The following is a 121896-nucleotide window of genomic DNA, read 5'->3' on the forward strand; positions in this document are numbered from 1 at the left end:
AACAAGTGAAGGATAGAAGAGCTTCCTAAAGGAGGTGTGACAGTTCTGTGAGGAACACAGTTCTTGCTTGTTTGCAGGTGCAAAAAAGTCATTTCTCACCTGGTGGGGTACAAATGATCAAGAGAACTATTGGGGGGGGGACTGGTCAATGACCTGAGGAGAGCTGGGACAACAGTAACAAAAGTTACTGTTGGCAACACACTCTGTCATTGTGGATTAAAAATCCTGCAGGGCTTCGAAAGTCCCCTGCTTAAGCCAGCACATGTGCAGTCTTGTCTAAGGTTTGCAAAAGACCCTATGGATCAGTGGCGATTTTATACTAACTTACTACCCAGGCGAGTAACATCCCCACCCCACCCCCTGCACACAAAATTTGATGACATCCCTTTGTGTTCCCTTTTTTTCATTTGCCCATTTTACACAAAAAAATGCATGAATTTTATATAATCGTATTACAGGGGTGTCAAACTCAGTTGCACATGGGCCCCAATTCCAAAACACGCTTTAGGGTGTAGGCCGAACAAGATTAAATGAATGAATGAATGAATGAATGAATGAATGAATGAATGAATGAATGAATGAATGAATGAATGAATAAATGAAGCTATATGTGTATGGAAGCGATTGTGTAGCATAAATAAAAGGTACCAGAGTGCTTCACAATGAGAGGAAGACAGAAGAAAGTTTAAAATTTGGCAAATAAAAGAAATGAATGCAAACAATTAAAAACAGCAATAAAACACATAAAAGATACATAAGAATGCAATAAAAAAACAAGTAAAAGAAAAAAAATGCCACCTACTACTGAGAATTTAATTGACATTTAAAGCAAGGAAGGTCAGATATCATGTGCAGTTCTGCAGGAAGGTTATTCCATAACTGAGGGCTGCCAATGGAAAAAGCACGGTCACCCCATTTTTTCTGTGGTGACCTGGGCACATGAAGCAGATATTATTTAGCAGACCTAGAATGGCTGTGCACAGTTAAAAGTTCAGTTAAGTAAATTGGTGCGAGACCATGAAGAGCTCTAAAAACAAACAAACAAATATTAGTTTAAAAAAATGTAAAGGGAACCAGTAAAGTAAACCAGAGTGATGTGTTCTCATCTGGATTCCAATTCATGCTGTTGCATTTAGGGACTAACTGGAAATGAACGCAGTGATCATTGGGTGACACCGAAGTTCAGAGAGTTGCAATAATCTATGCGATAGGCGAGATATACGAGAGGTCTGGATGGCTATTTCTAGATCACTGCGACTTAGGGAAGGTTCAGCTCTAGCTAAAAGGTGAGGTGATAAAAGCTAATTTTGACAACATTAACAATCTTTTTGTCAAATTAATACAGTTGTTAAAGATATCTACAGCAGTAGATTCCGCTGTAGAGGTTTCACTAAAAACAATTCTCTTTGTTTTTGACTTGTTCAAGTACAGAAAATTCTGCCTCAGCCACTGCTTTATGTCTTCATTGCACTCCATTAAAATGTTTCAGTTCTTTTTTTTCGCAAACTGAGGGGTAGATATATCTGCAGATCATTGGCGTAACACTGAAAAGAGACATGATGCTGTGCAATGGCAGAACCAAGAGGCAGAAGACATAAAGAAAAAAGAGCTGGACCAAGGATAGAACTTTGGTACCCCACAAGACAGAGGTCAAAAGCTACTGCAGAACACATATCTACTTGCCTACTTGCCTGCCTATCCATCTATTTAGGAGAGAAAGAGACTAGAGCACACCCTGGCATCTGAAAAAGTCTTGTTTGCAAAGATCTAAAAAGCAAAGGGATCCCTGATTTAACTTGGAACTGGCCTTCTCTTGTTTTCTCTTCATCTTAACCAAATTCAACAAACAACAGATATTTTACAGCCTTACATTAACAGACAATTTTCTTACTTCAACTAAAAACATTCTAAGAAATGTGCCCTTTCCTTGACCCTTTGCTTTGTAAGTGAATTTGTCGTTGGACTTTTATTGAGGAACAGTTGGTGTAAGCATGCCCTAAACACTTTCATGCATCACCTGTTGTATAATTGAAGAGGCTGGGTGGCTGTTAATGATCATCTGCTGAACTCTGGGCAAGTATTTGCATTGTTTTTAGCTTAGCACATGGCTAATAGCGAGCCTGAAGGGATGTCAGCCTGCTAAGGATCGAACACCAATTTCCTCAGTGCCAAGGGCAAACTCACCACATCATTAGGAACATAAGAGAAAAGATGCAGGCCACCCGTCCTCTACACAAGCTACTGCACCTCAGATTGCTGCACTGTATAACTGAGTCCATACTGCCTTAGGGGTGTATTAAATAGAAGCAATGACAGCAGCTGTTTATTTGGCTGATGAGATTGAACCTGTTAGTAAAGTGCAGGGGTGTGGAGGAGAGTTACCAACTCCCCTTAGGTACAGGCCTTTTAAAGATGTCACAGAAGGTGATGCTCGAATACCGTGTTAGACAAAGATCATCGAGCCTACCTAAAATGCACAAACATTGATATATTTTTTACACCCTCCGTTTTTTTCTGAATATAACTCCAAGTTGTAAAAGTCTGTCTTTGTGGCTTCCGTGAAATTTCCGTCTGCTGCCAGGAGCAGTGAACAACAGAGCAAGTGATAAAAGCGAACAAATAAATTGTGTTGCTCCATTTCTTTTCTGATCACAGACAGCATTGAGGAATAAATACAAAGCAAAAACAAACAAAAAAACAGCTGTTGTCAAATTTTACATCTTAATATGTGTACATGTCATTATCAGAAAGAAACAGAAGGAGATGCCATAAGAAAGCAAGCAACATTTGTTGTTGGTGCTCGTGACAATAGCTTGAGTCCATTAATCAATCGGAATGTCAATTGGAATGCCATCGCCACCGTCATGTCTGCATCTGACATTTGGCCCTCCAGAACGCAACTCAAGCTTTTTCGCAGGAGTTCAATTTTCAGTCCAGTCCTGGAAAAATGGGGAACAGGTCCAGGTTTCAAAATAAAAACTTCCGCTGTACTTTCAAAATAAGGTGACGTGTCAAGCGAAAATGCACCATGGCACTCCCGCCAAAAGTAAAATTTTGAAAATACAAAAGCATCAATTATGGTACAAAATGCATTTTACAAGAAATTAGTGAGGAAGAAGAGGCCATGAGGCCTGACTGCCAAAGTTTTGTTGCTGACATGGAGGTGGCAGGAGAAACCACTCTTCTGGAGACATAACAAAGATGATGTAAACTAACTGTTGGTCGTGAGACAGACTCGCAATGCAAGGGAGACCCAGCACAAACAGACCAGTGTAAGCTCTATATTAGCCACAATGGCATTTTACTAGATATAAACAGTGTTACAGCCTCCTCCGAACACCCCTCTACTGCACTTATGCAGTCTCTGTACTTCTCTATCTTTATGGCACTTATTATTGCAAAGTCAATGTGTGTAAAAGACTGAACAGAAACTTAGCCAATGTTTTAGAGTGTGACTTGGGAGGTTAGGTGAATATGGTGTTATTGGAGGGACACCAAAACTCCTTGAAACCACAAAAAAAAACAACTATGGTGGTCTGTTTTACTCCAAGTCTTTACATTTTCTATAGGCTCTGTTGCTTTAATTGAAAGCGAAAGAGAGACAAGAAAACAGAGGGGAAGAGAGAAAGGCTGTTACAAACAAGAACATGATTTATGAAAGCCATCCCTCTGTTCGTCCAAGCGGGCTCATTATGTATGCACGTCAGAGAAAGAAGGAGAGTGAGAAGACGAATGAGGCGTTCCGGTGGTAGAGGAAGAGGGATGGTGGCGCTAAACTCAGCCGGTAATCAACTGGTGAAATTAAACATAAAAAAGCAGGAATGATTGTGTGCGGCAAAGCGATTTGTCTGCAATTAGCGACCAGTCGCATAACTCACTCACGAGCACACATAAACACATTCATGCCTAATGGAACAAGACATGTCGCAGGGGGTGTATTCATGTGTGCATGCACAAGCACAGTGTGGGATACCTATAAAAGCAGTAAGTTAATAAACCAAACAACATCCAGAGCAATTGGCAAACTGCCTCTTCAGTTGTCGGCAGCTCTTATTGAAAGTTGTCTGAAGGGCAGCTGTTTTTAAAGACGTAATTCTCTGTAGTAGTTCAACGTACTTTTTGGAATATACAGTGGGGCAAAAAAGTATATAGTTAGCCACCAATTGTGCCAGTTCTCCCACTTAAGATATAAATTCTGGTAGAAAATAAGTATTTGGTCACCTACAAACAAGCAAGATATCTGGCTCTCACAGACATGTGACTTATTCTGTAAGAGGATCATCTGTCCTCCACTCGTTACCTGTATTAATGGCACCACTTTGAACTGGTTATCTCTATAAAAGACACCTGTCCACAACCACTAACAGTCACTCTCCAAACTCCACTATGGCCAAGACTAAAGTGGTCTCTAAGGACACCAGAAACCAAATTGTTGACCTGCACCAGGCTAGAAAGACTGAATCTACAATAGGTAGGCAGTTTGGTGTGAAGAAATCAACTGTGGGAGCAATTATTAGCAAATGGAAGACATACAAGACCACTGCAGTACTCAATTCCTGCAGTTCCAGACATGTCCCCCTGCTAAAGCTAGTTTATGTGAAGGCCTGTATGAAGTTTGCTAGAGAGCATTTGGATGATCCAGAAGAGGATTGGGAGAATGTCCTATGGTCAGATGTAACCAAAATAGAACTTTTTGGTGAGAACTCTACTCGTCGTGTTTGGAGGAGAAAGAATGCCAAGTTGCATCCAAAGAACACCATACCTACTGTAAAGCATAGCGGTGGAAACATCATGCTTTGGGACTGTTTGTTCAGGAAAGTGACCAGGATGACAGATCTGTGTAATGGAAAGAATGAATGGGGGCCATGTATCGTCAGATTTGGAGTAAAAACCTCCTTCCTTCAGCAAGGCAACGTGCCAGGGTCTTTTAACATAACAACAATCACACAGACACTTCCCTGGTAACAAAGGAGTGGCTTTGTAGGAAGCATTTCAAGGTCCTGGAATGGCCTAGCCAGTCTCCAGATCTCAACCCCATAGAAAATCTCTGCAGGGAGTAGAAAGTCCGTGTTGCCCAATGACAGCCCCAAAACATCACTGCTCTAGAGAAGATCTGCATGGAGGAATGGACCAAAATACCAGCAACAGTTTGTGAAAACCTTGTGGAAACTTACAGAAAACAAGTGCCAACAAAGGGCATATCACAAAATATTGAGTTGAACTTTTGTTATTGACGAAATGCTTATTTTCCACCATAATTTGCAAAAGAATTCTTTAAAAATCACACAATGTGATTTTTAGGTTTTCTTTTTTTCATTTTCTTTCTCAAAGTTAAAGCATGCCTACGTAAGTATACCTCATCTTCTTAAGTGGGAGAATTTGCATAATTGGTGGCTGACTAAATACTTTTTTGCCCCACTGTAAGTGGAGTAGAAGTTGTAGCGTGGCTGCCAAAAAAATGCATAATAAAGTAGAAAAATCACATATGTCACACTTTTGCCAGATAATGGACATTTCATCTTCAAAGGCAAATCATAATAAAGGAATAGATAATATAGTGGATATATAAACATTAACACATTGATGCTTATTTAGCTTCAGAAAACTTAGAAGGAATCAAGTATACTGTATTAGGGCAACATATGAACAAATATTCATATAATTATAGCTTGAAGAACATGCTAACAAATCAACTAAACTCTTTAATATCCTTTTAAAGCACCAAATTCACTAAGTTTTTTATCCTCTGTCGCTTTTGACCAACATCACCAAGCCCGGCCTTAAGATTGAGCAACGCTTCTTCTTCTTTTGCGTTGCTAACAGTAGATACACACACCTATAATGCCCTCTAGTGGTTGTTGCTATTTCTTTTTTTTTAAATCCCATATAAGTTGCAACTGAGTATGTTGCAAACCCCCAGCCAAACTATGAAAACATAGGTTGTGCTTGCACTCCTAGAAAATATGGTAAATTGGAAAAACATTTTTTTTAAAAACTCGACCCGTAAAAAGAAGAAAAAAGAGGTTTATTAGGCTCTACTGTGAGCCAAGATCTAGGATCTCTGTTTTTTTTAATTTGTTTTCTGTTATTGTGTTACCTAACCTTGGTGTTTTCTTGTTCTTTAACTTTAAAAAATTGGGCTTTGTTTGGCCCATATTCTAATGATAAGTAAATGTTTTGTTCTTCTTTTTTGTCACCATTCTTATACATTTAGATAACTATTCCTGGATTATTCATTTGAAGAAAAAACTTCAAAACCCAACATATTATGCACACTTTGTTTTTATTTTAAATTTATCTCATGTTGTAGCTCACTGCCATAAATCACTCTTTATTTAGGTGCAGGCCAACTGTCCAGTGTGTGTCATAACCTGAACAGTTTCTTAAAACTGTATTCTAGTCTCCACCATCCATTCTTGCATTTGGTGCAAACCAGGAAGTTTCAATTGTTGCAGTCCCACCAAACACCACTGGAAGAAGGTGGCAGAAGGGAGCAATTTCTCTTTGACTCTCATGTTGAATAGTCAGATTTTGCACCAAAAATAAACATATTTACAGTGTAATTTCAATGATCTTTTGACGTTTTTTTAATCATAGTAATTATGGGGAGGGAGGATTAAATCAGACATTTTGATTATATTAGATCCAATTTGCACCATTTTAGGGGGGTATTATTTTTAGATGCCATTAAAACTTAATTTTCTATTTTACTTAACACAACCAACTGTTGTACTTGTTACATGTTTTAAGCATATTTTTGTTGTTTGAATTTATTTCAGCTTTGTGGGGCCACAGTCTAACTTGGCACTGGTCAAGTTTTTCTTTTTCTTTTTTTTTTTTCCTTTTTGCTCTGATCAGAAAATTGCTTCAATGTAACTCACAGGGGTCACTCTGCCAAAGGCTGCTTCAGATGATTTGTGTGAATTGTTCACACATCCTATGTTAGCCCTTCAACTCATACCACAAAGCAGGTGAAATAGAGTTGACCCAAACACTGCTTTTCTACAGCATGCCACAAAAAAGGAATCTAATAGGGTTCATCAGATCAAACAAACTTTGTGGCCAAATAAAAAAAAATCTACAGCTAACAGGCCTGATTTTTTTGGACAATTTCTTGCCCCTCTCAGTCTCAACTTACCCCCGCTGTCTTTAATCTAGCTTCCTCTTTACCACTGACCTTTTCACTTTTGAGTTTCCCCATAACAGTCGGCCCTCTCATCCCATCGTCTGTTCTGTTTCTCCCTTGCCACATGATTGACCTTTCAGTTTCATTCTCCCTGCATTTCTCTACCTCTCCTCTCCTTCTGGTCTAGGCTGTAATTCAGCTTGTTTCAGGGCCAGTTAGGCAGCCGGTAGAGTTAATCTGTCTTTTCAGGTCATAAATCACAGCTTGCCATGTCTGTTTCTTTGGTTATCTCTTTCTCTCTCTTGCATCCTTGCACTTCAAAGCTGCATGGATGTAGAGCACGCTTTGAGATGATTGAGACCGACAGTCAATACTGCTGCTGTTTCCATGCATGTTTACTTGCACATTTACAAGTTTTCGCTCTAGCAACCACTTTACCATTCAGCAGATAAAAATACAAACAGAAGACGCTTGCTGCGTCCAATAAGAAAAGGCTGCAGCGGTGTCGGGGCCAGTCAGATGTGATGCCTTTCTCAAAGGTTTAGTTTGGGTGCATCTTTGTGAATCTGCCTTTTTTTTTTGCAGACACAACAAAGTTGGATATCAACTCCTGTAACAAATGAACTGAGATGAAATGTTCGGGAAATAATGAAAGGCCATCTCTGATGAAAATTGTGTTTTTATCATGGTCTTGTGGCATTTTATGATGATGGAAGACAAATATAAAGAAAATTAAACTTAAAATTGCATTTCTGAGTATTTTTTAATCAAATTTTGTGAATCAGGAGCAGATGAAAAAAAAAAGTTGTTTGAAAATGATTGTTCTTGTGATGTAGAAAATACGCTAGGTGGGCCACTGGTTCTAATCTGTACGACTGGATAGCTCCAATATTCCTCGCTATTTTTGTGCACCAGTAATGTTAAGGCTTGTTCACACCGGGACGAATTTCGCGCGCGATACCCGCCGACGTTTAACGCCGCGTGACTAAACAAAGGGCGCCAATGTGAGCGTGGAGACCGACGCTAAAAACGCCATGCGTAAAAGCGTCAATTTTTAAAAAACGCCTTGGGTTCATTTTTTTGGTTTGACGTACCACGTCAAAAACTATACGACCAATGAGAATGGCACAACGGAACAATAATTTCTTCATCGCTGGAACTGGATCTGGAGCTACTGGTGCTTGAAATGTTCATGTTTTCTTTGTATGATTCTGACAAGCGCCTTCATACTTGCTCTCTTCTTCTGAGTGAAAAGCGAGTTTAAGAAGCGTAAAGTTGCGCAGCGCCACCTTGTGTATAGGGGTATTTCTGTTTTACATTAAGCGCCATCTAATGTCAGGGAATGAATTTGCATGTTCACTCGGCTCATCGTCAGCGAAAATTGCCTTGGTGTGAACACAAAAAACGTGGCGAAAAACGCTGGTGAATAACGTGCGGCGATATTCGTCCCGGTGTGTACGGCCCTTTAGTCTGGGGGGTGAGAGGGCCTGAAAGCTAGGGGGAGAGTGGATGACGGGAAATGGGTGGCAGGCTTACTCCACGCCAACAGTCCCACCCACAACTCAGAGGCAAATTTCTAATGAATTTCTGTCTCTCTGCAGAACCTTAAAAACGGCCTAATCATAATTGAAAGACCACTGAGAACACTTTTAAAATAGATCAAAAGATGATCGGAGTGGGACTTTAAGGCCATGTTTACGTTTGTGTCTGTAAAGGCCTATTTGTGGCTAGTGACATATCTCAGACCAAACAGGTGCTTGAGAATCTGTTGGCCCCATCTGCAAAACAAAAAAAAAAAACAGGAAACAAAACCACATCAAGAACTATAGAGGGAGAATTGATGGAGGGAGAAATGCAGAAGAATGCAGAAACGAGAAAACTGATTAGCATAGCAGGAGGGAGGAAAGAGCAGTTGGATGGGAATGCAAGAAGAGACCAAAGTTGAATGGCTGGAAGGCGGGAGCAGGAGAGCGAGTGAATGAATGTGTTGTAAATCTATTGTTCTCAGTTTTTGAATGGAGTGTTAGTAAGCTAAGTAGTAGTTAGTGATTTACAGCGCCAAGGCCATATCAGCTCAAGTGGGAAAACAATACTCTTTCAGAGGAAACACTCAGACATGAGAAAAAAAATGCTGGACTGTGATCTGGAGCTGAATTGGTGCAAAGTGTCTCTGAAATTGGTGGTTAGGTGCAAGAAAACACCTCCGACTCAGCAGACAGGAAAAGGTGGGTTGCAGACTGTGAGAAAGAAAGAGTGAAAGCTGAAAAACCACAACGATGTGTCCTATTTGACAAAAAAAAAAAAAAAAAAATCCATCCAGAATTGTCTACCCAAATAGCATCAATGAAATGTTACTTTACCAAATTTACTAGAAGGGTTGGCACTTCTATTGTGATCTTATCTTTCTAAGCATGCATATTTAGCCGCTCAAGTGAAGAATCTCTTTCTTCTGCCAATTATTTCCTCCTTGGTGAGTAACATATACAACATCAACCTTTCATTCACACTCTCATTTGAGACTCTTGATTATGCTAATTAAGTTATCGCCTATTTTCAGCAAGCTCTTACTTTCCCCACACTCGGCAAGAAACCTTGAGACACCGTATATCATAAAAGTAAACCCGAACAGCATGAGGACCCAGACCTATCTGTGGCATTAGAACAACAAGCCCTGTGACGAATGGGAGAAAATAGAGGCCCAGCAATGTGTTTGTGTAAAGCTGTGTGTGTTAGTGTGTGTGTGTGTGTGTGTGTGTGTTTGTATCCATTGCTGCACGTCTGCCATTCTGATTTACTGAGAAAGAGAGGAGAAAAAAATTCAGAGGGCCATCCTATCTCTGTTGCACTGCAGAATTGTGATAAGGCCTACGGACACTAAATCATTCACCTAATCAGCAACTTCATTCCATACTGCAGTGCTCATTCTCCTCTGCATATAGATAGCAAGGAGGATAATCTGCAATAAGGTTCGCTGGATGGAACGTAAAGGTAAGACATTCCCTTTAACAAAACCCCACTTTTGCGGGAGCAACAGTTGGTTTTAGCTTGTTCATCTAGTTTCAGGAACATTTCTGTTTGACGAACAAGATGGCGTCGGACATTGTTGGCTGGAAGCGAAAATAATTAAAAAAACTTACCATAAATCCAACCCAAGAGTGTTCAGAATTGTAGAAAAATAAACTTCTATTAAAGCTTAAAAGTGGGGAGGGTAACTGTTAGGGTCGCCAGTTAAAATAAAATAAAAATTGAGCGAGATGCTGTGCTTTAAGTGAACAACAACAAGTGACAGTACTCTCTTTCATGGAAGTCACAACACAAAATGCAGAGAATTTTGAATGTAAATATTAATCAATAAAAAGAAGTCCTTTTTTCTACGTGTAATAATATGAAATAAGAAAGTCAGGCACCCGGGTCAAGTCTATAAATACATTTAGTCATACATTGACAGTTACAAAATAAAAGGCTGCATTGTTCTTTATTAAACAGTTTTCCTTGATTGTGCTTTCCTGTGCCCGATTTTTAAATAATTACATGTTTCTGTGCACCAAATTAAAATCAGTTGAAAAATCTGTTTTTATTTTATTTTATAATTTTGAAATCTGTTGACAAAGTTATAAGGCTTTACAGCAGATTTGTAGTAAAAAAACAAATAAAAAACAAAAAAAATAGTTTATTTGGAGACTTAGGACGGTTTGTTTTTGCCTCCCATCGGTAATTTGTCTTATATCAGGAAAAAATGGAAACGCAAATTTCGAAGGATTTAGAACATCCCAGAACGCCAGAACAGGGTTTTTACATCACGGTCAAAAGCAACATTTGGGTGTGTTTTTTGTTCGCGCAATGTAGCAAAATCAGCAGCAAAAACTTTTAAAATATATGCAATGAGGCATTGATAAATTCAAAGCTTCTACCGAGGTCATTCTTTTTCTGTCACCACTGTGTGTCTTAAAATAATCAACATTTAAAAAATGTCTCCACAAAATGTTATTATTATTAAATATTATTATCACTTCGTCAGCAACACTGGGCAAATTGTGATTAAGAGTTGTGATGAACTATGCAATTTTTTTTCTAAATCAGGCTTGTAAAAAGAGACACAAAGTGTGAGTCGGTCGGCAATGAAACCACAGCGTGTGGTGTGAAACACGGTTCCCTCGGAATACGACTGTATCCTGTCACTGCTCCCCATCAACTGTAAACTGGGCTCCATTTAAACAAGTTTCTCTTTAAGAGTGTTTCTCATGTTGTCACGTATGTCAGACCTATAGGCCTTATATGTGTAGACATATATTCAACAAATCTTTTAATGGGGAGAGTGAAAATGTGGACGCAGAGCATCAGAATTTTAACACTCTCAGAACAAAAGACATTCTTTTTGTCTCTCTGTACAGGTGGTACACACAAAATGTTCAGATCGTAGAGCACTCCATGAGCCCAAAGAGTGAAAATGTTCATGCACTTTTTTTTGTATGGGCATGCTGCAGTTGACAGGATTTAGCCAACACCTAAACAACACGTCATGGTAAGTGAGGGTGAAATAGGTGAGACGCAGCACATCATACAAATTTTTCATTTCTTCTACTGCCTCGAACTCTGCACTGCACCAGGGCCAGTTTTTCCTGTTGAAGGGATAAGTGCATGCTCCTTGCAGCCCCTTACAGCCTTACTGTTAGACATGAGGAAATTAGAGTGTTGTTTGCATGGGGATCACACAGGCACTTAGGTATTATGTGTACAGCCCATGCAAGCAGCAATTGCGCAGTCAGTGAGGAGCCCGTACGTGCACCATACTGACAATTGCAGTGCATTGTAAAGGGACCGTAACGGCATCATCCATCCATCATGCGTGAGTGTAACTTACATTATCCTACAAATAAGATACATTTACCACATGCAAAGCAATGCTACATTCAATTTTTCAAGATGTCCCTTAAAGTGGCCCCGCAAACCTCAAGGAACTCTTGCACTCCCTTTAATAAGCAGAACGGCCCGGACAACCCAAAAACCTGCAGCACCTGTAAGGAATTAACAAATGTAGCAGTTAAGTTCATGTCTCTTTACTTTTATCTAGTTTACATTTGAAACTTTAGAAGCAAACAATAATTTTAGACTCTATGTACTTCTACTGCCTTTTAAAATACTCCAAAAATGGAACTTTTAGACATATTTTTTTATACTCATCTCCATTCTCTGCACAACAGGTAGACCCACTAATTGTGACTAAGATAGATTAAAAGTTGATATGTTTTCTTTATTTAGTTATGAAGTATGAACTAATATCATTATGTTTTGTTTTTATTAACCTTTTTGTGGTTAGAGATTCTTTTATATTTCATCATTAACTTCATTTTTTTGTTCTTTTATTTTGTAGCATGAATTATAATCAAACTCTTCCAGTAAACACCTTGTTATTTAGGCTCTCTGGTTTTTAATTTTATTGAAATCTTTTTGTTAATTAGCACAATGCCTTCCAAAATTCCCTGCATATAAATTGTGCTCAACAATTACTAACCATTCAAGAGTTTGCTCTAAATAACATGAGTTTGTTTTGATAATTATTGAGAAGAATAATGTGAAAAAGTGCAAACACATTATTCAAATATCCTTCATGTAAATCATTTGTCTTTTAGTTTAATGAGGTTAACTGAGAAACTTGCATTTTCCTTTTCTCTGACTCACTTGCTGAATGTTAAATGAAAACTTTCAATTTAATGGAAAGAAACCTAACCAGTATGGGTCATTTTCTAGCTAATAATGTTTTTAGTAAAACTAAAAGCCTTTGACCATTTACAAATGATAGAAGTTCAAGAAAGGCAGGTCAGCAAAAATTTCACCTATTGGAGTCCCACGTTGGGCCTTCTTGGCGTGGTGGTGGTGGGGGGGCTTCTCTTCTGGTTAGGCTGGAGCTTGCACTCTCTGTTCCCCTATGCCTCCTCGTTCTACCGCTTTGGGAGCCCCTGTGGCGTTCCTGCTGGCCCTGTCCTGAGTGGCGGACGCCATTGCCCAGAGGGCAGCTGTTCTCTTTCTGCTACCGTGCGGGTGTTGGGTGGTTTCTGGCTGCCGCTGCGGCGGGGGTCTTGGTGTGGGGATGACTGGGCACTCTCCCTCTTTCTTTTTACATTCCATCATCCACCTTAGAAGAACATGAACACTCACTCAAGCACAGGTTAGCTCACCTTTGCACAAATAGTTTGCATGACTGATTGAAATGTTTCACATGTGTTGGTCTGAAGGCAACAGTGTGTGAACAATAGAACAATAGTTATATTATGTCCATGTTTACCTGTTTGTATGTGAACATTATGGGAGCCAACAGGTATGTTTGTAACATTTGAGTGCGTGTGTGGACAGACCCCGCTCCTTTTAAAATTGTTCTACATCTAAACCTAACAGTAATAATTATAAACGTCCAACAACATGTTGCTTTATAAATTTACTCCCCTCCCCTCTAAAATACCCCCCCCCCAACATCCCTCTGTCTTCTACCCTCCTTTTCTTTTCCGTCCTGTCCAACAAAAAAACTGTTACAAATATAATGGAAAAAAAACATAAAGTTTAGAATCAATTTAAAAAGGAGTTTGTTCAAATAAACATCTGGTTTGTCAGAAGATTCATAACTCCTGTTGTAAAAGTAAAATATGTCCAGCTCTCATCTGTTTGCTCAGCTGTTGGAAAGGACCAGTTAAAAAAAAAAAAGAAAGTCACAAACCAGACATGAAAATACAAAAGCTGAAGAAATGTGATCATGGCTCCAACACATCATGGCTTTTAAGACAAAAACTAAACCAAGAAACAAAAACTAAAAAGCCAATTACAACCAAAAGATAAAAGATCAAATTACTTAACTAGAAAAAAAAGAGAAAAAAAAATCTACTCAGGGATCACCTTGAGCTTAACCCTTTAACTCCAGAGATATCACCAGTATCACATGAATATCACGCTATTTGAAATACCGTAGCTTTTCAACATCTTCTTCGTGCGCGATCAGAGTGAATCGACTGATTCTGGCGCAGAGAAAAGTGGCTCACTTTATGTTAAATGCACTGATATGCAATACTTTGTACTAAATGAACCAATATGCATCACTTTAGATTAATAAATGCTCCAATGTACAACTATTTATGTTAAATACACCAATATGCAACACTTTAGATTAATAAATGCTCCAATATACAACTATTTATGTTAAATGCACCATTATGCAACACTTTACATAAAATGCTCCAATATACAACTATTTATGTTAAATACACCAATGTGCAACACTTTACGTTAAATGTACCGATACGCAATACTTTGTTAAGTCCACTAATTTGCAACACTTAATGTTAAATTCACCACTATGCAACTCTTTGTTTTAGTAAAAGCAGCAATACTCAACTCTTCAGTGTTGCATATCAGCACAAAGCTGCTGTTCTCCACTTCAGAATCTGCTGGAATTACATTAATTGCATAAACAGTTGAAGAGTTTAGGCATAGTTGAATGAATGTAAACACTGGAGTTGAAGCTCTGATGTTAAAGGGTTAAACTGTATTTGTTTCTGAGGACAGACATTTGAAATCCTAATCTTGAACGGAGTGACTCACCCATGTATGGAGGCAGCATCAAAAGATTAAATCTGTGTCTCGAACTTTTCCGACTGATTAGAAATATGGCTGACATCAATGGGGGAATGGTTTTAAATTAAAGGCTATTTTTGAAGATGAAAAAGGTCAAAAGAATTGAAACAGTTAAGATCTAACTTTATTCTATCACGACTATGGACATGTGCTGTAAATAAATGCGTACCTTTATGTACCTTTAACTATACGTTGATAAACTTTTTTCCTTGCCTCCACATCAGGTGTCACTTTAAGAGCAGGTATGTGTGACTCAAGTCAACAGTTCTGAAGTGTGAAAATTGCTATGCAAGGTATTTTTAATTTCCCATAGAGCACACAGCATACTGCCCTCGCATGTATGCATTCCTTCTATCTGTCAAAGACAAACTTACCAAGTTCACACTGTTTGGCTGACCATCTGATTCCCATCTTTGTCCTCACTTTAATTAGATATGGGGCCTTGTGATCTATTCTGGGAGAGAACGGTAACTCTTCAGCGTTTCCTCAGCCAAAGAGACGTCTCCAATAGCAACTGAGACCTATGGCCTCCCCCTGTGGCGTCCAAGTCTCATATTCATTGCGACCGTCCAACTCAGTTTGTGTACTTGGATCTGTCTCTGCGTGTGCAGCCCTTAAGTGAGAACCTGTGCTTCCCGTGTATGTTTGCGCGTACAGGGACGAAACAGGATGCCGTCTAATGCTTATAGATCTATAAAAGTGCCGCACAGCGAGAGATGAACATGTTAGTGTCAGTTGCAACCAGGGAGACGAGCAGGAGGGAGGATTGATGTGACTGTTATTGATCCTGCCTGGTAATTACAGCACAATTTATTACAAGCGAAACAGGGGAGAAGACGAGGAGACATAATGCGGAGGTATCATATTTAGTTTGGGGTTGTAAGGCAGGTTTTTTGGTGAGAGTGAACAAGGTCAGAGCGAGACAGAGATGGATCACTTTACCCTTCTTTCCCTTGAGTGCCGGGTGATTTGATCACTGTAGTGCTTTCTGACATCCTACCCTGTGTTCTTTCTCTCCACCTTTTCCTGTTTTATATTTTTTCAATCATCGTCTGACCATATGGCGCTGATATGCAAGTAGACTCCCACTCCAGCATGCTTTTATCCTGCTGCGTTCCCTTTTTGTCCATCAGAGGCATCACTTGCAATCAGTGCTGAGATGAAGTGTTGATATGATATTAAATGAAGGTGCACTTCCTCACTGTACAAGCAACAAGCCAACTAGTGTTTTGTGGCTTGTGAAAGTGTAGGAGCGTAGGGTTGTTTACAGACATGTGTGGGTGTTTTGCATGATCTTGCGGGGTATGTGTGCGCATTTATGTGTGTTTCTGTTTGTGTGAAGGCGATATTGTTCTAGAATATGTCAAAAAAAACAACAACGATGTTCTTATAGGCGTACCGCATCCTGTCTTGCAATGAGTCACAAAGCTGAAGATGCTGGAGCTAAAATACCGGTATGCTGCTGTGACCTTACTCGTGTGTGTCTGAATGCACTGTGGTTACGCTGAGAGTTTTCTTCCTGTGACCATTAACTCTTTTGAAGTTCTGGTCCTGAAACTCCTCAGTGTGAAAAGTGTGGACGTTTTGACAGTAAATGTGTCGCTGTGGGAGTTTGGCATGTACTCTTGATCAGAAAACGCAAAGACATACAGGAAGATCTGGAATTCAAACCCTTCTTGAAATCTTTTTATTTCACACCTTGATCACATTAAAGTTACCATTATTAGGCTTTAATAAGAAAAAAAGCCATCTAATATTATTTTTAGCAGACTATAGTTTGTCGGTGTACGTTGCCATGGTAATCCTGCCACTGGCAGCACTCCAGAAATAGATTGATTTGGGTCTGGACCCAAAGATGGAAGAAGACTTCTTTAGTTTTTATTTTTGTTGTTGTTGATTTCTCTTTGCAGCTTTTACTATTGTGCATTGTTGAACTTATCAATCTGCCAGTGCTCTATTGATTGGATAAAGTGTATTGTATCTAATGCAGTTAGGAAGGGTGTGTGTGTGTGGGGGGGGGGGGGGGGGGGTTAGGAGTGCTGGGTGGAGTGGAGTTAAATGGAGGAGTAAGGGCCTTCTTTCACTTTGCTTTCAAACTCTTAAGAGCAAACGCCTAGTGTCTATGAGCAGTCTGGAAAGGGTAAGAGATGGAGTGGATGGTTTGATCTCATGTTGGATCACACGCAAAAAGAACAGCAAGAGTTGAGCAGCCAAAATGCCAGTTAAAAAGAAAGCTGTTGTTTGCTACCACAGCGGGGGGGGGACAGATAGTTTCTATGTTTTGTTTTTTGTGGAAACAGCAGAGAGGAACGTGTCACTCCACAAGTGTTCACAGGACATGTGCTTTAGAGTCTGTCAAGCACAAATATTCAGGAAAACTTTTTTTTTTTTTTTTTTTATGTTAGAGGGGCATGGATGTTGCTGTCACACCACCCTGCCATGATGTGATGTGCTGCCATGATAATGTCTTATCCTGTTTTTACTCTCCAGATCCATTTGCTCTCTTCAGGCCTCACACAGGAGCAGACACTCACAGAGCCACCATTTAGCTCTCAGCAGAGAGAGAAGAGGGGGGGAATCATCTGCTTCTCTTCTCTTATCTCTCACTTAAAAAAAAAAAAAAAAAAACATCTGATGAAGAGAACAAGTGCTCTTCTCCCGCTCTCGTGCTCCCTCTCATTTATCTCTGTGCTCCCCTCTGTTTAACAGTTAGAGTGCTAGTTGAACATGGCAGCTCTGACACTTTCCACATAGCCCTTTGTTGTGTCTGCTCTCACATGCATCTGTGCAAGTCACTGCTTGCTTGTGTTGTTAGTTAGTGGGGCCATATGCTTACACGTGTGTGGTCATGCTTCCTCAGATCTTTCATCAGTTATCATTGTGTGGTTTGTGGCGATGAAGGTCTCTGTGATTACAGTTTGCATGAACCTGCATGCATGCAAACACAATACTCACACTGCACCCCGTGTGCAGCTGTCTCCTTTTCATTTCTGCTTTATTGTCTTGGACTAGCACGATAGCTGGAGTAGTTCTCCCCTTGTCATGCAGAGGAAATGGGTGAACAACCTCTCTAATTACACTTCACCCACTGACACTAATTTACATGCGAACACAATCACACTGAAATCCAAACCTTCATTATTATGGGATTTTATTACCCGGCGCATGATATTTTGGCAGTTGTATTTCATTGAAGTTATGTTTCTTACCTCCACGGCTATAGATAGATTTCAGGTGTGACCCAAGAAAAAAGCAGAACTTTCATCGAGTAAGAAATCTTAAAACAACAGAAACAATTCAAAGCAACGGCAATTAAGTAACACATTAAAATAATGCTACTTTTTCAACACAATTTAGTATCTTAGATTTGTAGTTCTTCAATCAAAACAAAGGAGCAATGTTCAGAGTTTTTACCCCTTGACGTCTGAATTTTTTTCCAACTCTATTTAGATAATAAAAAAAAAATTGACTCATGTTTCACTTTCAAATAGATGCTAAATTAAGGTAATTTTGAAGCCAAAGTGGTTTGATACATATCAATAGTTCAAAGGGTTAGGAAATTGGTCAAATCTTTTGTCACCTTTAACACTGTTATGACTTGTGGAGATTATTCTTAGAAAATAAAAGGTAAATAATGGATTTGAAAAGATTTTTTATAATAGTCCGAGTCTGATACAAACCATTGCTTTGCAACATGTCTTTTCTAAAAAAAACACTCTCTGTTTAATAACACAATTACAAAAATAAAAATGAAAAAACAGGGGAAAATGACATATGTTCATAAATTCGGGGGCATTGAGTTGGCATTACACTATGCAATGCCTTTAATTGAAAGAATAATACACCTTTGCATTAATACACATATTAAATGCTTATTCAGTTGATTTCCCTACATTGAGAAAAGAACTTTGAAAAACAAATCTGAACTTAAATTGGTGTTTTATTTTCAAAAATGTTTTGTGTGTGAATGATTTTTTACCCTGTCATTTAAACTGTCGTGACGTTGAAATAAACCAAAACAAAACAAAAAACAAACAAAACACATCCAAGATACTTTTGTCTCATTTTAGACAATAATAATCACTCTACATTAAAGATGTGCAAACTTTTTAAAAAATAAACTGTAGATCTTTTAGATTCTTTGTGTGTGGATTTTAAAATAACATTGAAAATTTACAGTAAAAGGTGTCTAAAAATATGTTGTTTCATAGCCTTAACACTTAATGACACTAACGGAACATGGATAAGCAGCAAAACATCTTAATAAACCTTCAAGTACAGCATGCCATTAGAAAATGATTTTAAAGTGATAAGAAGAAAAGAATAAATATTTTTTTCCAATTTTTAATTTTATTTCATATAGTTTACTATACCTGGAAATAATATTTTCCACACATTAATCTTTATTTATTTTTCCCTGCAGGTGACAATCAGTTCCATATTTCTAATTACTGAGTTCCCTGCAGGAGCTCTGTAGTCTTTAAGTTCATCCATTTCCCCCCACACCCGTGTCTTGCTCTAAAATCCCGTGCACTTTTGCGCGTGCACACTAAATAAGCTCCATTGTAGGGCCATTATAATGTGAATGAGGGGCCCACCAGCTCAACTGAGGCTTGTGTGAGTGAGAGTGTGTCAGTGCAAATAGGTTAGAGAGATGGATGAACTTGCAAAGAAAAGGAACACCTAATCAAATTAAAACGGGATGACTGGCAAGCTGCCGCGCGTTGGAGCAGGACTCACGTGGGCCAAAAAAAATCCTCCAAAATTATTTTCCTTATTCTTCCAATTTATAATGCGTTAAAGCTGATTCTCTTCCCGTTACACCTTTTCTCCTCTCATTTGATTTTTTTGTAATACAACTTAAAGAAGCATCAAGGCGCGCCTTCAACGGTGCATGTCTGCGCGACACACGCGCATCCAGCACCAGGACTAACGGGCCGTGAGCTTTTTACTCGTGATAGCTGATGCGCGAAAAAAAAGACTGTTTGCGTCAATCAAGCCAATCCCCCTCCCCTTCTCTCGCTCCAGCCCCCCTCCCCAGTCTCCCTCGATCGCCTCCACTTGTGTAGGCGCTCTTAAAGCGCAGCGTTTACGCGCGCCTCTCAGTCTTTAACGGGCAGCCCGGTGGATCGGAGTTCTCCGGTCATAAGGCTGCCTAATCTCTGCGATAACAAACTGCCATCAGGGAATAAGTGGCCATTCCCGGGATTCGGGAAAGATAGCGGGGAGACGAGGGGAAGAAGAAAGGAGGAGGGATGACAGAGGGAAGAGGAGTGGAGGATTCTCCACAGCCACCGCCGCTGCTGTTGTTCCCGTAGAGAGTGGAGTGGGAGATGGCACAGCGCCTCAGTATCCTCCACATTCAGGAGTGCACCACCGAGACCACAGCTCTGGACGTTCGCGCATCTGTGGCATCAGTCCCGAAACGCTGCCGCCTCACCACGGCCGGTCAGGCAGCGCCTCAACCCGGGTTACAGGTAAGCTGGAACCGCTGTTAATAAGTTTGTCATTTACCAAACTTCTTCATAATCTTACAGTATTTTTATCTAGGAGTTTTGGTTAAATGACAGATTGAATAGACAAGCAAACTACAATGTCTCTCATTATACTAACTTCAAAAATAATTAGTTCAGATTGGTTAAGAAAAATAAACTCTGCGAACAATTATTATAAGTCAAAATAACTTCATTTATTCAGTTTTCTTAAACAAATAAAATAAAAATAAACTATTATTGTTGTTGACATGAAGGGCTAAAACTTTCCCGTCAAGTGTCTGTGATGATCCAGGATCAGCGCCCCCTTTTGGCCTCTATAGTATTGAAGCGGATTAACAGGTTGGACCGGCTTCACACATCTTTAAGACTTCCCGCCATCAGTTCTGAATGAAACACCTCCAGATCAGAGAGCATGTCAGGCTTTGAAAGTTTGAAAGTTGTCTGTGTCAGTGGTTCATCTTCCCTTATCGCTTTTTAATAGAGGTCATTTTCTCCTCTCCTTCACTCTCTAATCACATCTGTATACACACACACACACACACACACACACATATATATATATATATATATATATATATGTGTGTGTGTGTGTGTGTGCGCATATATATATGTGTGTGTGTGTATATATATATATATATATATATATATGTATATATATATATGTGTGTGTGTATATATATATATATATGTGTGTGTATGTATATATATATGAATGAACTCCTCCTCCATGACCTTCTCTCTGTGTTCACTAAAGGCAGGGAATAAGGAAAGCTAGATGGGGAGAGAAGTCCATTGATATTCAAACTTGACAGAAGAAGAGAGTTACAGAAAAACAAACTACGGAAAAAGAAGTGGGGGATGAAGAGGAGATTCTCCTGGATCTTTTATCTTATATTGAGATGCTAATCCTCATTTTTTTTGGGGTCTGTTTCTATTATTCATTGCATTATATTCTTCTCTTCTCCTTTTCTCTATGTCTCATATTCTTGCACTTCATTTCCTCTTTACAGTCATGGACTCCTCTCAGATTAGTGCACTAGGCAGAGGGATTCCAACTCTAATTTTGTGGTATTTCAGATGATTAGGTTCAGAAATAGGACAGAGGTGCACAGAGTTTGGCACTATTAGAGGAATTCCCAGGGTGGCTTTGCAGGACTGATTAGTCGAGCTCCATCCACCTCTCCACATTGCCATATTAACACACAACCAGCTGTTGTTTGTTTGGAAGGATTGACTTTTGTGCTGTGTTTTAACTGGGATGTCATTTCGTCTGTGTGTGCACGAGTGTGTGCATGTGTCAGAGATTGGCTAAGCCCTATGGATGCGAGTTGTTTTCAATCAGCTCTGTAGTTACCAGCTGTGCCCTTACATTCCCCAGGGCTGCAAAACCTGGGTACATGCTCCCTCGCAAGCGCACACAAAACTCATGCATACTATTCAACCTTCCCCAACCAACTCACTCTTTCTTCTTTTCTCCTTGTTCCCGTTTTCCACAGATATTAATCATCGCCTGCTCCGTCTGTGCGTGTGATTCCTCCATGAGGGTTTGAAGGAGACCACCTCCACAGCATTTCCTCTGCTAAAGACCTTTCTTCCCTGAGATCCGTTGCTGCACCCCTCCTTACCTGCCATGGTGACATGATATGGCCCTGAGTGGATTTGATCCTGCCTCCCACAAATAGACAATCTCTCGGGGAGGTTTTAAAAACCTCTAGACACCTGCAAAATAAAAGAGACATCAATTCCTCTGACGCTCAGTATTTCCCCAGTCCCGCGATGACAGTGGCCGTGCGGTTCCGTCGGCATTTGCGCAGGCTTCTGTTCTTACTCGCCTCCTGCTGCCTCCTGTCCCTTCTCCTTTCTGCCTACTTTCTCTTTGCAAACTCTTCCCCTTCCATGCAACTAGGACAGTCTGTTGAGCCCGCCTGCTCCCGGTCTCTGTCTATGTCTCCATACCGGAACCTGCCATACCCGTATCCCCCAAACCCCCCTCACATACATGTCCACACCGACCCGGTGGTGCTGGTGCTGGTGGAGTCACAGTACTCTCAGTTGGGTCAGGACATTGTCGCAATACTAGAATCAGCCCATTTTCAGTTCCGCATGGAGATTGTCTCAGGAAAGGGCGACCTTCCACCGCTGACAGAAAATGGCCGCGGCAGATATTCTCTCATCATTTATGAGAACCTTTTAAAGTATGCACATGCAGATACATGGAACAGGCAGCTGTTGCATCAATATTGTACTGAGTACAGAGTCGGCATAATAGGCTTCTATCGGTCTACTGAGAACTCTCCGTCTGTCCTCAAACTCCGGGGCCTGCCGTTGATGCTCAGGACCAACCAGGCACTTTGGGACTGTTGCGTAGTATCTAGCTCGCCTCTCCTCCACATGACCAAACCTGGTACAGATCGAGGAGCCTTACCTGGAGAGGACTGGACTTCATTCTCTTCTAATCACTCTTCATACCAGGCTGTGCTGCACGCACGGGCTAAGGAGGGAGCAGGGGCAGGCAGTGGAGATAATCCAGGACCAGGTTTCAGTCTCGGCCTTCAGGCTACTGTGGTACAGGACCTGGGGCTTTATGACGGGGTGAGACGAGTGATGTTTGGACAGGGATTGGGCTACTGGCTCCACAGACTCATCCTGGTGGATGCCATTTCCTACCTCACAGACAGGAAGCTTACTTTGGGTCTGGATCGCCACATGCTGGTGGATATTGACGACATTTTCGTCGGCAAAGAGGGGACACGCATGAACGCCAAGGATGTAAAGGTATTTGGCACAAGTACGCAAAAAGTTTGACACAAAGTAACAAATGATTTGTTTTTTAAAGTTTGAATTACACTCCAGATACTTTTACACACAAATTCAACTTTTGACTGATTTGTGATCAGACGAAAGAATTTGGCTCACTTTTGGAAAACGTTTGAGATTTGTGAATCAAGAATCCTTCTATGTGTGCTCATATGCACAAGTCTAATCCCTCTTTGTGTTCACACCAAGTGACTATGTGTTGGGGGGGGGGGGGTAAGACTGAAGGGCATTTCAGAATGGAGGTCTAGCAAGAAGCAGCCATTTAAGTGAACAAAGATGTGTGAAAGAGGGGAAGAGGAGGGGTAAGAGCAAGAAAGAGAGGTATTGAAGAGGCAGTGAAAAGATGAATGGCGCGCGTTCCTCTTTTCCCACGTTTCTGCTCTTAGGGAAACTAAAGGAGAGTCAGCCCTGCCGCCTGCCTCTAAAGAGTGCTGTTGTTTCAACATACTTTTAGAAGCACAAGCACACAGATGTAGGCAGATGTGCCTCTGCACTCCTGTTTACATACAAAAGTACAACATTTGCACGCACACAAAATGAAAACTTGTGAGAGAAATCTCATATTTATAAGAGGGAAATAAACATGATCATGTTGCTGGGAATGGAGTGGGGCAAAGTGGCCAAAAAGTATCCTTAAAACGAAGAAAAGAAAGATTTTCTCTCTTGAACTAAAATGTGTCTTTTACATTCATTCACCTGTCCCGTGAAGCATGAAGAAAAAGAAGAGCCTCATGTTCACTGCTGGGGGTTGAAACAGGAAAAATGGAAGGAATAAAAAGGGTTTCACACTGCGGGTGGTGACATTAGGAGAAACTTCACACCTAAGAATAAAAAAAAAAGTTATATCTTAAAAGGGTGCACATTTCCTCAGCGCAGCCACACATCACAGTGCACGTACGCATTCACAAAATGAGCACACAAGAGCTCTCTAGTTGGAGTTTTCATTTTAAGTCTGCCTGACTCTTCAGCTTTGTACCATAAATATACATGAGGATGAACCAGTTCCATAACAGAAGGGATGAGATTGAAGAGACGGACTTGGAGAGGGTCAGGAAAAGGAAGGAACAATGACATTTGAAACTGATCTTCTTCATCTAAGGCGAGTTTGGCAGTCAAGAAAGGAAGGAGAGAACATTTAAGAGATGAGAAGAGTGGGGTGTAATGCCTCAGGGGCAGTCGTTGCCTAATTTGCAGAGAAAAATTGGTGATGAGGAAAGGGAGAGTAGAAGTGTTTATTTGATAGATATGTAGCTCTAGGTTGAGTTGATTGATTGAGGCTTGATCTGGGAGTCAATCAGCCATAATAAATTAAATACTCAGTGAAATAATTATTTATTCAGGATTTTGTATTTATTCTTTATATCTGATAGGTTAGAGGAACAAAATCCTATCAGTTTGCAGAAGGACTAAAAAATGAAAGTCTTCTCCTTCTGGTGCTGAAAGCTGTTGAAGAGATGACTCATATTAGACGACCACAAGTCAAATATACAGCACATGTAGCTCTGGGTGAGAAGAACAGCTGAATGATGTGTCACCATTGTGGAATTTGTTTTTTTGTTTTGCTCTTTATTTCTCGTCTTTTAAATGTAACCATGAAAGCAAGATGTTTGCTCGCCGACATCAGCATGCGACAATATTTGGTTTTGGTGTAAAGTGAAACCTATAAACCTGCAGAGATCAGTTGAAGTGGGCGAGGGTTTAGTTTGACAGACAGGATGAAAGAAACCCAAAATAAGGAGGATTTTTATTTGACAAAAATCCTTATTCTACTTTGAAGAGATTTTGCTTGAGGGCCTTTTTTTTGCGTCTATCTTTTCCTGTTAAACAATAATAACTTTCAAAAATCTCTTTTTTTAATTTCTAAATAATCAAAGTCCACCTTAACTTACTATAATTTACAGAGAAACATGCTTAAATGTTTCTTCATATATTGCATTTTGGTTTTAAATAGGGAATTTGTTGGCATTTTACTTTATCTTTAAAAAAAATAAATCTACAAAAACAGAAATATTGATAAGTTGTTAATTTTTTACAATATTTCAGTCCTTATGTAATAAAGTATTCCTAATTTTTCATATTTCGTATCCCAAACGAATATCTGCTCCCCATCAGCAAAATGGAACGTAATTAAAGAAGCTTTTCAAGCAGCCCTATTAAATTCCCTAAATTTGCTTTCATTAAAGTGATAATATTATCTTGTGTCCTCCTGCTGTGAAAGTGATACTTATCTAATGTGTAAGACCCCTGCAGCTGCATTTCTGTGAAGAATTAATCCTACTCTATTAAAAAAAAGAAAAAAATTGAGATGGGAAACAGTAAACAAATTAATTATTACACCAATTAAAAATAAATGTAAGATCACAAAATAGGTCAACCTGTGTTGAAAAATTTTAACAGTAAAGATAACAGATGTGCCAAAGAAACGTGTCAATGTAAAACTGGGGGGCTCAACAGCTGGTGATTGAGCGCACTATAATAATACATTAGAAGTCTTCTCTTACCTCTGCCAAGATAAGATTCAATCTCCTGCGACTCCCTATAAGAGGAGGCAGAGACAGAAAAGAGAGGGTCCAATTAAAATGCCACCCTCCTTCTCCCTGCACTCTTCATTAGTCTCACCCCACGAGTTCATCTGGTGACAAACAATACCTACACCCCCCTCTGTCTGCGAGCACACTCACCCACACAGCTGTATATCCTCTATTAAAATGATTCACAGGGAGGCACCCCACAGATGACATTTCTCAAAATGAGGGATGATGCCAGTCAAAAACCCCCATCGGTGATACTTGTGCCTGCACTTTTTTTCTTCTTCTCTTTTTGAAATTTCATTCGCATAGGTTTCTCCTCTGTTCTCAGAGTGGTCGTTAGCGGGGTGTCAAATCTTCGTCTTTGGATTCCTCTTTATCACCTCCTTTTCTCTCCTCCACTCGGCTTCCTCCTCTCTCCCTCCTCACTTGAGTCATTGATCGCTATCTCCGGCCTGTTTGTATTCCTCTCCAAATCTCTCTCTCAACTCGTTCCCGCTGTTTTCCTCCCAAAGGTGTTTTCTGCAGAGGTGTAATCTAAGTTTAGACAACACATGCATGCAAACACGCAGGCTGCAACAAAGATCCAGAAGCTGAGTTCTGCTCCTCTCTCGTTAGGATACATAAGGTTGCAGTCGGTAAAGGCAAGCAGGCTCAGTGATTTACACAGCTAATAACAACTCAAAACTTTTTGTGTTCTACACCTTCCTCATGTGCAGTGGAGACTGTCATCCTGCTGATGAAGTGTCCTACATTTTCCCCAATTTTCCCATGGTCTGGACTGTCCATATCTCACCCCTTGTGAAAATTAACAGTTTTTGCCATTTTACTTGGTATAATTTAGCAGCTGAAGTAATTATAACTTCCTTGTGGTCTAATATGCAGCAGTTCTTTTTTGGCCTGTAGCAATAAACAGAAAGTTTGTTACTTATCCTCCATTTAATTGTATTTTTTACATTGAATTCAAGCACACATTGTTAGAACAGCTGGAATGATAGCAAAGGATGGCCATCAAAATGCCATGGCTCCAGTGTTCCTGTGGTTTTATCTAACCCAAAAACTAAACAAAAACGGTATTACACCAAATAAATGTCGTTCCAATTTCTTTGAAGGATTTCAGCTTAGCAGCCTTTCATTTATTGTGCAGCTCTATTTAGAGTTAATCTTTAGAACTAATTAAATCAATCAAACTAAGCTCTAACTCTCCATATCGGTTTGCCTCATTGCCAAACGCTATTACATAAGTAATGAAGAAAGGCGTAAACACTGGATGGAAGATTTAGGAATCAGAAGAGAGAACGGCAAATGTGAAAAGAATGAGATTGATTTGAGTAGTTTGCTACAAGTAGCACAGATGCCTTCCTGTAATTTGTGTGCTGATGATCATTTCATATTGATAGTGTTGGATTTACACACTTTTTAACCCAGAAAAGCATGACAGTTGGCAAATCTGCTTCTCATTAATCTTACCAATTAAAAAAATACATAACTAGAAATGTTTTACTTTATTAAAAGTGTAAAAAGTGTAAAGTAAAAACCTCATTTTCTAGGACATAGAAATTCTCCTCCAAGTTGTGGGCCGGACTGTAGGCGCAGAGCAACCCTGCCCCCACTTCCCATCCTCCATCTGTTTACAATTTCTCCCACCAGCTTACATCCCCTCACAACCTCAACCAAACATTACAAATGCAACAATAACGGCGAGCAATATTGGCGCTATCTAACCGTACAGTTTTGAGCAAGATGCCAGCTCAAAAAAGGAAAAAAAAGACGCACATGGATCTATTTGTTTGCAAGAGGATGCATCAGAATGGAGCAGAGCAAAGAGCTTGTGCGATTGTAGCGCCTACGTAACAGCTACAAACTTTTTACAACGGTATTTTTTTTGTTGGTTCCTGATTTACAACAAGTAGAAATCTATCATCAGAAAAATGCCACAAGAACATACTAAAAACACACAAAAAAATAGTAATAAGAGTGGGTCTTTAAATAACAGGTTTTTTTTCAACTCACCCCCCCCAAAACTGAAAGGAAACCCTGCGAGTGTGGCTGTGTGCCATGAATTTTCCTCCACACAATGAGGTGGGTTTTGCAGTCACAGCAATCACTGAAACTTAAAATCCATGCGGGCCTGCCAAGTAGAATTTAGCGTAAGGGTAGCAATGCCAAAGCTCTCCCAAGTGCCTCACATAAATGCAAGTGAATAGATGAATTTGTAAAATGCTCACATATGAAAAGCTACACTGACTTGAATCTGACAAGGGAGACTGGAAGTGATATGCAGGCAGGAGAAGCAAGTGAACGGGAAGACGTCAACATTAACTGGTTAAGCGCTCTTTCTGGTCATCAATTAGAGATGCCTGACCCAGTTAAAATTGTGCTGGTCCAGCATTTACATCTCATGCACAGATACACACACAATGGCGGGAAGCGTTCACAAGAGACGAAAGTGACGGCTTGCTTTTACTCAGGAATTAAACCCCATTAACGACTGCAATTTTTTTCGTGCCCTCCCCTCTGATTCTCACTGTCTAATCTGTTGATGCGTAAAATCCCACTTTTATAATTACTTTTATTATTTTACATCTTGCAGTCAAGCTTGAAGCTTAAAAAAAAGGATAGCGGGGGAATGAAAAAAAAGTGCAAGATGACAGAATGGGGATATGGTGAAGAGGTGGTTGGCATAAAGGGTTTTTGAAAGGCAGGGAATGTCAGCTGTCCAGATGCCTGTCTCCCATCTGTTTGAACCCCAACATCTATCTGCCATCTCTTCAAGGGCTTACCGCACACATGCAAGAAAATGCACCACAAAACAATCGTCCATCGTCTCTGCCATTGGAAGTGGATGAAAGGTGGGCGCTCTGTGCCAGTGAAATGTTAATCCAAGGATGCTTTTGCTTTGCCTCAGTTTTTCTGTGGATCGCCTTCCGCAGTCCCGCCTTCTTCCGCTTCCCTCCTATCAGTAGCTTTAATGGCCGATTTCAAAAATCCTTCTCTGCTTTGAGTCCAGGTATCCTCTCGACCTCATTGCTTAGAGTTTTTCTCCCAAACTGCATTACAGCCTTCAGATAAAAATCAGGATGAAACTTCCAAGCCCTGTTAGAACCGACTTACAGACTGGTAATTTATCTAGGGGAGAGTTGTTTCGTCTGACATATTTGTCTTTCATCTACTGGCCTTAGTGTCTTCAAAGTTCCCTTCTGGTCATCATTTTGTAGTCAAATTTCTAAGGAATTTAAGGAAAGGACGATATAAAAATGCAGCTTTTGAAACACCAGTGCCTAAGTTCCAGTGTTGACACTCTTTAGACTACTGTAACTCTTCAACCTTTTACGCAATCAATCAGCCGATTCTGATGCGAGGAAAAGCAGCTTTGCATCTTGACGAAAAAACAATTTTCTCTGCAATAGAAGGTTCAAAGACTCCAAATTATATTTCTGACTATTTCTCTATACAAATCATTGTGAATCAGGAGCAGATCAAAAAACGCAAACTCCTTGCTACGCTCCATTCTGATGCATCCACTTGCCGACAAATAGATCCATGTATGTATTAATTTTCCTCATCCAAGCTGGCATTTGGGTTAAAACAATACGGCTGGATAGGTCCGATATTGCTCGCCATATTTGTTGCACCGCTATGGTTGGGTTGGTGTTGTGAAGAGCTGTAAGCTAGCGAGAGAGCCAATAGTAGGCAGATTTCTAATGAACTCCGGTCGCTATGTAGAAACTATATAAAAAAAAAGGCACAGCTTTGTTTTTTTTATTTGACTAAAAACGAAACACATTACGGTGTTTCCTTGTTATGATCCATTTTCACACTAGTCTCTCTTGTTTAGACTCTCTGATCACACTGAAGATTTACGTTAATGTGGCCAGCTGCACATGCCACATCTCTGTACAGAAGACACTGCACAAAAGAGAGTGATTGACAAGATCAATAGCCAATCAAGACACAGAACACAATGTGCTGTTAAAAAATAAAAAAAATACAAATAAAGCATGCAAAGTTCTTGCTGAAAATATTCTGCAGAACAGCAAGATTGCAAAAGGTCAACATAGCGAGGGAACACTGTAATCATAATTTAAAGACTACTCGGAATGCTTTTACAAAGGATGAAAAGATGATCGAAGTGAGACTTTAACAAGTAAAAACTGACTGGTGACCTTTTTTTTAATAAACTTTTTATCATTACTTATTGTGTACTTGCATATTTTTACATAAATATTTTTCTTTTACTCCACCAATGTGAATTATTGCTAAATTGACCGCAGAGCAAAACTCTTTTTGTTCAGACAAACACATTCTTTTTGTCCTTTTCAAGGAGATCCATAATCCCTTTTTTATTGGGTAGTTTTATACGTTGTCATCAACTCAGCTTGTTAGTGCAATCAAATTAAAAACATCTTCAATCTTAGCCACAATTCTCTACTCAAAATGATATTACTGTGCAAAAAAATAAAATAAACACAACGTTGACAAGTCAAAAATGTGAATAGCTGAATGTCACAGTTAAGAAAAACAAAACAAAGAAAAATAAATACAAACGCAGCCATTCTTGCTGTTAGTGGTTCTGATTCCCGCCGATACAACACAAACATTTCCTGTGTGGCTCTGCAGATCTGCGTTATAAATGTTTGTCAGCGGAATACAAATGAGATGTTTGAACTAATACTCTGCACACTTGGACACTCACCTCCACTAATTCTTAAGTATGCCAGCACATACTTTAATATTACATTTCAGCCAATTGCATCATGAAGTGTTTATTAAGTTATAATGCAAAACACCCAGCTGCAAACTTGATTGAATTCTCAAGTCTTTGTGTCCCAACATTTGGCTGTGTGTTTGCACGCCTGTAAGACATAGAAGATGTCATAGTAGAGGAGACAGGGGATCAGATTAGGGAATTGTGCACATCTGTCAGCAGCCAGCCATCTTCTGCACCATTAGATTAAGGCTAATGAAGACACTCCAAGCATGTGTCTGTATATTTGGTATTTTGGGAGACTCACATTCAATTGAGATGGTGAGAAGGAAAGAGCAGGAGCTCCAGCAACCAATCTTTTGCTGTGGCTCCAGCTGCTCAGCTGTCATAAATAAAGCAGGGTTTCTGGGGATCGATTAAAAGCAGTGAAACCGAGTTGTTGTTGGGGCGTGACACAGGGAACAAAGACCCAGCTGAACACATTTTTGAGAGAAAATTCACAACTTGGTTGATAAAAAAAATATTTGCAGAAGTGCAGCAATAGCAGGGGGACATGGTCAAAGAATTTGCAAGGGTATAGAGTCGTAGAGGGGCGGTGGGAGCGATCTTTCCTCGTTGCTGCTTCAGCCTTCTTTTCAAATTAATACTGCCTTGTCTCCTGAGAATGTGACATTTTCTTGGAGCAAGCGAAGGAGAGAGGTTCAGAGGTGGGTGGGAAGTGTGGAAGACAAATGCGGTAGGGCTGGGGTTGGGTAGGGGCGGCAGGGCAGAGAGGAATCTGCAGGTTCTTGGCAAGAAGACGGAGAACCGGAGCAGTAGGACGAAACTGTAGAGAGCTGAGGGGACTGGGATCCACGGGTTTCACCAGGTGATGTTAGGGATGAATGGAGGAAACCATGAAATGGATGGAAAGATTGTTTCTGTGCACATAGGGGTGGGTGTGGGTGTTATTAGTCCACCCTCTGGAGGCCAGTAATGCACTGACCTTCATTAACTTGCGTTACTGTCGGTGTGTGTGTGCGTGCATGGTGTGTTCAACTCTCTTTAGTTGACACTCATTACCGAGTCTTTGTTTAAAGGCCAGCAAACTAATGAAGTCATTAAATAAGTGAAGAAAATCCTGATGGCAGCATTGAAACCAGAGATTGAGGCGACAAAAAAAAAATCTACGGCTGGAGTTGTGCACTGACAAAACTGAAAAAAATATATATATAAAAAAAACAAGACATAACAGTGTGATTTTAGCAGGAATCACTATGAGGGGATAAAGTGACCTCTGAAGTAAACTTAAAAAAATGATAAATTACCCATCAATATTCAAATCCCTTTTGAGACAAACAGAGACTCTGAAAACAAGAATCTACAGTTGTTAATCCATATTCTTATAAAAATGTTAAGATACTGGGAATTTAGATGGCATTTAGGCCATAATTATATATGAAGGTCTACAACAATATAGATTTGCTTGTCATTTACTTCTCATAATTCCTCTTATATTCTATAAAAAAGATGAGTTAAGTCATCAAATAAACCAGGACCTCATTTCCTTACGTACCACACACTTCAAAACTTCTATAGAATTTTGCCTAAATTTAGAATCTGCCTAAATCTGTGTATTTAACAGGAACACACTGGATGATGATTTGCTAAGTGGTACAAAATTTAGTTAAGTCTTAAGGCCAGTACACACCGGGACGAATATTCGCCAGGCGTTATTCGCCAGCGTTTTTCGCCACGTTTTTTGTGTTCACACCCAGGCGATTTTCGCTGACGATGAGTGGAGTGAACATGCAATTTCATTCCCTGACATTAGATGGCGCTTAATGTAAAACAGAAATACTCCTGTACACAAGGTGGCGCTGCGCAACTTTACGCTTCTTAAAGTCGCTTTTCACTCAGAAGAAGAGAGCAAGTATTTACACGCTTGTCAGAATCAAACAAAGAAAACATGAATATTTCAAGCACCAGTAGCTCCAACTGGTGCTTGGTTCGGGGATATTTTTGAATGTCCGTCATTATTGCTTCGCGGCTGTGTGTAGACGCTACTTGGCGTCTATCTTCTTCGCTGGTATGTGTGCTCAGCAAGGCAGTTTTGTGTTTGAGCGCCCCCAAGTTGTGTTTTACTGTAACTTCAGAAGCTCCAGACACGTGAGCAAAAGCGCCATTCTCATTGGTCGAGTAGATTTCGACGCCACGCGTCGGAAAAAAAACGAACCCGAGGCGTTTTTTTTTTTTTTGACGCTTTAACGTGTGGCGTTTTTTCGCGTCGGTGTGCACACTCTCGTTGGTGCCCTTTGTTTAGTCACGAGGCGTTAAACGTCGGCGAAAATCGCCGGCGAAATTCGTCCCGGTGTGAACAGGCCTTTAGTATTTGATCTGATGTGACATGATTTTGCGTCATATCTAGTGAAATTTATCATCAAATACATATATATATATAATATATATATATATTATATATATATATATTAGGGCTGCACGATATGAGGAAAACTTGCGATATGCGATATTAGTGATCAATATTGCGATAACGATAAATTTGCGGTAAATAAACAAATAGAAAAATAAACAAAAACATCATTCCCATTTCATTGCAACAGTTTAAAAATTATACTCCAAATGACCCTCATCGACATGGGGGACAAACGTCAGGGTGGCTAACCCTGGTCCTCAAGAGCCTCAACCCTGTCTGTTTTCCAATTCTCCCTAGACTGCTCGATAATGATAACCAAAATCAGGTGTGTTCAGTCAATCAGGATGTGAAATCACTTGAGTCAGCCAATCAACAGCAAGCTGGTTAAGGAGAGCTGGAAAACAGGCAGGGTTGAGGCTCTTCAGGACCAGGGTTAACATAATAGGCCTCCATCTGATTGGTCAACAATGGGAAGGCGTCCATCTGATTGGTCAAAGCATAAAGGGATTTATTTGATTCGTTAAATGCTTCAAGCTGCTAGAAGATTGTTTTAACACATTTTGGGTTTGCGATTTATTGCGATATTCGCCGTCTTTTGCGATATGCATATTGCAGAGCTGGATATTGCGATAACGATAAATTTGCGGTATATTGTGCAGGCCTAATATATATATATGTGTATTATTTAAATGTTGACAGATCTGAAGGATGCATTTTGATTCCAACGGTGCAGTTTAGAAGAATGAAATAAGATAAAAATATGTGTTGTTTTTCTACATTTTCCTGTTATTTGAAAGTCAGAAACATTTGGAAAAGATCAAAACCATTAAAGTGAAAGTTTTATCTGAGCTTAATTCATTCTTCCTGTTGGTTTAGCTTTAAAAAACCTGCTGCACAGAGAGTGACACATCACTTGATATTCCTTTCAGATTTTGGAGTGCGCCCTTCACAGCTTTTGTCTAAGTCATGGAAAACACTGGAACAATGACCAGAGTGTGAATAGAAGTATGAATGAAGCATCAGTGAAATAAACTAACCAGACAGAAGGAGAAATGGTCAATGGGAGACAGTGTGAGACACCAAAGGATGGAAAAAAAGTGATTGTTTTTTAAAAACCTTGCTTTTTTTGTCCCCAGGCTCTCCTTGATACCCAGAAGCAGCTCCGGTCTTACATCACTAACTTCACTTTTAATCTGGGTTTCTCAGGGAAGTTCTACCACACAGGTGGGTTCATTTACATGTTTCATCTTTAAATGCTCAAAGCCAATTTCAGTATAGTAACTATAATTCTAATGAAAACCACCCTTGTTAATAGTTTGTTGGATTTTCCTCAAACGTTTCTGTTTATTTTTAAACTCAATTTCAACCGCATTAGAAGCACCACTCTGCTTTTGCAGTCTGACTGTTTTTATTTGGACAAGCTATCCATCTGTTAGCTTCAATGTAAATAAAAAAAAAACAATCTTTACAGTTTTATTAGACGTCTTTTGTTGCCAAAGACCGATACATAAGCGAACATTAACCGCTTTTACACAACAGTTGCATGGCTGCAAGGTCCACTGCACCTCCACTAACCTCATGTAAGCAGCAGTCTGCAGTCAGAATGAACCTCCAGTTATTATTTTGTTTTGTTTTTGTACCTTATGCCTCATCACGTGACCCACCAAGCTGAAACACACCGATCCACATCAGTGTCGCAGTCTCATCTGTTCCTGCAGCATCGCAAGGCTGTTCGGTCTGACTCTAACAAAACAGCAAACATTTGCGACCAGGTTTACGGTTCCACAGAAATGAAATGAAATATTACACCGCTGCAAGGAAGAACAAAGATGCCTTCAAAGGCCGAATAAAGTCAAATTAGATAAATGCACTACAACTAATTTCTGCCACAAATTCTCACATACCACATTGTGGTTTATGGTAAAAAGCAGATTAGTTTGTATAATTGAGGTTTTTACTGCTTACTTTTATATAGAGATGTAAAATAAATGTTGACAGCATTATTTATAGTTATATAGTTATATATTTAATATTATTACATTTGGTTGCACTGTATATTATTTGATGTTAAGTGAGGCAGAGGCTGTACCGTACTAGTCATCTGGTTTTAGAATGAAATAGAAAGAAGTTGATAAGTGTGACACAAAAAACAAAGGACAAAAAAATCCAAATCAACGAAAGCATTTTGTTTTTGACTATCTTGGTATCAGTTATTTTATTAGTAAGAGGTTATTTTTTGACCTTATACCAGCAAAAGTTAGGTTGATCGTTGGTTTGAAAACATTTGTTTTGTGTGTTCTTCCCTCTCCATCCGTCCGTCCTTGTCAACGCTGGTGTTCCCACGCGTTCAGGCACGCCAGAGGAGGACGAGGGAGACGATCTGCTGCTCAAGTATGTGGATGAGTTCTGGTGGTTCCCGCACATGTGGAGCCACATGCAGCCTCACCTCTTCCACAACGAGTCCTCGCTGCTGGAGCAGATGGTCCTCAACAAGGAGTTTGCTCTGGTGAGATGGATGCGCAGGCACATATCCATCGTTCATGCAACTGTCTGTTTTTCTTCCTCCTTTTTTTTTTTTCAAATGTGTCTCTTTAAATTATACTGTTTCCTCCAGCGACACACGTCACTACAGACACTTGTCATTTACTCCATCACACCATAAAAATGTTGTCAGGTCAATCTGTTTTAGCCAATATGGTGCTTTGATTAAAAAAAAAAAAAAGTAAAACAGCAACAATTTTCATACTCATTTAAAAGCTTTTTTAATCTTTGAAAATTTAAAAGATTTATTCTGAGGGAATATGAAGCCAGATACCAGGTTGTGTGTTTTTTAGGGCTGAACTCTCAATTTCCACCAGTCAGTAACATGGGTAAAGCACATCAAAGATGTAGACATTGTTCTGGTTGGGTGAGGGATAATCCTCCAAAGAGGTGTTCATTATCTGGAATTAATGTATAGAAAAGTCCTTTTAATTCTGATTCCTGACATTTGTGAAGGGCATTATTGTGGTCGCTTGTCAAAAAGAACAAGTTGACACCATTAGTGTGGTTTTTAGTAAGGTTTAAACCTGTCTTTCTGATATTCCATCTTAGGCCTTTACCCAAATTCTTATGTAAATATCCCCTGAAGGGTTGTCAGGTGGTGGAAAAATTAGTTACTTTTGTAGGGTAACATGTATTTTGCAGAAAGAAATTATATGCAGAGTTTGAATGCTTTATCAAAGATTTTAAGATGTTCATCTATCCATCTATCTTCAGAACCTGCTGAATCCTTTTTGGGGTCACAGACGTCTGGAGCCCATCCATTTACTGTCAGACGAAGGCAGGGTACACCCTAAACAGGTCATCAGTCAGTTGCAGGCCCACACATTTTTATGCAAATGTAAGGACATTTTGGAGACAACAATTAACCTATGCAACATGTTTTTAGACTGTAGGAGGAAGCCGGAGTTCCCGGAAAATACCCATGCATGCATGAGGAGAACATGTAAACTCCACGTAGGAAGGTTACGGCTAGGATTTGAACCTGGGCATCCTCGCTATGAAGAAAGACTGCTAGCCACTGAAAACCATGTGCTACTCAGAAAACCACTAGTGAGCTGCTATGTATGTTTAAGCGACCACTTCCAATGAAAAGTCTATGTAAACGCCCATAAATGCATGTTTCTGGCTTTTGCGTTCAAGACTCTTGCATTAATGCGTTTTTGGGCTCTTAAAATAGTTGAACTTTGACCAATCAGGGACTCGGATTTGGTAGTGACGTATAGATGGCGTCCCTTTTTTATTTTGTACCAAGCCTCTTCTAACTATAGATGCCGGATATGCGCTAGTAAACAGTAGCAATAGAAAGGAGGTAGATGCCCCTTCCTGCTTGTCCTCCGTGAACAGCATGGGCTAAACGCGCATTCAAAAACATGCATCACATGCCTGGTGTGAACATTATATTACAGTGCCTCAGGGTTGGTGTAGTTTTTGTAGCCTCGTTGTCTCTGGGCACTTTTACACTATGCGTTTTGATCTGGACAAGTGTTTGTTTGTGTTCAACTGCTTTTTGAAGTCATTTGCTGAAGTCATCCCTTTTTATTTAGCATGATAATCCATTTCAGATGGGCAGTTTAAACATATTTCAATTTAAAAGCTTCTCATGGGTTTCATAGGGTGTGAGTTGTACATTGGTGTGTGCGTGAAACTGATTCCTTTGACCTCTTTGGCCTAAAGTGTCACACACATGATGTGGCATAAAAGAGGCTGGTTCTTGCTGTTGAAGGTGAGCCGGACTATAAAGTGTGATCACCAACCTCAGTAGAATGCATGTGCACATGCTCAGTCCTCCATCCCCCTGACCATTGATGCTTGGCTTTGACAATGTGAGTAGGTGTGTGTTAGACCAAAGGACAACACCATCAGTCTTGTCAGTGCACCCAGAAAACATCCACCCTCCAGTTCTCTCTCACACGCACACATTTCGTACACACACACACACACACACATCTTCATGAGAACCCGTATTTTTTCTAATTTCTGACCCCCAAGGCCAGCACCATAACAAACACGACTCCAACCACGTGCTTTTACTGCAAGGTCAACTGTGCGGCTCTCTGTGTTTATGTGTGACAAAGTCCTTTGTGTGTGATCTGTAATTGGGCCATTATTTCTGTTTATTAATATAACCTTCATGTACTAACTGTGTAATACTTCTCATCCAGGAGCACAACATCCCAGTGGACATGGGTTACGCCGTGGCTCCTCACCACTCGGGCGTCTACCCGGTGCACATGCAGCTGTACGAGGCATGGAGGCGTGTCTGGAACATCCGGGTCACCAGCACTGAAGAATACCCCCACCTCAAACCTGCTCGATACCGCAAAGGCTTCATCCACAACAGCATATTGGTGAGTGCCAGCACAACCATTGTGAAACACAAGAACTTTCATTTATTTATGAAAAGCTTCAGGGCTGCATCTGCTTCACACCAGGCTAATAAATATGTCCATTCTCATGAGTCATGTACATCCATAAATGCACTTTGATCAGCTGACATGTTTTTGTAGAGACTTTTTTGATGTTGGATACTCATGAATGACTATATATATATATATATATATATATATATATATAAAAAAAATATATATATATATATATATATATATATATAATATATATATATATATATATATATATATATAGGCAAAATACTGTCTATATATATACATATACAATTTTAGCTGGCAACTCATTTGAAATGATAGTATTTTAATAAAGTTGTAATTTTTCCCCATTTTCTTTTCATCTCCTGACAAAATCCAAATAGAACAATTTCTCAACAGATGCTTCTTCTGAGTATAAGTTGTGTTCATTCATGTTTAAAAAAAATTTCTGACACGCAGTAGACGAAGCACAGATGTGTCATTTGACTAAATGAGGTGTGTATAAGGAGCAACATCGGGCAGAAGTCCAGAATCAAATGCAAAACTCACGCACCATCTGATGAAAAAACAAAAAACATAAACAATGATGCTACGTACACACCGGGTGCAAAACAGACATTCTTGAATGCACTTTTAGCATATGGTTCACACTGGAGTGTCGCTACCTTGTACAAGCCAATTTACCTACATATGGAGGAGACTTAGTGCAAAATGTAGAACCAGTGCAAATTTCACGAATCTTGCTCCAGGCTTTTTTTTTTTACAACCCTATTCCGATGTATGAATGACATGGTGTCATAGAATTCACGCCGGGGACAAAACGTAATGATTAAAAAGGATGCCACCCATACGTCACTAGCGAATCCCAGTCTCTGATTGGTCAAAGTTCAACTGGTTTAACTTTCAACGTGCATTCAATTGCAATAAATTTATAGCCCATAAACAGACTTAAAAACCTGCGTGGTGACGTGTGAATGCGAGAATGCAAGAAGCCTGAAGCGCATATAAGCTTGTGTTTACATTCATCTTTTACATCAGAAGTGGTCGCTCAAACGTACATTTCAAAATGAAAATTAAATTAATTAAAAATTTAAATTTGTAAATTTGTGGACCATCTCAACTCAAGTTAGCTCTGTCTTTGGAGCTTTTATTGCTGCAGACATCTTTTATATTGCAGTGAAAAGTTAAATAAGTCATGGGTGGATTGTAAATTGTGTGTTGATTGTTTTTTCGGATCCACAACAGAAAATCAATGATGCTATGGGTGGTTTGTTACCTCCCTGTGTATTCTTATGGGTGTGGCATATTTGACCTTCTCTCACCGCGGTGCGTTCAGCTCATTTAATTCAATATTTAATCCCTTCCCACTGCTGCCACAGCGGCAAACTTTTCCGAGTTTGTGTGTCTGTCAGTGCACTTAATTTATACTGTGGAATGAACGCAAGGCTAAACACAAAAGCGATATTTTTGTGCTTTTGCGCTTGTATAGATAATCACCCATCACAGTTTGAGAGAGCGGTAGAACACAACTTTTGTCAGCCATTTCACATAAGCAATTGTCATCAACTCTTTCCTGGTCTCTCGTCCTCCGCCTCCTCTCCATTCACTTGCCAGTCAGGCTCTTCCTCAGCATGCGCAACGGTTTCTTTCCTGACAAAAGAGCCAATCACATCTGACACCAAAATTATCAGTGCATGTTTTTTCTGCCATATTTGGTTTTCCAGCAAATAATGTGAAGAGACAGCTGTATCAATTTTCTAATCAGTCCTGGAAGTCTGCCTTTTATTCTGTTTTGTCGTGCCGCTGCGTCATAAAAGCCAACCGATCAATCGCACATCCTCTGTGCACAAAGGCAGACTCATTTTTTGACAGGCTGTAATGTGTCATTATACTTTATTCATTGTACTGTATTCAGAACCTTTACTGAATTGCTGAAGTCAATAAAATAACAAGTCAGTAACTTATAGGATGCTCTGAAATGGACATAAGCAGATAACACAAATGTTGTAGCTTTGCAAGGAGAACAGTGAACACAATTTCTTAGATAAGGTAAGATTCCTTTTTCTTTAACAGTTTATTCCAGGGTTTTAATGTTCTTTTTTTTACTTTTTTGTCTAGTTGGGAGGAGATTTCCCTATAATAGACACATACAAATCATATTATATGAGTTGAGCTTCCCTGGCTTCTTTGCTTTGCATTGAAATGAAGGGTCTTCAAATGTAAGTTGCTGATTGTGCTTCTTTGGGCTAGTCTGCAGGCTGTGGGAAACACCCTGCACTGCAGGCTAAATACAGTCTAGACAGACTGGCCTGCCTAACTGAAAGCTACATGTTCGGGAAAATGCTATAAAAAAATGCCTGTAATGAAAATCCCGTCTGGAAAGCTTCCCCAGACCTGAGGTGTCTGAAGCAAAATTAGGTGCCCCTAGTGCTCTTGTAGGTTTTCTTGTATTTTGCTGCACTGAGCTGTCTTCCTCTTAGGAGAACAGCTATTCAAGCCATGTAAGCAGAAAATGTTGACAGGACAGCAGGTTTGACTTTATTTTCCTTAATTTTTTAGGCCAATGATGAATGTAACAGTATGTTTGGGACGTTAATAGAAACTCACCAGTGCGGGATGTTGTCCAGGATCAAAGACAATCATCATATGGACATTTGGACACAACATACAATTTTAGAAAGAACTAAATATTAAAAAACAACCCAAAAATAAGTTAATTCAGTTGAGGATCTTAAATAAAAATCTTAGTCCAAAGTTTGGATGCCATTTCCTATTTGTGTGGAAATGCATGCATGAACTCTATCCGTAGTGTCATTTCACTTTCTCTCATTCTGAAAAATGATCCTGCTTTATGACCCAGAGTAATGTTACGTTGGGACCATATCAATCACACATTTCCTTTTTGTTTTTTCTACCTTTGGCATGCTTCATGTCCACTTTTATCCTCCAATCTTTCTATCCTGCTGCGTGCTCCGTCTTCGTTTGCACACAGGAGGACAGGAAGTTGTCTTTAGATGGTAAAAATTGGTGTTTGTGTGTCTCTGTCAGCAGATTGAGAGCGACCCACTGGGCCCACAGTATCAGAACAAATCAGACTGAGATATGGGTTTGTGCCATGTGAGTGTGTGTATGCGCTGCACATACTTGTATGTGTACGTGTGTATTTCTTTTTAAAATGCACTATATCAGTTTGAGCTATAGCTCTGTGGATAATTGGTTTGGTGAAATAGTGCTGAGTGTCTGTGGCTATGGTGGCCTTCTCTCACACTCCCTTTTGAGTGTGTCTGTGTGGGCGTTGGTGTGTGTGTGTGTGAATGAGTCTGCAATGTTTTATAGATAAGCCAATATCTGCGCTTCCAGCTTTTACTCTCTATTTCACACAGTGAGGTGCTCCACTAGGAATTCACTATAAAGATGTTATTCTTCCTTACTGCTTTTCCTTTCTTTTCAATTCTCTTCTTTTCATTAAATTACATGCGTTTGCACACAGTGCTTTTTGCAATTGTCGGAATATTGCTTTTTTTTTTTACATGTTTATTAATAACGCAGGTTTACATTTTTGAATAATTGCAACACCCATCACTTCTATTTTAGACATAAACCTAAGTGGCTGTTGTAATCTATGGTGCAACAGTTGATAAAACCAAGAGGCAGAGTATGCAACCAGTGTTTTTAGCTTTGGGTCATTTTTTTGCAGTTGTTGTTTCCGAGGGAAAACTAATCACGGTCAAGATTGGATTTAAAAACGATAAGCTCCTCCCCTTTGGTAAACAGCGAGTAACCACATGCATCAAACAAGTGTAAGTGAGGAGGGGGGAAATAGCACTGCAGCAGGAGAGAAGATAATCTTCTGTACAAATACAAGACTTACATTGGTGCAGGCTTTTATTGTGTCGGGTAATTAACTAAAGTTGTATCACTATCAGGAACCAAACCGATCTAGAGGTATGTATCCTTTTTTGCTTTCAGAAAATAAATGCACGTGCCCATTGCTTTGGGATTTAGTTCATCTCTGTCACTTTTGGTGTTGTGTGTGCTGTCACACTTCCTGTCAACAGCTAATCAGAAGGTGCATCCAGTAAGCCTCAGATTATTTTGAGACATGTCATTGGATGTTAGCCGTGTCACTTTATTAGTTGCTTAAACTGCTGGTCAGCAATTTGACAGAAAGCACTGGTTAAAATTAGGTACGCTTGAAAAATGGATTTAAACCTTGACAGAAACATGAAAAGTGTTACATCTTTTTCTTTTGAAAATGTGCCTTTACCATCTCAGCAATGACTGAAGAGCGCTCAAAGGCTGCTTCAGTGAAGGCAGATGGATGTCTTGGCTGAGATTACAAGACATGGCCACCATTCAGGACGGAGCAGACGAGCCTTCTCTGCTTCCACAGCTTCCTTTGTTAGTTAGCATTCCAGGATGACTTGTATCAATTTGTTCCAATGAAAGCAGGATTTGACCTGTGAGAGCTGCAGAGGCACGTGACCAAAGCTTGAACGGTAAACTGTATTCATAAAGCTTTATTGAGTATTTGGTACTTGTCAAAAAATTAATCTTTAGCCAAACAACTGCAAGATAATCCAAAACCTATATAAAAGAAATAAAAAAAGAAAATAAAAAATACAAATTCAAGATTAATTTACATTTTGTGTTGTTATTCTCAAATGTGCAATATACACTATATTACCAAAAGTATTGGCTCACCTGCCTTGACTCACATGAACTGTAGTTCAATATTGATTTCACTTTTTGCAGCTATTACTGCTTCAACTCTTCTGGGAAGCCTGTCCACTAGGTTGAGGAGTGGGAATTCAGCAATTTTTGACCATTCTTCCAAAACCGCATTGGTGAAGTCATACACTGATGTTGGTGGAGAAGGCCTGGCTCTCTGTCTCTCCTCTAATTCATCCCAAAGGTGTTCTGTCAGGTTCAGGTCAGGACTTTGTGCAGGCCAGTCAAGTTCATCCACACAAGACTCATCCATGTCTTTATTGACCTTCCTTTGCTTACTGGTGCACAGTCAAGGTTGGAAGAGGAATGGGTCCGCTCCAAATTGTTTCCACAAGGTTGGGGGCATGGAATCGTCCAAAATGTAAGAAAATTTCACTACAACATTTGTTGCACAGGTGACATCCCATGACAGTTCCACGTTGGATTTCACTGAGCTACTGAGAGTAACCCGTTCTTTCACATGTGTTTGTAAAAAGAGTCTGCATGCCTGAGTGCTTGATTTTATACACTTGTGGCCAGACCAAGTGATTAGGACACCTGATTCTGATCTTTTGGATGGGTGAGCGAATACGTTTGGTAAAATAGTGTATATTGAACATACAGCACTAATGCAATTACTATCCTCCCAAACCCTGCTGTACAAATGAAAAAAGTAAAAATACTCGAGCATGCAAATATTAAAAATAGATGAAAATAGTACTGGTATTTAATGTATATAAAATGCAGCTAATTATATAAATGTTTGATACATTTTAGACTACAAACTGGCGACCAGCAGGGTGGAAGGCCATTACAAATGAAAGTATCAAAACTATATATTTCAAACTGTTTTACTGTTTTTTTTTAATTGTTAATGATATGAAAACAGCAGCTGAGAAGCTATTACTAATGCTTAAAGAAGCTTTTACTGAGGATTTCTCAATCTTTGTCAATAACGATAATTTTTGACTCCTAAATTGAAGAGGGGAAGTGGGTGGTGGAGCATTTTGCTGGGCACCTGGATGGATGGATTAATATTGAAAATATATTTGTATGACAGTTTTTAGATAATGCAATTTATATTTTACATATACTTTTTTTTACCAACACACAGGAGATTTAGTTAGTATGACATTTTCCTTTTTTTCATTTTTACATTTTAACATTTATCTAATCTATTTTCCAAAGGCTAAGGACCTATTTTCTTCTTTTGTTTTTTTAGACCTCTTAAATGTTAATGTATTATTATAGGGAAAGCCCATGTAATGACATTTAATAATGACATTTTCTGCTTAAGTGACAGCAGGTCAGCCTGTTTTAAATCCAGATGGTGAACTTGGACCTCTAAAATGTAAAAGAGACGTCACTGCTTGCACTTCGGCCATATGGTGTAAAACACGACCAGAATATCCTCAACCATTTAAGTAAAGTGGACCGAACATCTAACCATAACTCTATCTCTTTTTTTATCCATTATCTGATGGTGTAGTTACTTTTGTGAGCTATATTTGTACTTTCTTGTTTGCGCTTCAAGTGAACAGCAATCTCACGTCCTCACACAACCATCTGTTGTAGTTTAATCTCAAATTCTTGCATCGCGGGGCTTTTCTTATGACACTTAAGGGGGAAACTCTGGTGATTTAACATAAGAAAGTGTTTTTACAGGTCTTGTGGAGTACTGATGCATATGTGGAAAGCAATATAAGCACTAAGCTTCTGTGTTTCCTGTGGGAGTAATATGGGTTTCCATAAAACTGACTGATTTCATCTAAAGACGTTAAGCTTGAAAACTGAAATATTGCTGTGAGTACTTTATAAAAAAAAATCAAAAGTACTTTTCCATTTTCCATGACTACTTCTCCTAATGATACTTCTACACTGTGTATGGTTGACTGCATGGCGGAAAATGCGTTGAATTCATAAACTGGCATTGGTTTTAAAACTGTAGTATCCAGCACAGGTCTGCTATGTTGGCACCTTCCCGGCATGCTTTGCTTGGCTGAACTTTTTGTTTATTCAAACAAATTAACAGCTCTTCATCTCGCCTTTTGTTTGTATCTGTAGGTGCTGCCTCGTCAGACGTGTGGCCTGTTTACTCACACCATCTACTATAAGGAATACCCTGGTGGACCGAAAGAACTGGACAAGAGCATCCATGGGGGAGAGCTGTTTCTCACTGTGCTACTTAACCCAGTGAGTCAGAGAGCTGTGAGAAACCACTTGCATGAGCTAACTGATAAAAGGAGTGAGGAAGATTCACATTTTTTGGCACTTCAGAGAGGTATTATTAAAGTTCACTGTAAAGGAAATATCATCTCTATCCTTTTTTATTTTTATTTTTTGTGCATGTGTCTGTCTCTTTTCCTGTCAGGGATAGCGTCTCGCGGTGGAGCACTGCTCATCTCCGCTCTTTAAATTAGTTCTTACCACAAGGGGGTTGCTGTCACATACAAACACACACATTTCCCCTCCCGTCTAACTTACCTCTGCGGCGGCATGTCAATTCGTCTCCACTCCAAGCTGAATTGAGCAACGCGATTAGGTTTTGCGGTTGAAAAGGCTCGTCCATGGGCACACGTGTTTGGGGCCACACACTCGACTCAGTTAAAGACAGTGATTCACATATACATTCACAGTAATTGTCTACAAACAAACTCTTCTGCTCTGGCTCTCTGTGACTGGAAACAGCACACTTGCATGTGCACAAACACACACAGGGATGCTCGCAGACAGACAGTAAGCTGTATTGAAGTGTCAGGTAAGGGGAGCGCTGAACCTGAGGAGCTGTCAGAACTCAGCCAACATCACGGAGCAAAGTGCAGCTTTGTACAATAACCTAATCTGGCTCTTTCTTCTGCCTATTCTCCTCTTTATATCTTCTTTTTCTTCTTCTTTTGTCTCATTTACTTGACATTTAACTTTATTATCGACTCCTTGTTTCTGAGCTACTTCTTAATGTATTTCCGTTCTATACTCTTTTGTTTATGCAGAAGCCTTTCTTTTTCATTCTCCTCTCTGTATCACTTTTGTTCCCATAATTAGTTATTTTCAGAATAGGGTTTCACTCAAAATACTGTACAAAGATGTTTTCTTTTCAGAAAAATACAGCTTTTTTCCTATCTATATTTGTTTAAAGAGAAAAAAAAAAGAAATACTTGGTGTACAACATAAATACAAGTAAGTTTCAAATGTTGAAATATTTAAGGTAAGTCTTATATTCTCCTAAAAACACGATATAAGACAAGTCATATTATACAAATTTGTTTAATTCATGAAATATTATAACAATAACAACATATTTGTGGTTATATAAGTCAATGTTCTTAAACAAAGTTGTAATAATATACAATCTTTAAAAAAAAACTACCTGAGAAAGCTAAAACAAAAAGCCATTTATAGGCAAATTCATTTATTTCTTTTTAGGGGAACTTGCTTAAAAGTAATGTTGATGTTACTAACCAAGTTAAAATGAAGATCTGAAAACGTCTTCTAGATCAACCTGATATCTACTTGCCCTGCAGATCAGGCTCTGACCTGAAATCTTCACAGAAACACTCAAAACAAGCATCTTTTTGTGACATCCCTTTTGTTTTTATTTGCTGCCTGTACCACAAATTGCCCCTGTGGGATTTTAAAGTTTACCTTACCTTTACAATCCCAGTGAAAGAGTTTGGTGTGTTCAAATACGGACAGCAAGGGAAGAGATATGATGCAGAAGGTCAGGAAACTAGCTACATGGTGTGATGGTTAACACTGTACCTTCACACTTCAAATACACACACATAAAAAAAGGACAAATCAAACTTTAGCTCACAGGTGATGTCATTACAGCCAACCTCAAGTGACACATCCGCACACGCTTTTTCCTGTCTGTCTCTCATTGGCTGGCTTCCTGTTTGTTCTCATCTCCTTTTCACTGTCACAGGTAATAAAGCTCTCCTCTTGTCGCATCATATATTTAGAAGATCCTCAGACAATGCTCGCACACAGAGTCACTGCTGATTCATGTTAGCGCCTCGCTGCTATGTTTCAATTTGCAGATACAAAAGCTTAATTAGTGTGCACACTTGGTGCCTAATCAATAGTGCCTTGTAACTTGCCGCCTAAGTCCCCCGGGCCTATCCTTTTGTTTGATGATCTGCACCTCTGCATCTCTGTTCAGTGGCTCTAAAACACATCTGACATGCAGTGGCACTTTGCCAGAGACAGTCAACTTGTTGGGTGCGTGCGCATGGAAGATTTTTGCATCATTCAGAGGTGCTTCCGTGATTATTCAGCATACAGTGCACCCCGAGAATTGATTGGACTTTGCAAACAGCCAATAGGGCACCAAGAGATTCCTCAATAAATGGCTGGAGAGATGGTGTAAGAAAAGGGAGAGGAGGACGAGGTGAGGGTGGGGGAACGGGGTGAGGAGGTGGCAGACAGATTGAGATTTAATTTTCGGGTCACGGCATCTTGTGTCACTTGAAAATCTAGACACATACAGAGAGGAGTGATGCACACGTATGCCCTCCCAGACACAAACACAAACTATATGTTTGTGAGACTTAATCATCTGCGTATGTATATTTTAAATGAATGTGTGTAGGGCTGACATAAGCAGAGCTTGAGACATATATCAGGGCTGACATTTAGCTCTTAGCTCTGCCACTAAGCTTATTAGCCAAACACCAAATATCAGCACAATCTCCCCGCGCTCTGTTTTACCCACCTCTCCCCCCTGACATGCCTCACTTCTGCTGTCCCTGCTGCGGAGGCCTTCAATTTCTCTCCATCTTTTCTTGCAATTCTCCACCCCAGTCTGTTGACTTTGCTCACACATGTAAATCTCTCTACACCTTTTTCATTCTCATTTCCGTTCCCTCCCCATACCCTTCTCTGGATTCCTGCTGATTGCAACTGAAGGTTTTGGCAGTTCATCAACACATGCAAGCTTTCAAACAGTACACACGCTTGCACACACAATAAACCACAAATCAAATGGGAGGAGAAATTACAAAGGGAGAGGGAAGCTATGAAAGATGCATAACAGAAAAGGCCAGTAGATGTTGACAGGAGCGGGCAGAGTAAATTGAATTGAAATCTTTTGCTGTACTGATGCTCAGCTTTCAATTATCCACAGAAATGGTGAGATTGTGTTTGAGGAGGAAATAAGCAACCACTGCAAGAGGAAAGGGTTGAGGACAATGATGGAAAAGTAGAGAGAATGATAGGTGGCGTCAGCGTGACAATAATCTTTTTAGTAGCAGTCAGATAGAAATGTTGAAATGTGGAAATAAGTAGTCTGTAATGGGAAAAGGGCTTTTTAGAGAATTGGCTGATGGAAGCAGAAGGAGAGCAGGCAAAATGACCTGCAGGATGACAAAGCATTAAAATGTCATTAAAAAAAAGAATTTTTACATTTAAAATAAAATGAAAATTGTGATTTGGGATTGAAACAAAAAAGAAATCTACCCCACAGCATGTTCATGGCATCTCTGCAACACTTTTCCCCCACTTTTTATGTCAAAAAATTCTAAAAGAAACAATGGGAGCACTGTGTGAATTGCTTAGGCTATCACTATAAGGTAACAGACAGGTCAGCTAACAGTAGTACAACTAACTGCAGCAACTTTGATGCCATATTTCTTGCTTTACTTTTTCTTTGTGGCCTTTGACAGCTTGTGACTAGTTCAATACCAAACGTTGGCCCAAAAATATGCACCAGAACGGCTATTTCCATGGAGCTCATATTGCTGTTGCACAAATGCCAATGGGGCAGCAGTGGCTCAGATGGTTGAGCGGGTCAGCCAGTGATTGAAAGGTTGGTGGTTTGATCCCTGCTCCCCCCAGTGAACTGTTGTTGTGGCCAAGACACTTCACCTTCCATGCCTCCAGTGTGGTGCCACGGGTGTGTGAATGTGTATGAATGTCCTGATGATGGTCAGAGGTCAGTGGTGGCCACTGCCAGTCTGCCTAAGGGCAGCTGTGGCTACATCAGTAGTTTACCATCACCAAGTATGAATAAGGAGTGAACAAATAATGAGTACACATTGTAAGCGCTTTGAGCGTCTGAAAAGTGCAAAAAAATCCAATCCATCAATAGTATTATTATCATATGCATCCCATCTGAGCCTGCCAGGAGTTAGCATACATGCTGTGAAACTTATCTTTGCCTCCAAATATTTACAACGTAGTTTAGCTATATTTAGCTTTACAACCCCAAATAAAGTTGTTTTGCCTTTTCTTCCTTGTTGACTTTTATCAGTCAGATACTCAGATACTGGACCAAGAAAGCACTAAATACAAAGGTAGAGCGGTCAACCTTTGAATGGTAGATTGCCAATTTGAGTCCCACCTTGCTTTGCTCATGTATCCATGTTTCCCTGGGCAAGACACTAAACCCTACATTGCTGCTGGTGGGTACAGGTTAGCGCCAGTGTTTGGCTGTGAAGTGTATTAATGCTTGTGCATAGGTGAATGGGACTGTGACTCTAAAGCACTTTGGGCCTTCTAAGAAAGTATTAAAGCGCTATATAAATACACAACTGTGCAAGCACATGACAGAGTTGCACTATTTTCTTGAGTCTGTATTCAGAAGACAAATTCGGTAACCAAATTGAAGAATCTTTTATGTTAGTGCACTTTTGAAAAATATCGCTTCATTAGAAAGTTGACAAAAATGACAAAGAAACATGAAACAAAAGTGATAGTCTTTTTTCTGTTATATAGAAAAGTTATAGAAAATGTATGTAGCTTGTATATATGTATATTTTTCAGTCAAACACTATTTTTTTTTATCTTAACATCTTTTCATCCTTTTTTATCTTATCTTATCTTTAGAAGATTACTTAGCACCGGAAATTTCGTTGTCACGAGTTTCTTGTGTAACAATGACAATAAAGGCTTTCTGATTCTGTTGGTAGTAAGTTATAAATCAGGAACTTTATAACAGAAACTATTAACAGAAAAAATGACTTTGTATTTTTGTATTTAAAAGCATTTTTTTTTTCTTCTCTCAAAGCTTTGGTCAGTTTAAATGAAGTTAATTGCTGCATTTTGATACAATTGTTTCTTAAATGATGCCAGAAAAGCACTCGAACTTAAATGTGTGTCTAAACCTATAAAATATTTTGGATAGAAATTGTTCCCTCTGCAGTTTATCAGCTTTTACTGAGATTGGTATTTCTAAAATGTAAACTTAAACCATACTAAAGTATGTTTTTTTTTTTTTTTTTCTTCAGATAAATTCAGTGTTTTCAAAACACTTTAGATTACTAGATACTATCTTGTATTTTAAGTTAGTCAGGACTGCGACTGGCCCTGTGCAAATAACTTTCTCAGAATCATCTCCAGGTTTGCAACTTTTTTGGAGCATTAACCAGTAAAAAGTAAAATTATACAAAAATTGCAAGAAATTTCTTTTCTTTTTTTTTGTTTGCTTTCATTCAGCCAAAAACCAGAAATCTAAACATAATTATTTTACCAGTAAATTCTAGAATGTGCAAAACAGCGAAAGAGCTTATAGATGCTTTGGCCCAATATCTGATAAAACTGTCAACTGTCTTGACTCCCTTTCCCATTCAGTTAAATATTGCCTCCATGCAAACAGATTTTCATGTGGGAGTGTGTTCAGTTTGCCTGAAGCAGTCACTGAAGAGCAACAGCATTCAGTGGAATGTAGCTTTGTCAATTTAGGTCGACTCAGAAGCGAGGCAGTTCCAGCCTTCTTTGGATTGCCAGGGTTATGGATGTTTCATACATGTTTAAAAATGTTTGCTTCCTGAAGTGATATGCTAACACCTGAACAATTGGCTAAATTTTCTATATGTACGTCAATTTTTTTTCAATATTGATAAAACAGACAAACTGGCAAAGTGAAAGATTAGGCAGCCAAAGGGCAGCACACAAGTTTTTTTTTCCTCTTTAAACATGCAGTCATGTTAGAGGGGATTAAAACATGTCATAAACCTCAAATACATGTCTGAGTATTCTTCTAATCTCAGAAGACATGACATTTGTGTTTCTGTGTGCCTGTGTGGGTTTCTGCATGTTTGTATCTTGAAGAACATGATGTGATGTTGCTTTGACATGCCTCATCAGAGCTTTTAGGTCAACACGAGATCAGAGCAAGAGAGGAAAGGAACACGAAGTTACTTTTAAGAGCAGATGAGAGACTCAGAGCAAAGACGTTAAACAGATGAAAGAAGAGGAAAGATATTAAGCTACAAGAGGAATGATGGGGAAAAATTAAAAGAGGAAGTGATCATCTTCACACTCGCAGTTCAAGTTTAAGTATATGATTTGAGTCCAACTTCAGGGCTAAATTATATATAAGTATGGTATGTTTTTATTAAAGGCACAAATGGGACTCTGAGCAATTCAATATTCAAGAAATGAGATGTGAAAGGTTTTAAATGGTTCGGTTAATTGAATTCTTAGGCACAGAGAGCCTTTCCACTAAAAAGGCTGGGACTTTGCTCTGTGTTTGGAGATTAGCATTCTCTCAAGGGGCTTTTTGCTTTTTAATTCAAACTCACCTGTCAAGGTTACTTTCTGTCTTTTGCTTTGTTAACCTGCTCTATGTGCATTTCTCCTTTTTTCCTTCTTTTTCTGCAGCTCTCCAATTACAAACACAAATCATCTTCTTCCCTCCCCTGTGTTTAATTTGGCCACCGCAGCCTAATCCCCACTATGAATGTTACCCTTTTTAGTCATACTTAGACTACCTCTCTCTTCCTCTTTCTCTCGTTACCTGCAGAAATACCACACACACATGAATACAGTGCAGCATGCTTTCTTTCAGCCTGAGCCAGACATCACAGGCTGTTGTGGGGTTTGAAGGGAACATAAATCACTTTTTGATCACCTTGTTTGCTCTGAAAAAAAAAAAAGAACAAACAAACACAGAGAGGAAAACTTTACAATTGTTTTTATTCACCCCGGGTCAGATATTTCTGTACACAGCTTACACTCTCATTTTGCTCCTCTTTACAGCCGTCTGCTGTGCTAAATGTCTCGACTCGGTTTTAATTTTCAATGGATATCTCTTGGGATGGCGGAGAGCTTTGCCTTCCCGTTTTTCTTTTCATTCATTCTTCAAAGAGGGAACACCAACATTACACTTCATCGAAGGGGAGGGGCAACTAAACAGTTTATTTTTGCATAATGCATTTCTAATTTCCCACACTGAGTTCTGGGAGGCGCCTTGACAGTGGTTCCACATTGCTACTCCCACACACATCAGCTAGATTGATACAAGGCAAGCAAGCCGGAACGCTACACCGCTGGTTTGCTTAGTGAGCACAAGATAAAAAAGACAATGGCAGACGCACAAAACTTTGATGGCAGACACGGATGCACAAATGTATAAATATTTATGTTGACATAGGCAGACACTCATGCACATTAAAATGATTCTGACATGCAACCCCTCTCCTCTCTTTTTTTTGTTTTTTTGCACTTTCTCTCACAAAAAAAACTCTTTTCATTTGTATCCGATTCAGCTTTCCACAATGTCTCTCAGCCTCACACACCTACACACTCTTCTGATCAGTATTCTCAACAGCTTTCCAGGTCAGCCGGACACTGATCCATCAAACCCTGACATTGTGTCGCTGTGTATTTACACCAACCTTCCCTGTTAGAGAGCAGAAGCGGCAGCCCTTTGTCACCAGAAAAAACAGCCCCTGAATATTTGAATCCTAATATTTTTACCTGTACTACCTGTACCAAAATCTGCACTTTTTCTAACGTGCAACATCTGACTTTTTTAAATGTCAGCTCAAATCTTTTGATCACCTGTCAAATCCCAGTGGTCTTTTAATTATGATTCAGCAAACTTGTGTTGTTTACTGGAACACACTCTCTGCAGAAAAGCAGAAATGTATTAAAACATTCATTTCTGAGTTAGAAACTGGGTTATTGCTGCAAAGTAAGCCCGTCCCTATTTCCCATCATCCATCTGTTTAAGTGCATTCCTTTCCCACTAGCTTACAGCACCTCACAACCCCAACCTAAAATTACCAGTGCAACAAAAATGGCAAGCAATATTGGAGCTATCCAATATAGTCCTATAGAGTTTTGAGCTAGATGCCACCTCGGACGAGGGAAATGAAGACGTACATGGATCTATCTGCCTATAAGCAGATACATCCGAATAAGCGGAGCAGGGAGCTTGTAACATGCATAGTAGCTTTATTTTTGTATCTGTCCCTGATTCTGAATAAAGAAATACTCAGGAAAGCACTTTTAATCTTTATTTTTTTTATATATGTCCTCCCCTATGAGAAAAATGTCACAAGAACATGTTAAAAACATAAATCTCATTGGAGTGGGCCCTAAAGCTAAAGCCATGCATGCTTGTTTCTTTTAGGTTTGTGCAGAAATCAAAATTAATGGAAATGAACATAGCATCCTCCAATCTAAGGCCAGCATGTGTTTGTGTAGGTGTGTTCACATTCATAAACATCACCCACAGACAGACTTGCAATCACCTATGCAAAAACAGACACATGCTCAAATTCAACAAATAATTCATATCTTAATGGTTGATGTTACCGTTTTATCAGGACACATTCCCATAGCTCTGTGCAATCAAAAAACTGTAGGTGCACATGTGTGTTTGAGTTGTGTGTGTGTGAGTGTGCACACACAGCAGCTATCTTAGCTTGTCTCTTCGATCAGCCTATAAAAGCACTGAGGCGTGGACAGATAGCCTCCACCGACACACTATTGCTCCTTCTCTCTTTTGAGTGTCTCCTTTTTCCTCACACACATTAACCATTACGAACACACTCCGACACACTCTGCAAACACACTCTGCGGTGTGCAGCCTCATCTCCCTCCCCCCCATCAGTGCCTCTTAGGAGTACTGTGCTGCCTCTTTGGCTTTATCTACCAGGACTGGTGAATGAATGCATCACTTTTAGTTTATCTGTTTACCTTTTTGTGCTTGAAATCGTCTTGGGATGAAAGTAAATACACAATTTTCCTTAACAAAAGTAGCTGATGGTAAATATTGATACCCACTGTTCACACTCACACATAATCGCGCCTTTCAGTGAAGTCACGTCAACAACGACGACAGCTTTTGAAGTGAAAATTTGACTTTTTTTGGAAAAAGATTTCTCTCTGTTGTTGTTATATCTATTCTCATCTTTATTCCCTGTTCCGTTTTGTCTCCTTTCCACTCCAGATAAGCATATTCATGACCCACCTGTCCAACTACGGGAATGATCGACTGGGTCTTTACACGTTTGTCCACTTGGCCTCTTTCCTTCGCTCGTGGACAAACCTGAGACTCCACACGCTTCCACCTCTGCAGCTTGCGCACAAGTACTTTCAGCTTTTTCCCGAACAAAAGAACCCACTTTGGCAGGTGTGTTTGCAAGAGAATAAACCCATTCTGATGTATTTCTGTCCTGATGTTTTTATAATGTGGATTAAAGCATTTTAGGGTGAGAAGAAAAAAAAGCTGCAGCATTTTTGCACAAAATTCTTTAAAAATTTGTAACAACAGTTTAATCCTTCAGGTTTCAAACTGCTCCTCATCAATAACTCTCAGAAAGAGTCAAATTAGTAAGGATTGCTGAGTGTTTTCTTTAACAACAACTTTGAAGCATTTCGCTCTTTTTGTGAAGGAATTTAGTTATGTCAAAACCAATATTGGTTATGAACTAAATTCCCCAAAAATTAAAGCTCAATTCTTCATCTCTGTGTGGAAAATCCTCCATGACATGAATTTGTGAGCATGCTTTCATGCCGCATGTACGCGATGGCTTTAGTCCCTAAGCCTTCTTCCCACCTTTTCAGAACCCGTGTGATGATAAACGGCACAAAGACATCTGGTCTAAAGAGAAAACCTGTGACAGATTACCCAAATTCATGGTGGTGGGACCACAGAAAACAGGTAAGGCACACTCAAAAATCACGCTCCGTCATGCACGAGCAACACAGAAACCAGCTCTGTGTGCACAGGTGTCTAGATCAGAGCCTTGTCATGTAATCCCCCTCCCACCTTTACCCCATCAGGGAGACAAAGGAAGAGGCTCCTGCCTCTTTTCTTCCACCCACATGCTGTCTGCTTTAGAAGCACAGAGATTCAGCTCAGTGAAACCAATGTGCCTGCCTTTTTTGTTTCTTTTACTCTGTCTCCATCAAAGAGGCTGAATAGAAGGAGCCTGTCTGAGTTGTGTACACATTATTCCAGTGTTGAGACTTGCCACCATGTGATTTCTGCAGCTCTAATTGCTGGTGTTTTGGGTGTGAGGTGAGGAGGTTTGATATAACTGCTAATTAACTGGGCGATAATCTCCCAAATGGAAGGAGAGTTCATTATAGAAACATTAGCAACCCAGCCACAATTAGATTACTATAAATTTTCATTTTATTAGAGGGGATGTCGGGAGGTCTGAAGGTGAAATGAGAGGTGTCGAGGATGTGGCATGGGGCAGGGCCAAAGCCCCACTTCTGATTGGTGTCAAATGATTTTGAATCATTTGATGTGAGAGGCCGCTGAACTTTACAGACACACACATACACACAAACGTAATGAGTTCTCAGCAACATAAATCTGGAAAAGGGGAGATTGTCCAGTATGGATCAGTGGTTGAAAGCTCTTACACACATTCAGACTCACATGCTTTTTACACACACACACACACACATACACACACTGCATTCTGCTGAATTAACTAGCCGGTAATGAATTATGCCTTTTTCTTCCAGGAACGACAGCACTTTATCTTTTCCTGCTCATGCACCCCTCCATATCCAGTAACTTTCCCAGTCCAAAGACTTACGAGGAGGTCCAGTTCTTCAACACCAACAACTACCACAAAGGGATCGACTGGTAATAACGCTCGGCACCACGCTTTCATTCTTTGTCTTTTACAAGCCAGAGCCAGAGGTGAAATAAAAGATAAAAAACAACCGTTTTTCATTTTCCTTTTTGCAAGGTTGTTCTGCTCCGTGTTTGTCGCGCGTCAGGCAGATTTCAATGATACTTTAGGCATCTCAAAACAGCACAACAGCTTCCTCAAAGTGATCCTTTAATCTGGTAAATTTAAGCCCACAGACATATGGTTCCTAAATTGACCCATAAGTGGGTTACTTGGCTGACAGCAAGGCAGCTGGTGTATTCTCCAAAGTCATCCAAAAAACTTGTATTTTAAAAAAAAAACCTTCATTAAACATGGTTTAAACTATGTCATCAAGATTATATCAAGCTTGGTTAAGCACAGATATAGCTCAGAACAAGGTGACTTTAGGAAACACATTTGTCTTTGAAAAACACCAAACAGTGCTGTTAAAGTTGATGTTTGATGTTTTAGATGACTGTGTTTGAGCTGTGGCTCTTAAGCATGCAGGTTTTTTTTTTCCTTCAGGTACATGGAGTTTTTCCCTGTTCCCTCCAATGTTAGCACAGATTTCCTGTTTGAGAAGAGCGCCAACTATTTCCCTTCAGAGGAGACTCCACAGCGAGCCGCTGCTCTGCTGCCAAAGGCCAAGATCATCACCCTGCTTATCAACCCCTCAGACAGAGCCTACAGCTGGTATCAGGCAAGTAAACTAAGTGTATGTACTGCTCATCTTTTGGTTTTGACTTTTTATACTTTTTATTTAACAAAAGTTTTCAATTACTGAACAGATTATAATTGTATGTATCCAAATAAGGGTGCTTGATGTCACTTTTATGGAACAATTGTGTAACTGCATATCCATTATGAGAAAAATGACACAACAGCCTATTATTAAATTGTCTTAAATTAGAAAGGAAAGTTGTTAACATGCCATCCTAAATGGTATCTCACTTTTTTTCAAAATAGTTTTTTTCAGTATGTGATTTAAAGCCTCCTTCAATATTGTGCACCTTCAGCATCAAAGGGCCCACGAAGACCCCGCAGCCCTGCAGTACACCTTTTATGATGTCATTAGTGGCAGAAAAGGTGCGCCCGCAGAGCTGCGCTCCCTGCAGAACCGCTGTCTCATCCCCGGTCTCTATGCCAAACACCTCGAAAGGTGGTTGACGTTCTATCCTGCTAATCAGGTATGCATGCTCACCGATACAAGCCTATCCTCATGCAGACATGCAAGCAGCAGATCTCTCTCACATTGTAATTGAGAAAAGAAATCGCTATTGGTTTGTTTAATATGTGAGCTGTTGTTCCGAGTTTCTTAGGAAACAAAGGAAATGAGGGTAAATTAAAACGAAAATAATTAAACACATTTAAGAGAATTGTGTTTAGCTGCTTGTTGCTAAAATGATACAAGAGAAACAATGTTTTTTAACCAGTCTACCCTGATAATACACTGATTTATCCATGTAGGTGATGATCATCGATGGTCATCAGTTAAGAACTGACCCTGCAGCTGTGATGGATGAAGTCCAAAAGTTCTTGGGTGTCACACCTCACATCAACTACTCGCAGGCCCTAACGTGAGTGTTCCACTCTCAAATGTTCCACCTGCTCAAATGTTATTCCACATGTAGAGCTATAAGCAAAACTGTTAAAAGTCTGACATCTACTGGTTTACTACTGTTGTCTTTTTTTAGGCCTTTATTGCATTCTGCTGTATTTTATAAATACTGTAAACATTTTATTTCTATTGCCAAAAACATTCATTTAATGAAAAAACAAAGGTATACCGGTACTTTTTTTTTTTAAAGAAAAACTAAGAAACTATATAACACATTAGATTTTATTCTTTATTTTGGAGTTTATGTGTTTGATTTAGTGCAGAGCCATTTATTAAGCTTCAGGCAATCCAGGCTGACGTTAATGACTGAATATGTCACACTGACATGACATGTTGCTTATGACAGTTTCTCCCATATACCGTTTGCAAATAGCCCGGGAAAATTATCTCTTTCTCTTCATGCCCCGTTTCAATTCCTTCTTTATTAGAGTTGTTACGTGTGACCTTTATGGTTTGTAGGAGTAGGGAAACTGTTTATTTCTCAAGCATCACTCAGCAGAATGCAATCACTTTGCAAGCCCTCCAGCCTCCAGACAGGGACATCCTGAATTTTTCAGCTGTGATTGGAATCGGGTTCACCTCTGTTTTGAGTCTCAAAGCCTCATTGAGACAAATAATTTGCAAAAAATAAAAAAAAGATAGACTATTAAGGATGCTGTTTATGTTGTTGCTGTTGCTCAAGTAAAACACAAAAGGCAACATGTTTATGCCATGCGGTTGAGGACTAACAGATCCTCCTGTTCATTAAAAGTTGACCCCCTTTTTTCCCCTGTATGAATTAAATAGGAATGCATAAGTTCTTCTGTTTTTGTACGGAATAAAATTAAAAGTCTGTTTCCTTAAAGGGTGTCATCAGTTAAATAGAAGAACAAAACAAATACTATTTATCTCAAAGAAAATTAAACTCTAACAGTATACTGTATGTCTTAATCTGCAGATAGACTAACATGCACACATGTACACTAGAAGCAACATTATGTACCATAATGAACAAAGACACCCACGGTCACTGCCTGTGACAGGTTTTCTCATAATGTGCTCTGGGGTGCAGCTGTTCTCCATTCTGGTCATTACATCAGGGGTTTTTAAATGCACAAGAAGTGTTCAAAGAGAAATAAAGAGGATATCATGGAGGAATCTTTTCCATTCGTGTGAAATATGGAGTGCATTTTAAAAGGTGCTTGAGACTGAATTACAGATCTTTTCTTCCTGTACTTGTGTGGGAATTTCAGACGCCTATACATTACTTGAATTTATAGTTTTTCTGGTGACTATTTTTTTTGTTTTCCGCCAAGTTATTACCATTTTCTTACTTCAGTGTTTGTGCACTTGAGGAGAATAATCTGTGAATCCATGCATCAATGTGCATGATTCCAAAATCAACATTACTTATGTCGGATATTAATATTTATAATCCTTTTGGTGCATCTTTTTTCAAGATGTTTTATGGTTCATTTTGATAACGATTTGATTTTTATCATAATAAGTGGTTGCTGCTACAATTCATTGTCCATATTGGTTAGTTTTAAATGATCCGATTTAATGACCTAAAATCGATCCAGGACATCTTTAGCCAAAAATTCCACCAGTTTGACTCAAAGAAAAATAACTGGATACTGAACAGTGCAGGTGAAGTTTCCCAGATTACTTGTATTTCTTACAATATAATCAAGTGTAAATTAAATATGTTTACAAACAAACAAGCAAGAATTAATGGCAAATCCATTCACTATTTAGTTCCATAAAGTTCAGCCCACTGTTGTTTTTGCACATTAAAATAATTCAAACAGAACGTTATTAGAATATTCTACCTCACTGTATGGTCACATTCATTCATTCAGTCATTCATCTTCTAATCCGTTTTATCTCATTCGGGGTCAGGGGGCTGCCGGACCCTATCTTGGCCACTTACAGGCGAAGGCAGGGGACACCCTGGACAGGTCGCCAGTATGTCGCAGTGTATTATCACATGTATTTGCTAAATGCAAAGCGTTTCCACACATTGGACTTGAATGATGTACTGATCAGTTTTTACAGCCATCACATGTGTGTTGTCCACTGTGATGCACTTGATTGTTTTTATGCTATAGTAAAATAAACCAACTGTATGATCATAGAAATATATATAAATTCATCGATTAAGTCGATTAATTGGTACACCCCTACTTTTTTTTTACATAGCAACAGGATGATGTTAAAAATGCAGCACTGGAGAATCAAGTTTGTAGAACTGAATTGTATGTAACTGAACTGAAGAGAAAAGTTGTAATTTCTCTGTTTTTTTATATATATATATATAATTTAGTGAAGGCTTTTAAAAGTTGTAGACTTGGAGTTCAGTTAAATGTATTCTTTTGGTGTTGTCACTACCTTTTTTTCGTAAATATTATTTAAATATAGAGGACATATTCTGTTAGTTTATAGGAATTAGCTGATGGATCCTGCTTTAAATCATTCCATGCTGCAATGCAAGATTAAAACAAATCACAAAAAACTAATACAAAATAAATCCAGCAAATTGAAAAGAACCTCTTTGGTAAACAACGAAAGGCCAATGATTGGACTCATGAAAAACAAAGCTTAATAGGATTAGACTCACAACAACTGACAGCAAATAGGAACAAGATTAAAAACAAAAAAATGATCTCACTTTTTTTTTTTACATTTAGTTTTTGCTGTTAAAAAAAGCTACTTCACCATCCTATCAGAGTGCCGCCTAATAGCCAACAAGTGTACTCGAACTGACTGTTCCACTAAAAGGGAGAGGAGATAGCACGGCTGACAGGGAGATGCTGATAACTAAAGAGGAAAAGTCAAACGGAGTGTGTTGAATTTGAAGCAGTTCTCTCTGCTTCGTGTGAGAGATGTGTCAACTTTTCAGGTCACACATTTCCAAGTTAGTAGCTGAGGATTAGCTTAAAGCTTCTTTGCATGGTTGTGATTTGATCAGTGGTCTCAAAAAAAATCTAACCTACATTTTGTTAAATGTTGCACTGCTTTTCAACTCAACACATTTTTTTGTTTGTTTTTGTCTACTTTTCCTGCTTCTCAGCTTTGACCCTCAGAAGGGCTTCTGGTGTCAACTCCTTGACGGAGGAAAGACAAAATGTCTGGGGAAAAGCAAAGGAAGGAAGTACCCTCCTATGGAGCTAGAGGTGAACTTATTTGTACATGTCCTAAAGCGTATAAATACAGAATATAAATACAGAATTAAATCTCTGACCATCTTATAATTCAAAAAAACCACAAATCCGATGACTGACATTGACAGCCCACAGTCTCTCCATCTCCTGCGTCCCATAGGACATAGACAATAATGAAAACTGTCAACCAATCAGATCCATCCAGAGATCCACCACCTTACTATGAGGACTCATAGTGACATAACACCTGTGAGAGACAGAAAATGGGGGCAGATTTGGATTGAGGAAAAGGACAGGTCAGAGGGAAAAAAAATCCATTAATCTTTGTCCTGGCTGCAGACTCTGCAGAGGAGAGACCAGCTCACGGATGAATCACATGTTCACTCTCACTTCAAGACAAACTCATACCAACAATCTGTCTCCACACTTGCGCTCACACATGGCCACTGGCTGTGCCTTGGTGTCACCTGTAATTAGAATTTATTTGAGCTTTCAGCGAGGGGAAAGGCAGCGAGTTCAGAAGATGAGAGAGGCAGAGCGAACAGCAGGAGTGAGAGACAAGAGAGGAGGTGGAGAGATGATCTCTGGGATTTTTTATGTAATTTCCTCTTGCTCCCCCACCTCTCTTTTCATATGTCAGTTCATATCAACTTACAGTTTTTTGCTGCTCATATGTTTTATTAAACAAAAAACCTTATATTTATTCTGTGATTTCTGTTCGTTTTTTATTTTCTTCCTTGGGAACTGCTTCCTATCCTTTTCCATCGTCTATTTCCTTTTTTTCTGACCTTTGCAACACTCTTTCCTTAACCCTCCATTTACTTTCTAATCTTGTTACACTTCTCTGCTTCTCTTCCTCTGCTCTTCAGGCACGCGAATATCTCTCCAGGTACTACAGGGACCATAATGTTGAGCTGTCAAAACTGCTGCATCGTCTTGGACAGCCCCTTCCCTCTTGGCTCAGAGAGGAGCTGCAGAAGGTCAGTAGCAAGCTCATCTCACAATGAATCAAATCATTTAAGAGTGAAGTGTTTAGGATCATTTCATTTTTACCTTTATTTAAGTAAAAAGACAGAAATGAAATAAAACCAACAAATCTCTCATATTTTCACAACTTAGTTTTCCCATTTTACCATTTCTAAATTACTGTAGTTATGTTGCTCAATTGTGACACCCAGTGATTGTTTGATGTATTACCCCTTTTTTTTAAACTGGACTACAAAGGGCAACAAACGCCTGAAATATTCTTTGCTTCGTCAAACTTTCTGGATTTGTCTTTTAAAAAGCCATTGCAAGCCAGCAAAAATAATTTTGTAATACATTTACTCAAAATAATTTGCTTTTTTAAGCTCATGTTCAATCTTCAATGACAGTGCGCTAAACCTTTTTTCTTCAACGATATGTGATCTTCACTGGTGTCCATGGATTATATGAAATCCTTTTCACCTTTATCCACCTTTGCCATGGTAGGGATAACACATCAATGTAAGGATCGGGTCATCTGGACCCCATAGAATAGCCCAAGGGTTAAAGCATTTGCACAAAAATAACAAGTAAAAAAAGTTTAAAAAAAACACATATACTGCTAGATAATAAACGATAGAATCTCTGCTGCACTGATCCATACTGAAACTTTGGATTTAGAGCTGTGTACATCTGTTATTTCACACTTTCGACTTTAGTCATAATAGCTTGATAAAGTAGACTTGTTTTGACCTTCAAGCTCTGAGTAAACTCGAATTGCTGCTCATAGAGAAAAAAATAACAAACCCAATTTTGCAGCACTCACCGCTGCTGCTCTCTATTTCCACGGCTGATATTTTAATCAATAAATAATCAAAAGCATGATTAAAGTACTTTATCCAGTTTCTCTCTGTTTTTCTCCCCCTGCCCCCAACAACCCGTTCTCTTTGTACCACTTTCTGAAGGTTAGATAACCTTTGCGTTTGTGAGCCAGAGTTAAAGGTCAAGACGTCAGAGACGCAGAAGTGACCAGGAGCACCTGACTTCAGCTGCACTGTCTGTGGCCTTTTCATGCACCCTGAGGCGGGGGCAAGGATGACACGCCCTGCGTCACCTACAACCGGGACGCTGCTGAGCAGAGAGGACGTCAGCGATGTACAGAGAAACCCAGCAGGAACAAATGTGGATGGATGGATGGATGGATGGATGGATGGATGGATGGATGGATGGATGGATGGATGGATGGATGGATGGATGGATGGATGGATGGATGGATGGATGGATGGATGGATGGATGGATGGATGGATGGATGGATGGATGGAACAGTTCTAAAGGAAGTGGGAACTGAAAAGATGAGCCACAATAAATCAATAAAGAAAGTTATAGGAGACAAGGAGAGCTTGGCCAGAGTTGCCCTAACCCGTTCCTGATCTGTCATACAGGTCTGCAGTGAATATTATTGTTTGTTTTTTTTGTTATTTGACTTTCTCCTTTAAGTTATCTTGCAGCGCTGGTCAGCTGTGCGTGGTTTCCATAGGGATAACGTTGCACTAAGTTCTGTTTTTTGAAACTCCAACCCAATAAATACAAATATATTTGCTTGCTTTTACTAGTTTTGTGTGTTTTTTGTTGTTTTAAGATGTTACTCTGATGGAGAAAAGGGATAAATTCAGACTCAGGGTGGGTGACGGACTGTTACTTTTATTGGTATATTTTTTTCTTTTATTTGTATTATTTTTTACATTGAAAGTAGCTTATGTAAGATTTACTTTCCATTTTCACCCTTTGAGATGAGACTTTCCCTGAGAGCTGAAAATGTGACGCTGCAACAGAAACCTGCAAATTGCACATAAGAGTCCTGCAAACATTTTGACTGAAGAAAATCTCTCTTCAAAAGGACTGGACATGATTTGAAGCAAATAATTTTCTAAATCCAAGATCTGTGGTTGCTGCTGTTACTGGAAAAGTACAAAGTCACATTTTTCTTTGTCATGGTCTCCTTTGAGAAACGTTTTGTCTTTCCCTCTAAACCTCTATGTTTTTGGGGGGGGATTTATTTAGAAAGAAAAGCCCCCATTTTGTCAACCGAACACACAGAAGGAAAATTAAAGAAGGAAATATGACTGCTTAAAATGTTCTTTTCCTTTTTGTTTTGTTTTGTTTTTTTATGATATGGACAAATATGTTTACTCTCCTCTGAAAGGTTGGTCGTATAGTTATCCAGACATCCCAAGAGAACTTTATTACTTTGCAGTTTATGAACAGGAATGCATTAGCATTTTAAAATCGATTTAAAAGGGATGTACTTTTGTATGATAGATACAAAGCCTTTATTTTGTTGGATATAAAACAGTCTAATGTAAAAAAAATACAATTTTACTCCAAAGTGATGAGCAATAAAATATTGTAGAGAAGAAATAATCCACTAATAAATGAAATAATGCTGAAACATGCATGCATTATGATTACATTGACTTTTGACCTTTTTTTCCTTTTTGCTAAAGTAAACATTTTTCAAAGTAAAATTATTGATTAGTAATTGCAGATTTATGTTGTGCTCCATGTTAATTCAGTTTATATAATTCCAGTAGGCCACACAAAATACAAGAAAAAATGTTTAAAAACTAAATGTGCATTTCAGTTTTAGTATTGTCCAATGATGCCATTCAAGTAAAACCAGATTAATCTATTCTTGTAAAGGTGTTTAAAAATGACAATCCATTATCAAATCATCATTATCACAATAAAACATGGATATCTTTCCAAAACACCACATAAAAAAAAACTACAAAGAAACTCAAGTTGTTTTCTATATCTCTCTTAAGAGGTTGTCATAAAAACCCAGCCATATCTCTACTTAATCAACAGTAAACATACTTCCAATAGTACCAGTATCTGTCTTGGCAGTAACTGAAACACCATGAGCCAAGCATAACATTCCCAGCCTTTTTATGGCTTACTCTTCAAGTGTATTTTTTTTATTTGTATTTCCGTGTGACTCAAAAGGAATTTCGTGACGCACATGCCATTTACGAGGTGTCAAACAACAAGAAGGTCAGTGTTTCAAAGCTGTCAGCCTATTTCTGCGTGCCATTTTTAGAACATTGTAAATTTATTTATTTTAAATATTTACATATTCTAATTCTCAGAATACTTTTATTGCTAAACCAGCAACAAGTTGAAAATTGTTAAATAAAGTTCATAGTGTCTATATCAATAACTGTCAGCTTAGGTTCTTCTATAATCAGACACGGTTGTGTTTTTTAGCATTCCAACAGTGGTATGCAAAAGTTTGGGCACCCCTGATAATTTTCAAGATTCTTCTTCATAAATCATTGGTTGTTTGGATCATCAATTTCAGTTAAATTGATCATATAGCAGATGAACCAAGTGATAATTGAGAAGTGAAATGAAGTTTATTGGATTTAAAGAAACTGTGCAATAATTACCTAAACAAAAATAGGCTGGTGCTTAAATTTGGGCACCCCAACAGAAACATGCCATCAATATTTAGTAGATCCTCCTTTTGCAGAAATGACAGCCTCCAATCGCTTCCTATAGCTTCCAATAAGGACCTGGGGCTTCATTTATAAAACTTTGCGTAGGATTTGCGTCAGAAGTGGCGTACGGATGAAACATAGGACGTGCGTACGCACAGAAATATTCGGATTTATAAAACCGTGCACACGCACATCCTACGCATCTTTCCCTTAATAAATCACAACCAATTCTAAATGCTGCGCAGCTTTTGCGGCTTCATGACACGCCTATAGTTGTCCATAAATAGTCCGTGAAACGCCCACAAAGGAATATTCATGTCTTGCGAGATCATGGCAAACACAGAGAGGAAATCAAAAAAACGTAACCACTCAATGTGAAGTAGAAGTTATCGTTGGCGAGGTGGAAAAGAGGAGAAAAATGTTGTTTGGAGGGCACAGTGTGGGCATTACTAATGCCAAAAAGGCACATGAGTGGCGAACGGTGGCAGACGCCAAATGCTGTAGCCTCACAACCTCGGACCGGGGGGGGGGCACCGGAGCGCCAGATGCACCGGGTGACACGCGTGGTTCCTCCGAGTGCTCCTCTGTAACGCCGGGCCCAAAAGCCCGCAGAGGTCCAACAGGACGGCTCGAGGAAGTCTGAACCGGCTCATGAGCCACTCGTCCTCGTTTGCCAGCACGTCTTCTTGCTGTCTAAGGATGCGTTCACTCCGAATTCTTCCATTTGCCACATCTTCTAAGAGCGCAAGATCAGCCATTATGCGTCATTACGCATTGTGATGGGGCATTTTATTTCCATCCATTTATTGCATCTGACAAACTACAGATGTTGGTAATAATCGACGTGGAAATGGGAAATTGTTCAGCGCAAATGTAATTTCTTGTTGCTTTGTGAATGATGAGACATACGCCATACATGGTTTTATCAAAGATAAAACAAACTAAAGGCATATGCATGAATACCATAATTCCATAGCTTATGAAGAAATGTTTTAATATGAAAATAACTTTCCCCAGTGGACAATTAGTACGTCTGTCCGCACGCCCGCACCTATATCTGCTCCGCCAGACGGACACACTGACGAGAATATCAGTTTTGTACATTATTTCGTTCTGTTAACTATTATTTATGAGGATGAATTGCACAACATGCCAATATTGCAGAACATATTTCACTTTTCTTTTTGCAAATAAGTTTTCATTTGAATTTCTGTCGTAATTTTCGTTTGATTTTTTTTGTTTGTTTCACTGCTGATCGATCGAACGGGTGTTCGTGTAGGCTGTTAATTGTAAGACTTGCTTTGTGAAGTCTTCATGTTATTTATGAGAGGCAGTATTGTCATTTTGACTTTCACGTGTTTCTTCCATCTGCCGACGGTGTCGCCGTTTCTCATTTCACCAGTTTTTGTGCGTACGCCTGGGTCAGAGCTTGCGTGAAGGACCGCACATTTTCCCGTCAAGTTTGCTTTTTATAAATATCAACTACTGCGTAGAGAGTGGCGTACGCCTTCTTTTGTGCGTACGGAACGTTTATAAATGAGGCCCCTGGATTCTGGTTGAAGGTATTTTGGACCATTCCTCTTTGCAAAACATCTCCAGTGCAGTCAGATTTGATGACTTCCGAGCATAGACAGCCCACTTTAAATCACACCACAGATATATATACTGAGATGATTCCAGAACATTGTACTTGTTCCTCTGCACGAATGCCTTTGTAGAATTAGAGCAGTGGTTAGGTTCATTGTCTTGTTGAAGTATCCAGCCCCCGGCTTCAACTTTGTCACTCATTCTTGAACATTGTTTGTAAGAATCTGCTGAAACTGACTGGAATCCATCTCACCTTCAACTTTGACAAGATTTCCAGTACCTGCACTGGCCACACAGCCCCAAAGAATGATGGAACCGCCACCAAATTTGACTGTGGGTAGTAAGTGTTTGTCTTGGAATGCTGTGTTCTTTGTTCGCCAAGCATACCGCCCCTTGTTATGTCCAAATAACTCCATTTTAGCTTCATCAGTCCACAGCACCTTATTCCAACATGAAGCTGGCTTATCCAAATGTGCTTTAGCATAACTCAGGCGACTCTGTTTGTGGCTTGTGCGCAGAACAGGCTTCTTCCGCATTCCTCTTCCATACAGCATCTTCTTGTGCAAAGTGCGCTGAATGGTTGAACGATGCACAGAGACACCATCTGCAGCCAGATCATGTTGTAGGTCTTTCGAGCTGGTCTGTGGGTTGAGTTTGATTGTTCTCACCATCCTTCGCCTCTGCCTTTGTGAGATTTTTCTGGGCCGGCCACTCCGGGCCTTTGCTTGAACTGTGCCTGTGGTCTTCCATTCATTATATTCCTCACAGTGGAAATTGACAGCTGAAGTCTCTTAGCAAGCTTTTTGTATCCTTCACCTAAACTATGATCTTGAACAATCTTTGTTTTCAAGTCATCTGACAGCTGTTTTCAGGTTCCCATGTTGACATTCTTCAGGGAAGATGCATAGAGGAGAAAAACTTGCTCTTGGCCACCTTAAATACCTCTTCTCATGATAGGCTTTACATGTGTATGTAGATCAAGGGTCTCTGAGCTTGTAAAACAAATTTTATTATTTTTGTTTAACCCTTGTGCTCTCCTAAGCACTTTAACGTTCAGAGTTGGGTCATGTAGACCTACTAGACAGTGCTTTGAACAATTTTTCTTCAGTGATTTGTGATCTTCACTAGTGTCCATTCTCAGATGACAGTGTCATTGTGGGCTGTGTATCAGGGGGGGATGAGCAGGAGTACAGGAGTGTCATCTCCGACTTTATTGGCTGGTGTGAAATTAACCACCTGGTGCTAACCACCAGCAAGACGAAGGAGCTGATCCTGGACTTCAGGAGGTCCCCTACACCACACTCACCGGTGAACATCCAGGGTTCAGACATTGAGGTCGTGGACACATTTAAATATCTGGGTGTTCATCTGAACAGCAGACTGGACTGGTCCAACAACACGAATGCTCTGTACGGGAGGGGTCAGAGTCGCCCCCACCTGCCGAGGAGACTGAGGTCGTTCGGCATGTGCAGACAGCTGCTGAGGACCTTTTATGATACTGTGGTGGCCTCAGTGGTCCTTTATGGAGTTGTGTGCTGGGCGGGGAGCAGTGCAGGCAGAGACTTGTAGAGGCTTGAGTCCATGGAGGAGGTGGCAGACAGGAAGATGTTAGCTAAGCTAATATCCATCATGGATAACCCCTCCCACCCCCTACACCAAACTCTAGAGGCGTTGAGCAGCTCCTTCAGCACAAGACTGTTGCACCCTCAGTGTAAGAAGGAGCGCTACCGCAGGTCATTCCTCCCCACAGCCATCAGACTGTACAACACCGTGTCAAAGTGACACTCCACGGTCCAAGGGGTGTTTTTCTTTCTTTTACTCATTGATTCTTTTACTTTTGTTGCAGTTGTTGCACTTTTTACAATTTGTACAATTTACAATAAAAAAAAAAAAAAATGTGACAACGGCGGGTTGCATAAGGGATCAAGCATTTGCAGTTGACGACATATTTTTTGTACATATTTTATCTTTATTATTGTGATTATTATTATTAGTAGTAGTAGTAGTATTTAATATTTATTTATTTATTTATTATGAATATAATTTTCGATAATAATTTCAATAATAATTGTAATTATAATTTCTAATTATAATTTTTAATAATTTAATATTCTTAATAATTTAATATGAATGTCATTTTTTATGTCCTTTTTTGATGTTAAACAGATTATTTCTGAATGTCGTTTTTTGCTGCCACAGATATATGAAATTTCCCCATTGTGGGATTAATAAAGTCATCATCTATCTATCATCTATGGATTACATGAAATCTTTCCACCTTTATCCACCTTTGTCATGGTAGGAATAACACGTCAATGCAAGGGTGGGGTCATCTAAGATAGCACAAAAGTTATGTAATTATAGCACATTTAACTTCTCAAATATCACTGTGTTCATCTGCTATATGGTATTTTTAACTGAAATTAATGATCCGATCAACCAATGATTTATGAAGAAAAATCTTGGACATTATCAGGGGTGCCAAAACTTTCTCATACCACTGTAGGAATGGTACAAAACACAACCGTGTCTGATAATAGAAGATCCTAAGATGTCAAGATAGTATATTAGTGTAATTTAAACAAATTTATACAATGTAACTTGATATTTATATTCATAGAAGCTACCGTCCAACTCTTTGCGTCAGACCGTTCAGGCCTTGGCCTCATTCATTAATTTCTGATAATGTCCACCTCATTGGGCATTATCCCTCATAAATTTTATTACATTTTACATCAGAAGCATTTGGTGGGAAACTTTTTGATTGAATTACATTTCAATTGTCAAGGTGGAAATGTTAAGTAAAAGCAAGTAAACAGAAATGATACTGGTTTACAGACTGTTTAAGTCATTGTTTTAAAAAACAGGGTAAATATTTCCTGTAACTACTATTATTATTGGGACATAACTAGATCCAGTGAAGCACGTCTTTTTTTTTTGTTTTGCTTGTGTATTTTTCACAGCACAAAAGCAACATATTTTCACAGATTTCCTTCCTTTTTACATTGTTGTAAGTCAAACTGACCACTTGAGGGCGAAGTTTAACTACAAGTTTGGCCATGTTCCTGCTCAGGTGTGGACTTCTGTAATGGCCAAAGCAGTTTCAATTTAAGAAGTAGTTGTGTTTGCTGCCCTGTGACGTAATGGTGACATGTCCATGGTGTACCCCACCTTTGACCAACATTAGCCGAGACAGGCTCCAGCAACCCTGTGACCCTGAAAGGGACACAGCGGGCTAATAAAATGGACGGGGTTGCATTTTCTCATTAAGTAAAAATTCCAAAACTGTGTTTTTGTAATCTTATTTTGCCACTGAGGATTATCCAGATAAAGAACCTGACTTCTGGTCCCTTTGTGGCGCTTCAGCAACACCCTTTAAGTGACTTAAGTGACATTTTGCAGACAATGACTGATAATTGCACAAAGGCACCTTAAATACCACAATGGTCTACGTCAAACATTTCTGTCCTTTTTATGTCTTTAATTAGAGGGTAAAAAATAACTTTTTCGCCATCTAATCTCAAAGTATAAAAACTGACTTGGCTTTTTCAATAGAAATGACCAAAATTAAAAAAGAAACGTACCAGTCATCATCGGTCAAATGAGTGCAGATCATAAACTAAATACCACAACGTACCTGCGATTGTGTGTGCGTACCCACAGTGTCAGTCATGGGTGTGTTGTTTGATGCGGTATGTTCACAGAAAACATTCTAGCGAGGTTTCCGTTGCCATCAGTGCCGTCGCTGCTCACAACAAGACAAAACACATAAGATAAGAGACAATGAGCGTCATACATGAATGCTAGACATGCATTAGGAGAAATGCTTAAGCGTTGCCTGCAGTAAATATCCAACACACGTCTTACGAAAAGTTAGTTTATGAAATATAACGATGTAACAACATAACACAAAATTAACAGGAAGTTTGGGGTCCAACTTTTAGGAGGGTTTTCCTTAAGTGTTGACAGTTAGACAACACTGAAATACTGTGCAACATATCAATACAATAATACATCAATACTTAAAAAATACTGTTTTGTGCTTTGTTTAACATAAAACACACATTTCTTTCAGCGCAAACATCACTTAGCACACAGTCAAAGTCAAATACTTTTTTGGTGTTACATAAGACCTGAAGTACACGAGGTAAAATCCTAAAAACATGATTGATAAACTTTGAAGAAACACATTTCACTTAAGCACACATCAATGTGAAGACAGCACTCGACACTGAAGAGTTAAAAGTCATGTTGCGAGGAGTGCAGGTTTGATAATTCAGGTTATTCCACTGATTATTCTTCATGCTTGAGTGCATTTATGAGAAACTAAGAATAATACTTGGTCCATTTTCAACATCTCAAATCACTGATCTAAAATAACAATACATAGATGCAAAAAACATTGAAAAATATGTACAGAGCATTGTCAGAACAATATAAAGGTGTAAAATGGCATAGAATGACATGTTTTTGGTGTAAACTTCCTCTGTTATGTTTATGTTTGTTCAAAAAGTGCTTATGACCTTTCCATAAGAATCAGGTCAGGCTTTTACATAAATGTTTTCTAATCAATTAACATTGACCCACAAGATAAGCATGAGCTAAGTACCGTATTTTCCGGACTATAAGTCGCACTTTTTTTCATAGTTTGGCAAGGGGTGCGACTTATACTCCGCAGCGACTTATATTCGAAATAAATTGAAATAAATACATTGTTAACCCTCCTGTTATGTTCATTTGTGAGGAACAGAGATGATGTTCCTGGGTCAATTTGTTGTATGAGGTATGTTCAGTGTTAAGAGGATGTTAAGTGACTCAGAGAATCAGCAAACTTCTTTTACAGAAAGATCTTGAAGGCTAACAACATAATATTCTATTTTTCCAATGATTTCATAGATTCAGAAATGCAATAAAAGTGAAAACTGTTTCTACAAATACAGGATGAAAACAGAGTATTAGTTAGCCAATGATGCTTCATGAAAGGAATAAATAAATAAGTTTGAGAAAAAATTACTGTGAAATTATTAGATAAACAGTCTGCTATGATTGTGTCATATAAGGTTGTGAAAGTTAAAATGCGACTTATAGTCCAGTGCGACTTATCTGTGTTTTTTTCTACTTTATAATGCATTTTTGGGCTGGTGCGACTTATACTCCGGTGCGACTTATAGTCCGGAAAATACGGTACGTTGAAAATAACTGATTGAGTCCTAAGAGTCTTCACGATTAGCCTTCAGTCTGAGTTGGTGTGGTGATTGTTGCTTTTATCTCGTTTTCTCGTCTCGCCGAATAATTTTGCGTATCCAGAAGCTAAAAGCCGAGACTTTGGTGTAAACACCGGGTGACTGCTGCGTCCTGCAAGCATGACCCCAGGATGTGACTCCATAAATCACCCAGCCACCCCCTGGTCGCTCACACACTAGTGGACCTCCACTGTCACCGCGGCAACTGTCAACGCGCCTGTCGGACTGGACGCTGCCGGCGCAGAGCATGCGGCTCGTGAAGGCACTGTGGTAGTACTGCTGGCAAAGGCGGCGTGGCAGCAGGGACAGGGGTGCCTGCTGAAGGGTTTTGGAGTAGGATCGTCCTGTAGAGGGAAAAGGTGCCATATTTTATAAAGATAATTCAGCAAGTTGATGTTTTTCAGGTAAAACATGTTGCAAATTATTCAAGCTGTGGCATAGCAAACATTATCAGTTCATCTTAAATGATCTAGCACTACATTTAAAAGCAATTTTAATGATTGATTTTTGGCAGGCATGCATGACATGACCTTGCTTTGTGGCAATCTGGCTTTCAGAAGTAACTTTAGTTTTTCAAAACACCTTCATTTTACTGTTTTAATTTGTAAAAAAAAAAAACAACAACAAAAAGGTCAAGATTGCGACAACACTGTTAAGTTGTTCCCCTATGTACTGTAAATCTAAATTCTAAAAGTGAACCCCTTGATGCCTATAGATTCAAATATGCATCAAACCAATCTACTTGAAAGGAAAAACACATGATTTTATTTTCATGGCTGGAAATAAATTCAGGTGTCAGGATTAAGGTGCAATTTGACATATTTAAGATTTGTTTTGGTCTTTTCTGCAAGAAGACAAAAATAGACTTCAAAATAAGAGCATCGTTAGCACCACTGACGTTGTAGCAAATATTTTCCTAAAGATGTCTATTACATCAATCTAAATTATAGACTGTGTCAATACTACAGTTTCCACAACTATCCTATTGGAAGTGAGTGGGAAACACCACTAAAAATGTGAGCCAAAGTTTTATTTTTTATTTTTTTTTCTGGGGTCCCTGTGAGCATCATAAACTATCCATAGCAGCATTAGGTTGATGTGTATGTGGAAAATTTACTTGCGTGTGTGATATGCGAGTGAAAGAAAGCCACACAGCTATTCAAAGTCTTGAGTCGAATGGTCATTGCTAAACATCACAGACTCTAAATAGCCCGGGCTGCCTTACTCAAGTAAACTTGGACGACTCTCCTCTGCCACCCACACAAACTAAATCCTTTTATCACACACAATTTCAACTATAGGAGATCAAAACACTCTTCCCAGAGGGGAGTTTGGGCTCTGGCAATGTGTTAACATAACCTTCTGCAGGCCTTTCTGACTAAGTTGCCATGATTAATGACATCAGCATGTAATTTAAAGATCACTTGCAGATGTGTTGCTCTGGACACAGTCAAGTGTAACAGCAGACAGAGGATGAAGTGGAACGAGGGCTATTTAGAGAGGGAATAAGAACTCACATGATTAGGCTCCGAGGCTGAACTTTAAAATGCCTTCCACCTTAAAGCCCCATAGACTTTATAAGCTCGCCACCAAATCTGTTTGTTTTAGTCTTTTAAATATGTAATTTGTAGCATTTTCTGTCTTTAAAACGTGAAAGACATAATTGTATTTTTCAAACAACATACAATATTTAGATTTAACTAATAGTTTCTGAAAACGTAACCAGGCAAAAGGGTCATTTTCTGTAATTTCCTGCCACTATCAGTTTTTTTCATTGTAAATTCTCAATAAATAAATTGCGTCACACACTCAACATGCACACACTATCAGCTGACCTGTGTCCCCCCAGCCTGTTATGTGGCAGTTGCTGGCTTGTTTGAGCAGTCTCTCCTTCCTCGCGGGCAGGCAGACTGGAAGAACGTGACGGCTGAATGACACACATTCTCCCGCCGTTTGTCTCACTGCTCCTGGCGACAGGTGAACCAAGGCCAAGTCGTAGTCATTGCTGTGGGAATGGTATCTCGGATGAAAGACAATTTTATCGACGCCGTATTCCTCTTCGTACTCCTCGGGGACCAGGGAGTGATAGTCGCCCACTCGTACTTTATACAGCTTTGTGCTGTTACCGTACCTGTAGATGGAAAGATGCAGGAACCCCCTTGTCAGGAATGAAACTTTTAAACAAAAAAAGAAGATATTCACCAGGAGCCCCTCAGCTTTTAGTCCTATTTCAAGATATTGTGTAAAGCATTGTGCTATTGTGTTATTAGTATACCTAAAAATGCCATAAACATATCACAGATATGTGCAACTAAAACAACTTTTTGACACTGTCCATAATCTACAACTTGTAACCTGGAAAGCAGGTTAACCTGTGAAGACACGACTTGATTTCAGTACACAAAGTCTAAAACTAAAACTAGGAACATAAACATTAAACCTCACAACTAAAAACCAAAACCTCAACAGACTCAAAAAAGGAACTGAACGATTGAAAAGGCAAATCCATAAAGGCCCCCTTGCTTACTGCTTATTGTGAGGGTGGTCCTCTGCTGTACAGATTCCAAAAGAAAATGCCATATTTGTCTTTTCTTACTTTTGTTTTTGTTTTGTTTTACATCATTTTTAAATACCAAGAAACAGAACTGAACAAAAGCACAAAGCTGTGCCATATTGAATTTTTTATGTAAAGCATTAGATGAAGTTAGTGGTATACGCCGTCATGCTAACATGATTTCTTCTCCATCCACATCATGGTTACAGACAATGCTCAAACTAAAGCCTTTTAGTGGCGTCACAGACTTCATGAGCTATTGCACCTGTGTGCCTCTGCTACTAAAGTGTGCATGGCAGCCTGTTTGATGATCCTGACTTGGACAGATTTCATAGAAACTGATTATGATTAGATGAATATGATTGGAGTAAAACTCAACTATAATGTCAAAAAATGTCAGCAGTTAAAAAAATTGACATAACATGACATATGAAAGGAACGGACTACAAAAATAAATGTTAATTTTTTTCAACAATTATTTTTGATAACATTCACTCACACACAATGCTTTTCTGATGTTATTTTACTTATAGAATTTTGCTCTGCTTGTATATATATATATATATTTATTTTACAAGTCATTCTCATATGTAATTTTACTTTTAGTCTTTTAGTAACTCAGTCTTCTTCTTTTATGAAGATTTTTGGTCCTGGTTTCAATAAAAATGATTAGAACCATCAGCTCTGTTAAATCCAAAAGGTAAAAAGTCATTGATTTCTGAAGTCTAAAGCTCAAACACATCATAAAAACGATGCAGCACCCTCGCCACTCTGGGCTGATTGTGGTGGAGTTCTGCTCCAGTTGATATTTTGCTTAACCACCATGCTGGCAGTAGGGACTTTAGTACGTTACTCTTCAAAACATTTTTTTGAAACCCATGATTTCCTATTGTTGGTTAGTGTTAGTCTGTTGGCGCTAAAGCTTTTAAGATAAGATAAGACAAAACTTTATTAATCCCACGATGGGGACATTCTATTGACTGCAACAGCAGCAAAGTGACGTACAGCAAAAGTAAAGTAAAGTGACCTTAAAGTGTTACAGTACAACATAAAAAAAGCAGAAGAACATCTGCATGACAGAGTAAATTAAATTAAACAAAAATAAATAAATAAGTAAAGATACACACCAAAAGCAACTGTTAAAGAACAAAAAAACTGCTGGAAACAACAACTGCAGCAACAAGTAAATAAATATATGAGTGACAAACACCCATGAGTCCATAGTGTGTCACTTCAGCACAGTTGTACAGTCTGTGGGGAGGAATGAATTTTGGAGCTAATCTAAAAGTTTAAAGTAGATTAATTGACTAACTTTGCCAATTATTATCCTTTACACCACTGACGTAGGCACATTATATAGCAGGTGAGGCATGATTTACAATCAGTTCACAACCTTAAGACATCCATTTTTTTTTTTTTTTATTTCATGTCAGAAGATTGTATGCCATTAAATTGACACAATATATGAATGTAATAGCATCAAAAACATTTTAAGGCCTCATTTTAGGAAAATTTACCAAATATTTTTTTTTTACTTTTTAGGAATTCATGGCAACCCTTTTTTGGAAAAAACATACACTTTACGTACACTTTGTCCTATTGTTTAATTGTATTTATTTATTTATTTATTTTTTTACATGGGAGTCAATTGCTCCCTTCTGAAATCTGCCTCTTGTTGTCTTTCAAAGAAGTACAACATTTGATACTTCTTTGTTTGTGTCAAATTAGAGAACTGAAGGTAGGGGCTTGATCTCAACATTTGTCATTATTTGATAAATATTCTTTGGATTATTGAAATAAAACGAGACAGCAACAACATTAGAATCAGGGTGAGCCCGGGCAAAACTCCTAAAAAAAAACCAAGAAAATAAGAGGAAAAAGGACGGCCTTGAGCATGCAGGTCTTTGTCTAAAGTTACACTTGGCAGACTGTTGCTGTTAAGATCTGATTACCTTTGGATCTTGCTACATGTTTGGCAGAGTATCAAGACGCTTTTCGCACCCTGATTAGGTACAGAAAAATATACCAAGCATTTAAGGAAATTCCCAAATTTTACAAAGATTGTACTGTATTAAAAGAGAATCTAGATTGTATCTTGGTGAAATTTGGCATTTTAAAAATAAATGCTTATGTTCATCTTTCGGCACAGTGGATCAGCTTTCAATGATTAGCAATGTGAACAGGCTTATTACTATTGGCAATCCTCTAGTTGTGAAGCTACTGGTTTAATGTGTCAATCGCATGATCCGAGGTTACAGTTTGTATACCAAATAAAATATATGGAGAATTGCGAATCTTGCATGCAGTTTCAGAGAACTTGAAAGCAATACTAAAAGCAAAAGTAATCACACATTTTTGCCATTTGATGTGCATGTCTGCTACCTTATAAATGTGTGCCACTTTATTAGCCTCACTACACATTAAAGTCAAAAACTGGGAGGTCAGAAGACCCTGTTTTGGCCTGTATGCTGCTACAAATAGACTATGGACAAAGGTCAAAAAGTCATTTAAGTGTTTGATATTTACTTTGATTTCAATATCTTTTCATATAAAAATAAAACTGATAATGGAGAATATTACAGTCTGATTGTGAATCAGTAATTCCACCTTAATACTTTTGAAAACTAGGGTGTATCTAGATGACATTTCACTGAGATCACACACGTGCGTGCTCATTATTTGTCCGCTGTAATAATTGTCTCATTATTTCTACAATAGCCAATAAGAGTATTGTAACTCCACCTGCAGTCACTTATGTCAACTAATTCAAAGCAAAAAGTGAACCTCGAGGGAGTAGATAAATTAGTAATATGCCATTAGGAATTTATACAAACATTGTTTAGTTAAACCCAGTTATTCATATTGTTAGTCTGTTCACTTGTTGGCTGGTTATTTCAATTTAATTGTTTACACATAGAGTACAGACCAAAAGTTTGGACACACCTTATCTTACGAACAGTTTTCTTTGTTTTCATGACTATGAAAATAGTAGAGTCACACTGAAGGCATCAAAGCTGTGAATTAACACATGTGGAATTACCGGTATATACATAACAAAAAAGTGTGAAATACCTAAAATGTCACATTGTAGGTTCTTCAACGTAGCCACTTCTTGATTTGATTACTGCTTTGCACACTCTTGGCATTCTCTTGATGAGCTTCAAGAGTTAGTCACCTGAAATGTTTTTCACTTCACAGGTGTGCCCTGTCAGGTTTAATAATTGTGATTGTTTGCCTTATAAATGGGGTTGGGACCATCAGTTGTGTTTTGCAATAGTCAGGTGGATACACAGCTGATAGTCCTACTGAATAGACTGTTAGAATTTGTATTATGGCAAGAAAAAAAGCAGCAAAGTACAGAAAAAAGACTGGCCATCATTACTTTAAAAAATGAACTTGAGTCAGTCCAAAAAATTGGGAAAACTTTGAAAGTGTCCCCAAGTGCAATCACAAAAACCATCAAGTGCTAGAAAGAAACTGGCTCACAAGCGGACCGGACAATGGCCCCAAACACCCCTCCAGGCTGAGTCAGGGCTATTTGACCAAGAAGGAGAGTGATGGATGCTGTGCCAGATGACCTGGCCTCCACAGTCACCGGTCCTGAACCCAATTGAGATGCTTTGGGGTGAGCTAAGCATCTCCGGAAACTCCTTCAAGACTGTTGGAGACCATTTAAGGTGACTACCTCTTGAAGCTCATCAAGAGAATGCCAAGAGTGTGCAAAAAGCAGTAATCAAATCAAAAGGTGGCTAATGAAGAACCTACAATATAACATATTTTCAGTTGTTTTACACTTTTTTGTTATGTATATAATTCCACATGTTTTAATTCACAGTTTTGATGCCTTCAGTGTGAATCTACAATTTTCATAGTCATGAAAATAAAGAAAACTCTTTGAATGAGAAGGTGTGTCCAAACTTTTGGTCTGTACTGTATGTCTGATTTCTTTATGTAAATCACTAAAAATATTAAATGTGGTTCCACTGCTCATCATCTCTCACCCTTTATTTTAGTTTGTTGGTTAAGAAATAAAATGTGGTCCCGTATGAAAAGAGGAGATTTTGAGAAAGGCAAATTGGTGCTAAAACCTCTCTCCAAATTTACCACTCATCCAAAAGGTCCAAAAATAACCCAAACTTACATTTATGGCACATATTGGCGTTCCGTTTTAATCAACAATTTGATACTGAACAAGCATGGGATCCAGAAGAAATCTATGAAAAACGGGCTCATCTGGATTATACCCAATTTGTTGGGGGGGGGGGGGGGGTTAACCTGTGAATTTAGACAGAGTCTCAATGTTTCAGAAGACACAACACTCTTCAAAAAAAAGGAATTTTTGATATGGTCATATAAGAGAATAATGGTGGTTTCTGACTGAATTTCAGTATTAGTTTTTCACTAAATTAACTAAACAAAAGCTCCAACCTAGTTTTTTTATCATCTCAAGGTCAACAAAACAAAGCTTTTTTTAATTAGGGTGTATCCTAAACTACATTTCACTGAAATGACAAACACACACCCATGCACAAGAGTTTATTATTTGACTTTATATAAAAGGAATTTAGAGATCCACCTCTTCATTATTTACACAATAGATCAAAGAGATTAACTCCAATAGCAGTCAATTATTACAAGACATTTAGAGTAAAAAGTGAGCCCTAAGAGTATACACACAATAGCTATTTGGTTATTAGGGATGTATTAACACATAGCTGTCAGTCAAACCCATTGTAATGCATCACATCAATTTCATCAAACCCAGACGTGTAGTATTTAAAATATTAAAAAGATTCTGTTGAGCTCATCAAATAAATCAGCAACAATAACACACGTCAATAGTAATAAGGTTGTGCAGGTTTTAGGGTGTATCCTGAATGACACACACACAAGTTCTTTTAGGTCCTTCTAGGTATTCACCTTTTAATTCTTTCATTATTTATTCAATAGCCCAGAGACTTGGACTCCACCTTCAGTCACTTATGTCAACTTATTCAAAGCAAAAAGTGAGCCCTAAAGGGAGTAGACAAATTAGGCATTCAACAATAAGGGTTATAATAACTTACTATAACATTGTATAAACTCACCAAGATAATGAAAATATGCTTTAAATAATAATGCCATTTAAGATTTCAAATTGGACAAAACAAACAAACAAACAGATAAAATGGGTTTATGCTTTTCAATTCCAAGCTGGAACCCTTACAGATATTTGCATTGCATCTGATTATTAAAATGTAGGACTTGTTAGTTGCTCCAAATAAGAGTGACAGGCACCTTTAGCTGTCTAGGAAAAAACACAATACATTTGGCTTCTCGGGAATTCAACGCAAATACTCAGCTCAGCTGATTACAAACACTTATTCTTTACAAACTGAACAAAGGTTAAAAGAGAAATATAAAAACGCAACAGACAACAACATTTTTCCCATTAAACTTAAAAACAGACTGACGTCATCCATTATGTTGTGGGCACACAAATGTTTTTAATTATTTATTTGTTTTTTCTTTTAATTGAATCTTTAAATCAATTAAAATTCAATTTGCATGTTTATTGAATTATTACTTGAAAAATGATTACAATTTCAAAAATGACACAAATACATTTTAACATAAGGTGGGATTAATTTGACACGTTTACTGTGTAAATTATATTTTTAAATCATATTTGCTTTTAAACGTCAATTAAAATACAACTTTTATCTTAAAAAAAAATCAAAAAAGTATTGTCTACCTCTTGTTTGACCAGTGTTCAGCATGGCCCCTCCTTCTGCCATATTAACTTCCTCGTCTTCCTCTGCAATCTGATATTTAATGCGTGAAGGGCATTTGCAGTTATGACTTTTCCAGGATTAGACTTGGATCTTTTCAATAAAAAGTCCCATAGTAAGAGACAAAGAAATGTGGCTTTGTCAAAACACAGGGACAGTATTATACAATGTACTCAATTATCCTGTGAGCCACAGCCCTCTTGTAAATATTGGAAGAGGAAAACAGCTTAACTTTACAGTCAGCAACATTTAATACAGATCCATTGTAAGCCGATACTGTCAGATCCCACTAAAACAAATTTATTTCATGTTCTTTCTTTTTTACCACTATTAATCTGGATGTAATGTTTAAAAATTAGGCATGGTTAGGTAGCAAAATGATTGATGTAGTTCTTTTTTAATCCAGTCCACCTAACTTTACTTTTATGTCTGAAGTCCGGCAAATGCCTTCGTCACATGCATCTGCATTCGGGTGCTGCTGGTCTTTGGGATGATAATACCTCTTGTTCTAATGTGGATTATTTGTTTGACTTATATTTCTATATATATCTAAAGGTTCTGGACAACGTTAAGATTGAAACTATTAGAAAAGGGGCCATGGAGGGGACTAGGTCAGAAAAAAGCCTGTGAAAGGGCCGTAGTAAAGTAATGTTGAACGTGTTCAATAAGACTTTGGGTAGAACCATTGACTGTATAAAACCAACAAGTCAAGTTTGTAATCTAGATGTAAACATGTGATCAGACCTGAATTTAATTAATTTAATAGTCAGATTAAAAAATATTAAGTTTATAGGCATGTGCCATCTCCAAAACATTGGCAGAAGATATACTTTCTAAACAAGACCTAAAGAGACATATTTAAACATTTATCCCCAGCAGTTAAACCACTATTACAGATTAATCTGCTGTGAGGGATCAGCACTTAATCCAGAATGCTGCTGCTTGGGTCCTGACTAAAACCAGGAAGTATGACCATATAAGTCCTGTCCTAGGTTTTTGCACTGGCTTCTTGTCGCTCATAGACCTGATGGTCCCATATGAACCACGTTAGACTATAAGAAGCTCAGGAACAGGTTTTTCCTGGTGTCCAGAGTCGGGACTAAACACAGTGAATTGTTAAATTTCCTGCAGCTAAAATCAGAAAGTCTTCCTGATGACATTAGACAGACCTTTACTCTGACTACAGCTACACTTTTTGGGTCAGTGTCAGACTGCTGAAAGTCTTTTGTTTGCACTTTAAATTACGTGGGGGGGTTGACTGTGCTTTGAACATACCTTGATTTGCCTCATAGTAGGATCATACATGTAGTATTATGCACTCAAACTGGGCGCACCTTTAAATAGCAAAAGCTTTGTGGAAACAATCTTTGTTCAAATTTTAATTCTGCACCAAAATAGTGTAACGTGAGAAGAACGAGAAGAAAAAAGGAAAGAACGAGAATAAGTTACAATGAGTTAGATGGCTTGACCTGTCTAAATGTTTGACATACCATAATCTACGTTCCAACGTAAACATGCAGACCTAGTGAACTAATAGAAAAGGAAGGTGGCCAAATTCCTGCACAAAAATGTGAGGCTCGTAGTCGTAAATTCTGTAAAACTAAAAAAGGTCATCCCACATGCAACTGAATTGAGGGTTAAAATACACATTTCACCCAGTTTCAGCCCAACACTGATTTGATACTTTCCTTTAGCCCTCATTGTTTTTAGGTGATTGTCCTTTTGTTAATAATTAAAGATACTTCATTGTATTGAAAAATGGTTCAAAATACATAGAATTTGCTATGGAAGGACTTAATTTTCCCCCGCCAGCAGAGGAATGCAAACAGTCCTCAGGGACCTTTTTAATACATGCATGTATGCATTAGGACAGTGTTTTTCAACCTTTTCTGAGCCACGGCACACTTTAACCCTGACAAAAATCCCGCGGCACACCAGCATGAGGCATCCAAAAAAAAAAAAAAACAGAAATTCATGGTCTGTATTGATCGACAGCCCCCCCCCCAAAATCTCACGTGGATTTGTATGATAATTGCGGCTGTTTTTTTATAAGAGATGAACCACCGTATTTTTGTTAGAACTGAGCAACTTTATCAGCAGAATTAAGAACAAGGAAGTGAAGACTTTAACCACTTCTGATTGGTCAGACTGATGACATGTGATTAAGCCTTCAAGAATGATTGGCGGAGACAGTTAAAGGGGCGGGACTTTTCCTTACACACTTATAGCTGCACTAAATCGCGGTACCGTGATTCTTATCAAAATGTCTTTAATAGAATCAAATAAACACAAAGAAAAAGTAATTTTAAGATATTTTATATTCTTAACTACTCAGTGTTTTATCAGGGCCTGTTTGGATGAACACAGAGCTGATATCCTGGAGATGGAAAATGTTTTTAGATCAGTGAATGAGGGCAATTTCCCACGGCGCACTTGACCATCTCCCACGGCACACTAGTGTGCCGCGGCACACTGGTTGAAAAACACTGCATTAGGAAGTGTAGCTCAGCTTTGATTGAGTTCAAACAGTAACATAAACTGATGTCCGCTTTACAAACAAACTGTAAAACAAGGTGCATAAAAAGGTGCACACTTTTGGACTCCAATAAACACTAAACAATGTGTGTGTATTTGAGTGGGGGAATGTAAGTTTTTACCTTTTGAAGCAATGTGCTGAAGTTAGGACCCAGCAAGTGTCAATGAGAGTTGCTCCACACACCAGCCTCCCATCACCTTTGGATCCTCGTAAACGAATAGCGGCCTGCCACGGCCAGCCACCCCTGTAAACACAATCACACAGCCAAATCGTACAACAAAAACAGACATTTTTCAATCGCAGATGAATCACAAAATTGCATAAATGAACTGCTGTGCAGAGGCATTGTGTTTCATAAAATATTGAAACCATTAGCACAAAGAAAGAAGTCGTTCTGTTATAAAGTCAGCACATGAGGTCATTGCACCTGAATTTAAATAGTCAGAAATGTCATAAACATTCACATAGACGCCACAGTTAGTTTACATGTGGCTTTGTGAAGTATAAACATGCAACTGTAAACCATCCCTGTGTGTGCATAAATGCAGCAAGAACAAGAGCAATAAAACATCTGCATCTTTGGATCTCTGCCACTCATTAGCCTCAGGTTTGAGCTTTCTCATTCTTATAGGTGAATGGAAACTGGGGAAAAAGTAGTGATGTTTTGCCAGATCTTTTAATGATTTATAACCCATGGCATGTATCATTTATACATAGAAAATATTTACTCTTTACAACCACTGAAACAGCACAAAACAGCAAAAGCACACGCAGGTGACAATTGCTGTTTTAGCAGATAATAATGTCCTCTTTCTCTTTTACAATAATGTGTAATTCATGGGTTCAGAAATGCCTGTTTGAGCAACTACTTCCAATTAAAAGACTATTCAAAAGAATATGTATGCCTGTATATGCATATACATGCAAATGCATGTACAAGCATCGCTACGCATTTATTTTAAGTCTGTTTTCGGGCTCTACTTACAAACTGTGTGGCAATTGTGCATATGTCAAAAGTAAAACCAGTTGAACTTTGACCAATCGGGGACTTTGCTTTGGTAGTGACGTCTGGGTAGCGTCCTTTTCAAAACACAGAAGTACCAACCATATGAAAATCGGTCATGGAGGACAAATCCATAATTGCCGTTTGTGCCCGGCCGGAATTATTTAACAACAAACGTTCACATATCGGAATAGAGCTGTAAAGGAAAAAACCTGGAGCAAGATTTGCACCACTTCGACATTTTCACACCAAGTCATGCATGAGTTTCGGGTAGCGACAGTCCAGAGTGAACACCGTGTGCTGAAAGCGCGTACAAAATCCCACATTTAGCACATTCTTGAATGCACCACACATGCTCAGTAGGATAAGAATTCCCTCTGCTTCAGACTCTCCCTGTCCTGTCAATAATCCCCCATATCCGCCACAGCTTACCTTAGAGAGTTTTCTCCACCTATGATTCGGCGCTGGCGAGTATGGACAAGCCGCAGACCACAAAGTGAGATGGCAGGATCTGCCAGAAACAAAAGACCGAGCATGTGTTGAGGAGGTGGAAGGGAGAGTAATTGCAAAACCTTTCGTACAATCTCAGATTTTGGGTTTGTTAAATATTTAGAATGATCAAGAGCATGATGCTTGAAATTCATCTTATGCTATGACGTTGGAGCTTGAAATCGATGACAAGTTAAATAAATAACTTTAACATTCAGAGCGTGTGCAAATTTTAAGGCTAGTAACCGAACAGACAAAACATCCTTATACATTGCTGTCCATTTTGATGAAAACCCAATAGAAGTAGGTGAATGAGTCACATCGTATAGTCTAGAAAAAGTAGGGTTTCTTACAGATAATAATAAACAAGATGAGGCCGCTCAGATAATTGCTCAGATAAAAATGTAACTAATGGAAGAAAGCTTCTTACTTGTTATGTAACAGCTTGAAGGTATGATTTCTTTTTTTAAGTGTGAAAAGCATGGAATAATAGCAAACTCTGCATTTCAATAATAAATCAAATCTAATGTTACACATTTTACATCTTTTCTAAAATCTGGAAGCTCTAACAACAGAAAAAAATCAAGCAGAAAGACAGTTGTAACCCAATGTGGCAAAGTAGAAGTTTTGTAATCACAGATTTCCTTAGGTACCGTAAATGCAAAATAAACTAGTATTGCAATAAAATTTAATTAGTAAATTAAGGAACTATATATGAATAAATGATCATTGAATCCAACCACCGTAGCCTGTGAGGAATGGCAGGAGGTTACAGAAAGCACTTTGTGAGCCAGTCCTAAAATGCAGCGGGCAGTAAGCAGCAATAACTCAGCTAACTCATTTTACCATCTGCTCATACACTCTTACTGAAGCCCCTGACTTTGTGCCAAACGCCTTACCTCTTCCTTTCCCCGCTGTCGGTTGTTTCTCATTAAGTTTTTGGTGCACAGCTAACGTTGGCAGTGTTTGCTAAACATATTATGGTTTGACTAGAACTCCGTATAAATCAACAGAGTTGGGTTTCACTTAAGTGGAGGGGTGGGGGGTGGGGGGGTGCCATACCCCGATCTGACTGACCTTTGGCCTCTTTGGTACTGTGCTGCGGTTCACCATAGTCACAAATGACTCCAGCATCCTCGCTGTGGCGACAGTTGTGTGTGCCGGGCATTTGTTTGATGCAGTCTGCTATTGAACGCTCGTCACCGATGCAATTCACGTTGTCCATGTGGATAGGGCCCGTCCCTTCGCCAAAGTATGCCATCAAGCGTGCTTTAGCGGCACCACTAGGAAAAACAGACATTTCATTTGAACAGCTTTCTCAATTATGTGGATTACAAAGAAAATCCTAGAATCTTCTATGCAAACGGACAAAACAACTTAAAAAATGAAGAGTATCATAAAGAATAAAGAAGTTATGGGTTGGCCTGCAGGGTTAAGATGAGGTCAGACTGTACTTCATTCTGGGACATGATATCAGCTATGCTTGTATTACCGCCTCACCTTTGACTTTAAGCTACAAACAGCTCCTTTTCACATTTCCCATGAGACCATAGGCTTGGGGTGTGTGGACTAGCTGATTTCGATTATGATTGATAGATAACTGAAAGAGACTGGCTTATAAGTTCATTGGGTGACAACTTTTCTAACCAGACTCACCCGTTGGGAGTCCCATGTCTCTAACTATGACAGATTAAGTGTTACATCTATGTCTCCTATAGCTCCCTGGGCAGTACTTAGTATGCAGAGGGTGAACCTTCAAATCAGCTGGATCTGAGCCTAGAAACTGACATAATGTCTGCTTGATGTGCTTCTGTGGAAATACATAAAAACACTGCAGCAGTTGTTAAATTGCAATACCATCTGATATAAGTACAAAGTTAAAAAATAATAGAAAAAATAGAGCAAAGTAGTTCATTTTGGACACCAGTTAGCTAAAAGATGTCAAGGTTTGAAAATTCTGCAAAATAATGTTATAAGAACTTGAATTGTGTCATTTTTACAAAAAACCTGTCTTTTCTTGAGTTAACAAGCTCCACATTTCTATAAATAAATACTTTAAATGTGAAGATTTTGCCTTTTTTCTTTGCTTTGTTTGATCTCAGTTATGTTTTCTAGCTTCTGTTTTGTGTTTTTCCCCCCATGTCACAGTCTCACCTGGTTTCATCAGATGATTACCCACAGCTGACCTAATTTAAGATAATTATGCTCAGTATATTTATGCTCATCTGCGGCCCTGGCCCACTTTCTGTTTCATTTGTTTCATGGTCATGTCATGCTTGTACTGTGGCTCTTCATGAGAGTTTTAAGTTCCTGAAATTACTTTGGATCCTCCACTTCCTGACCAAACAATACTTGGAAATTGAAAAGTCATTCAATAAGATACAATCACTCTGAATTCCAAAAGTGCTACTTTTTGTGGACACAGGGTAGTAAAAGACTGACTTTAAACAAAAAAAAAAACTTTAATAAGTTGAATAAAAAAGATCTTGAAATAGTTTGTTAAAATAAAAGCATAAAAACGTCATGTGGCTTTTCTTATTACAGCTTAATTCAAAAACCAGCATCATAAAAACAAAACTCTCACACAAAATCCAAAGAGGCATGAACTGGCCTGCCTAGAATCCAGACCTGGCATACGTTTAAAACATTTGTCTCTATAAAATTGAGTTCAGCACTGCTGATGAAGTGAAATTGCCCCATTATGGGATTAAGAAAGTCCTATCCTGGAAAAAAAAAGCAAGTGTTTTTTTTCTTTTTCTTTTTTTTTACAAAACCCCAAAGGTTCAGAAAAGCCCAAACTTAATAACTATTTTGAATATGTTTTGCCCCTTGATGGCACAGTGTTCTTTTCTCAGTGTTAAAAAAATTGTAGCACACATGTTAGTTAAATTCAGCCTTACTTGAGAATGTTTGAGTTACTTGATCACCATTGGAAACACTTCTGTCCCTTTGGGTCCGTGCTATACATTGAGAAAACAGTGTCCACACCCTGCGTGACCCACAATTATCATCCTAACATGCCTTTTACACATGTCCAACAAATTCCTTAACTCGCTCATTCTCATGCAATCCAGATGTCTCTTTTGTCCATATGATTGACATGACTGTCACAAAAATAGGGGACTTGTAGGAGGACAACTAGGTATCAAAAGGAGACAACCAGACGCAGTTTAGATCATCAGGTAATGCAGTTGGAAATATGTCAGAGATAGGCTAATAAACCCTAGAGGAAAAAATATTATAATAAAAAGTTGCCTATTTATGTGATTTGAAAGAAAAATCTGTAGTTTCTTCATTGTCAGCCAACTTGAAAACTAAAGACATGTGTGATGAAGCCAGAGGTGAAAACAGAAGTTTACAGATGACGACAAAAGACAGACTAACAGACAGACAATCGGGGGCTGAGCACAAGACATGAAAAAAAAAAAAAACCTTTGAGACTGTGATGGATTACACAAGCAGAGAAGAGAGTCTGGATTCATTTAAGTGTGTAGAGTGATCACATTGCAAAACCACAAACCATAATAGTTTTCCTCATGATTTTGAGCTCTTTTCCAGCATTCTGATCAGAACAAATGCTTAAGACATGGAAAATGGAAGGAAATGCCTTCAAATCAAGGTAAAGGCAAAAAAAAAAGATTATCTTTGTGAAAAATTGAGGAAACTCAAAGACCCACTAAAAAATGTGTTTTTTTAACATATTTCTGTGGCATTTTTACCATGATGGACATAATGTAAAAATTAAGCTCAAAATTGTATTTTTAAGCATTTTTTTTTCTTCAAATCGTTGAACCAGGAGCAGACAAAAAATGCCATTTGAAAAAGCTTTTAGGTGTGATGTAGAACTAACAATCGGCGGCCATAAGCTCCCTGCTTCCGCCACATTTCTAGGCATCCACTTCTCTAATGCCGACTAGATCCTCGTCCTAGCTGGCATCCAGCTCAAAAATGTATGGCTGGATTGTTGCACCATAAAATGGCGAGCAATATATTTGGTTGGGGATGTGAGGGGCTGTTAGTTAGCAGGAAAAAGTGTTAACAGGTGGATGATGGGAAGTGGAGGCAGGCTTACTCTGCCCCAACAGTCCCGCCCACAACTCTGAAGTGAATTTTGGATGAACTACTGCCACTCTGCAGGAACTATGTCCTAGAAAATGTTGGTTTGGTGTTTTTTTTGGCTAAAAAGGACATAATCATAATTGAAAGACAACTAGGATCATTTTAAATATAAATTAAATTATGATTGGAGTGGGGAGTGGGACTTTAAATCTGATTTTTTTTTACATGCTTGTTTTTAAGGTAATTGCATCCTAAATTCCTTTTTTTCATTGATATTACCTTTCATAATTTGACACATTAGATCATCCTGAGTAGGATTGTGATTTTACTCAAGCGCACTTACGCGCTCAGCTAGATTTCTTTTTGTCCAAATTTCACCAACTTTTTAAAGCAGACGAAATTGCAAAATCCATATTTAACTCTGTTAACTTCGCCTTGCACACACTCACAATTCTGAGTCAACCAAACCTTTGTGTTTTGGAGCATGCAGGGAAACCAGAGAGGCAGGAGAAAGCCCATGCATGAGCAATGTAAAACCACAAACTTCTTGTTGTGAGATGACGTTGCTGACAACCCCACTGTGCATTCGTGCGCACAAAGCCGCAAGTTTGAACTGCGCTCTTCTTTCTCCTCTCTGCTGCTTCTAAAGTAGCCACATACAGCCAGTCCCCTTGATGCAAACTTACTATGAATGCAAAAGTGCAAGTTATTTTATTAAGATCTGCTTTGAACACTAATAGAAGATGAATTGAATACAATTTCCCTGGTTTGCTGACTTCTTGACTGATAATAGGTTTGCAGCGCTTGGACTTAGAAACTAAACAGACACCAAAGATCATGCTTGAAAATTTCTCATTGCACCGGATAATTATTACCAGAGCTTATGAATATAAACATTTATAACAGCCCTGCATCAAAAAAGCTCTAGAAGAATCATCCATTCTTCTTATACATCCACTTGATTCTATTCATGGAGCAAGAAAAGCTTATCTCACATGTCATCCAGATGAAAGGAGATGTCCTAGACAGCATTAAGCTATTCCAGCAGCTCTTGCTTATCTTTTATCACTCTGAAACATTTTGTTCATTTTTGTTTTCTATACCACAAATTCTTGGGTTCTGATGGAGTGTTTTCTTTTATCTATTCTATAAGTCACTCCGACAGTTCTCTTTGGCTGCCAGTGCTGGGAGAGGCTTGACAGACCTTTGTGACGTCAAAACATAAGGTATGTCAGGCATTAGGACGTCAGTGCCACCTTATGTTTATATCCACAAGGGGTGAAAACAACACCTACAATCTTCTTTTACTTTCACCTGCAGTGGTCCTGTGAGAACAAGGCAGGTTTCAATAACAACCAAAACCAAGGAGAGATTTGTAATTTGCCATGCGCATTTCATTTGCACTTTCATCTAAGCTCCAACAAATGCATGAGGCAAGGACACAAAAACACTTAGAAATGTCATACCTGTATCCCAACTGTCTGCAGACAACCTCAGCGTCTTGATCAGTCCACCCATCATCACAGACAGTGCCCCACTGACCGAACAGGTAGAGCTCAACACGCCCTTCTCTGGAGCTTTCTCCCCCCGCAAGCCTTACCCGTAAACCTGAAAGCAAATAGACAATTCAAATATTGGACCACATTAAGTCCTGCTGTGATCTTTTTTTGTTTTTCTTTTTACTGTAGATTTAAATTATGACACAAAGAAACTTGATGGACTGGTAATAGTCACTTTAAAGTGCAGTGAAGTCCCAAATAACTACATTTTTGCCCTTTTTATGTATCTATATGATTTTCTTTATGGAGATTTTTTGTGAATTTTGTTTCATAAATCAAATCAAACCAACTAATGTGAATGTAAAAAAATATTCAAAGTGGCTATGATGCAATCAGCTTTTTTTATAGGGCAAGGTCAAACTATGGCTGCTGAAACAAAGTCAAAGACCAAAGTCATGACCAGAATTAAAGGATTTTTTCCCTGTCCCGGTTGACTTTGTTTTACTGATCCAAAAGTGGGTGAGAATATACCTGCCAGTGCTGTAACAAAAGTTCAACCCAGCATGTAGAGTTATAGATATTAGGTAAGGAAAAAAACACACCCTTCATTTTACAGGAGTTTTTTTCTCTTTTAAAGACAACTGTAATTACTGTGTATGATCTCCATGTCTGCAGTCAGCCATCAACATGGCACCTGCATGCATTTCTAGATACATATTTGTGCTTTCATATCAACTGATATAGCACATAATCTGAGGTTTAATTTCACGATAGCTTGCGGAAAAAATCCTGTTTTCTAAAATACTAATTCAAGTCAGCATTAGGGCCTGAAATAGAAAAGTAAACACTCATAAATTCTTAACAAACTTGATTGTCCTGTTAATCGTGTCTCCAAAACGTAAGACATGTACGCACTTGTCCTGTTCAGAGAGCATAATTATTTTGTTTTTTTTGCTTTGTTTTTTTCCCTGAAAAAAACCAAAGCAATGTCAATTCCTGAATGTTGACATGTGTTTTGTTCAGCTGTAAGGCCACAATGTTCAGAATGTGTATTCCAATGTTTCATAATCTCTTTCTCCTGTTTTTTATAGCTTTTATTGAGTTATTATTGCTTTACCAACATATGCTTACACAGACACACATACATTAATTGTGTTTGAATGTACAATAACGTGTGGATTATCAGTTTACACCTTCACTAACCTGATTATTATATTAAAAAAAAAAGGAATGGCTGAACTTGAACAACCTTTATATCCTCCACCAGCTAAATTAATCCAAATCATTATTATGTTTTAAAAAGTTTGTTTTTTTATGTACCTCTAAAGGGAGTTGTTTTGAGGTTGTATGTTATAAATAATCAGCATGACTAAAATCTCAAATTCAACCAGTCACCTTTTTTTAAGCCCACAGGAAAAAAAAAACTCTCAACCAAAGGCGACACATGGTGTTTACTGATTAATATTGAACATACATCAAACTCTTTTCCAAAATCCATTTTTTTTGTTTCTCTCCCTCATAATTGCATGCCAACTTAATCACATCTATCTTGACTGATGTGATTCAAGCAGTGCAGCGTATCTAAGTATACCCCACGTCTGGTCAAAGCCATTACAACTTTACATCTAAAGTTGTCACAATTAATTGCAGTGAATTGCCAATAGAAGCTTATGAGGGCAGGTTAAGGAAGTTAATAATACTTTATGACATGAACGCTTGGTTTGAATTGGTTGTTGGAAGTTGATATTTATCTAAGTATTTAAAATATCATGCTGGTAATAAAAAAAATAATGTGGAGGCAGTATGTATTAAATAAAACCTTTACAAGTTCACAATCATGCACATGCAAAACCGTGGAGCAAACAAATTCAAACAAATGTGAAAATGATAGAACAGAAAACAGAAAGATTAAGAGTTCAGACTGGCTTCATCTGTTTCATTTTTCATTGTGTATACGCACGTCCTTTTCAAAAGCATTTTTGTTTTTCACAAACCTTCAAAGATAAAAAAAATATGAGCAATGTCACGTGCATTGAAAGAATACATGAATAGAATATTTGTGTGAGGATAGTCATTTGACCTTTGTCTAAATGCCCCAACCAACTAATGAAGTAAGTATTTTATCAGAAGAACCTCTTAAAAACACAAAGGCATATTTTGTTGCATTAGTCAAACGCATCCGTACAGCAAAAATGACAAGAAGATATACTTTTATCTCCCACGTTGCTTCATATGTGTTTAGTCTGACTGGATTACTGCTGGTGTCTGAAAATTGACAAAAGTGACAAAAGATGCGATGATTCCCCCCTGCCACCCTCCAAAATCTGCATGTCTACTATTATATAAAAGTATATAAATACATGTATATCAATTACAAAACTATATAGGGATTTTTTTTCTCTTCTACGTTTTCCTTGTTAAGATTTGGTAAAGCAAGTTTACCACTGTCAAAATGACTTTACAGGCAGCCCAGTTGTTAAGACTAGAGCAACTGACACGGCACGAACCACTGACACTTGCACTTATGACTTCATCTTCTGCGTGTCTGCCTAGTAAGATGAGATCCAACTGAAAGTACATTTAAACTAGCAGATATCTAAGAAACAGATTTCAGGTCATCTTGGATTTCCATGACTCTTCAAACATGGGGAAAATATAGTTTCTTTTATTGCTCCTTCCATTTCTCATCACCTGCAATGTAAAGGGGGAAGCCTGGCCTTCTACAGTTCATTAAACCCTGCTTTCAAACTGATTTAACAACAACATCCTCAGCAACTCCTGTCATTTTCCTCTTTTTTTGTGAAAAAAAAAAAAAAAGTTTTTGTAAAATATAGTGCCTTAAAATATTTTGTGAGGCCACATCTGCTTGTAGTTTCTGAGTTAAAAGGGCCAGATGGCAGACTCTAATACTTTATTGTCTCCAAAGCAGCCAACAAAGTACCAGCAAGAAGATATTGACCAGAGGATGAGGTCAAGAGGTGAGTGCTGTTTGGAGCTAGAGATCGTTAAAAATAACTTAGCCTCATATTAATTTCAGCCATAAATACCAGGCCATACGTGTAATGACCACAGAAGGTAAAATGAAAAAAAGTGATTCCAAAGGAAAGCTCACTTCTGTGCATTTTTTAAAAGGTAGAAACAAAAGATCAAAATCTAAATCAACTTTCCAAATGTATTGATAAAAAATTGTCTATACTTACACAGCACTTTACTACCTTCTTAGAAGGCCCAAAGAGCTTTGCAGTCACAGTTTCATTCACCCCATACACATTCACAATTTGATAGTGGCACCGCTGCTGAACACTGGCAATAACTTATAAATTCACAGTCTTGCTCAAGGACACTTTGACACATGGGCAGGCAAGGTGGGAACCGAACATGCTATATTCAAATCAGGGGTTGACTGCTCTACCTGTGCACTGCAGTCACCCAAACAAACAAATACATTTTATTTTAAATCAGAGCTATAACAAAATTAAACATAGTTTTTTGTCAAAGTAATTTTATGAGACTTGCTGAGCTTTTTTTTGTTGTTGTTTTATTTAACCAGTCACACTTTGTGTGAGACTCATGGTGTTTTCAGAGTGGAAAAGCCAGTTGTTCCTGGCTGAGTCCATTACGTTCTAAACCTTGGTCTGTAGTCAGACTGCCTTTAAGCGGACTATTCTATTACGAAACAAAACTTACAAGCAAAAGCAAATGACTACAGATCTCTTTAGTCATTGGCCAGGAACTACAAGGTCGGGGCAGAAAGAAATCGTGCAGTTCCTATGCTTTGCAGTCCTTGTCTGGAATTTTTCATAGATGGAAGATTTGTTCTGGATTATCGGGGGAAATAAACTCTGGTTCACTTTAAGTGAACTAAATGTGTTCAGTCTAAATACACCCTCAGGGTGTTGTGCATTACAAGGCTGCATCAACATGCTGGCCAGTGACTTTCACTTTTATTTTTTTTTTAGAACATTTTTACCTTGTCTTTTTAAAAACTATTTTACTCTTTCATTTTAAACATTAAGATGTTTATCTTAGTCTGTCTAGTTTAGTTTAGCCATTTCCTTTTGAATTCTATGACTTCATTTTCTTTATGATTCCATGTTTATTAGAAAGCCCATTGAGACTACTATTGTTGTAATATTGGGCTATATAAATAAAACTGAATTGAATTAAACTATTACTTGACACATTTATTTCTTAACCATGTGATGGACTGGCAACCTGTCTAGGGTGTATCCCGCTTTTGCCCAACAGTAGCTAGGATAGGTTCCAGCAACCCTGTGACCCCCAAAAAGGGTTGAGCAGAATTAGAGCATAGGTGGATATTCATATTTTTTGTTATCTGTGCCACAAATGTTTTCATATTGCCTATCTCATATGGTGGTTAGATTTAATGATTTCCCTCAAGTGTGCATGTGACCTCTCCAATACAGAGAGTAGTGAATATCGCTTATCACATGAACTTACTTTACCTCAGCATAAGTTTGTAAGGTCTTAGGTTTCAGGCATAGTTACATCATCAGGCTTTTTTGTTGGTTTAGGAACCATCGAGAATTACTCAAACAGAACGACAGGGTGCTATCTTACTAGCTGGAAGACTCTCTCCATTGATCTCAGGATTGCATGCAATGTGCACATCCTCCTGGTGTGAGCAATCATGGCAAAGCCACTCCCTTCTGCTGCACAACAGTAGGCTGGGCTCTTTTCCGGTGCAGTTCACATCATCTAGAAGAATGGGACCTGACCCCACCCCAAAGCGTGGGCCTGGAGGTATGTCTGGCCCTTCAAGAAGGAGAGTTTCGCCAGTCCTGCAAGAGATAAGTGCCCACAAGTTAAAAATGTGCTCTACCCTTAAGTAAGATGCATGAGCATTTTTCAGTACCTGTAACCGAGCTGACGACACACCACCTGTGAGTTAGACTTAGTCCAGCCATCATCACAAACTGTCCCCCACTGACCCTGGTAGAAGATTTCCAGACGGCCCTCGTGACTACCTGCACCTCCAACCAACCTGGTGGCACCATCTGAAGAGAATGAGCAGAGCAGGAACGCAGTAGAAGACCCTTTGTCTAAACATTTATTTCAAAATCCAACTAATTAGTAAAGTCAGATCATGACATGATATTCTATGAAAAGAAAATGTGAAATTTCAAAACAAAAAAACATTTCATAAAAGCAAAGTCATAAAATCCCATTTTTGCATCTCTTCACTGGCTCCCAGTTCGCTTACGCATTGATTTTAAAATTCTCCTATTTGTTTTTAAATGTCTCCATGGACTCGCCCCAAAATATCTGTCTGACCTGATTCAGGTGTACAATCCCCCCCGCTCCCTTAGGTCAACAAATCAGACACAGCTGGTCGTCTCGAAGACCAGGAGAAAACTGAGAGGTGACCGAGCCTTCTCAGTCTTCGGACCAAAAATCTGGAACGAATTGCCCCTGTACCTCAGACAGATAAACTCACTCAGTATTTTTAAATCTGCTCTTAAAACATATTTTTTCACTTTGGCTTTTAACTGAGTTGGAATCCGGACCTATTTTATGTGTTTTATGCTTTATATTTTCATCTGCTTTTATTAATTTTTGTATTGTTCAGCACTTTGGTGAACCTTGTTCTGTTTAAAGTGCTTTATAAATAAAGTTGAGTTGAGTTGAGTTGAAAATCAAAATTTAAAATTTTGAGATTTTTCTTACTTTTTGGTTTCTACGCTAATAAAGCGCTTTAGGTTTTTTCTTTTTTTTTTGACACTTGATTCATTAATACACTTTTCACCTTGACATTGTGCTTTAGGGCATGAAGAGGTATTCTCTAAAATGTTGGTGTTGTTAGTGTCTGCATACCTGTCTGAAGCTGCAAAAAACAATCCAGCAGGCATAAACTATAGCTTCAAAGATTCCTATTTGTATCTACTTCTCAGTTAATTTTTTCAAACTTCCTCCCCAACATATAATGTACATCTTTTCACTTCAAAAATTAGTATCAGGTCTCTCTCCTGATTCATTTTGCACAGAAAACTGATCAAACTCAGCATCTTTAAGCATGATCATACTTCAACCTCATTGCACGTATCACATGTTCTTCAGGAGTGGTGAAATACCTGTAAGGGGGTGGCAAGACACTCCCGCATCCTCCGAGTGCAGACAGTTGTGTTCTCCCCACGCACTTTTTGTGCACTGCTCCAGAGAGAGCTCATTGCCTGTGCAACGCACCTCATCCAACCACACCCGACCTGAGCTTTTGCCAAAATGTGCCTGGCCCCATGCTTTGGCTGCACCACTACAGAAATAAATAAATAAGGCAAAACAATAATAGAAAGTAAGAATAAATAGCTTATAGTTCTTTTTTTTCTCCAGAGAAATGGCTCAACAGTGCAGACATTATACACACATGTGCAGAGCATATACTGTTGCTACGTATGCGTGTGTGTTTGCTACTAGAATTCATTCAGGAACAATGAGTCCGATTCACTGTTTGACCCCAGATGTTCTTTACAGCTGACTCTTCTGTGTGTGTGTCTGAATGGAAGGAATACTTGTCATAGTTCTGGAAACTGAGGGAGAGAAAGACGATTTGACACCCACATCAACTGATTTCTGCTTAATTCTACTACTATCATGCCTTTTTTTTTATTTCAAGCAAAAAAAACAATTGTTTCGCAATTACTGGTTGACATTATACATTTTGTGTGTGAGCACGGATCTTTGTGCGAGTTTTGCTGTTGGATCTTCACCTTAGCCCTAGCTGTCGACACACCACTTCTGCATCACTGTCATCCCATTGATCATCACATATGGAACCCCACTGCCCTGCATGGAAGACTTCAACTGTGCCCTCTGACTCGGATTCCCCTCCAATCAGCCGCATAGGAAGTGTCACAACAGCTGCAGTGCAAACAAGAATTCAAGTTTAAACACATTTCCCAAAAAATGCTATCTGTGAAATATTCAATGACTGTATATAAGAACTGGAAGGAGTGAGTGTGACGTCACCCATCCAAACTAAGCCAATTCAGTCCCCATTTATTTTGCGCTATGGATGCCGTGTTGGAACCAGAGAACATCAATAAGTAGTGATTGACCTCAATCGGTCTGCGTCATCGTTCCTATGGCAACCATTCTCGCCAATCAAGAATGAGCTTGTTGGAAGTCCACACCCATACCATTTGAAAGCGGGCTCAGAAGGGTTTGTCGATCAAACATTTTGAACGTTCGTCATGAGACCACAGTCTTTGATCGAGGCATTTGATTGGTCAGTTCATAACTTGAATGACTCGCGTTCCAGAAAAAATACCATGAAAAAAAGAGGATTAACAAGAACATGTTAAAAAAAAGGTATACGAGCAAAAATGGTTATTCTGACAAAAATAATGACTGAGTAATAGCTGTTTATTTATCACTAGAAGTCCATGTGAGTTTGGCTTCTTGGAACCAGTAGGTTCTTCCTGTTTGGAACACCAGAGGATGGAGTCACTCAGTCCGGTTCTCATATACAGTCAAAAAAATAAAACACATAGTGCACTTTAAAAAAAAACTATTTTAAATCACATTTTCGAAGAGTTGTTGAAATTGTAGCAGATTCAGAAAATAAACCTATTTATCTCAGTTTCAGTCATGAAAATCTCGAGTCTCGGATTTAATTATTTCAAATCAGACTTGTCTACTTTTCTGTTGGATGCAGGTAACAGCTGCAGCGGTTAAACACTCCTCTCCATTCCAGGTACTCTTGGAACAATGGAGTAAGTCTGGCTCTTCTCCTCGGCAATGGACTTCCTTCCAGTGAATTCTGGTCTTGCTTGTGCGGAAAAGAGGAACTGCACGGGCGCGTCCCGAGATCCTGGAGGTGAATTGACAGTTGGTGAGACACTAACGCTCATGTGGAGGCCTTATTGAAATTTTGAAACAAAATATTAACAGTAAAAAAACTCTGCCAATGGTAAAGCAGATTTTTTATTCATAGTGGCAGCCTGTTAAATGACTTGTTTGATCATGATGTCCAAATACAGAACCGTCAAAGTCTCCAGTTCTTCAACTGTGGAGCATGTGTAAGTCATCAGTAGGAATTCCAGCTGACTTATGGCTAACATTTGACCTATATCGTTTCCACCGTATACTTTATTGACTCCTGTCCACATGCTGGGATGACTGCACACAAAGCTGTGTTTCGTGCCAGAGAGCAGGCCAGCACAAGTGTTGGACAACATGTGCAATAAGTGTGTCTCTGTTGTTGATGAAAGCACTGCTCGGAAAATGACTGCACCCTACTCTGTGAAGACTGCAGATATGTAGGGCCTGTCTGCAAATATCTCTTGAAACATATGTCGATATGATGACATCCCAAGATCACTAATACACCCAGTGTGAAGCGGAGAGACGTAGAAAGAGAAGGAGCTTGTAAATACCTGAATACCTGATTCTAAAGGTTTTTCAAACCTCTGGAAAGAATAAAGGAAGAATACAAAGGTCACACAGAAAAGTACAGAGACTTTGCAGAAAAATGGAGGGGAGTGCCTTTAAGGTTAGTAAGTGTGGTTAACATCAATGGTATTCCCATCACTCCGTCAGGCCTCAATATGCCGTTACAGTTTGAGTCTGTGCAGCAGATGGTCAGTGTGCTTGCACCTGTGTTTCACAGCACGAGTGAGAGGAGCAGGCAAGCAGAGCAAAGCAAACAGGAGACATGTGAGCACATGTGTGCTCGCCCTCTTACCCTTCGTCGAGCTGTCTGCAAACCACAGCAGCGTCTTCATCCCCCCAGTCGTTGCTGCACACAGACCCCCAAACTCCACCCAGGTATACCTCCACTCTGCCATCTAGCTTTGACCGCCCACCTTGCAGGCGCACAGAGCCTGAGGTGAAAGAAAAGTTTAAGAAAAGAGAAAATCTGAGACACAAAAATTTGAAGAAAAAACCCAGAAGACTTTAAAAAAACAAAAAAGACAAATTGATTTGTATGCAAATGCTTTCAATCAAGCATGTTTTCATTCCCAATAAACAATCCAAAACAGGAAAGAGGATTTTTTATTTTTTATGTAAAGATGACATGCTGTGAGTCACTGACTGAAACAACACAAACATCAACCGAAAGAGCCTGTAAATGTCTGCAAAATGTCTTCATTGAGAATCCTGTCAGCAGATCTTTGGACACAGAAGCACTCAGGTTCATTAACTCATAAGAAACCATTCGTTTTTAAAAATTAAATTATGTGGGATATACCACAGACCAAGTGAACCACAGAACACATTTAATGTTTCTGTTGCACTGATGTCACCGTAGGTTCTTACGGGTTAAAACTCTTCCACTGTACTTGGTGTGTCTACATTTTCCCACCTGCCTTCTTAAAGACTTTTTAGTATGAATAATAAAACTGTATGGACTGACATTTTTTTCAAGCTTACTAAAAATTGTGTTTCATTTTGCTGAGTTTTAAAACCCTGATTGAATTTCTGAATATTTCAAAACTCAATGAAAATGTTTTTTTTTTGTAAATGTCTATGCTTATGATTTATGCCATTGTAATTTTCATTATTACAGTGTTTTGTGTCTTTCTGTAAAGTGAAAATATCAATTCATTCTTGAGCAGCAGCATGTTCTAACTTGTGAGAAAAAATGTTGCAAGCTTTAGTAAGGTTTCAACTGCTTAAAGTAAGCAGTGAGAGTAAAATAAAACATTTTTTTTAATAAAGCTTGCAACTGTCTCTAAATTGAAGAAATTTTGTAAACCATGTTCCCTCAAGAAAAAATATGTGTGCATCTCGGCATCAGCACTAAACTGTTTGCATGTTTGTCGTAGATGCAAATGACTTTTAGTAGAAAAACAAAAGTGTTGCTTTCTCACCTGCTGCCTTCATGGGAGATAAATCCGATTCATTAGAATTGTCAGCATGCATGCTTTGTCTGTATTGATCCTGTGCACAAAAGTTGCACACCTTTGCAAAACCTGTAGAGTGTGGCTGTAGAGTGTGGCCACTCTACAGCCACACTCTTTACACAAGAATAATAAACCTGCACGGGCCTTTCTATTGCGCATGCACATCTCCCCCCCCCCCCCCCCCCCCCATATTTGCTTTGATACATATTTTTTAATTGAGATTTTTTTTTTTTGACGCAACTCCGTGTGGGCCTGCATGTTTACCTTGTTTACAGTCGCAGTAACCCCAGTCTATCCTGCCTTTGTGGTTCCTGAAAAAGCACCAGGGTCTGATCCTGCTGTCTGGGTTGCGGCAGTGGTTGTGCTCTCCAATCCCTTTGCCCGGGTGGCGCTCCTGGAATCCGGCCACTTCGGTCCAGTTCATGCACCGGCTGCCCGACTCGGTCACGTCTATGGATCCCCGGTAGAAGCCGTCCTTTCCGCGGCTCCGAACGCAGTCGGTGAACGGCAGGATGACTGAAGAGGAGACGCGGCTGGAATAACAGTCACTCGCAGCCAGAACCACGGCTATAGACGCGAGCAACGCCACACGCATGTTAGGTTTCCACAGCTCTGAGCCGCTGATAACGGGGAAAATGTCAGCTACTCATCAGCTGACGGGTTCATCATGTCAGCCGCGTCGCTTTGGGACGGGAGTGAGCCCCGTGTTGGGAAAACGGCGCAGATGGATGAAACCGCTTTTGCGTGGCTTGCTGAGCAGGCACCCCTCCAAGGGGGAGAAAAAAAAATCCATTAACACACCGATGCATTTAGAGATGTATGCAGAACAGAGGTCTGCATGCAGCACTATGTCCAAATTTGAACAACTTGTTTAGTGTCATCCTTTATTTGGGTTATTAGTTAAGCAATTATTTTGATTTGATTGATTAATAACATTTTGCATTTGTGCAGGAATGCATAATCAGCTTTGGCATGAAATGCAAGTTAACCACATTTTTATAAATGTATTTGTTTATCGTCACACGTGGATCACAGTTGAGCTGCAGGACACATCCAAGAGTTTAAATTCCAGTAGTTTTTGGGTTCATTTGCAGGAGCTGGATCCACAGTGATTAACTCCAAGCCCCACAATGACAGTGACACGTGCCGGACCTATTTTTCCCATTCATTTATCATTATTATTATTTATTTGTATTTTTTTTACTGGGATGGCTAAACTGGGTTGCATTGTCTTAGAAAATCTTGATAAAGACTAGGTGGTTAAAATGGTAAATGCACAGGTTCTAAAAATTCTAATGCTCAGTTGAAGTTTTTCAATAAATTTAATTAAATTGTACACACAAAGTGAGTCTTTTTATAGCTATTTCTCCTTTTTTTTCTCCATTTTGGCTGCAGATTTTACAGAAATTGGGTATCAGTGGCAATTAAAATCGTTTTTTAGAATGAAAATGTTCCATCACTAATTTAAAAAAAATGTATGAATTTGAAACATCCAAAATGCTCAATAATCCAAGCTTTCAACAACAACAAAAAACATATTTTGAAGTTGAAATATATTACTACTGTAATTCTGAATGATCAATTAATATTTTGTATGTCAATTCAAAAATCACGTTATTGATTTTTATTTTCCAATTTATAAATATTTATTTCATATAGGCTTACCCTTAAAAAGATCTTTCATTGGTTGACTGTTCTGATTACAAATATTGTGTTTAATTGAAAATTGAATGGAAATGGCAATGTATTCTACAGTTAGGGGCACTGAGAAAGTCAAGAGAGCTGGATGTGTTAGGGATGAAGATGTTGAGGTTCTCTTTAGGAGTGATGAAGATGGATGATCGTGGATAAATCCATCAAAGGAACAACTCATGTAGGATCATTTGGAGATAAATGCAGGGAAGCCAGATTGTGAATGTGTAGATGTATTCAGCATCCTTTCAAGGATGCTGATGTTAGAGCTGGCAGGAATGAGGCTTAAGGGCAGATCAAGAGGAGGTCCACAGAAATAATGGAGAGTAGTTGGTGTGTTAGTCTTGGTAGAATAGAGGTGGGTGATTTAGCCTACTGAAGCAACCCCTGAAAAAATTAAATGAGAATAAAGGGTAAAGCTGGTCCTGATCGTAAATTAAAAATACCCTGAACCAGTATGTGAGTGTTAGTCCACATTTGGAAAAAGCATAGCTTGATGGATTTGAACATCCATCAGTAATGTATATATCTCGGGGCAAAGGTAGCCAATGGTATTCCACGAGTGGCCATATCGGATTTCCTAGCCTACCCCCTTCGCTGCACCCCTCCACAAACACCATTAAAAACGTTTTTCAGAAAAGGTTATAAGTTCTTATATATTAATCTTTGATTTAAAAAAATGATATACCCTGGTTAATTATAGGGGCATGCTTAGCTAATCAATATGATCCATATAAAGGCCTCAGATGGGGAAAAAGATCACAGTGGATCATAGAATGCTGCACCAGCTTGTTGTGCAAACTCTAAACGTCAAACACATGCGTTCTGAAGATGACGCCATCATTACGCGACCAGTTACAATTTTGCTAAATCGTAAATTCACCGGCGTGCTCCGGTTCTCGTGCATTTCAATGTCTGTATGCGCTCAACGCTACAGCTTAATTCATTTATATTAAAGGTTTAAGGTAAATTAGCTACAATTGAGCACCGACATTACAAAATAAATAAAATTTCACCAACGTCCGTTACGACTTAGACAAACTCAACTTGGTTCGGATGTGACGAGGTTAATATCGAGCGTACCCTTTAAATATATTTTAGCGGCTTTCTCTCTGAGAGCCAGCTAGCTACTGCTTGCATGTTGCTTTCCATGCTAAATGAAATACTTAATCTATTCCGAATAAAAACAAACCCACGCGGTTTTTAATCTTCTGTGACAAATTGCCACGAGGGGAAATATGAACAGTAGGCTGCAAGAGATCCGCGAGAGGCAAAAACTAAGGCGGCAACTGTTAGCCCAACAGGCAAGTACACACAGAGTCGCTGTTGTTATAGCAAACAGCTACAGTCAGCTAACATAATCATAGTTTAAGTCGAAGAAACACACTTTCTATATTTGTATCCACTCTGAATCACTCTTCTAATAGTGTTTACATCTCCATAATGGTTAATTATGAGTTAGCTACGCATTTGGCATTGCTTGCTTGCATTGTTGTCCTCAAAAACAGTCTGATTCTTCAATATACTCCCACAGTTGGGGGCAGAAAGCGCTGACAGCATTGGAGCTGTCCTTCACAGCAAGGATGAATTAAAGGAGATCGAGGAAACCAGAGAAACTTGCAGGTAGCACAACATTCATCCACGGAAAATACAAAACCCCAATAATATTTGTATGGAGCCGGTTAGAGAAACATAGTCTGTAGCTAATGGCTAATCAGTCAGAAACTATGCTATGTGACTAGTTTGTTAGAATCCAGATGTAGTTCTGGATAAAAATCACTTTCTCCATCCCTTAAAGTTGTGCATTGATCTTTGTGCATGCTGATGCAGGGATGTTGAAACAAATCATAAATATTTGTGTTGTGCAGGGCTTCATATGACAGCCTGCTCCCCTCTTCCAAAAGGAAGCAGCCGACAGAAGGAGAGGACACAGAGGAGGATGTGGAGGAACAGAAAGTGAGCACTACGTTTTCTGACTGTTACCACTACTGCGAACCTGCACATGCATAGAACGTCTGCTCTCCAGCTTAGGTCTATAGTTCTTAATTCAGTCATGTTTACTTTGTTTATTCATTTTTTTATATATAGCAAGTGTACATACATACATACAGTACAGACCAAAAGTTTGGACAGATCTTCTCATTCAAAGAGTTTTCTTTATTGTCATGACTATGAAAATTGTAGATTCAAACTGAAGGCATCACAACTATGAATTAACACATGTGGAATTATATACAGTGAGGTCAATAAGTATTTGATCACCCTGTGATTTATCAAGTTCTCCCACTAAGAAAAGATGGAGGGGTCTAAAATCTTCATCATGGGTGCATTTCCACAGTGAGAGACAGAATCTGAGGAAATATTCAGAAATCACGTTGTACAATTTTTTTAAACAATTTATTTGTATATTACTGTGACAAATAAGTATTTGATCACTTGAGTTAAACAACTTTAATATTTGGTACAGAAGCCTTTGTTAACAATTACAGAGGTTAAACGGTTCTTGTAGTTCTTCACTAGGTTTCTACACACTGCAGCAGGGATTTTGGCCCACTCCTCCATACAGATCTTCTCTAGATCTGTCAGGGTTCGGGGCTGTTGCTGAGACACACGGCGTTTCAGCTCCCTCCAAAGATTCTCTATTGGATTTAGGTCTGGAGACTGGCTAAGCCACTCCAGAACCTTGATATGCTTCTTACGGAGCCACTCCTTGGTTTTCTTGGCTGTGTGCTTCGGGTCATTGTCCTGCTGAAAGACCCAGCCACGACCCATCTTCAACGCTCTGACTGAGGTAAGGAGGTTTTTGCCCAATATATCACAATACAGAGCCACGTTCATCCTCTCCTTAATACAGTGCAGTCGTCCTGTCCCCTCTGCAGAAAAACACCCCCAGAGCATGATGCTTCCACCCCCGTGCTTCACTGTAGGTATGGTGTTCTTGGGATGATGCTCCTCCTTCTTCCTCCTCCAAACACGCCGAATGGAGTTAAGATCAATAAAGTTTTATTTTGGTCTCATCTGACCACAAGACTTTTTCCCATGACTCCTCTGGCTCATCAAGATGGTCATTGGCAAACTTCAGACGGGCCTTGACATGGGCTGACTTCAGCAGGGGAACCTTCCGTGCGATACATGATTTTAAACCATGACGTTTTAATGTATTACTTATAGTAGCCTTGGAAACGGTGGTCCCAGCTCTCTTCGGGTCATTGACCAGCTCCTCCCCTTTAGTCCTGGGCTGATTCTTCACCTTCCTTAGCATCATCGATACCCCATGAGGTGAGATCTTGCAAGGGGCCTCAGTCCGAGGGACATTGTCAGTCATCATTAGCCTCTTCCATTTTCTGACAATTGCTCCAACAGTTGTTCTTTTCTCACCAAGCTGCTTGGCAATTGCCCCATAGCCATTTCCAGCTTTGTGAAGGTCTACAATTTTGTCTCGTTTCTTTTGACAGCTCTTTGGTTTTGCCCATGTTGGTAGTTAGACTTCTGACTGATTGTGGGGGGCACAGGTGCCTTTATGGAAGCTAACCACCTCAAACAGGTGCCAATAATTTAGAATTATGAGCAGAGTGGAGTTGGACTATTTAAAAGCAGAACAGCAGGTCTTTGCTGGTCAGAAAATCTGATAATCAAGTGATCAAATACTTATTTGTCACAGTAATATACAAATACATTTTTTTTTAAATCGTACAAAGTGATTTCTGAATGTTTGAATGTTTCTTCAGATTCTGTCTCTCACTGTGGAAATGCACCTATGATGAAAACTTTAGACCCCTCCATGTTTTCTAAATGGGAGAACTTGCTAAATCACAGGGCGTTCAAATACTTATTGACCTTACTGTATATAACATATAAGTGTGAAACAACTGAAAATATGTCATATTGTAGGTTATTCAAAGCCACCTTTTGATTTTATTGTGCTTTGCACACTCTTGGCATTCTCTTGATGAGCTTCAAGAGGTAGTCACCTTAAATGGTCTTCCAACAGTCTTGAAGGAGTTCCCAGAGATGCTTAGCACTTGTTGGCCCTTTTGCCTTCACTCTGCGGTCCAGCTCACCCCAAAACATCTCGATTGGGTTCAGGTCCGGTGACTGTGGAGGCCAGGTTATCTGGCGCAGCACCCCATCATTCTCCTTCTTGGTCCAATAGCCCTTACACAGCATAGAGGTGTGTTTGGGGTCATTGTCCCATTGAAAAATAAATGATGGTCCAACTAAACGCAAATCGGATGGAATAGCATGCCGCTGCAAGATGCTGTGGTGCCATGCTGGTTCAGTATGCCTTTAATTTGGAATAAATCCCCAACAGTGTTACCAGCCAGCCCCCCCACACCATCACACCTCCTCCTCCATGCTTCACGGTGGGAACCAGGCATGTAGAGTCCATCCGTTCACCTTTTCTGCGTCGCACAAAGACACAGTGGTTGGAACCAAAAGTCTCCAATTTGGATCATCAGACCAAGGCACAGATTTCCACTGGTCTAATGTCTATTCCTTGTGTTCTTTAGCCCAAACAAGTCTCTTCTGCTTGTTGCCTTTCTTTAGCAGTGGTTTCCTAGCAGATATTCTACCATGAAGGCCTGATTCACACAGTCTTCTTGGAACAGTTGTTGTAGAGATGTGTCTGCTGCTAGAACTCTGTGTGCCATTGACCTGCTCTCTACTCTGAGCTGCTGTTAACCTGCCACTTCTGAGGCTGGTGGCTCGGATGAACTTATCCTCTGCAGCAGAGGTGACTCTTGGTTTTCCTTTACTGGGGCGGTCGGCATGTGAGCCAGTTTCTTTGTAGCGCTTGATGGTTTTTGTGACTGCACTTGGGGACACTTTCAAAGTTTTCCCAATTTTTCAGACTGACCCACCTTCTTTTCTTAAAGTAATGATGGCCACTCGTTTCTCTGTACTTAGCTGCTTTGTTCTTGCCATAATGCAAATTCTAACAGTCTTTTCAGTAGGACTATCAGCTGTGTATCCACCTGACTTCTGCACAACACAACTGATGGTCCCAACCCCATTTATAAGACAAGAAATCACACTTATTAAACCTGACAGGGCACACCTGTGAAGTGAAAAACATGTCAGGTGACTAACTCTTGAAGCTCATCAAGAGAATGCCAAGAGTGTGCAAAGCAGTAATCAAAGCCAAAGGTGGCTACTGAATACAATATAACATATTTTCAGAAGTTTCACACTTTTTTGTTATGTATATAATTCCACATGTGTTAATTCACAAATTGATGCCTTCAGTGTGAATCTACAATTTTCATAGTCATGAAAACAAAGAAAACTCTTTGAATGAAAAGGTGTGTCTAAACTTTTGGTCTGTACTGTACATACATAGCACATATAAGTCATTTGCAAATACTATGCACAAAACATATTCAGCGCTTTAGTAGGAATTTACATAGCAGTTTTTTTTATCCTAACAGAACACCCTATTTAGGAGATTGATATGACTAATATTAAATGACCTCTGGCAACTGGGTGTCACTTTAAAGCAGGGTTAACAATGAGGCTATATAAACTTTGGACAATTCAAGCCAAGGAGCAGTTTGTGGACAACTTACATTTGCAGAATCCTGTTTAGGTGTGACGTTAGTTCAGTCTGTACATATAAATAATACAAAAATACATTATTAATAATAACAAAATAAGAAAACAATATCGTATTTGATTGATTTAAAAACGTAAAAGGTGAATTTATGCTTATTGCATTTCATAAAATGGAACTAAATTGAATTAAAGGTGCATTGATTTAATTGAGAAGTATATAAAAGTTTAAGGAAACAAAACAAAAAAATGTGAAACTTGTTTCTACATGAATTTTGGATAAATGTGAACTGATGGTGGGTGACTAGTACCCACTGCACTATGTTACAGTGTAGAGACAAAGTAGTGAGTAAAAAAACAAAAAAATGTTCTTTAAGTTTTAATTCTTTTTAAGCATGTACCCTGCTCTTACTTTATATATTTTCAGAAATACTCTAATACCCCAATCCTATTTTTTAGTTTTCTTGAGAAAACAGCAGGGGGTCACATGTTAGAAACAAAACAAAATTAAACTGTGTAACACATGCACAGATTGGAAGATTGGCAACTGTCTATGGAAAATTGCAAGTCTTTTCAATATGGACGTCTGTCGCCATATTCCTTTAATTCAAAGACACAACAGGTTTCTAGTTTTGCAGTCGTCTTGTCAACCAGTCTTTCATTCGCCAATGTTTTACTTCACCTTTGCCCACCAAAAGACTCTTGTTTGCTCTTGATGTTGAGCTACAAACAAACTGAAAAGATCTACTACCACTACTGTCACAGGGGCATTCACTTTTCTTGTGTGCTTTATTTGCTACTAATATTGTGCTTTTAGCGAAAACAAAATTGCAGTGTTGTGTATTAAAGGACGTTTGTATCTTTGTCACCTGTTTTAGGATGAGGTGGAAGTGCAGCAGCCAGATGAGAGCTCTCCATATGAGGAAGTGTACAAAGATTCCAGTACTTTCTTGAAGGTTTTGGAACGTTTCTTCTTTTCTTATGAATTCTGCTGCCACAGATACCATTTATGTGGCCTTTTATCCTTTTTTTATCAGTGATTTTATTTCATGAAGCCAAACACAATTCTTTCTGAGGCAACCACATTTCTTTTTTGTAGTAGTTTTGCAAATGTTCACACGCTTCTATAAAAAACGTCTTGTATGCAACAGTTTTGCATTCTTTTTAAACCATCCTGAGGAAGTAGTGGCACATTCAATTCAAATTCATTTTATTTATAGCACCTTTCATGTAAAAAAAAAAACAAAAAAACAGCTCAAGGTGCTGTGCATAAAAACAAACAAGAATGCAGAAGACACCAATCCCCAATCATGCAATAAAATAATTAAATAAGCCCCGCACAATAAAATACACAAAGACAAACACAAGTAAAAGAGAAATGACATTAAAAAAATTAAAAAAAGAAATGTACAAAGCAAGAATAGAATCCAGAAAAAACGATGCAAAAGCTTAGTGTTTATCTCCTTTATTTAATAAAAATCCTTCAAAATGTGTAAAATTAACTGTTTAGAATTTATGGGTGACCAATTGCAATCCTCGAGGAACACCCCCTTCCAGTTATTTTGGCATCCACATCCTGTCTGCTGCTGATAACTTGAGTCAGGTGTGTTCCATCAATGCAAAGCAGCAAATGCAGAGGAAGGGGACGGGGACTGGTCACCTTTTGTTTTGTCATTGGAATGCTTGTTTTAAAGCCACCCTTTTAGGGAGAGGCTCTTTGCAAAGATTAGCATCTCGCCTGCTGGTTTTGCTATTTCAAGTCCAGGTGCATACATAATTAAAGGTTGATATATAAAATGTGCAAACCACAAAGGCTTAAAATAAAAAAATAAAAATGTGTGGAGAAAGTGCTTTGTCAGTAACACATCCGTGCGAATGAGTCGCATCTGACTTGGCGTGCGCCTTGTGATAGACAACTCTTTTCAGCTAGCTATCAAAAGCTGGAAGACGAGTTTCTTTTGACAGGTAAATTCTCTGGAGCCTGGGCGTAGCCTTTGGTATGTTCCAAACAAAGCCAAATGAATCATGCATCATTATCCCATTGGCTCTTTGTGCTGCCCTGAACACAGAAGTCCAATCTTGGGGTTGAAGACGGCAAATGTTTTCACTTCACATGAACCAGTTAGGCATTGATCCAAAGGGTTACTGCTCAAGCAGTTATGCAAAGCCTACAAAGACAGGGAAACCATCTGAATAGAATATTTGGTTAGGTTATATTATATTTATATATATATTTGGTTATGAGGTTGTCATACTGAAACTTTACCTGACTTTCCATTTTGCATGTTGTGGTTATTTGTAGTTTTCAACTAAAACAACCAGTTAAAGCAAATTTTTCTGTTGTCTTTGACTAATGAAGAGCATTTTATTTGCGTGCGTTTGCATTTAAGCCCTGTCCACATGGTATTCTTTGTGTTAAAAGTCTAGACCATTTGGTTTTCATTTGGATAACAAATTAAATATTCTGCTTTTTGCCACTGGTACAGACCTATGAGACTAACACCCACATTTTCTGTCTCTCAGAACATGCAATGTTTCTATTAGGAATCCGTTTTTGTTGTTATTTGGATGTTTTGAATAAGAGGAAATGGCGTGCAACTGAGGAATTCTGCTATAGATAATCATTATACTGACTATAGTCCAAACTTTGTAAAAATATTTGAAGGATTTTGGGCTAGATTGATTAAAAAAAAAAGAAAAGATTACTTGAACATGTATTAATCAGAGCTTAAAAATCCTAAATCGATTCATCAAATTTATGATTTTCTTTTGAAGAATTAAAGAATAAAAGTTAAGGGTAAAAATAAAAGATTTTTTGACCATTCTTATATTTAAGAACTCAAAATTTAGTTATTTTTAAATTAGTTATGAAAACCTTTTTTCGTAGCTAATCAAAATGGGTTTTAGAAGTGAAATTCAAGATCAACATTTAATTTAATCATCTTGATTCAGAAACTAAATGAGCTTGTGAACTGGTTTATGGAATTTAGAGAATACATTAGTTGTAATAAAATTCATTTATTCCACTGTTTTCTCTTTTGCATAGATGCTAAATAAAAAAACATTGGGAATTTATGACAATGACTTGTTTTTGTAGAGTTTTTAGTTGAAAACTTTACACAAATTGACTTTCTTTCAAGTTTTAAAAAGGTTCACATTTTTTTTCTTTTGATCCTTTCTTCTCTCTTCTCCTCCCTTCATCCTCAGGGTACCCAGAGTCTGAACCCTCACAATGATTACTGTCAGCACTTTGTGGACACCGGACACAGACCACAAAACTTCATAAGAGACGTCGGTGCGTATTTACCTCTTCCTGAGTGTTAATAATCGTCTGCATGTCCGCTTATTACTTTGGACTTGTGGTTTGGAAGGTTTGGCTGACCGATTTGAAGAATACCCCAAACTGCGGGAGTTGATAAGACTCAAAGACGAGCTGATCGCCAGCACCAACACCCCTCCCATGTATGTCACACGATGACATGAATGTCACCTTTTGCACACTTCTTTTAACCTGTAATGTTTATGGTGAGATGTCTGGTGAGAATTACTCAGGGTGTGGGTCTGTGTGTTTCAGGTACCTCCAGGCTGATCCAGAGCACTTTGACCTGCGGGAACTGAAGAGCCAGTTTGATGTGATTTTGCTTGAGCCTCCTTTAGAGGAATATTACAGAGAATCAGGCATCAGCCACACAGAGCGCTTTTGGACTTGGGATGATGTACGTTTAGTTAGTTTTCTTTCGTGCTAATATTGTAGTTTCTGGACTTCTACAAGGATCAGTAATGATTCTATTCATCATCATTCAAATGTGAATCTGAGGATCAGGTTAAAGTCCAACAATTCCAGAAGGAGGCCCCACATTTTTCTCATCCTTTTATTTATTTATCAATGCAAGTTGTATTTTTTTAGCACCTTTAAGGCCATCTCATACCCATCTCTTTCCTGCTGCAGATCATGAGATTAGAGATTGAGGAGATATCGGACCTGCGCTCCTTCGTCTTCCTGTGGTGTGGCTCTGGGGAGGGACTGGACTTGGGCAGAATGGTAATACCGTCCAAATGAATGCACTGAACGCCCCACGCCTGTTACGAGAAGAGAGGATTACCAAGTTATAAATGGGAACTATTTATGCCTTTTTTTAATTTCCTTGTTCCTTGACGGGTATTATAAGTCACGCCCATTTATTCGTCTTTGAAATTCTTTCTGCCCGTAAATTAGTTAAATAAAGGTGTGAACAGATCCCTCAGAATGGTATGTATGAAAATTACATGTTCCCCGCTGACCTTTCAAGCATCATGTGATGTACTCTATTGAAACCATCCAGCCTCATGTCAAACAAGCAGGGAAAATGAAAAAACAAAGACATTATTTTGACATGACTGATACTCAGAGGTTTAGAACTTATCAGTGAGACGGCATGACTACCTCGCCTCATGCTAAAAAAAATTCTAAGAATGCCTAAGTTAATGTCAAAGTCAAATGTCAAACCTGTGGAGATGACAGCTTTAGAAGAAGGGCAATTCAAATGACGAAGTCTCACTTTTAAGGAGGCGGCAAAAGTAAAGACCTTTAAATAGAGTACTTTTTTATTAGAAGTCATTTGTTTTATCAGAAATGATTCAGAAAATTCTGAACTCGGATAAAAATAAAAACAACAAAAGAATTTCATTCCAGTTTTGTTTTTCTTTAAACAGATGCTATAGCTGTCGTGTTGACACCTGCATTTCAATAATATCAATTTACTGCAGCTTCATTTCTATTTGATCTAAAACCAAATGTATTTAGTTTCTGAACCCCAACCAGAATAAAGTGGATACGGAGAAGAGAATGCAGGTTTCTTGTTGTATGTCGTTGGATTCTTCATGTGTACATTTTAATGGCTTGTTCTTGTTCCAGTGCCTGCGAAAATGGGGGTTCAGGAGGTGTGAGGACATCTGCTGGATCAAGACCAATAAGAACAATCCTGGCAAGACCAAAGCCCTGGATCCAAAGGCAGTCTTCCAGAGGACCAAGGTGAAATGTCACAGAAAAAACAAAACCGTGACCACAAAAACAAATGTATAATAATGCCAAACAAAAGCATCAATCCATCTCTGAATTGATATTGAATATAAGGATAGAAAAAAGTTCTAGAATACATGTGGCCAATCAGAACTAGTGTATGACATACCTTTTTTTTCTGCTGTGAAGTGCACGGTTGCATAAAGACGTAACATTCCTTGTAGCCTAGTTTTGCTCATCTGCCGTCTTGTTAAGAAACAGAAAATCATCCCAGTTGCATGTGATTAAGAGGAGCTTTTAGAAATGGAAATTGTCATACAAAAGTGACTTGGACATAACTGTGTGGCAAGTTTTATTCTTGCAAATTTTCTGTTGAAATGAAATATGTAATGGCAAATGCTAAAGATTAACTGCTGACCAAAAAAAAAAACCTTAGCTGCCAGACCATAATATTATAGCCTAATGGTCTGAGTCAGCCTGTCCTTATAGTAGAATAGATGTAATTTAGTCTCAACTGTATTTCATGCATTTTGCAATGTCATTTGTAGTGGGCTTTATGTAATTTTGCTGCAAAGTTGGGCCGCAAAGTTGTCACCATAAAACTAGTCACTAAGCATGTGAGTTGTTGCCATGACAACAACTCACAAATATGTTTTGAACTTCAGCTCCAAAGTGCATGTTTGCATCTACACGTCGAGGATTCCTATCACCTGTACTTGTGGGGATATTAAAATGATGAAATCCATAATTGATGGCAAAATTTTGATAATCATAATTTTCTTTTTCTGTAAACAACCTTTTTTTTTTTGTTTTTGCATTTGTTTTCCCAAAAGAACTAGAGATGAAAGGCACAAACGCCACACAATAGTTAACCGAATCATTTTGCATTTCTCACGTCTGATTACTTAGTAATTAAGAGAGTGTTTCAACCTTTTTTATATAACGTGCGTGGAGGAAAAAAACATAACAAGAAAAAGACACTGCATCGATGGGGGAAAAAGGCTACAAATGGCAACAAGGAAAAGCAGGCATAGGGGTAGCAGGCGGTTCCTTGGTATCTGGTAGTTTGTTTACTCTGGTTTCTGTCTTGATTTCCTTGTCATATTCTGAGCCAAACAGCAACAGCGTGTTGCATAAACAACCAATTTGTGTGAATATTCTCTTCCAAGAAAGGTGTTTAAGTTATTTCAGTGACGTCAGAACGAATACTGTTCTCTCTAAAATGTCAAGTTAAGCTGACAGCTCTGTGTAGATGTGGTGCATCACTACAACATATCAAATATATATATATATGCTTTCAGGAGCACTGCCTGATGGGAATCAAAGGAACAGTCCGCAGGAGTACGGATGGAGACTTTATCCATGCCAATGTGGATATTGACCTAATCATCACGGAGGAGCCAGAGATGGGAAATGTTGAAAAGCCCGTTGAGATCTTTCACATCATCGAGCATTTCTGTTTGGGCCGCAGAAGGCTGCATTTGTTTGGGCGAGACTCGACCATCAGACCAGGTAAAACGAAGAGATGCGAAAACGCTCCCATTTTTTTGTTCTGTACTCATCCTTTTGTGTTGGGTTCTTTTACGTCCAGGCTGGCTAACGGTTGGTCCTAATTTGACAAACACCAACTTTAACCCAGAGACGTACGCGTCGCATTTTGCTTCGCCCGACTCCTACCTGTCCGGCTGCACCGAGGAAATCGAGAGGCTGCGGCCCAAGTCTCCCGTGAAGCTGAAGTCTGACCGTGGGGGCGGAGCGCCCAGAGGCGGACGTGGAGGACCAAATGCTGGAAGGGGCGGAGACCGGGGACGAGAAAGAAACCGTCCAAATTTCAGGGGTGACAGGGGGGGGTTCCGAGGAAGGGGAGGGCTACATAGAGGGTTTCAACCTCGATAGAGGAAGACTGAAGTAGTTACACAGGATTTTGTTTTTCTTTTCTATCACAGTTAATGTGAATAAACTTCTTAATTCATTGTGGTCTGGGTCAGACATATTAGGACCTAAATAAACTTTTTTATGCTAAGCTTCAGCGTTCCTTTCTTTCTTTAACAGGTTTTTATCATTACGCCCATTTACTAAGAGTTACGGTAGTTAAATAAAAACATTGGGCTGTTTGTGAATATATATATATATGTATATATAATTTATTGTATTTTTAGCAATCTCTAAAGCTCTTTTAAACTCTTTTGAACTTTTTAGATTAGTAACTATGGGTGTTGTCCTGTTCATGCACTTCCTGCATGCTCTAGGTATTTTTACGTGTTGGAGAAGGAGTGGCCCATTTGGGGAATGGTGCACCTCCCTGGAGCTTCAGGTGGCGTCTTGCAGCCAGGTTTAAAAGAAGGGAAAATAAACTAAAATAAAGTCATTTGTGTACATGTTAAAAAGCTAGTTAAAAAAATGCAATTTCATGTTTTATTCTATCTGCAAATGCTGTTCTTAATGCATTTGTGTTGTATAGAAAGATGGGCAGCTCAGCTACGTTTTGTTTAAAGTACTTGACCCCAGGCGCCTCAGAAAGAGGCAGAACAGTTTGAATAGGAAGTCCAGCACACAAACATGCGAAAGACAATTAGGAGTCACACAAAACACCATCTTTATAAGGTGATGTTATGGAATTTGGATGAACTCTATCAGATTTCCAGTGTGGAAGCAGATAGTTTAACATCTTAACATTTAAAAAAGTATTTTTAAGTCATCTAATATTTGTGTTTTGGTGTCATAAATTAGCAAGCTAGACTAAAATTTTGTAAAAGAATTGTTTTTAAAAAGGATTTTCTTTTTTTTACCTGACTCAATGTTTCTGTAGAACCGGGTTTTTCCTTGAACATATTATAGCCTCTCAGTCGGATGGTAAAATAAGACAAGCAAATTTGCTTTATAAGAACAACAATATAATGTAATACTTTAGTTTTTAAAAAGCAGAAGACTATAAATAATTGTAAAAAGTATTTTTTTTGGTAACAGTTATAAATAAAAGAGCAGTTGTTCATCACACACAAAGAGGGTCAAAAAGAAGCAGCAGGTGTTGTCAAAGCAATAGTATTCATTGAAATAAACATTGTACACTATAATTTAAAAGTAACTTTTATTTAAAGAGCTGTCTTTAAAGTATTTTCCCCACCCAATCTTTAAGAAAGCATTTGCCTTTCTGCCAGTGGAGATAGGTTTGATTTAAAGCTATTTGGCTGCATGCCTGTGTTCACGCATTTCCTGCATGCTGCAACTTTTGAAAATGTCAGATTAAAGGAGTGGCTCCCCACGGGGAATGTCACCGACGTGCTGCATTATTTTCTACACACTATTGTTATGCTGTTCAAAAACAAGAACAGAAACAAGAGCGAGTTCAATCAGGGGAATTACGGGGATTTAAAAGTTAGATAAAAGAAAAGAAAGAGAAAAAATACGAAAAAAAGGACATGAACTACTTCAGTATCTGCCATTGTTGTGACTTGGAAATGTTTTAAAAGGACTGCAAATGTCATAACTGTTGTCAAAATAGAAGAAATATTCCAAAAATAATTTTTAACTTCTTTAAAAATATGTTTTTCATGAAAAATCTGCAATTTAAGATGTCTTTGTTTCACAGGCAATATTCATCAGAATTATCTTTAATTTATTTATGATCTAACTGCTGTTTTAAATATAGTTATTGTAAGCTATGGTAAAAAGGTAATCAATATAGTTCTATTCTATTCTATTCTATTTGTATATCTAACAGAGGAGCAAGTACCATCGATGAAGTGATTTCCCATATACTTGCAAACGAAAAAGCAAAATAGAGAATCTGTTATTATCTACACATAGCCAAAGAATACTGTTTTCTTTAGTTTCCTGTTTAACCATTAATTCAACCCAATCAGTTAAATGTATGCTTCATAAAGTGATGTTTTCACATGATTTGAATTCCTGGTACTAACTCACAGGGAAAGAACAGCACAGAGGGGGATGAACTGAAACTAAATTGTTAAAACGGCTTAAATGATTGCCTGAAAGCAACCAATGCCTACTGTAAATGCCTTTTTTTAGATTTGTCAAACAAAAAAGAAAAGATAACACACATATAGTAGACACTTTATCCTGGATTATGGGGTTGCTGGAGCCAATCCAGGTAAGGTGGGGCAGAGACGGGGTGAACTCAGGACAGGACAGCAGTCCATCGTTGGCCCACACACAGACAAGACAGCCACTCATACTCCTCACTCCTCAGCCTCAATTTAAAGCAATTGTTACCCTTTTTGTTGATATCAGACAAACTTACATTTTAAACTACCCACTCCACTTGACCCAGTGAAAACCCAGCCTTACAGAAGACAAACTGGGGAAATTTGTTGTTGCAATCTTTTTGTAATTTATTGAAAAACAAAATTCCAATTGCTCAAGGAAATTCCTATCCTGCTAGGTATTGTCAACGTTCAGGTTTTTTTTTTCTTTCTGTCTGACATAGTGGGTCATGCTGTGAGCTGGAAATAGTTACTAAACTGCCCGGAAGAAGAAAAAGTCAAGTAGGTGATGTGTGAGGTCACAAAAGTCCTTCTGTCTCATTTTGGTTTGTCCAGTTTATCTCGTTTAACGTTGATGCAATTTTTTTAACTTAAAAAAAAACAACTGTTTCTCATTCAGTAATCTGACGTGAACATTTCTATTCTCAAAAGAACCACTAATCCTTGAAAGCTCAGAAATGGATAAGGCCTCTGAAGCTGTCTGTCCTGTACTATACCAAACATTGGAGTGGTGTAGAGCTCTGTTTAAACAAACCGTTTTGTCCTGTTGCAGCTTCCGTTGTCCTTTATGTCTTCAACCATCAGAGATAACACCATGCGACAGCTTTTGCTGGGTAAAGGTGTTGTTGGTTTTGACCTCACTCAATGTTTTTTAGGAAAAGTCTATATTTTTTCTCATATTGATGCCACACTGTTTCATGTTCTTCTTCTTTGACACTTTACCTACCCAACCAGGAATAAACAAAAAACATAATAATAATCTGCTGCTTATAGTAATGCACACAATCAATGTATTTAAAATCTTTTCTAAATGTGCTCTTCCACTTTGTTGAGGAGGCATTTAAAGGGTTAACATGTTCTAATTATTTTCTGAGCAAGGTATCTAAAAAATGAACTTTTATTCGAATTTTGTTTTTGTGTGAGCAAAATCAAAATTGGCCAGGAAGAAAATTCATTCCCCACAATCATTTCAGTCTGATTTTAACTCATCGACAGACACATCAAAGGAGAATGTATTCAAGAGAAGAATCAGTGAGGAGTGTCAAAGACTGTTGCCCTAAAGTGAACCCTAACACCAAAATTACTTTACTATAAATTACAAACACTTTGAAAAGCCCTGTTCACATTTGTCTAAATTGAAAAGTGCTGCCAATTGACGGGTTAATTTTATTGTTCTGGGTTTGTTTACTGAGGTGGTTGGCACCTTTGACTCTATATGAAATCTGGACTATGTTCCCTTCCCTCTCGGGTTCCAGATAGGAAGTTGTTCACTTTGTTTAAGTTCTAAACTACCTAAACTTATCTTTACTGGAGCATAGAAAATTTTTGCATGTTTTTGGGGGGAGAAGTAATGGTTAGAAGGGATCGCCACCAAACTGAAAGGAGGAAATTTGGATCCAACACAGAAAGTTTTCAGCAGCCAGTCCAAAAAAAGAATAGTAAAACTTTGCCACTAGTCTGACACTTGCCTTTTAGCCGTAACAAGAATTTTTCTTTACATTAAATGTTTTAATAAGAGTTTTGAATAGAAACAGTAAGTCATAACAACAGCTTAATTGTATTGTTAGGATTTCTTCTTTGTTTTGTGTTTTTGTACATTTCAATACTGACGGGCAAGAGCAAACGTCATAGGTCAAACGAAAACAGTAAAGTCACGCTACATCACAGATGACTCAGAGGGATTAAAGTCCTGTCAGTCTAGAAATTCAATCTCGGGTCTTTTATATCATTTATCTAGCAAAATGCCGTATCGACAGCCTGCTTTCTGTAAATGAGTTTAGCTCCCTGTTAGCAACTTCTTCTGCATCGTTGCCCAAGTGCGTTTTACATTAAACAATAAAGCTCACTTTGTTAGATGGACCTTCAGGCACTGGGAGTTATTTTGCAATGTGACAAGGAAAAGGAGTGACACATGAGCATCTTGTGGAACTGGCTACTGGCTAGCTGTCAGACCAAACTTTTTTTTTTTTCTCAGACGCTCACAAGGGTGGATGATTGACAGTAATTACTAGCTGCCAAAGTTTTTGTCGCTCAAAACATTCAATTGTTCTGCAAGTGTTCTAATCATGAGAGGTTGGTTAAATGTTAGTATTATGTATACAAACAATAATGTTTATTCTGTTTCACTCACCTTCAAATATGGTATTTTTTCATGTTTTGTAAAAATGCTTACAATAGAATACACTTTTAATGTAGAATTTTTGCTCTATGAAGGTTTATATCAACTAAAAACATGAAAATAGTGAATTTATTGCTAAATTTGTCGCATATGAAGTCCTCTGCTGTGGCAAATACTGCACAAGAAAAGCAGACGTGAAGAATAGTAAAAGTATAGCTGCCAAATTCGGATATATGCTTTCTTAAAAGTTTGGGTATATTTAAACCTAAAACAATTAATTGCAAGGATCTTTTGGCAGTTTTATTGTTTTTCTTGCAGCTTAAAATTTAGTAAAGTCCGTTTAACATCAGTTAAAAAAAAAGTGTAATGGGAAGGAAAGAGAAATCAGACTAACTGACTTTTTACCAACAGTAAATGGACAGTCGTATATTAGCTGTTTTTACAGAGTTGAGAGGATATATTTAGCCTTCAACGGGATGTAGACTTTTGATCTGTGGTGTTTGGGTGGTTCAACTTTTCATTTAAAAGGAATACAACAAATACTTTTATTTAACTTCTAACCGTAAAAACGATGAAAAGGTTGTAGCAAAATGAAACGTTTTTTAAAGGATATACAGTATAACATTTTTCAAAAGTTATTGGATAGTATAAACTCATGAATACTGCAGTTAATCACCATCAGAAAGCATAAATAAACATTTGCACTAAAACCTACAAATAATGTATGGCCGAGGTTCTTATAGGATTTCCTTGAATAAAGAGGTAAGTAAAGTTTACAGAGGCTCAGTCTTAGATAACATGAAAAAAGGGATTCATCACAGGATACAATAAAGTTTAATTTTACATTCATTTAATTGTTGAGCATTTAGCACACCAGAAAGCAGTCTCACACCCTGGATTATCTTCTTACGAAGATGTTAATTCGTGTTTGTTATTTTTGGGTCATTGCGTGTCATGACTTGCTTGCCCTTTAGTCTGACTGAAGCAGCTGTCAATACAATGAATGCTGATTTATCATCATTGTGGCCCAAAATGGAACATTTGTTAGTTTAAAAAGTCAGACTAAAGGTGTTTTTATTTGGATAATTCACACACAAACACGTTTAAATTATTTCTTAAATTAATGTTGTTTAAGCACAACATTCTTTATATGAGCAAAATCTATGAACAGTTTTTGAAGAAATAAAAAACACAATACTTTGCATTTCGGTCCAAAGCCGATATAAAAATCTGCTGATTTATCTTGATTGCTTCAAGACTCGAGACAAGACTTCACCACTGTACAGCGTGGCATAGCAATGCAAGGCTGCTTTTCTCCTCTTCAGAATCCGCTGGAAATACATTAAGGTTGAAGAGTTATATGATCAAAAGAATGTAAACAGTGGAGCTAAAGCCGTGGCGTTAAAGAGTTAATTGGTTTGTTTTCAAGGTCTTTCTACTCAAATCTGGACTTATGTTTGCGGTCATCACCTTGCTGCAGTATGAACACCTCACGAAGCACATGAAGCTACAGAATGCTGCAGCCACGTTTGCTAAAGATACGTCTCACTCTGCTCCAATCAGCAACCCTTTAGTCGCCAGAGCAGGGATGTTTCTTTATACCGCAAGATTCCTTTCTCCCTTTAATGCTTTAAAATGTCAACAAAGTTACTTCCAAGAAAACCCAGAAATGGAAAAGAAAAGTCGGTTAAAACACTACACTAAACCAGACTGTCAGGATGAACCTCAGGGCAACATAGTGAAATCTGAGTACTGACACTCCCCATCCAGCATGATCAAAGGGACAAAACAAAATGAAACAAAAAAGATGAGTCCAAATGAGTCAATTTTAACCATCAAGTATTAAAAAAAACTTTTTTTTTTCTTTTTGTACATTTTAGTACATATTTATAATCCAGAAATTTGCTAATCAGGACAAAAAAAATCAAATTTAGGTGCCGAATTTACAAGAAGAAACTGAAATCCTCAAAAGTGTCCAAAACTGATTTAAATGCATTAATAAAAAATGATTAAACTTAAAAAGATAAAGTAGATATTGCTTATTTTGCTCAGGGTTACCTTGCATAATCTTTTGTTATGTCCCATTTGCCTTTAGTTCTCTTACCTACATTTCATTCAGCCCAGCCCAGCTATATTTAGCTTGACAAACACACAGAAACACTGAGCTGAATGAAAAAAGAAAAGAAAAAAGATCTCCTGGGCGGATTATCCCCCGAGCAAACTTTGTCTTCATGAGGAGGGATGGCATGGATGGTATTGTTGTTCTTATCCTGGCGAAACAAAGCACTGTCTTTCCCTATTATATGAAAAACTACCACAATAGAAGGTTTAATAGCTTGGCATATGTCTGTCTGCACATAGCTTTTGTCAACATGAAAGCGTTAGTGAATTATGTGTACAAAGCTTTGAAGGTGTGTAGATGACAGAGTTGCGTTTTCAAGTAAGCCAGTGGCGCATTAGAGCATCTGTTCAAGATTCTAGAGAAAGGTGCCTCTTTATTACCTGAAATGTGTACTTTTATCTGTAAGGTTGTTTTTGTCTAATGACTCATCTCAACAATTTGATTGATATCATATTTAGTAGTTGTTGATCCAATTCATAGTTCATATTGGTTAATTTTATACAATCTGATTCAATGACCTAAAATCAATCCGGGACATTTTTAGTCAAAGGTCCAGCCAGTGGGACTCAGAGATAAATACCTGGGTACTGAACAGTGCAGCTGAAGTTTTTCCACATTTCTTGTATTTCTTGCAAGATAATCAAATATAAATCACATATGTGTACAAACAAACACGTAAACAAAACTGAATGGCAAATCCATTCACATTTTTAGTTCCATAAAGTTCAGCCCATGTTTTTCCACATGAAAATAATACAAACAGAACATTATTGGAACATTCTAGAACACTGTAACAATGATGGCTTGATCATTTTTTTGCTGACATTACATGTGTGTTGTCCACTGTGATGCACTTGTTCATTTTTATTATTATAATAAACACACCGCCAATTAATATAGTTTTGAAACAATTTTTTAATGGCAAAGGTTGATTCTATTAACATCTTGCCTCAGACAGATCAATCTGGTTGGACTGTGAGATCATATGTGCTATCTTAGATGAACCCACCCTTACATTGACGTGTTCTCCCTACCATGACAAAGGTGGATAAAGGTGGAAAGATTTCATGTAATCCATGGACACCAGTGAGGTTCACAAATCATTGAAGAAAAAAGGTTCAGCGCACTGTCTAGTGGGTCTAGATGACCCAACTCCCAATGTTAAAGTGCCTAGGATAGCACAAGGGTTACGTTGATTCATTGTTACACCCCTACTAGATTGAATATTTTAGGTGAAATTTTTGTTCATTTACATTTTTAGTTGTGTTAAAAAGAACCTTTACATAGATCAGTACTATTATTAAATTGTAGTGTTAGATCTCCATACAGGAACTTAAAAATTTTAAATTGTGCAGTAAGTTTCCCCACACTGCTTTGCACCAGAAGTTCATGAGGAAGAAAAAAAAGAATGTGAACTGAGTAAGCCTGCATCTTATCAGCAACCACTCAATAGATGGTAATTACATCCTTGAGTTTTGGCACAATCGGTAGAGGACATTTCTGAAAAGGAAATTCTCTTCCTTAAACCTTTTCCAACCTGTGTTGTGAGTAAATTCACAGCACTTCTTCCTCTTCTGCAATTGCTCCAGTGTGACACGTTTTTCTGTTTTGGATTTAAGAGCGTACCAGAAGACAAAAGAAAGACCTTTAATGTCTATCCCAGTTAAGGCAACTGACTTTTTTGAACACCAATATTCCCTGAGCACATTAACACTTTTTGGTTGAAGTACTAAAAAGGGATCTCAACAAATAAGTATGTGCTGCAATGACTTGGGCATTTCACATTAAACCTCTGAAAAAAACATTTACCTCATGCATGACAGACTTCTGACACACTTAAGGGTAGCAGCTTGTTTCACTTGTTCCTGTTGTTTCAGTTTTTTATTTACTTGTCTTGTTCAGTTCTAGCAAAGTATAATTTTTTTTTCGTTCAGAAAGACACAGTTGAGAAAACAGATAAGACCAGAAGGCATCTTGTGTGGGACAGATTTTACTGTTACTTGCAAATGGTAAATGGTAAATGGCGTATACTTATATAGCGCTTTCTACCTTCTTATGAAGGCCCAAAGTGCTTTACAGTCACAGTCCCATTCACCCATGCACACACACATTCACACACTGATGGCGGCTCTGCTGCCAAACACTGGCGCCAACCTCCCACCAGAGGCAAGG

At 38.6% G+C, this 121896-nt stretch overlaps 3 protein-coding genes across 5 annotated transcripts; 2 read left to right on the forward strand and 1 right to left on the reverse strand.

Annotated features, from left to right (window-relative positions):
* The first annotated feature begins 19800 nt into the window (after positions 1 to 19800).
* Positions 19801 to 62527, forward strand: LOC101157034 (bifunctional heparan sulfate N-deacetylase/N-sulfotransferase 4). 2 transcript variants are annotated; one of them, XM_020703216.2, is made up of 15 exons: positions 19801 to 20223; positions 21738 to 23016; positions 33844 to 33931; positions 35059 to 35213; positions 37414 to 37599; positions 44410 to 44538; positions 53525 to 53707; positions 54142 to 54238; positions 55057 to 55180; positions 55716 to 55890; positions 56207 to 56377; positions 56658 to 56767; positions 59861 to 59963; positions 60821 to 60931; positions 61880 to 62527. In XM_020703216.2, exons 2-15 carry the CDS (start codon positions 22018 to 22020, stop codon positions 61886 to 61888), a joined length of 2640 nt encoding a protein of 879 aa, XP_020558875.1. In that variant the 5' UTR covers positions 19801 to 20223; positions 21738 to 22017; the 3' UTR covers positions 61889 to 62527. The 2 variants fall into 2 exon arrangements, with proteins under 2 accessions (XP_020558875.1, XP_004065915.2); XM_004065867.4 differs by having other exon boundaries at positions 61885 to 62527.
* A 7336-nt stretch (positions 62528 to 69863) lies between these two features.
* On the reverse strand, positions 69864 to 100178 carry prss12 (serine protease 12). Its single transcript, XM_023956821.1, has 14 exons — positions 99284 to 100178; positions 97858 to 97996; positions 96812 to 96984; positions 95882 to 96032; positions 95249 to 95427; positions 94033 to 94174; positions 93738 to 93958; positions 89124 to 89265; positions 84676 to 84881; positions 83542 to 83620; positions 82228 to 82350; positions 73081 to 73376; positions 71191 to 71589; positions 69864 to 70611 (listed from the first exon to the last, which is right to left on the reverse strand). The coding sequence occupies exons 1-13, from the start codon at positions 99612 to 99614 to the stop codon at positions 71267 to 71269; spliced, it is 2505 nt and encodes an 834-aa protein (XP_023812589.1). The 5' UTR covers positions 99615 to 100178; the 3' UTR covers positions 69864 to 70611; positions 71191 to 71266.
* A 1374-nt stretch (positions 100179 to 101552) lies between these two features.
* Positions 101553 to 113283, forward strand: mettl14 (methyltransferase like 14). 2 transcript variants are annotated; one of them, XM_004065757.4, is made up of 11 exons: positions 101553 to 102015; positions 102246 to 102334; positions 102580 to 102667; positions 107140 to 107217; positions 109469 to 109556; positions 109633 to 109723; positions 109836 to 109977; positions 110211 to 110303; positions 111156 to 111272; positions 112562 to 112772; positions 112852 to 113283. In XM_004065757.4, exons 1-11 carry the CDS (start codon positions 101950 to 101952, stop codon positions 113154 to 113156), a joined length of 1368 nt encoding a protein of 455 aa, XP_004065805.1. In that variant the 5' UTR covers positions 101553 to 101949; the 3' UTR covers positions 113157 to 113283. The 2 variants fall into 2 exon arrangements, with proteins under 2 accessions (XP_004065805.1, XP_011473657.1); XM_011475355.3 differs by having other exon boundaries at positions 101585 to 102015; positions 102616 to 102667.
* The last annotated feature ends 8613 nt before the right edge of the window (positions 113284 to 121896 follow it).

The sequence above is a fragment of the Oryzias latipes genome, chromosome 1 (assembly GCF_002234675.1).
Source record: "Oryzias latipes chromosome 1, ASM223467v1".
Classification (NCBI taxonomy): domain Eukaryota; kingdom Metazoa; phylum Chordata; class Actinopteri; order Beloniformes; family Adrianichthyidae; genus Oryzias; species Oryzias latipes.

Excerpts from the sequence above, each read along its gene's own strand:
- mettl14 (XM_004065757.4), top strand. The coding sequence starts at position 101,950 with ATGAACAGTAGGCTGCAAGAGATCCGCGAGAGGCAAAAACTAAGGCGG. Across the intron at positions 102,335-102,579 it reads GAAACCAGAGAAACTTGCAG|GGCTTCATATGACAGCCTGC; the intron begins GTAGCACAACAT and ends TGTGTTGTGCAG. Across the intron at positions 109,557-109,632 it reads AAACTTCATAAGAGACGTCG|GTTTGGCTGACCGATTTGAA; the intron begins GTGCGTATTTAC and ends GTGGTTTGGAAG.
- LOC101157034 (XM_004065867.4), top strand. The coding sequence starts at position 22,018 with ATGACAGTGGCCGTGCGGTTCCGTCGGCATTTGCGCAGGCTTCTGTTC. Across the intron at positions 37,600-44,409 it reads TCATCCACAACAGCATATTG|GTGCTGCCTCGTCAGACGTG; the intron begins GTGAGTGCCAGC and ends TTGTATCTGTAG. Across the intron at positions 55,891-56,206 it reads GAGCCTACAGCTGGTATCAG|CATCAAAGGGCCCACGAAGA; the intron begins GCAAGTAAACTA and ends GTGCACCTTCAG.
- prss12 (XM_023956821.1), bottom strand. The coding sequence starts at position 99,614 with ATGCGTGTGGCGTTGCTCGCGTCTATAGCCGTGGTTCTGGCTGCGAGT. Across the intron at positions 96,033-96,811 it reads TACCTGCATCCAACAGAAAA|CTGTTGTGACACTTCCTATG; the intron begins GTAGACAAGTCT and ends TTTGCACTGCAG. Across the intron at positions 73,377-82,227 it reads TCAGCACATTGCTTCAAAAG|GTACGGTAACAGCACAAAGC; the intron begins GTAAAAACTTAC and ends TTCCATCTACAG.